This window comes from Aotus nancymaae, unplaced genomic scaffold (assembly GCF_030222135.1).
Source record: "Aotus nancymaae isolate 86718 unplaced genomic scaffold, 86718_ANA_hifiasm-v0.15.2.pri h1tg000021l, whole genome shotgun sequence".
In the NCBI taxonomy this organism is placed as follows: Eukaryota; Metazoa; Chordata; class Mammalia; order Primates; family Aotidae; genus Aotus; species Aotus nancymaae.
The window spans coordinates 3,171,102-3,310,000 of record NW_026988433.1 but is presented as its reverse complement, the minus strand read 5'-3'; the positions used below and the strand labels follow the sequence as shown (position 1 = coordinate 3,310,000).

The following is a 138,899-nucleotide window of genomic DNA, read 5'->3' as shown; positions in this document are numbered from 1 at the left end:
GGTCTTGAGTTCCTGACTTCATGATCCACCTGCCTTGGCCTCCCAAAGTACTGAGATCACAGGCGTGTCCTCTTCTTAAACTGCTGGTTTCTCTAGAACAGATTAAATGGAAGTGGGTAATCAGTAGCTTTGACCAGAAACTTCAGAGTGTTGGTGGGAGTGCAGCAAGAGTGACAAAGAGCGTGGGCCTCCTCCCGCTCTGCAGGACATAGCTGGATGCCACTATTTTGAGTGGGAAGGCCACTGACTCCAGACGGTGGGTTGAGTTCCAAGCAGGCTTGGGTTTCTGCTGATACTTGCTGTATTTGTTAGGCTGCAAACGACAGAAACCAAGTCTGGCTAACTTAAGCAGAAGAGATGTATTCTGAGGCCCTTGGATAACTCACAGAATCTCTGGATTTAGAAGTCACGCAGATGGGAATGACGCCAGAGGTGGTGTTGGGGATGTGGTGTGAGACTGATGTGCATGTCCCAGCTGCTGTGCAGAGGGAGTCCTGATGCGGTCTGCCTGTGCATGCTGGTGTGCACCGTCTGGTCCACAGTAGGGCGGAGATGAGCCCACACTTCAAACCTTCTGGACTGGAGCCGCACAGTCTGCTTCTGAGTGTGTAGCTGCACTCTCAGGCGGGCCTTCTCCTCACGGTGGCCCCACCCCGCTCTTGGTTCACCTCTTTTTCTGGAGTAATTCCAGATGAAAGAGACCATTGTTTCCCGTATTCAATGTAACGGGCCCCACCCCTCCCATCTGCCTAAGATACGTCAATCTGGAATCTGTGCACGTGAACTTATTTGGAAAAAAGGGGTCCCTATTAACATCATTAAGTTAAGCATCTTGAGATGAGACCCTCCTGGATGAAGATGTGCCCTGAATGGAATGACAAGTGTCAGAATGGAAGGCAAAAAAAGAGGCCACATAGAAGAGAAGTCATGAAAAGACGGAAGCAGAGATTGGGGCGATGCATCTACAAGCCCAAGAGCGCTAAGGACTGGCAGCAGCCGCCCACCGGGAGCTGGCAAAGAGGCACGGGCACATTTTCCCTAAAACACTCCAGGAGGAACCAGCCCTCACGCACCTGATTTCAGACTGAGATGATGAGTCGCTGTTGTCTGAGGGCACCCAGTTTGTGGTAATTTATTCCAGTGACCTAGGAAATTTCTTCAGTGGCTCCTGCAAAATTTCCAAAATGGCATTTCACCGGCATGTCTAGGGTAACGTGCCCGACTTGGACCAATTCTACATGGCCCTTGGATGTAGCTGAGCCACTGAAGTAATGCCTCAGCACTTCTGCTTTGTGAGAAAAATCACCAGTTATATAAACTATTAGCAACTGCTGCGTTTCCAATTAATACACGTCTCATCTCCATAATGCAGAGAGGAAATTGAGAGAGGGATTATGTGCCTTTCGCGGGCTGGTGAGCAGCGAATCCCGTGCCCAATAATCCAGAGTGCAGAACAGTCTGATTGGCCACGTCTGGGATATGTGCCATCTTCTGGAGCCAGATGTGGGGAGTGTTTTAGCCTTAAACAAATGACACGAACTTGGCCTGAAAGTAAGTAAAAGCCAAGTTTCCCCAAAGTAAAAGCAAGGTGTTATTGACAGAAGTAGAGAAAAGCAATCCTCAGCAGTTGTTATGGATTGAATTGTGCCCCCAAAATGTCACTGGTTGAATCCCTAACCTCCAATGTGACAATGTTTAGAGTCTTTAAAGAGGTAATCAAACAAGATCATAAGGATGAGGACCTAATTCAATAGGACTAATGTTTTTATAAGAGGAAGGGACATCAAATCTCTCTCTCTCTCTCCCCTCCCTCTCTCTCTCTCCCCCCCCCTCCCCCTCTCTCTCTCTCCCTCTCTCTCTCTCCCTCTCCCTCTCTCTCTCCCTCTCTCTCCCTCCTTCTCCCTCCCTCCCTCCCTCTCTCTCCCTCTCTCTCTCTCCCTCTCTCTCCCTCTCTCTCTCCCCCCTCTCTCTCTCCCTCCCTCCCTCCCTCTCTCTCTCTCTCCCCCTCTCTCTCCCCCTCTCTCTCTCTCTCTCTCTCTCCCTCCCTCTCTCTCTCTCTCTCCCCCTCCGTCCCTCTGCACACAGGGGTAAGGCCATGTGAGGACACAGCAAGAAGACAGCCATCTGCAAGCCAGCCAGAGAGCCCTCACTAGAAACCAAACCTATGGGTACCTAATTCTGGGATTTCAAGCTTCCAGGATCATGAGAAAATACATCTCTGTTGTTTAAGCCACCCAGTCTTGTGATATTTTTGTTATGGCAGCCTCAGCTGACTAATACCATAGGCAAGAATAATTAATGCAGTACATAAATCTCAAACAGCTAAGAACCCCCTCACCCCATAGAAGGTTAATGAGAACAGAAGATCATGCAGACACTGCAGTTGCACACCTGTGTCCCTGCTCTTCTCTTCTTTGTGGGCACAGAGCTAGGCTACATTTCCAACTCCTCCCCTACAGCCAGATAGAACCACCTGATGGATTACGGGTCAATGAAATGCAGAGAACTGATATACGTTACCTAAAGGCATGGCCCTTAAAAACTTCCCATGCTTGGTCCCCTTTCTCTTTATGGACTGGCTTGTGAAAGGGATCTGGAGAAGGATCAAGCCACAAGCGGAAGGGGCCTGGGTCTTTGAGCGTCTACACAGAGAAAAGACTCTGCCAAATCACGTTGTGTCGTAATGTGAAGGAGAATTAGACTTACTGTGTGAGATGCTGAGACACTCACGTTTACCTGTTTTTCCAGCCAGGATGACTTGTCTTCATTAATCAGAAATAATCCAATCAATATACCAAATAGTCACAGATTTGGGGTTTTTAGTTTTCTAATCATATGATTACCAATGACATCTATGCTTGTTTCTGAGTTTTTCTGTGTTTTTCAGATTTTTAATAAAGGAAATGTTTTCAAGTAAGAAAAAAAGTGTATTATGCTAAAGCTGGTTACGGAGGATTTGCTCTGATGGAATACACTTCACCATGCATGACTCTCCACTATGAGCTCCATTCCCATGCTGTGTCAAACATCTGTGAGGGTCACTCATCTTTGTGTAGTTTTGGTTGTGAGGAACAGAATCCGGCTCAAACTAGCTCAAAAAAAGGAAGTTCATCAAAAGCATGACCACCTTGCAGAACCCAAAGTTTAAACTAAATAAAGAGATCAGGGCTGGGTGTGGTGGCTCACGCCTGTAATCCCAGCACCTTGGGAGACTGAGGGGGATGGATCATGTGGTCAGGAGTTCAAGACCAGCCTGCCCAAGATGGTGATACCCCATCTCTACTAAAACTACAACAAATAGTCAGGCATGGTGGCGGGTGCCTATAATCCCAGCTACCCAGGAGGCTGAGGCAGGAGACTCACTTGAACCCAGGAGGTGGAGGTTGCAGTGAGCCGAGATTGCATCACTACACTCCATCCTGGGTGACAGAGCAAGACTCCATCTCAAAAAAATAAAAAATAAAAATAAAAAAAGAGATCAAGGCAGCTCCAAGTCCTCCCCAGCAAGAGCCTGAGGCCTCTCGCACTTGTGTGCCCATCCGTCCGCGAGACTTCTCACCAACCCCCGTCACTTCCTCTCTTGAGGACCCTGAGCTGCCGCGTGTCTCCACTCCTCACGCTTGATGTTCCTCCGCCACCACCTCCAAGTCTACGTGACTCTACGGGAGCAGAATCTCCGGGAGAGTCGACCTCTGTGTCAGCTTACCGTCTCGAGAGAGAGGCCCGCCAGAGTTCTGTCTCACTGGAAGGCTGCTTCCTTCTGGGTTTGATGTCCAGTTGTGTCCTGTGCAGGCACAGTCTCACCTTTGGCTGCCAAAGCACACCCTTCAAAAGAGCTATGGGTGGCAGGAAAATTCCAGAGAAGACAGGGCTATGACAGCAATGACTGATCCGTCTGGCACACGGCTTGCCTAGAAGAAAACACACCAACATTGCAAGAGTGGATGTGTCGTTACTACTGCGGGTCCTGCCACGTACTAACTAACGCTCTCGAGCAATGACTTTATTCCTGGCACCATCTCCCACTGCAATAGGAAAAAATAAACTTTAATAAAAATTGTACAGGGATAAAAAGAGATCCCAGTAGTAGTAATAATATTTAGAGACAAGTTACTCAAGACATTAAGAAGTTCGTCAAGATCTCATCAAGAAAGCATTAGACTAACGTGATGCTGAAACACTGATTAGGCCAAAAATGCTATGGTTCTGTTACAGTATATAAGACTCATAAAATGATATTGTGAATGTGTGCTGAAATGAATAGGGGTGTTTCTGTAATATCCAATACGAATCGTTGCTAGGCCAACGCAAAAACCATCATCAATAATTTGAGCATCCGGGTATTTCGCAGGTGCTTTTAATCTTCCCAGTGCCATTTAGCTAACCCCAAATCCAGCCCTGACTTCCTCTTTTACTGCTGCTTCAACGAAGGATGAGAAAGTAAGTATCTCTTTCTCCACGGCAAAGGGAAGCCTTGTGACATAGTACTGGCTAATAAGATACAGCAAGTCTGGTAATGCCCGTGCTTTCTTATTTAAAAGTAACGAGTGGGGAGAAAAAAGAGAGAAGAACAGTATGGCTACCACCATCCCCAATTATTCCTGCCTTAAACACTGACATGGTGGCAGGACCTGTGGCAGCCATGCTGTGAGCATGAGGAAAGGATGAAGGGATGTATGGGTACACGGCCCTTGGATACAGCTGAGTGACTGGAGCAACGCCTCAGGACTTCTGCTTTGTGAGAAAAATAACTCCTTCCTTGTGTAAACTAATAGGAAATAGTGTGTTTCTAGTTAATACACATCTCATCTTCGTGTTGCAGAGGAGGAAACTGAGACACAGGGAGGTTACGTGGCTTTCCCAAGCTGGCGAGCAGCTAAGCCAGTGCCTAGTCCAGGAGCATCAGGATCCAGAGTTTGTACAATTAATCCCCTGCTCTAAGGGAAGAGATGAGTGGAAAGGCAAGAATATGAGCATTCATCCAGTCCTATTTAGAGCAGAGTCATGTCACATTGCATGAAAAAAATTAGGTCACTAGAAACCATTCTTTTTCTTTTCTTTTTTTTTTTTTTTTTGAGACAGAGTCTCACTAAATTGCCCAGGCTAGAGTGCAGTGGCACGATCTCAGCTCACTGTAACCTCCCCCTCCTGGGTTCAAGCGATTCCTGTGCCTCAGCCTCCCAAGTAACTGGAATTACAGGCACTCGCCACCATGCCTGGCTAAATTTTGTATATTTAGTAGAGACAGGGTTTCACCCTGTTGCCCAGGCTGATCTCAAACTCCTGACCTCAGGTGATCTGCCCATTTCAGCCTCCGAAGTGCTGGGATCACAGGCATGAGGCACCATGCCTGACCACTCGAAACCATTCTGTATAGTGAAACAGCAGAATCTGCCCTGACCATTCCGTCTCTGTGTCTGTGTGCAGGAGATGTAGCTGCCGAACGAATCACAGAAAGAGACAGGTATAAGCCTGTTTTCCTGAGGCTTCCATCTTAGAGGAAGGCAGGCAGGCGGCCATTGGCAGGATAATGCACATTCCAGATGATGTCAGAGTGTCAGAGTGAAATTCCCATGGGAAGCAGCAGGCAGAAGGGTGTGGGCCTCTGGAGAGGGCTCTCCCCATTGTGAAGTCACAAAGCCTGACTGTGTGAGATCACATCCCACAGCTCTGTCACCCCTAGATGAGCTGATTCTCATCAAAGCTGAGACATACGGCCTGGTGCAGTGGCTCACGCCTGTAATCCCAGCACGCTGAGAGGCCAAGGTGGATGGGTCACTTGAAGCCAGGAGTTCGAGACCAGCCTGGCAAACATGGTGAAACCTCGTCTCTAAAAAATAAAAATAAAGAAAGTAGAGGCAGAAGTTTGTAAAGTTCCTCCAGGAAGCAGTCCCACAAGGCCTCGGTACTGCTTACTACCACTGAAGGAAGTGTAAGTGACGACAGCCAGGTGGGAAGGGGTCCCCAGAGAAACTCCAACGAGCCTGCACCCCAAGAGGAATGCACTGGGGTGGAGCCACAGAAGTTTGCCCCTCTTGTGTGAGGGAGGAGCCCAGCCCCTCCTCTTCCTGGGTGGAACCTGGGATTCAAGTTTGAGGCAGGAAGAATATACTAGCAGGATGCTTGCTCTGGCTTTTAGGAGAGTCCCTGTTTCCCTTTTATTTTCCTTTTGCCCAATAAATTCCATTTTTATTCTCCCTCAAATCATCTGTGAGCCTAATTTTTTGTGGTCATGAGACAAGGACCCTGTCTTTAGCTGAATTAAGGAGAGAGTTCTACAACATCCCTACTCAGACAGTGATTCTTCTACAACATTCTGTAGCAGACAGTGATTCTTCTACAACATTCTGTAGAGATTTTTCCAGAATGTTCTGTAGAGATTCTTCTAGAATGCTCTGTAGGAATTCTAGAACATTCTGTAGGGATTCTTCTAGAGCACTCGGTTACTAGGATAACAGACTATAGATGCAGAGCCACTCTTTAACACACATCTTGGGTTTAATGCATGATTCAATATATATTTCATAAATATGGAATAAAATTGGTGCTCGGTAGAGACACAGTAACCTTGGACATGGTAAAGGAGTTAGTTGACTTCTCTTACATCTTTGCTTGCCAAGAAAAGTCTGGAATCATCAAAGACTGACCAGTGACCCCTTCAGCTCATCATAGGCAGATTCCAGAGACAGGAATGGAAGCCGTCTGGTGTGGAGAGATTTTTTCGAGGAGAAGCCCTCCTCACGTCCATGGCCAGACTGCTGAGATGGGTTTGCAGGAGCCACTGCTTTGGATTGGGATCCCACCTGTCTGCACAACAGGGAATTTATTCACTCAGGGAATCTGAAGAAGGCTGTGCAATTGCCCAGCAGGAAGGGGTGAACGTCAGCAGAACTGGAAGGCGGGCTAGAAGGCCAGCTGGGTCCTTCCTCACCATCTCCTGTCTCTGTGCATATCAGTCTTATCCTCTCTCACTGTGGACTTGAATTCTCTTTTTTCTTTTTTTTTTTTTGAGACAGAGTTTTGCTCTGTCACCCATGCTGGAGTGCAGTGGCACCATCTCAGCTCACTGAAACCTCCAGCTCCCAGGCTCAAGCAATCCTCCCGCCTCAGCCTCCCCAGGATCTGTAACTACAGGTGCACAACATCACACCTGGCTATTTTCTTTATTTTTTATAGAGGTGAGGTCTCACTAGCTTGCCCAGACTGGTCTTGAACCCCTGGACTCCAGCAATCCACCCACTTCGGCCTCGCAAAGTGCTGAGATTACACGTGTGAGCCATTGCACCTGGCCCATACCTGAATTCTTTGTTGAGTGGAAAATATGGCTGACCACAGTGCCCAGGTTTTATAGACAGTAGTTCCACTGCCTTTGGGAATCCAGCTCTCGTTCCCAATTCCAGGTATTCATATCCTAGGGAATTATTTGATGTGCTTTTGGGTTTACTGGCCTCCCAGGACCATTCATGTGTAGGAGGCATGAAGGCCAGGGCACGTGAAAACATGCCTGCCACCCTGGACACCGTTCAGCGGGTCCCAGAAGGAGCCTACATTTCCAGAGTAAGAGGAGAGGCTGACAAGCACACAGAAGGGGCTGCTTCCTCCCCGAGGCACGAGACAAGCAAGGTGAGAGCGTTCTCCGCTGTTCCCCCATCCTGTGTCTGTCTCCCTCACGCCTCTCCAGCTTTTGTTTGCCTTCAGGCCATTCTCACAGGCAATGCTGAGTGGAATCAACTTCCGGACGTAAAGCACAGAAGCCACACTATGTGTGGGTCCCTCGCATTGATTGAATAATTTCCAGAAAGCCACTGCTCATGTGTTGTGTTACAGGGAGAAAAAAAATTTCGTCATCTCACATATAAAGTCAAAATGGGAGTATTATTAATCTATCTGAATGCTGACAAGGCCGTTTTCTCCCCTACCCTGACGCTCTTGTATTTGTTTCTGTGATTTATAACAGCAGTATTCTTTAATTAAATTTTAATTGCACCAGGACTACACACATCTATTCTCTTTGAAATTCAAGGGTAATACTGAAGTTCTCATCAACTATTCCTTCAAACCCCCCACACCCTCCTCTCTTTTCCCCGGGCTCAGCCGTTGGTTTCTGCTTGTTTTTTACCTGTTGGACTGCTCTGTAAAATTGCATACATGTATGGGACCCTACAACTTGAGAGGTTAGAGTATGTTGTGTGGGTCTGTGTGCATCTTCTTTGAAAAGTTAACAAACTCTAGGTCCCTTGTGGAACTTTTAAATTCAACAATATATCATGGAGATTTTTTACATTATCATATGTAGGGTTAGCTCATTTTAAACTACATTTCCCTACTAATGGATATTTTAAGTTGTTCCCAGTTTTTCTTTATTAACCTGTGCTGAAATACTCATACGTGGAGGAGAACATTCCTTTTGTTAAAATTTCTGAGAAGTGAAATTGGTGTATGCTTTTAAAATTCCAAGTCCTGCTCCCACCAGGAGTGGGAGGGTAAAAAGATACCTGTTTCCAATATACTTCCCAGCACTTGATACTAACAATCCTTTTAACTTTCATTACAGTTTTTTCAAATGATGGTTTAGAGACCTGAAAGGCCATCTCTTAACACTGGGTTTGTACATTCCAGGCAGGTAACCGGCACTCGTAAGATGGGAAAATAGTTTGAGTAAAGCACAGCGTTTCATTAACAAAAGCTGACTTTTAAAATCAAATGATCTGCTATTTGCAGGATTTTAGCCTTTTGCTCATCCCAACAGTTAATTGCAAAATTGACCATCTATGGAAGTTGTTCCCAAATGATATACACTCAGCTCCAAACAAGATGTCATGAAGGAGCTTCACTTTCTGTGCTTGATGGAACAGCAGCTGCTTCTTCGTCCACACACAAAAAAGACAAACAAAACCAGTATTCCTTTTGAAATGGCCTTAAAGTCAGAGCAACATTTGCGAGACATGATTCTGCAACAAACGGAACGTTGGATGTGTGTGCTGGGCGGGAGATTGGACTGGAAGGCGTTTAAGATCCTTTCCAACCTGGACAGCCTGTGTGCCTATGAGTCACCTGGCGATTCTCAATTGTAAGGATGACTGATGCCTTTAACAAAATACGACTTTATTTTCTCCCATCTGCCCAGTGCTGCTCAGGATGTGGGGATGAATCAGGGAAAGAGACACACAGACCTGGTTTCATGAGGCTTCCATCATAAAGGCAGGCAGGCAGGCAGGCAGGATAATGCACCTGCCAGATAATTTCAGAGTGGGAAGTGCTCGCAAGAGATAGGCAAGCTGCCTTGAAGGAGATGGACAGGAGGAGGAGGTCAGGAGGTTAGGAGCTCATTTTAAACTACATTTCCCTACTACAGGGTAAGGTCGGGGTGCGCACTCTAAGCCAGGCTAGGGATGAATGTTAAATTCCGGGATGCCGTCCTGAGAGAGACTGCTCTGTCACCTGAGGAAGGAGGGGACCCTCAACCCTCGCGTAAAGGTGGGAAACCAGAGTGAATTATCCCTTCCAGACTGGAGATTCTACAGTTTTCTAAAATGTTGGCAAATCTGAAATCTGAGCTTTTCTCCCTGCAGACTCAGGAGTCCATGATGTGAGTGGCATCCACAGGTCCCCGTGGCGATTTGAGGGAATGCCCCGTGGCATCACCAGCCTCACCCTGAGTGCGGCCATCACGGGCAACTCATATGCAGAGAAAATAGCTTTCTTTCTTCTCATTTCTTTCTTTCTTTTTTCTTTTTTTTTTTTGAGACAGAGTTTCACTCTTGTTGCCCAGGCTGGAGTGCAATGGCATGATCTTGGCTCACTGCAACCTCTGCCTCCCAGGTTCAAGTGATTCTTCTGCCTTAGCCTCCTAAGTAGCTGGGATTACAGGTGCCCCACCACTACACCTGGCTATTTTTGTATTTTTGGTAGAGACAGGATTTCACCATGTTGGCCAGGCTGCTCTTGAGCTCCTGACCACAGCTGATCTGCCCACCTCGGCCTCCCAAAGTGCTGTGATTACAAGGGTGAGCCACTGCGCCCAGCTGGAAAAAGCTTTCTTTGTGTTTTTCTAGGTTGGTATGGTTCACTTTGATTGCAGGTTTGAGTGACAGTGGAGTAGCAGGACCTGGAGGGTAGATTGTCAGCCACTCCTAGCTATGCGACCTAGGAAAAGTTTCTCTACTGTCCTGTGCCTCAGTTTCCCCATCTGTAAAGTCCTCATGGATTTGGGAATGGTGGGTTACTTCACATAGATAAGGCATTTGATGTTCGCTGCACAGTGAGCACTAGACACACGCTGGCTCCCTTGCCGGGGCAGCCCTCCCTCTGGGTCCCGCATGGGGCCAGGCTTCCTTGGGGCAGTGGTACAGCGAGATTTAGGGCCCAGGTGGGTTGGCCTTTGGTTCTGTGTCCATGAAGCTTGCCTCAGCAGTAAGCATTGAGTTGGTGAGTGTCTCCCTGCAGGTCCACCCTGGTACATGCAAATCTGCCGGTGGTACGGTCTCCTTAGGTACATCTTTCCCTGGGGTCTTGTCACCTTCGTGACAATGCCAAGATACCCACGCAGCACATGGCCTGTAGAGAAGACCCTCTATGATCCCTCTTGCTTTTTAATTTTTTTTTTACAGACAGGGTCTCTGTCACCCAGGCTGAAAGGTAGTGGCGCAATCATGGCTCTCTGGGCTCAGGAGATCCTCCCACCCCAGGCTCCTGGGCAGCCAGGACAACAGGATGTGCCTCCATGCCCAGCTGTTTTGTTTTTTTTTAAGAGACGAGGGTTGAGGATCTTGCTATGTTGCCCAGGCTGGTCTCGAACTCCTGGCATCAAGTGATCCTCCTATCTTGGCCTCCCAAAGTGCTGGGATTACAGGCATAAGCCACCCTGCCTGGCCTCCCCTCCTGCTTCCAAGTTAGACAGTATTGATCTCCAAACCCTCTCGGGGACATTAACGTCTGGAAGTTTCCCAGGCTACTTTTGCTCTCTTCTCCATCATATCTATGTCTGAAGCTGACTTTCTGCTTGAAAGGGAGTGAGAGGGCAGAGGGAAAAGATAGGTGTAGAGAAATATGTCAAGGACTTCCCATGTATGTGGGATATCACGCCCAGGCAGCTGTCAGGGCTGTCAGCATGCTGCTCAGGCCTTGCAGGGCATGGATGTCACATTCCAAAGGGACGATGGAGGAGAGTTTAGTAAAGGTACCATTGTCAAGGGTGGAGGCAAGATGAGACTAGCAGCTGTACAGCCTGATGTCACCCCAAGACCTGCAGGATCAGGGAGGGGAGCCTTCCCTGCAGGAGCTGAGAGGATCCACAGTGAGATGCAGCCAACCCATGGAGGCCCTGCTGGGAAAAGCCAGTGGGAGGAATACAGCAGCCTCTCTCCTCCTGCCCTCCGTCTTCTGCAGAGCGTCTCATTGGCCAAATCAAACCAAAGACAATGGAGCCTATGAATGCATTTATAAAACTTAGCCCCCAAGGCATAAGGCAGTGAAGAGTCTAAGGGCTAGATGGGGAATGTCTAGTGCAACAAGCCCGTGCTCTAACCCGAACTGACCAATGCTGGGGTCTTCTCTGCAGGAGAGAGTTTTTGCCACATTTCATGCAATTTACACACTTACGGGACTAGACTCAGGAACGCCTCCCGGGCTCTCACCACCTAAAAATAGACCGACGAACCGTGTTTCTGTAGAAAAACCAAAATCCATTCAGTGATGGCTACTGCTGCCCTCAATGATGGAAAAGAAGGGGGGAAGGAGGCAGCACCCCGGGAGTGCATGAAGGAGTGTGAGGAATGGGCTCTCTACTCCCAGGTAGAATCCTATTTAATCATAAGCTCGAGAGCAGGTTTTGCTACCTTCCATAACAGCCATAAATTATCCCAGTATACTTAAGAGTCGGGTTCATTGATTTATAATACAGTTCATTTATAAAGACCAAACTTATTTCACAGATGACAGCAGCTACTTGAAACGCTCTTTAAAGGGAAGGTGGTCTACAGATTATCCAGTTTGGTCTGAAACAAATTATTCATGAGGAATGCAGTGTCAGCAGGAAGTGGGCCAAGTATTAGTCGCTGACAGGATGAGGCCATATCAGTATCAGATAATTATTCCAGCGCTTCAGGATGGAAAGGCACGGATAAGATGGGGAGTGGAGGGTGCCGACGGAGGCCACAGACGCCCAGCAGCAGGGAGACGTCCTGCGTGGTCTATCATCTGAAAAATATCTTTCAGGGACATCTGATTTTTCTCTTTTAAAAGAGGCAAAGTGGGTATATGGAAACGACCTGAATGTCAGAGTGTCACCCAAGGTTCGTGTTCTCACGGCCGTGGAGAACAAGGACACCGATATATGGAGAGTGAGGTTAAGAGTGGAAGTTTATGGCCAGGCGCGGTGGCTCACACCTGTAATCCCAGCACTTTGGGAGGCCAAGGCGGGCAGATCATAAGGTCAGGAGATCAAGACCATCCTGGCTAACACGGTGAAACCCCATCTCTACTAAAAATACAAAAAATTAGCCGGGCATGGTGGCGTGCGCCTATAGTCCCAGCTACTTGAGAGGTCGAGGCAGGGGAATCACTTAAACCCGGGAGGCAAAGGTTGCAGTGAGCCCAGATCGTGCCACTGCACTCCAGCCTAGGCAACAGAGCGAGACTCAGACTCAAAAAAAAAAAAAAAGAGTGGAAGTTTAATTGGTAAAAGAAAGAACAGCTCTCTGCTGCAGAGATGGGTCCCAGAGAAGTGGGCTGCTGGACCTGTGGTGAAATGCAGGGGGTTTTAGGGATGAGCTGGTGAGGAGCCAGTGTCTGTTTTACATAGGGCATGAAAGCCTGGTGGGGCCAAATGTAGCATTTGCATAGAGCGAGAAAAACTGGTTAGAACAGGTGAGCCGTTTGCATGGGTCACGAATCTGTGGCAGCCCTCACCCTCAGCTTTTACTACGCAGGCAGGTCCTCTGCCTGAGCTGCGCCACGTTGCCCATTCCTTCACTGTACACGTGGCAACCAAAGCAGGGAAGATCCGGCCCCCACGTAGCCCTTTTCTACTGGCACAGCTCCCGCCGTTCCCTCATGCAAGCTTCCAGCTGGCCTATCTATGTTTGCAGCTTGCTTCTTCAGGCTGCGGTTTGTTAGACAAGAAATGATTTCTTGGGCTGCTTTTTGTGAGAAGGGAAGCTCTACTGAGGACCCTTCTGCTCTCACTATCTGCCTAAATAATTTCTTTCTACCTCCTTTATCAATATTATCTATTGCTGGGGAATGCATGGCCACAAGCTTACGGCCCTAGACAACATACAGTTACTTCCTCATGGTTTCTGCGGGCCAGGAGGCTGGGCATGGCTTTGCTGAGTCTGCTGAGAAGTGTGATCTGATCAAGGCATCTATCATCCAGGGAGGAGAGCTCATCTGAATGCGAGGCCGGGGAAGGAGCCGTTTCCAATTCACCCAGGTTATTGCAGAAGTTCCCGCAGGCTGCCCTCCTTTCTGGTCTCACGGATCCCTGACGTGGCCTCTTGCTTCATCAAGCCAAGAAGAGAGACCTGGCAAGACGGGTCTCCCAACATCACACGATGCGAACATGCACAGCCCATCACCTTCACCACCTGCTATTAGTTAGAGCAAGTCTCAGGTCCTGCCTGCCCTCTGGGGAGGAGACCACACAAGGGTGTGAACATCGGCAGGAACGGGATGGAGACCACAGTGAGAAAGGGGGAAAACTATCATGGGGGAAGGAAAGGAGGCTGGAAAGAGAAGAGAATATAGCACGAGCCACAAAGATGGATATGTGAAAACTGCAAGAAAGTGGCCTGAAGACATTTGTTATTTTAGGGTATCTGAGCTCTTCCTAGAAAGCAAAGGAATGAAATTTCACTCTGATAAAGGCCAGGAAGAAAGGCCCAGCCCTTATTTTTTTGAGCATTGTAAGAGAGATCAACACCAAGAGGCCAACCAGAGAATTCCCACTGACTACACCAAAGGGCTTTTCTCTGTTCTCCCCCAAGAAAGCCCAGGGAAAGAGAAAGGGTTCCCATTTGCATCTCAGGCCTCAGGGAGGCACAGGAGCTCCATTCAGACAGATCCATCATCTCTAATCTCCTCTAATAGCTGAGCACTCCCACCCTAGTGTGCCCCTGGGAAGCATTAGAATGAGGCCAAGGTGGAAAGCATCCCCTCTGTTTTCCAGGTTTTTAATGGAGTTGTTGAAAAGGAGGTTTTGTTCAGCAACTTACTGTGCCCCAGGAGGTCTGCAGCGGCCAGGCTGGCTGCTGACAGAGGAAGGAGGAGACAGATTCAATATTGTAATGTCCACTGAAGCCTCCAGAAGAAAAAAGAGGGAGCAGGGAGAAAGGAAGGCAGGAAGGCTGGGAGAGGGTGGTAGAAACACTGTCAGGATGCTGAGTTCCCTCTGTTGGAAACCAGCCAGGCTCTTCATCCCAATCTGAATTCCTGATGCAGTAACTCAGCTCCTGGAGTTTCAGGACGATCCACCCAGCTCTGCACTACTGTATTTAAGGAAACAAAAAGGGAACTCCTCCCCAACCCCATCACGCCACTCGATATTTCTTCACAGCCCGTTCCCTTCCTGATCACCAGAGGTCACTCAGAAAGGCTTCTCTTTGGCTTCCGACAGCTTCTTTTTCTCCCTGAACTTCACAGGAAAGATTATGACAGTGCTACCTCAGAGCAGGAGCCGTGGTCCTCTGATTCTCTGTGGAGTAATGATGTCACCTAGTGACAGCATTTCTCCTTTGTAAACCCACCAAGGTCAGCGTCTCTTTGGGCACCGGCATGGTTGTGAGGCTCACGCTCTGGCTCACCTCCCTTCTAGCACAGCAGGGCGGGAGTTAGGCTGACAGCCGTGGCAAACAGCAGCAGGTCTCCAGAAGGAATTGTGCGCATTGCAGTTATTTCCCATCGTTGACTTCTACTTATAAAACCTCGCAATGACTGTCCAGTTGGGTAACAATAACATTTTTCTTATACATTACATTCATGGGAGTTAAACAGTGATTCTATGAAGCTGGCAAGTCTACCTGCTGTAAACTTTACGACGCGATCCACTATAAGATAAGTCATTATCTAATGCACCATCATGCTGGAGGATCTGTTATGAACTCAGCCCACCGCCCTTCCAAGGTTGAGAACCACACGACCCAGGATCCCTTTCCAGGCACAGTTCAGGTTAAAGTGTGCTAAAAAGGGAAATCTGTACAAGACGTAGAAGGCACAAAAAAGTAAAAGCTTGTTTTCTCTAGTCGGTTGGGCAGAGGAGAGATTCACAGTGGCTTCTGGACACACTATAAAACATTCACTTCACTGCAGCGAACCGAGGTGGTTGGTGGAGCTTGGGGGACCGTCTTGGAGCTTGTAATGGTCCTGGAAGGTCTTGGAGAATCACTGGTTTTGCTTCTGATGCAGGTGTTCAATGTTAGCTCCTTTCACCTTTCACTGCAGCCTCTCTACACACTCTTGGAAGGATTTTTTAGGGAGGTGAAATAATTCATGGCTCCTCTTTAACCAGTATTGGGGGTGGTTGGGTTGGGTAGTTATGGTGGGATATTAATGGGTCAAAGGTCCATCCTCATGCAAACTAATTTCTGTTGCCACCAGCAGCATGTTCAGGGGTCGGAAAGCACCTAGACACACATCATGTCACAGGAGGTCCAGTGCATGAGTGACCTGACACACTCACTCCACCAGGAAAAAAGCATCTTAGCAGCTTCTTCATTGAAGGAGAGTCACTTGCACATGGCTGGACACAGAGAGCGTCATCCTGTTGGCCATTCCGCCTCAGCAATGGCACGATGGACACACACTGGTGTTGAGTGCAGACTGAAGGGAGCTCTAGTCAGGGGGGATGTGATGCTAAGAGCATGGATACTGCAGGCAGGATCGGCCCCAGGAGCAGGGTATAAAAGGCAGGGCTTACTATCAAAGATGACTTCCTATTGCTTTGCTGGAATGAAACATTAAAATTATCGAGTAGCAGTCACCAAACTTTCCTAACTATGAAAAAATGTGCTTTACAATTATCGCCCAGAAAGGTTTGCCTTTTAGGCACATTGTAGGATTGCATTTTGTGACTTCTTCATGGGGAAGTAGGTCCAAGCATGATCAACTCTTACTCAGCACAGGCACCAGTGAAACCCTCCAGTCCTGTTTTTCTGCAGGCGACTGGCAACTCTTTCAAGGTGGTAGCTGCTCCCTTAACCTGGGTCCTGAGTGACCCTGATGAGAAAAGCAAGCCCTGCTGATCAGTTACAGACACACAGCACGCACAAGCCATGAAAAGGTGTTTTTAAGCTACTGAGATATGGGGATTATTTGTTACTACAGCATAACCTATCCTATGCTGACTGATACAGGTATGTGTCCATGTTGCTTTTATGTCAAACAATGCACTGATATTTGGCATTCTATTTTACTCTATTTCTTTTACCTGTAAAATATTGGCTGCAATCCAATGGTTTCATGACTCGTGATGGGTACGAAACACATCGTTGCAAATGTACATGTGTTTGTGTGATTGGTTGTTTGATCTCTGCCTCCCTGCCTAGGCCATAGCACCATAAGGCCAGTCGTATTTGGTGAATGAATGAATGAGTGAATGAATAAAATTATTCTGTCTAATTATTTAGATGCTCTGACCCCACTGATGATGCCTTTCAACTTGGCCTAGGAGCCCAGCACAGACTAAGAAAATAAGCACCACCTCCCATGGGGAGAATGAGCAGGTTTATCACTGAGAAGAGGGCCATAGTGGGGCAGCAAGGCTCGGAAGACTATTGACAACAAGGCCAAGATTAAGCAGCTTTAATTTTCCCTATGGGTTTTACCAAGTATCAAGAGAACAGAGCTTCTCATGTTACTTTGTTGTCTTGAAATGCTCACATTGAGAGCTTCTCTTGGAAATGAGCCTGCACCTCCCTTCCTTGTGGGGAAATGGGCTTGGATCCATGTCCACGCGATAAGAAATTGAACATTAAGGTAATGTCAAAGCAAGTGAGGCTTAGAATGAAATCTATTCAATTATTGTAAGCTCGACTTTAATCTGAAAGAAGCTTCTTAATTGCCTTGGCTGCACTGCAGGTAATGGAAAGGTTAAATTGCCTTTAAACTTTTATTTTATTCATTGTAAGATAACTAATTTCAAATATTGAACTTCCTTCAGAGACACAATAAATTACTTTCTAAAATATAAATTATGCCAATAATGGATGAGCTGGATATAAATGGAATTCCAACACCTTTGGAACGTATTCGTGTGTGCATTTTTCTACAAATGGAAGAAAAGAGCATTACAATGGTGAAATAAAACAGTAGCACTGGCATATTATTATATGTTCTCTAAAGATATACAGTCAGTGTGTTGTATGAATTAAATGAACCACAGAGGACGAATATCCTCAGGAAGATGAACCCTGGACTTTAAAATAAAAAGAGAAACATGAGCCCCATCTTACTTATAAAATACCTGAGTGCTACCACCTAGAACATTCAAGGCAGCTCTGCTCTGAGCTCCTCAAGAAGATATTGCAGAGCTAGACAAGGTCCTAGTAAGAACAAGTGAACAGTAAGAACACATGAATGGTAAAGTTAGTAGCTTCCAGAAAACAGGCATAAAGAGGTTTCCATTTCATCTTGTTTTCTGAAAAAATACAGTGAGGATGCAAAAAGAAGACATTCTTTAAGAAAGGCATCTGCACTTTGTCCCCTCCACTGCACAGATCTGAACGGAGCTCAACAGTGGAAAGCACTATTTCTTTACTTGGTTTGCAGGTCACAGCTGGCCATTTTGGACAGGCAAAAGTGAAGCCCAGATTCAATTCTAGAACTAAGAAGTGGAGATAGAGGTGACAAACTCGTCTGTCTAAAAATGTATTTTATCATCCAAGAAATATTTATGAAGTAACTGCCATATACCTGGCACTTCACACGCTAGGGAAAGGGCAGTGCACAAAATGGACAAATGTCGACATCCCATGGAGATTACCTTCTAATGTTATAAAAAGATGCCATACGTTGGCCTAGGCAAGGATTTTCTGCATGAGAACTCAAAATCACAGTCAACAAAAGCAAAAATAAACAAATGGTATTATATCAAAGTAAAGAGCTTCTGCAAAGCAAAGGAAACAACGGGGTGAAAAGGCAGCCTGCAGGTGGGAGTGAACATTTGCGACCTATGCGTCTGATATGCAGTTAGCATCCAGAACATACTCAAACAACTCAACCACCACAAAAACAAATACTGTAATTAAAAATGACCAAAAGACCTGACTAGACATTTCTCAAAAGAAAATTTACAAATGGCCAACAAGTATCTTTAAAAAGGCTCAACATCGCTAACCATCAGGGAAATGTAAATCAAAACCACAATGAAATATCAGCTCATCCCAGTTAGAATAGGTATTATCCAAAGGAAGAAAAACAAATGCTATTAAGGCTGTGAAGAAAGTGGAACTCTTATGTGCTGTTAATGGGAAGGTAAATTAGTATAGCCATTATGGCCAACAGTATGGAGGTTCCCAAAAACTTAAAAACAGAACTAACGTATGACCCAGCAATCCTACTACCAGATATATATCCTAAGGTAATGAAATCGGTATGCTGAAGAGATATCCACACTCCCATGTTTATTGCAGCACTAGCCATGACAGCCAAGATATAATATCAGCCTAAATGTCCATCAGTGGATGAATGGGTTTTAAAAATGTGGTATAGCTGCATAGTATTCCATGGTATATAGGTACCACATTTTCTTTATCCAGTCTATCATTGATGGGCATTTTGTTTGACTCAATGTCTTTGCTATTGTGTCCTCTGCAGGGACATGGATGGATCTGGAGGCCATTATCCTTAGCAAGCTAATGCAGGAACAGAAAAGCAAACACCACATGTTCTCACTTGTAAGTAGGAGCTAGATGCTTGAAGACAGACACATAGAGGGGAACGGCACATGCTGAGGCCTGCTGGAGGGTGGAGGGTGGGAGGAGGGGGAGAATCAGGAAAAATAACGAGTGAGTACTAGACTTAATACCTGGGTGATGAAATCATCTGTACCACAAACCCCCGTGACACAACTTTGTCTATGTAACAAACCTGCACATGCACCCCTAAACTTAAAATATAAGTTTAAAAATGTGTTCTGTATACACTACGGAATACTATTCAGCCATAAAGGCAAATGAAATCCGTCATTTCCAGCAACATGGGTGATGAGCTTGAAGGACATTACGTTAAGTGAAATAAGCCAGGCGCAGAAAGACAAATACCACGTGATCTTACTCACACACGGAATCTAAAAGAGCTGATTTCATGGAAGTAGACAGCAGAGTAGTATTTACCAGAGGCTGAGGGTACAATTCTTATGTGTCAATTAAAAAAAAAAAAAAAGACTAAACAAAAAGATTCCATAGTATGTTGGAAGGTGATAAGTGTTATGTAGAACAATATATTGGAAAAAGGCAACAAGGAGTGTTGGGATGAGGGTGGATCCTGGCCTTGGATAGGCTGGTCAGGGAAGGGCCTACTGAGAAGGAGACATTCAGACAAAAACCTTATATTGATGCAGAAGACACCATGCAGAAATCTGAGGGAATGGACTTGCAGATAGATGCAGAGCTTTTGAAACCCAGTGCTGTGTGAGGAAGCTGTCCTGTCTACTGTAAGATATCTAGCAGCATCCCTGTCTTCTACCCACTGGGTGCCATAGCACCTCTCCCCCATTGTGACAAAAATATCTCCAGACATTGCAGAATGTCCCCCGGGAGGCAAAATCGGCTTGGGTTGAGAACCACTGAGCTAGGAAAAATAGCAAATGAGAAGGCGCTAAGTTGGAGACCTGCCGATGTTTTCCAGGAACAAGGGGGCCGGTTTGCCTGGAATAGAACGAGCAAGAGAAATGCATGAGAGATGAGATCACGGAGACCACAGAGGCCACATGCATGAGGCCCGTGGGCCATGCTGACACTGGCGTCTACTCCACATGAGATAAGAAGCCATGTTGGTGGCGGGGAGGCTCTCAGTCTATGTCACAGTACAAGCCCTCTAGGTCTCCTCTCTACTTTTCCCTGCCCTGCTCTGCACCATCACCAATTGCACCCAAGGGCTCCTGTGGCCTCTGGCTTCCTGTCAGACTTGGCCAGCAGTAGCCAGAGAGATGCCCTCTCTACAGCCCCAGTCTCTGGATCTGGCAACCACCTCCTTCTTTGCCTCTTCAGGTCTAAGGTAGTAATGGCTCCCCAGTGTTAAGACCCTCAAAGCGCTGCACCATGCATGCCTTGCTTTCTCTTGCTCCTGTCCACCTTAGTGGATACCATGTCATATGCCTTCCGTGTTCTTCTAGGACTCGGATGAATGCAAAATTCATGAGTAAACCTAGAAAAGAACAAAAAGGACGGCTCATTCCCCAGGCTTCCCGGGGTTCAGTCCAGCTATGGGGACAAAGTTTATGTCTCCATTTTGCCTGGATGCATCGAATTTCAGAGTTGTCTCAAAAAAGCAGACAGACCCACACAACAAAAGAACATGCTTGGGTTTTAAAATAAACTTTGTTAAACAAAAAGGCTTGAGACAAACTTTGTAGCTGGAGGCTTTCTGCCATATTTACAGGCACCACAAACACCATGGAAGCTGTTTCCAAGGTTTGCAGCCTCCCAAACTCCTGCAGAGGCTGGTGACAGGACTGGCAGCTTATCTGCGATCTGGGGGAGGGCAGAGTGTTTCCATTTTGTGCCTGCAGAGTTCTAATTCCAAACGCCACCACAAGCAGCTTAAAAAAACAAAAGCAGAAATTAGAGTGGCCTCAGCTAAGCAGGGAACTTGGGAAGAGAGATTGGAAAGGAAGGTTTAAGAAAATAATCTAACAGTCTAAAGTCTATTAAAGTAAACGTAGACCATGCATTTATTTTTTGTTTTTGTTTTTGTTTTTGTTTTCCTAAATCGTATAAAGAAAGTCCAGGAGCAGGAGGGAAATCTAGGTAATATAATAATGACATAAATGTTGAGGCCAGAGAAATGTGGACAAGGCAGGGCATGAGAAAGTTTCATTCAATCCACCTGGTAGTGTCTGAATGTTAGGATTCTAGACTTGCACATCTGAGAGCTGGAGTAGATGAATTTTCCCTGTTCCTCCTGCTAAGTAGAGCTAACATCCATGCTTTACATTATCTGTTAAGCCAACAGGAACCAAGGAACAGTATCTTTGGTTTATTTTTGCCTTATGTAATTCAAATTGGGTGCTAGAGAAGTTGATGCTTCAGAAACACCAATGGATGCAGATGAAAAAGGCCCTAAGCCTACTTTTTTTAAAACCCCAAACACTAGGAAACAAACTGACTAGCCAGACAGAAAAGTTTTAGATAATTAATATGCTTCTTCAATCATATACCACAGAAAAAACGATGACCCATGCCTACCACCACCAAGCCAGGATTGAGCCTGGACCTTCTCCACTAGTCCGGATGAAGGAGACCAACCTTCCCATGGTGTCAGTGGGAGACGGCTGAAGAGCAGCAGTGAAGCCCACTGTCCCCTTCCAGTGAGAGTGGTGCTGTCAATGGAGGCCTGGCAGAGAGTCTGAACTCCCAACCTCACCCAGCAGCAATGAGGAGCCCCTCTCCCCAAGTGTCAAAGGAGACAGGGTGAGGAAGCTGGATAGAATAAGGCAGCACTGCTCTCCTCCATCCATCAAAACAGAATGACGTCAGACAAAGCTGCTGAAACAAGGTTAATATCGAGAGTCCTGTAGCATAATGCCCGAAGTAAGCAGGTTTCCATTTTTAAAGTCCTTCATTATACAAAGAATCATGGAACTATCAATTTGAGAAAGTAATGAGAAAAAGTAATCCATTGATGCTCACATGTAGATGACACATAGAATTACATGGCTATGACTTTAAAACAGTCATCCTAAAATTACTTTAATAAGTAATACACAGAAGAACCAAATAGAAATTTCAGAACTCAAAAATAAAATAACTGAAATAAACAGCTCAATAAATAGGCTCAACAGCAAAATAGAGGTGACAGAGGGAAGAATCAATTAACTGTTATGTAAGACAGAACAACAGAAATTGCTCAACCTGTTCAGAGAGAAAAATAGACTTTTTTTTTTTTTAATGTGAGCCCAGAGACACATTAGAACTATATCAAGAGATTTAACACTTGTGTCTTTGGAGACTCAGAGGGAAGAAGAAAAATGGTGAGGTTGAAAAGGTACTTTAAGAAAAAATGCCTTAAAGTCTCCAAAATTTGGCAAAAAAGAAAGAAAGAGAGAGAAAAAGGAAGGAAGGAAGGAAGGAAGGACAAGTTCATGACTCATTTGACCCCAAACAGGACAATCTAAAGAATTCCACCTTAAAAGGCATTATAGTCAAACTTCTGAAAATGAAAGAGAAAAAAATCTAGAAAGCAGTGAGAGAGAAACAATACCTTTTATAAAAGGAGAAAACAATTTGAATAAAAGCAGCTTTCTCACCAGAAACCACAGAGGCCAGAAGAAACTAGCAAAACCTTTTTCAAGGGCCAAAAGAAAATAACTGTCAACTCAGGATTCTCTATCCATTTAAATATCTTTCAGAAATGAAGGAAATTCAAAACCAAGTGAATCTGTTGCCAGCAAAGCCATCCTAAAAGAATGACTAATGGAAGTTATCTTAACAGAAAGTGATAACAGAAGGGATCTTAGAATATCAGAAAGGAAGAAAGAACACTGGAAAGAGGAAAAAATGGGTATGAATAATAGGCTTTCCTTCTCCTGAGTTTTCTAAATTGTATTTGATAAATGGAGCAAAGATTGTAACACTGACATGGTTCCCATCTCATGTAGAGGAAGTATTTAAGATGATTATATGTGAATATGGGAGGGTGAAGGACATGAAGAACATGAAGGGAAGTAAGGCTGACTTGAACGGGTAAAACCAGTAGACTGTGGCAAGTGATGTATGTAAAATGAAATACCTGGAGCAGCTGCTAAAGTCTACACAGTGCAATTCATTAAAAACCCCACAGAGAAATCAAAACAGAATTTTAAAAAATATTTAAGTAATTCACGGGGAGTCAGTAAAAAGGAGACAGAGGAACAAAAATAAAAACAGAAATTACAAACAAAAAAACGAAATAAAATGGAAGATTTAAGCCCTAATATCAGTAAAGGACAAGTTAGCAGATGAGTATTCAAAGGCATACAAAGTGATATAATGAACTTTGGAGACTCAGAAGTGGTGGGGACTGGGATTGGGGAATGGGATAAAAAAATTACATGTTTGGTACAGCGTACACTACTCATGTGATAGGTGCACAGAATCTCAGAATTTGCCACTATATAATTCATACTATGTAACAGAAAATCACTTGTACCCTAAAAGCTATTGAAATGAAAAAAAAGAAAATTAAAGACAAATTAGCAGAAAGGATTTATTAAAATGACCCAATGATATGCTGTCTATAAGAAATTTATTTCAAATATAACTACATAGGTAGGCTGAAAATAAAGAATAAAAATGATACATTAAAGAAGCATTAGTCAAAAGAAAGCAGATATGCCTATATGAATATCATATAGACTCAGGGGAAAATAAATTTTCAAGGGACAGAGACATATAATGATAAAATTGTCAATCCACCAAGCAGATAGAGTAATCCTAAATGTTCGTGCATCAAACGACACAGCTGCAATACATGTGAAACAAAAACCAATAGCATTAAAAGGAGAAATAGACAAAACAATGATAGTTGGAGACTTAACAACTGATTGAAAAACTAGCAGAAAACCAGAAAGTATACAGAACTCAACATCATCATCAACCAACTGGATCTAATTGACAGTTGTAGGATACACCATCCAACAAGAGCAGAATGCATGTTCTTTTCAAGTGTTCACCAAACAAATAACAAGATAGGCCATTTCCTGGGACATACAACAAACCTCAGCAAATCTCAGAGTTGAAATTATACTAGCTGCATTTCCTGAGCACAGTGGAATCAAACTAGAAATCAGCAACAGAAAGGTAATGGGAAATTCTCCACACACTCAACACACTGAGAAAATCTCGAAGGCTATCAAAAAATACATTGGACTGAATGAAGCGAAAATAAACATATCAGAATGTGTGGCATGCAGTTAGAGCAGTGCTGTGAGTAAAACTTATAGCACTAAATATTTTATATCACGGAAAAGGAACAGTCTAAAACCTGTAATCTAAGTTTCCACTTCAATAACCTAGAAAAAGTAGAACAAAGTAAACCTACATCAGGCAGAAAAAATGATAAAAAGTAGAAATCAAAGAAATGGAAAACAAAACTAAATAAAAAACAATAGTGTAAATCAACGAAACTAAGCTGGTTCTTTGAAACAACCAATAAATGTGACAAACTTCTAGAAAAACTGTCAGAGAAAACAGAGAGAGAAGACAAAAATCAGCCATGTCAGGAATAAAGTAGGGACTAAAACCACAGATTCTGTACACATCAAAAGGGTTATGAGAAAACACCACAAACAACTACACACATAAATTCGACAACTTGGATGAAATGAAATTTTATATATGACAAATCTTGTTGCCTAATAAAAAGAAGAGCTTTGTGCCTATGTGATGAGATTTTATCTTAATGTACAAATTTTTGTCGTTCATAAGTACCTTTTGTTTTCTCATCCTTCTAAGTAGCTGTGACTGCCACAGACCAGCCCAGTGGTCAGCAATCTCTGATGACCCTGAGAACCTGCCGTGCAACATACCTTCCTGCCCACTCCACCATCATCCTAGAAAAACTATATTTTGGTACAAATTTAAGGGGTACAATTACAATTTTGTTACATGGCTATATTATGTAGTGGTGAAGTTTGGGCTTTTAGTGCATCTATCATCTGAATTACATATATCGTACTCATTAATTTCTCATCCCTCACTTTCCTTCCAACCCCACACCCTTCCAAGTTTCCAGTGACTATTATTTTGTTCTCTATGTCTATGTGCACACATTATTTAGCTCCCACATGTAAGTGAGAACATGGGGTATTTGTGTTTCTGAGTTGTTTTACCTAGGATAATGACCTTCAGTTCCATTCACCTTGCTGCAAAAGACATAATTTTATTCCTTTTTATGGCTGGATAGTATTCCATTGTGTATATACACCACATTTTCCTTATCCAGTTATCTGCTAATGGACGCTTAGGTTGATTCCATGTTTCTGCTATTGTGGATGGTGCTGTGATAAACGCACAAGTGCAGATATCTTTTTTATAGAATGATTTTGTCTTTGGGTAGACGCTCAATGGTGGGATTGTTGGCTCGAATGGTAAAGTTCTATTTTTAGTTCTTTGAGAAATCTCCGTAGTGTTTTCCATAGAGGTTGCATTAGTTTACATTCCCACCAACAGCATATGAGCATTACCTTTTCTCTGCATCTTTGCCAACATCTGTTATTTTCCGTATTTTTAATGATCGCCATTCTGACTGGCATAAGATGATACCTTATGGGGTTTTAATTTGCATTTCTCGAATGATTAGTGATGTTGTGCATTTTTTCATAAGCTTCTTGGCTATTAGTATGTCTTTTTTCGAGAAATGTCTATTCATGGCATTTGCCTACTTTTTAATGGGCTAATTGAGAAAACCCAATGTTACATAGACATTTTGTTAGTTGGCCCAATACAAAGCACAGGATTTGGATTTTTGGACATTTTGAAGGAATGATAGGTGCATGAAGAAAGAGCTTTATACACAGCCAAGGTGGGACATGACTCTCTGGAGATTGCCCAGCAGAATTTACAGCAGTGACACATCACCTCTCTGTTGTGTTGATATAATACACTCCAACAGGGCACCCAAACCCCCCGGGCATCAGAAATCAACTCTATAAACCAGAGATCTGTAAGAGGGCTACTAATTTTCACTCTTTTCAGCATTTTAGATATATATATATATATCATGTATCATTATTTAACATAATTATCAGCATTTTGCTAAATAGGTCTTCTTTCCTGCTTAGTGTTGAGTAAAATTGAATCAAGATGGTGCAGTGGGAAGACTATGGACTTTGTGTGGGATTCTCAAAGGATTTTGTCCTGACTCTATCATTCATAAGCTACCTGGCTTTGGGCATGACCCAGCTCATCTGTGAAATAAACTGACAGTAAAAGGTTCTTCCAGATCTTATGCTTGATAGATCTCTGATGATTCATATTCTTACATAAAAGTCTACATTGCCTGGAATTATTCATTTCTGATCTCATCCATTCCCTGCTCAGAATCTATGCATTGTTGCCCACTGCTTTAAAAATTACAACCTAAATCCTTAGCCCCAGCTTCACATCATGCAATGACCCTCAACACTGTCTTTCTTCTTTCCTGGTGATGGGTCGCCAGTCTCATTTTTCCTTTGTGCATGAATGAATATCCTCCTCTGTCTTGCTTACTCTTAGTCATTCTTCAGTTCTCTAGTCTAACATTCCTTATTCAGAAAATCTACCCTGACCACACAGGATGGACCAGCTCCCTGTGTTATATGTAGGCTCTGGTACATGTTACTTTTCCACGTATCATTAATGGCAGTTTGTGTTGTGGTGGGTTTCAGCAGGTGTATTTGGATATTGGCTCTCTTGTGCTAGACTGATAAGACTGCAAGCTCTTGAGAAATGAACGTGTCCATCTTTTTCACCATGGTACCCTGACCAGCATGGCACGTGGAGGATGAAAGGGAACAGGGATACAGAAAGTGGGGGCAGAGATGGGGGAAATAATCTTCTAGACAAAGGAAGCAGCAAATGCAAGGGTCCTGAGATACAACAGATGTGTTAGTGTGCAGACCGGAGAGTGAAAGAGGCAAAATCCAGAGGTGGAGAGAAGCCAGATCTGTGTGGGGACATACAGGGGATTGTAAGGAGTCAGATCATTCGGTTAAGTAAAACGGGCTGCCCCTCAATGATGGCAGAAAGAGACATGATTTGTGTTTCAAGGTTAAAATACCACTCTGTCTCTGTGTGAAAACTGGATTATGTGGAACATTCATAGAATCGGGGAGCTGGTGAATTTGCTCAGGTGAGAGATGGGCACTTAGGGGAGAGTGGTTATCAGTGAAGATGGAAAGAATTAGGCAGGTCAGGTTAGATTTTTGAGACCAAGCCTATAAGACTTGTAATAGTTTGGTTGTTGGTGTCAGGGAAGGGAAGGATCACAGAAAACTTCTGAGTAACACCTTAACAATGAAGAGGCTTATGTTGCTACTTACCACACAGGAGAACCATGGGTGAGGGCCAGGTGATGGCATAAATCATGCCTCATCGCCCACCCAAACTCAGGTGCCGAGGCCATAATCCCCAACACAACTGCATTTGGAGACAGGTTCTGTAAGGAAGTAGTTGAGGTTAAGTGAGGTCATAGGGTTGGGACCCTAATCTGGTAGGACAAGTGCCTTGATAAGAGAAAGAGATCCCCAGGATGGACATGCACAGTGGAAAGACTGTGTGAGGATGCTAGCCACAGACATGCCTCGGGAGAAACCAAACCTGCTGACACCTTGACCTTGGCTGACCAGCCTCCAGAACTGTGAGAAAATAAAGTTATGGTGTTTAAACCACCCAGTCTGTGGTATGTTGTTATGGCAGCTCTAGAAGACCCATACATTGAGTCTCGGAGGAAAAAAATCTGTTTTTAATATATTTCGTATAAAATATTTTCAAACAATCAAATGTTGATGAGAGCCTTACTATATATGAAATGCTCAGAGAAAGTCCTGGACTGTAAACAATAGGTGCTCAATGAATGATTGTCAAATGAATGCAGGAATGAGCCATTACTAAAAACCACCAGAGGGACAGGACATTTTCTTGCTGGTAAGTATGTGCTCCTGAAGGCCCTCGACCTTATAACCAGCCAAGAGAGGAGCAAGTGAAACAGACCATCCCAGCGTGTCTTCTCTTGAGTCTATCTATAATGGACAAGACTCAGTGAGAACCAAACTGAAAAACAGAAACCAGAGGATGCTCTAGGGTTCCACGCTGTCAGCTCCCCAGCACAGGCAGGCGTGTAGCCGGCTTGAGGGGCAGGCATGGCGACGCTCGACTCGCTTTTATTCATTCATGGTGCTGTGACTGGTCAGTCAGTGCAGGGGTCTGTCTCTTCCTAAACTTCAGACAGTTCTTTACTTGTGACTCAAACTGAAGACTGAAAAATACAATAATCCTCTAGGAAAACCTGTTGTGTCCATTCTTCAGTGGTTAATCGGAGAAACTGATTGGGCTAACTGAAGCAGGGAGAGAAGATAGCACAGTGGTCCCCAACCTTTTTGGCACCAAGGGACCAGTTTCATAGAAGACAGGTTTTGCACGGACCAGGCAACAGGGATAGTTTCAGGATAATTCAAGCACATTATACTGATTGTGCACTTTATTTCTATTGCTCTTACATCGTAATATAGAATGAAAAAATTCTACAACTCGCCATCATGTAGAATCAGTGGGAGCCATGAGCTTGTTTTCCTGCAACTAGACGGTCCCATCCGGGGTGATGGAGACAGTGACAGATCATTAGAGGCATTAGATTCTCACAAGGAGCCAGCAACCTCGATCCCTCACATGCGCAGTTCACAATAAGGTTCATGCTCCTGTAAGAATTTAATGCTGCCACTGACCTGACAGGAGGCACAGCTCAGGCAGTAATGCCAGTTCCTAACAGACCAAAACCAGCTCATGTCCTGGGGGTTGGGAACCCCTGACATAGAAGGTGATAAAGTAGCGGAATAGTTAAAAAGCTTAAGAACACAGTTTCAAAGAGCAAGAGCTAAGGAAATGACTGGCCATCTTCTCAGGACGTGACGACTGGAATGAGACCGTTTTCCATTCTTGCATCACTCTGCTAAAGACTCAAAGTTCAGAAAGAGCTGATAAGACTAGAATGAATTATAGACTCACTTTTGGTGAGGGAGTGCTAGGATCTCTGACCAACTGTCCCCCACACGTGACTATATACAATAAGTAAAAGCTCGTTCTTCAAAAAATAAACTGGAGTGTTACTCCCACAAGAAATCGAATGGATGCAGGTGGGCAAAAATAGGTTGCTCAGGCCACCCAGGAGACGGGCAAGTGGGACGCATCCGTCGTTACGTGAGCAGGTCAGCTGGCCACACCACGGCAGCTCAGTTATGAGTGAGAGACAAACACACTCGATAGCTTTACTGGCTAGAAGGACAGTGATTGAACGTGAGTCAGTGACTCGCCTAGTGCTGATGGAAGCTGTAGGGAAAGGCAGGGAGGAAAAAGGAACAGCAGAGGGACGGGGTTGTCTTATACGCTGGGGAGGAGAGTACCCCAGTGGCAGCTCTTCAGGAACCTGGTTTATTGCTGGTGCTGTTGCTGTTTTTCTACCCGACTATCAAATGAAATAGCTACTTTATTCCATATGTAAACTATCCCTGAGTTAAAAATGGAGACAGGAATGGAATTGGGAATGAGGCTGTGGATTAAGATACAAATGAATGGGGAGAAACGTACAGACATGGAGAATGTGCAGTAATGCACATCAGTCGGCTCCTCCCTTCCCAGCCTCCACCTCCCCTTCCAGGAACAGGACTCCACTGTTGGTCCACATAGCTCCAGACGGGCAGCCTACATGAGGAGGCAGCCTGGTTCACTGCTGAACCCCCAAACCTAGAAAAGCACCCAGAGCTGAACAAGAATTTCTTAAATTTCCTTGATGAATACCAAGATTAACAAATTGCAAACCACATGAATCATGAATTCTTAAATTATTCCTCTTTGGCTGTTTCTCTAAATCATGAACTCCTCTTGTAGAAGGCTTTCACCTCTGAGCCTGCAGAACAAAGATTCTTCCCACAGATCTACTGACAGCTCTATTAGGGCTTGATTCAGAAAATAATTACACACTGGTTTCCACTCCACCAAAATCCAAAGGAGTCCGTTTGGCAGGCGCCACAGCCCTGTTGGGCTGGACACTCACTGTTTCTTCTCCCCTCTTGAGTTAATCCCTCAATTGGCAAAATGCAGTGCTTTATTGTTGGAGTTATTTATTTCACAAGTCCTGGAGAAGACGGGCAACGCTGAGCTGATTTTGTCCCCGGCCAATTATCAACGAGGCTGCATTGCTGGCCTCTGTGCCCAGCCAGCCTTGTTCTGCTTCTTGGCCTCTGCTTCTAGTGTGCTCCATCATGGGCGCAAAGGTTGGGTCCAGCCATCAGCTGAGGGTGAAGGAGCCTATTCGTCTTCTCAGGTGAGCTGAAATTGAGGTCAGGCCTGGACACGAGGAGGCTAATTAGAAGCCCAGCTGCTGAGAAAACTAACTGCTGAAGTATTCGGTGGTTCTGAGTGTGGGCAGCTCCCCGGGGTATGTAAGGGTCGCTGGACTCTTGCTGATCACAAACAGCTCAGTTCCACCCCAGCCAATAGCCCCGACCCACTGAGCAATATTTTTTGCAAAGGAAGATTTCTCTTCTCACTGTGGTCATTTTGCTCAGTGGAGTGGTTCTGCTTTTGTAGTGCAAAACAGTTCCCCACTGCCAAATCCGGTCCTGTAAACTCCTTCTAGCTCAGCCAATTTAAGAAATTAAGTGACGGAAATCAAAATAGGAGGAAGGGAGAGAAACGTGTTGTGAAGAGAAAAAAAAACACACAAGCATCACGTTTTTTCCCTTTCTTTGAATATCCTGAAAATTGCAAAAAATGTGTTTTTATGGGTGTGTGTGAAGTCGGTGAGACATTCCTCTCTCAGTAATTTGAATCTAAGCAGCACGTTGCTTTCAAGCCCATAATAGCTGAAATCTGAGGAGCCACTGCATATGTATGTTTTAAAAAGCTACATTTGGAAAAATAAGTGTCTTTGCACCACGTGCCACCCTGAATAAGAAAGAAGCTTTGAGGGCAGATGCAAAAGCCACAAGAATGTCCTGCAGAAGAGGGCAGTGACAGGAAATGTACCTGAAGCTCAACTGCTCCAGAAACCAAGAAAATGGAGCTGACCCATGAACTCTGCTTGGCCAGAGCCAACGGATGCAGACATTTCCCCCTCCTGCCGGCACCCTCTGCTCTGTGGGAGATGGTAGGCAGCCACGGTCTTCAAAGGAAGATCAACAATTGGCCCTCAACTCAATATCAGCTAGAAGCCAGGATGGCGAATTTGTTTGGCTCATTCTCTGAGACCCTCTAATATTCAACAAAGGAAGCCTGGGACATTTTCAAATGAAGTCTCAGAAGAGAGAATAAAGTATCTAAATCATCAAATATTTCCAAGGAATTCCGCTTAAGAGTTTGGGGGTGGCCGGGCAAGGTCTAAAATGACTTTAAATCTTGAATGGGGAGAATGGGGCAAAAGAAAAGACCACAAGGAAAATATCTAGTCTCACTTAAAATTTTTTTTTTGCCTTTGTGTGTTTTTTTTTTTCTAATCTGCATTCCCATGTTTATTGCAGCACTATTCACAATAGCCAAAATCTGGGTTCAACCTATTTCTTTCCTTTTAAATGACTTAACACACAATTTCATAAGATAATAATTATAAAACTGTATTGATAGCTTTATAACATGAAAGATGTTGTATTGACGACAATGATGACACAAGGATGCACCTGTGTCTCCAGTTTTGGGGCCAAGAAGTTCATCCTGTGACCTAAATTCCCTGATGGATATGAGCAAAGTTGTTGGTTCTCCAGTTTGTTCACCTGTTTTCCTTGTTAGAAGGACAAGAGTGATGACTTTCAAGCTCTTTACCTGTCAGACCGAAAAACAGAAGCCTTTGTGTTTTTAAAGAAACCATGTTCTGCAGAAAGAGACAATGTCTGAGGCGGAAACTCAATTGGCATTTATTTCCTTTGCAGGAGGAAGGCTGGTGATTTAAACCCAGCTTGCAATAGTGTGGGGATCTTTTCAGTAAACATGCTAATGAAAAGGGAAATGAAGCTCACTTTCACTTGGTAGCAACCCAAATATCAGCTTAGTGACCAACTGGCTTCTAGGTACTGGAATCGGCCCGCATTTCCCTTCTTTCCCTATAAATTAAAGACTGAATTCATAAATGAATAATTAAATCCATAAAAGTACACCTCAGCTGAACAATACTGCCGCCTTTGCAGAGGGTCTTTTTAGTTAGGTTAATCTCATTTTGGTTTCATTAACACCACTCTCTCCCCAGTGGTCGCTATGTTTTGTCAGAGGCAGGACACAGAAAACAAACATTTTTCTCTGTGAATTTTGCTGCATTTCTGTTTATTTTGAAAGACTTCATGAAATAATTACTTCACTTCTACCACCAAGGCCCAAACTTTTATATTATCTCCAGAACACCAATCACATAGTGATTTAAAAACCATAATAATGCTTATCACTTTAGTTTCCTAGACTACTTCAATATCACTCATTTGGAGAAAAGCAAAACCAAACAGGTTGAATACCCCTAATCCCAAAACCCAAAACACTTCTGACCCCAAGCATTTTAGATAAAAGTTACTCAACCTGTACTCTGCAAATTTTCTCTCCACGTATGTGATCACAGTGAAATTGTGTTTTTTCCCCCCTTAAAAGCCTACAGCATATGCAAGTTAACCACAAATCCAGGGGACTCCATGTAGTCAATGAGCTGAAATGCTGTCAGACAAATGGCACACAAACATTAACTACATACTCAATTATGGAGAACACAGAACAGCAGACTCCTCTCGAGGTTATTAGCGACTGTGACACTACCATCTTTAATTATGCCTCTGCTGTCTATTCCAGAACACTAACTCTTTAGAAGAGTAATGCACAGAAATTCTTTATTAATCACCAGTGGGAGATGCACTCGCCCAGATAGCTGTGTTTTGCTAATGTGTTTATTTCCAAAGCCTTGAAACCTATTAAGAAATCTGCCCATAGGAAAACTCACCGACTGCTAACACCAAATCGACTTTAATGATGGTAGAAAGTTTTGTGGTTACCAATTACCCAGGGCATAACCTTCTAAGAAATGGTTGGGGGAGGGAAGAGAAGGCTGAATCCATGAATGCATTTAGACTGTCTGTTGGATATTTGCATGAATAAATTTTTCTGCAGTTGAGTTGCAATTGAGAGGATTTACAGTTGCACAGGTGGACAGAGTCACACCAGGATGCCATAGATTCTATTCACACCTAAGACTCTCATCATCAGTTAAGTGAAAGCAGGTGAAAGTGCAAAAAAAATCAATGATAGCTTACCAATTCAGAACTTATAAGAGCTTTTTATAGAGATCGTGAGCATCAAAGAAGGGAGAAATAAAAAGGGAGATAGGTGGACATCATGGGAAGATGACTTTAATTCTGTCAGAGGAACAAGAAAAATGGTCTTCTCTGAAAAGGTAACAAACTAATGGAAAATACAGGACATGACCATTTGGTAATCAAAGCTCCAAGGCACCCTTGGCTCTCATGCCAAAGTCTCAGTTTACTTAAGGCCGCCATGCTGTGGGGAAGCCCCATGTAGGTGTTTCTGACAGTAGTTTAGTTCTTCGAGTGTTTGCAGCTTAGGCAACAGACTGAGAGTGAAGGGGCCTTCAGGTGACTTGATAATTTCATTTCCTAGCCGGAAGTCTTCCCAGCTGAGGCCAGGACATTATGGCACCCCCAAGGTGCCCTGTCCAAATTTCTGACCCATACATCCCATGACCATAATAAAAAATAATTGAAGTGCTGAGTTTTGCAGTAAACTGCTGTGCAGAAATTGCATCTGGAAAACAAGGGTTTCAAGTCTTGATCTGAGGGAAGGAACTGAGATTGTTTTGAAGAACTTTGCAGTGTGTCTTCAGTTCCCAGGCCAGTCATTTATAAATTTAAATGACAAATTAAAAATTGAGAAGATAGGGAATTAGTTCAAAACAACTTTTAGCCCTCTAAAAGATTCTTTGGGGATATTCGGGGAAATTTAAATATAGACTAGATAATAGAAGATATGAAATTTCTGTTATTCTGGTAAAGAGTGATAATAATATATATTACAATTATACATGGAAAATATCCATTACTGTTTTTAGGAGATGTTTCTGAATGATCAAGAGATAAGGCACCCTGTGTCTTGATGCCTGTCACTTTCAAGTGTCTCAATATCAGCAAAAAATTAGAGAGGAAGAGAAGAAGTAAACATGGCAAAAATGTAGCAGTTATTGAATCTAGGTGGAGGATATTTGGATGTTCAGGTAGCACTCTTTCTCTATTTCACAGGTATGAAAATGTGGAAGAAAAAAAGTGGGAGGGAGAAGAATTTTTCATTGATCTCTCAGAATTGTGAGAAGTAGAAAATGAAAAAGACTGCAGAATAGAAGACTGAAAACCCATAGAATTCCTATCAGTCCTGGTCCAATACACTGATCAGTTTATCTAGAACCAAGATGACAGGCAATTAGCTATATTGATAACACCTGGAATTCAGCAAAATAAGCAATTAGTTCAATAATAGCGATCAAAACAGAGCCAGGTCTTTATCTCTACTCTAATGATTACGTGACAGCAAACCTGAATGCCTACAGGGGCTAGGAAAATCCATGAATGCAGAAACTCAGGTCTAAGATGATAATGAATGAAAACCGTAAGGGCTTCCTGGACCCAGCTCCAGCCCACTGTCACCATCCAGGGACAGGAGCCAAGTGTTCTCTGATCTTCCAATGTTTTTCAAAGCCAAAAAATTGGGATTATGATGTAAGACCTTATAGTTTCTAAAGGCTGACAATGAATTTAAAAATGTGAAAATACAGTACAAGCCAAATAAAATACAACTCCACGTCTCATTCAGCCCAGAAGCTTTAGTTTGAGACTTACGCTACATTGCATCGTGGCTGATTGATTGATTACACGTTTTTCCCCTCATGGTATTTTTTTGATACAGCTAAAATGCAAACTTTCAAGGCTGAAGTGGTGCTTGCATTGGTGTGACACCCTGCTGTCCTCTAGTGATGACACCTGCCTTTCTGTAGTTATACTCTGCAGAATATAAAGTGTCTCCGCTATAGGTCCAGGACGCTCCTTCCCTCCATAACGTCTAGGACGCTGCCCTCCTTCCCTAAGAGTTTACTTACATCCTGGCACCAGCCAGGGGACGCTTCCCCTACAGTGTAACTTCAGTCATTAGGAGACAGATTGATGCCATTGCTGTGGAGTGGTCATTGAGCAACGGATTGGAAGAAGGATAGCAAGGCTGATGGTTACGTGGATGCCGAGCAGAGAACGGGCTTCCTGGAGAGGCTGTGTCTAGCCCTGCCTGTGTTTCTCAAAGCCGTCTCTCCCTTGTCACATCTCTTTGCTCTTTTCTCCTTGATGCCATTTTATTTTGGGGAAATACTTTCTAGTCTTGATAGAAGGAACTCAGGATGTCATTTACTGTGTTTATTTTATACCTCAATTCCTCTTAGAGCCCAGCTTCTAAGGTTCAAACTTTTTTTTATGCCACTACATTTCTTCTTTGAATTAATGCCAGTTGCATAGACACCCCCCCACTAACCAGATGAAAAATAATGCCAAGTATAAAATGACAGAAAATAGCACGAAGAAAAAAAGATCAATATACTAAATATGACAATATTTCATACAACATAAACAGAATAGATGAAAATAGGAAATTAGAAAAGACAAATCGAAAGTAGGAAAATAAATTCAGGGAAAAGATTAGTCTGTTAAAAAACCCACTTCAGTTACGTTGGAGAGGGCCATCGATTTAACTCAGAGCTTCTCAGAATCTATATTCACCATGAGAGCCGACCTATACAAATGTCAGACTTCACGCCAAATGCAGATACCCATTCCGAATAAAAGTCAGGTTCCAAACAGGTTGTCTGAGGAAAACGTCAGGGAGATGGGACTATGTCATAGTCACAGCTGGCTCCCTTTGTGGCTGTTGTTCTTGTGCTGCTGTTAATCTCTAATTGGAGAGCAATGGTCAAACCAGTGATCCCTGTGGCGTCAAACCAATGATCATTGTTCTCCAATTAGCATAGCAAGACAGTCTCTTTTCTCTAGACTCTGCTAGAACGGTCATAGCAGAGTCCAGAGATGAGAGATGGCTTGATCTCTAGCACCATTTGGCAGCAGGGGAGAATGGAGGAAGAGCAGCTCAACAGTCAGGGCTATGAAGCCGTTATGTATGCTATACTTTGAATGTATGCATCCCTCAAAATTTCATATGTTGCAACTTAAACCCCAAGATGATGGTATCAAGAGGCTGGGCCTTTGGGGGTGATTAGGTCATGAGGGTGGAGCCTTTATAAATGAGATTCATGCCCTTACAACAGGGCTGGAGGAAACTGGCGAGGCCCCGTTGCCCTTCTGCTCTTCTTCCGTCATGTAAGGATGCAGCAACCAGGCACCATCTTGGAAGGAGAGAGCAGCCCTCACCAGACACCAATGCTGCTGCCTTGATCTTGGACTTCCCAGCCTCCAGAACCATCAGAAATGAATTTCCTTTGCTTATGAATTACTCAATCTGTGGTATTTAGTTGTAGCAACATGAACAGACTAAGATAGGGGGTGTGTCCATATCGGGATGCCTCAGTTCAATGATCTAACCAGTTCAAACCCGGGCTTGTCAATCTACATTGTGACTGACATTCTATGGCTTTGCTAATGAGAGAATGTGCTGATCAGTAGATACGGTTTGTGGGATATTAGCAGATCTGATCTAACTATAGGAGTGGCACAGCTTGTTTAGAGGTGGAAGTAGAAAAATTTCTGTGAAATCAGCACTTTTCTCAAGGTTTTAGAATCAAGGAAATTTACACATAAATTCACAAGCCACACAGATGGTTCCCATGTGCATTTTTAAGATCTAGAGCTGTCCTGATAGTTATAATACCTCTTTGGAAGCTGCAGATTTAGGGTAGAAAGGAATCTTTTCCTGTGGCTCTTGGATGTGAAGCTTATGGTTCCATTTCCCATTGAGCATTTATAAATGAACCTTATGGGAATTATCATATTAAAAAACAGATGCTAGGTTCCATTAAGATAAATATATAGATATTGTTGCTTCTGTCCCATGTGCTGTATCTTTTTGTTTGTTTTGTTTTCTGAAGCTGTTACTTAAAGATTCACCAGGACCTCAGAAACTTGTCAATAATAAGCCTTTTCATTTGCTTTTACAAGCAGCATGCAACACTACCAAGATCATAAATAAGCTGCCTCCTATCCCTGGAAATCTCCCAGATCCTCTTCCACTTTTCCTTCTTTCCCTGCTGACCTTTTCTTTCTGGACCATGGCTCTAACCTCAGGCTCTCAGCCCTGACTCAGATGTTTGGTTGGGAACAACAGTTTAGACGCCCCCACATGGCCTGCCCCCAACCATGAACACCTGCTCCTGTACTTCTCCAAAGCATGTCACCTACGGACACTAACACCAGGTGGCCCATGGGCTATCACTGAGGTGCCCTTGAGTGCCTGAAGTGATGCAACTAAAAACATATTATTTAAATGACACAAAACAAGAAGAGGTAAGAAATCAATTTCATTCTCCAATATCCTAAACACATGCGTGTGTGTGCACACACACAAACACGCACAATTTTCCTCCAGTGCAAAGTTTTTTATCAGCAGGTAGAGGTGGTAAAGCCTCTTCATTCAAATACACATAAAGTCAAGACGCTGAGGCTCCACCCCACCTCAGGTTTGGGGGAGGCCAAAAAAATGCCATGTTGGGTGAGGAGAGGGTATGGGCAGACATGTAGGGTAAGAGAGGGCATGGGCAGCCATGTTGGGTGAGGAGAGGGCATGGGCAGCCATGTTGGGTGAGGAGAGGGCATGGTCAGCCATGTTAGGTGAGGAGAGGGCATGGTCGGCCATGTTGGGTGAGGAGAGGGCATGGGCGGCCATGCTGGGTGAGGAGAGGGCATGGTCAGCCATGTTGGGTGAGGAGAGGGTATGGGCGGCCATGTTGGGTGAGGAGAGGGCATGGGCGGCCATGTTGGGTGAGGAGAGGGCATGGGCGATCATGTTGGGTGAGGAGAGGGTATGGGCGGCCATGCTGGGTGAGGAGAGGGCATGGGCGGCCATGTTGGGTGAGGAGAGGGCATGGGCGATCATGTTGGGTGAGGAGAGGGTATGGGCGGCCATGCTGGGTGAGGAGAGGGCATGGTCAGCCATGTTAGGTGAGGAGAGGGCATGGGTGGCCATGCTGGGTGAGGAGAGGGCATGGGCGGCCATGCTGGGTGAGGAGAGGGCATGGGCGGCCATGCTGGGTGAGGAGAGGGCATGGGCGGCCATGCTGGGTGAGGAGAGGGCATGGGCGGCCATGCTGGGTGAGGAGAGGGCATGGGCGATCATGTTGGGTGAGGAGAGGGTATGGGCGGCCATGTTGGGTGAGGAGAGGGCATGGGTGGCCATGTTGGGTGAGGAGAGGGCATGGGTGGCCATGTTGGGTGAGGAGAGGGCATGGGTGGCCATTTTGGGTGAGGAGAGGGCATGGGCGGCCATGCTGGGTGAGGAGAGGGCATGGGCGGCCATGCTGGGTGAGTAGAGGGCATGGGCAGCCATGTTGGGTGAGGAGAGGGCATAAGCGGCCATGCTGGGTGAGGAGAGGGCATGGGCGGCCATGCTGGGTGAGGAGAGGGCATGGGCAGCCATGTTGGGTGAGGAGAGGGCATGGGTGGCTGTGCTGGGTGAGGAGAGGGTATGGGCGGCGTGAGGAGAGGGTATGGGTGGCCATGCTGGGTGAGGAGAGGGCATGGACGGCCATGTTGGGTGAGGAGAGGGCATGGGTGGCCATATTGGGTGAGGAGAGGGCATGGGTGGCCATGCTGGGTGAGAAGAGGGCATGGGTGGCTGTGCTGGGTGAGGAGAGGGTATGGGCGGCCGTGTTGGGTGAGGAGAGGGCATGGGTGGTCATGCTGGGTGAAGGGAGAGTATGGACAGTCATGCTGAGTAAGGGGAGGCTATGGACAACTTGTTAGGTGAGGAGAGGGTATGGCTGCCATGTTGAGTGAAGGGAGGGGATAGGCAGCCATGTTGGATGAGGAGATAATTTTGGTTAACGTTTACAACATCCTAAGCACATTGGGCTCATAATTCCACTGCATTGCCTGCCCACTTCCCCTTCTCCCACTGAAGAAATAGCTGCTGATATAATCGTCTCTGTGTAACCACAATATTTTTGCTTTAATCATCATTTTGATTAAAACATATTAGGAGAAGCCTTATAGTACCCTAGGAAAGGTCATCCAGGTAATGCTAGAAAGCTTCACAGAAATCATAAAGCTCCTGAGAGAATGGAAAGTTCCAAGTGCTTCCTTCCTGAAGGGCTTAATAAACCAGTAAATGGCTGGCCCTGGCCTCATCTTTTCAGCCTATTTCTTGCGCAGATGATGGAGAAGTTTCGGTACTTGCAGTGACAGGTGGCAACTCACAAGCTAATGGGAGCTGGCTGATTTGAGGGCAGAGACTGTGCAGTGTATCATGTTCTGTGACACTCAGTGGCAATACTCTGCCCCAAATAGAGAACACCAGCCAATGAAGTTTCTTCTGAGGCATGAGTCAGCAAACTTTTTCTGTAAAGAGCCAGAAAGTCAATGATTAGATTTCACGGCCATATGGACTCTCTCACATGGATTCAATCTGGCTGTTGTGGCACCAGAGCAGTCAGACATTAGGTGAACAAATGAGCATGGCTGAGTGCCAATAAAACTTTATTTACACAAACAGGCAACAGATCAAATTTGGTCTGGTCATAGTTTACTGACTCCTGTTCTGGGTCACCATTAACTTCAAGATATTTAGGGAGACAGAAATAAATACTATATTTCCAGGTATCGTTCGCCTGAGGTGTATTGTAAAAAGAGTAGACGGCATAGCTGGTAGATGTTTCTGATGGAGGATATTTTGATTTTTATCCTTGTTTATCCTGAGACCCTCATGTTTTCAGAGTGAAAATTAGTCATCTATCACCTTAGGTAGGGTGGAGTATTACAACAAAAATAAATAAGAGACACATGGCTAGCTTTTGTTTTCTTCTTTAAGAGCCTATTTTTTTATGAGCATTTTAAATGACAGAAGTGATTCTGGCTCTGTCCTCAGATTCAGCATCTGTGGTGGAAGCTGCTGAGAGAAAGAGTGAGAGCTCCTTACGCTCCTCTAGCCAAGGTAGTTTAGTCAGAGCACTAAGATGCCAGAGAAAAAGCTTCCAGGAGACTTGTGTTTCTCGGAGGAAGATGAGTTCAAGCCCTTTCCTCTGAAGACTGGGCTGGTGAGGATAGGATGAAGATGCCCATGACTGGGAGCCTAATGAGCATGATGACAGCATAAAATATGTCTATTTTTATCAGTTAGAGCTGAATCAGAGAAACACATCGCAAGACTGGAACCCCATGGCATCCAGCAGAAACACTGAAACAATACAGACTCAAGCTCTTGGTCGGTGCTAAGACAAAGCACCCAGGATGGGACAATTAAGCAAATAGGTTTCACACCCACTTTGCTGGGATTTATTATCTTATAACACAAAACTAAAATGTGGTCTAGAAAATTATAGAAATAATACACACTTATTTCTAGCATGTACATATATGCATATGTGTATATATATGTATATGTATGCATCCATATTTACATTCTTGGTTTCTGAGTTTCAAACTAAGAGCTAGTTGCTGAAGAAAAGGCTTGTAGACAACATTGAAGAGTTCATCTCACCTTCTCTCTTCCCAGACTATATGCAGGTCCTATAAACTGAAGGGAAAAAGAAAATAATGAGGTAAAGGATAAGTCAACCTCTCACCTGTGAGTCATAGCCAGTGATTGGGAAGAGAAGCCATTAACTGTATCACACATCTGGTTATTTTTGTGGTCAGGTAGCACAACTGCAGCTCTATGGGGCTTTGTATCAGTCAGCTAAAGCTAGGTTATGCTGCACTAACAAACAGCACCAAAACATGATTAACAGATACGAGTTTCTCTTTCACAGGACACATCCCTCAAGAGTCAGCAACAATCCTTTCTCAGTGTTCTTCCCTCTGGGGCTCAGATCGAAAAAGCAGCCTTTTGAAAGGAGCAGGGTAGAGCCACAACGTGGTTCTCAATACCTCCTTGCATGTGGTACACTGACATCTGCTCAGGTTTCATTGGCCAAAGAAATGCACATGCCCATGTTAGTCATCAGTGGGGCAGGGATGGATCTTCCCACAGGGAAGCAGAAAATAGTTAGAAAAAAATAATTATAGAATTCTCTTTTTTATACCAATTTGTGGCCACAAAACTCCCGTTTTGAATTGATTCATGCTCTGAATGTCTCCAAGGACTAAATCTAAATCATTGATTTTCATCCGACAAAGCCAAATGATGTTCTTAGAATCCCAGACCAGAAGACTTGGGTCTACATCCTGCTTAGAGAGTACGAGGCTCAGGCTCTCAAAACCTTGGTTGTCCACCCCTTTGTGCACCAGGGACAAGCTGCCCTCCAAACACAAATGCCTCTGTCCTCCCAATCAGGATTGCATCCAGCCTGGCCACATAAGTTAATCTCACTGTGACAAACTGCAAATCCTCAGAGGAGGGCCTCCTAGAAAGTAGCAGTGCAGCTTTTCTCATATGATTTGCTTATTTTATAAAATTAGTCAGCCATGCGGCTATGTGTGTCATGCCATAAGATGACAATTCATAAGAGAGAAATTGTCATTTTTCATAATTCAGAGCCTAGAATGATTGCACTGTTCCTCCAAAAGATGAATGTTCCCAGCCATTATAAAAGCATAATGGCACTTGACAGGTGCACTGGAAACACCATGGAACCCAAGCGCCATTTGTCACTGCTGGCATTTAGATTGTCAGTCTTTGTGTTCTGTCGGACTTTAACATTTTGCTTCTGATTAGAAACAATAAAATGAAAAGTGCTGTGTTAAAAAGAAATACAGGTAACCATAGAGATGTGTAAGTTTCCTACTTTTTCAAAAACCTACAATGAAAACTGACATGTGCATGTCAGAAAAGCTCTTCCTATATGTGGGATGGTCCCAGTTAGAAGTCTGAATCCTGAGGCCATTGAAAGCACAGTTCTTGGTGAGTACCCAGCCCCTCAACTCGGGGTCAGATCAGACACGCTTTAGACAGTGACCACCAATGAGCCCAGAAAACCCCCTTCGTAGGGAAGAATTTGCTTCTAGGATCCAGGGTTGGAAAGAGCCCTATTATATGCATGCAGATATTCAGAAAATGGGTTTGAAGGATGGTTGCAAAGAGGACAAGTAAGTAGTATGGTATCACAAAAAGGGACCTGGACTAAGATTGTGAAGGACTGGGCTCTAGAACTATTTTTGCTATTTACTATTTCTCTGACCCTAAGAATTTCACCAATCCTCCACTTCTTCATCTTGGAAGCAGAAGACATAAAAGTGTTTGAAAATTTGTAATTTACAAAATTTGTAACCATTTTCTGAGTATCTGCATGGACATAGTAGGGCTCTTTCCAACCCTGGATCCTAAAAGCAAATTCTTGCCTGCAAAGGGGGTTTTCTGGGCTCATTGGTGGTTATAGTCTAAAACGTATCTGATCTAACCCCAAGCGAGGCTGGGTACTCACCAAGAACTGTGATTTCAATGGCTTCAGGATTCAAACTTTGACCTATGGGTGGATCTATAGGATCAGAATTATCCTCATTGTCCTGAGGATATGAGGAATGTATATGGAGGGGGAAGAGTAGGTGTCTGAAGCATTCGGTGATGGTCAGTGCAGCCACCAGCAAAAGGCTGGGAGGTGAGGTTCATCATTATCTCCCTCATCATCATCACTATCATCATCATCACCATCATTACCATCACCATTATCATCATCATCACCATTATCATCTTCATCACCATGACCACCATCATCATCACCATCACCATCATCATCATTGTCACCATCATTATCACCATCTTTATCAACATGACCATCACCATCATCATCTCCATCATCACCACCATCACCATCATCACCACCATCACCGTCTTCACCATGACCATCACCACCATCACCATCATCATCATCACCATCATTATCACCATCTTTATCAACATGACCATCACCATCATCATCTCCATCATCATCACCACCATCACCATCATCACCACCATCACCGTCTTCACCATGACCATCACCACCATCACCATCATCATCATCACCATCATTATCACCATCTTTATCAACATGACCATCACCATTATCATCTCCATCATCATCACCACCATCACCATCATCATCACCATCACTGTCTTCACCATGACCATCACCACGACCATCATCATCATCACCATCATGATCACCATCTTTATCAACATGACCATCACCATCATCTCCATCATCATCACCACCATCACCATTATCACTGTTTTCATCACCATGACCATAATCATCACCATCATTATCATCAGCATAATCATAACCATCACTATCTTTACCATCATCACCATCATCACTGAAGCAGAAAAGGGGGAAAACACTGAAGCTTAATTTTCCCCATAAATATCATTCCCCTCATAAATATTTTTAAGTTCTCACCATCCACAAACAAGTACCCAAAGACCAATCCCAGCTCACACACATTTTATTTGCTCCATAGAATGTGGCCACCTTGTTGTTCTTGTTTTAAAATCACTGCAACATTTTTTAAATGGGAGATTTCATGTAAATGTCCTAATTTCTCTTTGGCATATCGAACCACCCTGGGCTTGTCCACTTGGCAACCACTGGCTGCAACTGAGAAATCCTTGCTTACTTCGGAGAACATAATCTGGAATTCGCTAGTTATCACCACACGCTACTGACTGAGGACTATCAGCTGAAACAATCCGCATTGCCTGATCTGTTCTTGTCAGTGTATGGATGTTCTACTACTACATTATTAAATTATTTGATTTAAATTCTAATTTGCCAATTTCTCCTTTGATGGTGTCACCAGTATAAATAAAAATAACATTTAAGATATTTATGTTTTCAACCCCATCAGCCCAAATACTTAGTATAATTTTAATTGAACGGCATTCAGGATTCAAGGTTTCTGTTGTCTTCCCTGCCATACAAAGGCACAAATCTTTATTCCTAGAAGTTAAATCAGAGATGATACTTAAAGGATATATTATTCAATAAGAATGTTGTCTCCACATGGCAAATAAATAAAACTACGAGAAAGGGTTATTCTATATTCTCAAGGTAGAAATGGCCTTTCTGGGTTGGACAGATGAATTTGATGATATAAACAGTATCAAAAGGCAAAGGAAAAAATTGGAGAAATTTTACAGTTCAAAAATACAGAAACAAGTCTAAGTATTCCATATATAAAGATTCCCTACAAATCAATATGACAAAACGGTCAAAAACCCAATGACACTGTCTCACAGAGATGCTTCAAGGAGAGAAGCATCTATTCAGGAATACATGCATGCAATTCAGGCAGGTATTTGTATTACATACACACAGTGAGACTTCTCACTGCCTTCCTTTGGATTCACAGGTCTTTAAGTAGGCTAATGTGTGCTGGAGAAAATCAAATTATTGTTCCTGTGAGGATGTTTGTGCCTTTAAATTTTTAGTTGCCTCACGTGACCACTGATGTCACAGATGGAAACATTTCAGCCTGGGACCACTGAGAAATCCAGGTGCCAGAGCTGGAGTCTGGAATTAAAAGCTTTAACCAAACTGTTGATTATCCATAATGCACACCAGCTGATTTAACTTATCTCTTGGCTGAAAGTATTGGTGGGTTAGATGCTATAAATGCAGACTGGGTCTGCACTCATTGGGCAGAGATTAAGCAGATAGCTAAAGCTGGGGAAGATGGCAGGCTGCTCTCAAAGACAAAGCCAGTAGTGGATGAAAGTGACAGGAAGCTGACGTGGGCCTCAGGACACACATGCCCGCCTGTCTTCCACAGTAGTTCATGCTTCTAATGCACAAATGCAAGTCCGTCTCCCTGGAAGGCATCAGGCTTTCCCTCACCTTGCTACCTTTTACATACGACAGCTTCTTTACCCAGAATCCAGCTCCCTCCCTTCTCTCACAGCCTGAATCCAACTCATCCAGCGTTCAGGGGGAAGAGACTGCTGGCTACTCCTTTCTTCTGTTAGCAGACGAAGCTTAAAGTGTAGCTGGGAACATGGCTGTTCTGCTCAAGAATATTTATTTCCACCCCCTTTGCAATTATGAAAAATGGCCATATGCTAAGTCCAGTGGTATTCAAGAGCAAGTCCTATGGGCAAACTTCTGGGTCTTCCCATGAGAGAGAAGGGCTGTGGTGTGCCACCAGGATCTCCTCTTCTGGGCTGAAGTGTTTGCCTTCCTGGCCGCTTGAAGATAGTGAACAGCAGAGTCCCTCCCTGGAAATTACTTTTCACTTAGGCAAGCAGCCTCACTCCACAGCCACAGACCCAGCCGACATCCAACAGCTGGCCAGCGTACAAAGACCCAGCCTACTTGTCCAACCTGGGACGTCTCTGAATCAGCTTAGGTCTTCCTGCACCTGTATCTTAGTTCATTTTCATTTCCATGAATCCTCGCTTCCTTCACTGCCTTACAGGCGCTGTTCCCATGAATACCCCCAGTGAGCGTCCTACGCTGAAATCCCTGACTTGGTGTCTGTTTCCAGGAAACCCCATCCAAGAGGGGAGCTGCAAGCTGTAACAGGTAAGGTGAGCCGCCGTTACCGTGCAGAGGTAGCAGAGGAGGGAAGGATCCGCCTCCCCATCACCGTAATGCCGCCCACCAACCGTGGGCCAGGTGCTCTGAGTACCACAGCGAGAGAAATAAGTGACATAGGTTTAGTTTCTCTACTCGGGGATCTCTGCTTGCAACAGCCTAGGCAGAACTCACTGATAAAACCAACCTCAAAGATAAGCTCCCACCAGCCCCAGCCCACATGCACATACGAACTAAGGTAGTCTTCGTAGGAATTGACATAACACTTGGGCGCACTCTTTGCCATACTGGGTCGGGAATGATGGTATCTTGTTTGCTTTCCTAAGCAAAGGGTCAGCTCCTTTTGACCAGACCTGTGTTTTGTTCAGCTTCTGTAACCCTAGCTTCTACTAGTCCACAATGAATACTCCATAAATGTTTATGAACGAATGCATGACTTTCTCTCATTCAGGGTCCTCTATTTCCTAAGAAACCGCATCCAAACTGCTGTACCTAAACAGAGGTGTAAATTGATCAGCAAACTGACTCCTTGCCACATTGAAGAATAATCAATAAAATCAATAGCCCGACATTTGCTAAGGGTGCTTCATGTGAACCTGTCTCATTTTCTTCTAATAGAAATTCTGTGAGACAGGCATGTGTATTATCCCCACCGATGGATAGGAAACAGGCTCAGAGGGAAGGTAACTAAGATGAACTAGCAAGTTGAGAGGCAGGACTGGAACTCATATCTGCCTGATTGCAGAGCCCTCAAGTCCGCTACTGTCTAAGATCTGACAAGCTCATTCACCACCTTCTGTGATCACGCCATCTGCAACGCCTCCCAAGCCACAACAAAGAAACCCACACAAGGAAGTTCCTGTGGTGACGTTTCAAACGTGAGGACCAGTGTTTAAACAGAGAACCTCTCTCTAAGCTCACCAGCCCAGACCTGCCCTTACACAGAGAGAGGAGGACTTCACAAATCGTAGTCCTTCAATACACTCACCATCCAATCCCCGCATATACCAATCTCAGTGTAATTAACACTAGCCACCACAGCAGATGAGCCCAAAATCTCAGTGACTTAACACAATAAATGTTTATTTTGTGCTTGCATCAGAGTCAAATGCAAGCCACCAGTTCACAAGGGCAGATGTTCTCCAGGTTGTGACTCGAGGATCCAAGCTGTTCCCTGCGGAACACAGAGCTCCCACGTTTTCAGTAGCAATGAGAGAAATAATTGGAAAAACTTGTACAATGTTTTAAAGCATGGCAATCAATCGCCCCTGCGATGAACAGCATCGATTCGCGTTACTGCCGAGAGGACACGTTAGCGTTGCTCTCAGAATCATGCACACTGCTATATTCTCTAAGCGAAATTCTACAGTTGTAAAATAGTTCAGTCAATAGAAAGCCAGCCACAGAGGCACACCTAGTAGTTGGGTTTTGCCTATTAAGTGTTAAATATCAAGTTTGATAACAGATATAACATTGAATCCATAGTGAGGTTTTGTTTTGTTTTGAGACGGAGTCTTGCTCTGTCCTCCAGGCTGGAGTGCAGTGGTGTGATCTCAGCTCACTGCAACCTCTACCTCCTGGGTTCAAGTGATTCTCCTGCCTCAGCTTCCCGAGTAGCTGGGATTACAGGTACTTGCCACCAAGCCCAGCTAATTTTTGAATTTTTAGTAGAGACAGGGTTTCACCAGATTGTCCAGGCTGGTCTCTAACTCCTGAACTCAGGTGATCCACCTGCCTCAGCAGCATCTCAAAGTACTGGAATTATAAGCATGAGGCACTGCACCAGGCCTAGTTGTTTACTTTTTAATTGCCTTTCTATTCTAATAATTAAGTCAACAAGGAAGTGTCCTTTGGGGACTTGGGAAAATTAAGGGCCAGGCCTGGAACGGATTACATCACTTCTGCCCACATCTCATTGAACAGGATTAGTCATGTGACCTCACCCAGGCCAGGGTGAGGACTAGAGATGTGAGTTGCTGTCTCCACAATGAAACTCAGAGAAATATAGGTCAAAGCACTTGTAGAAGGTCTCTGCTGCTTCACTTGTAAAGTGGAGGGAGAGAATGGCTTCATCAAAGATTCTTACTTGGGAATATGCATCAAAATGACCTAGAGAGTTTTTTCAAAACCCAGATTCCAGGATGCTGCTGTAAAAGTTCTGACTTAAAATAATCAGGAATGGAGTTTTGCGTTTCTGATTTCAACACCCCTCCCTAGCCCTTCTCAGGCATGACTGAGGTTGAGAACAATTAAACTAGGTGAGTTCTAAACCTTCTTCCATTTTTTATGTTCTTTAATTCCAAGGTGCCCTTTTTGATCTATAGGTAGAAAAACACAGAGAGGACACACACCTAGAGATATTAAAGAGCCATTTCTTTGTCACCAGGTTCCCAAAGATTGAGGTGGGTCTTAGGACTCTGTATTTCTGTCTAGCAGAACCTCACTGAGATTTTGTCATGTGCTTTCTCTACTGATCATTCTCTGGACCTCTTCTTGTTTTTACATTTTCGCAATTCACCAAAACTCTATGCAGTGTCTTGGTGCAAGCATGCTACCCGGAAAACCCCCTCCCACCCCTTACCCACAGCGTTTCGGAGGACCTCAGATCAGTCTGCATCTCTCTATCCTTTCAAACGGCTCCACAATTATCAATATGCATCTATCCTCTACATATAAAGTACTGAAATGTCAATAACACTTTGTTCTAGAAAACACAAGGAGTGCTTTCACATTATGTCAAGGTTCATAAAACTTTACTTGAATTGATAGGTGACTGGCATAAAATGGATAACAGCAGTGGTGCTGAATCAGAAGAAAATTGTCATTTTTTTAAATATTGACCTGAAATGTTCTTTCTTTTCTTAGAGAAGTTAGCCTGTTCTCTTTGACATTTTCTTTCATTAAATTAAACCACAGGAAATAGGTTGTCCCAGGATAGGGAAAGTCAAGAACTCCAAGCTTCTTCAGCACCCTGGATGCAGCACGCCCATTTACTCACCTGTTTCTGTGCACGGCATATGACAGCAAGGCAGGGGCTTCTCTCTTTCATGTGTTTATTTCCTGTCAATCCCTATCCCCTCCCACCCCCCACACCTATCTTTCTCCCTACTCCCCAGAGGCCTTGATTCTACTGTGTTGGGTGTGTACTTTAGCTTTTTTAAATTTTATGATAGTGTTTTGCCTTAGAACCCATTCTCAATTTTTTTTTTTTTTTTTGAGACAGAGTCTCACTCTGCTGGCCAGGCTGGAGTGCAATGGCGTGATCTCGGCTCATTGCAACCTCTGCCTCCTGGGCTCAAGCAATTCTCCTGCCTCAGCCTCCCGAATAGCTGGGATTACAGGCGTGCGCTACCATTCCTGACTAATTTCTGTATTTTTAGTAAAGACAGGGTTTCGCCATGTTGGTCAGGCTGGTCTTGAACTCCTGACCTCAGTTAATCTGCCTGCCTCAGCCTCCCAAAGTGCTGTGATTATAGGCGTGAGCCACCGCTCCCAGCCCATCTTCATGTTTATTTACCCCTATTGATATCTTAATCTCATGGCATTTATCAGTTCCCTCTGACGAGGCGTGTGCTTTAGCCCGCCAGCAAGTCTCCGGCCTCCCTGGCCATATTGTTATTGTCTATTGATGCTGCTGTCTTCCTTCCACCGCTTCCTGCAAGTGACAGGAATTGATCGTCCCTCAGTTCTGGAGGCTGGAAGTCCAAGGCCACAGGGTCAGCCGGCTTGGTTCTTTCTGAGGCTCTGGGGAGCATGTGCTCCAGGCTCTCCAGGCTCCTGCCAGCCATAGGCATTTCTTGGCTTGTACATCATGTTCTCCCCATGTCTCACATCATCTTACCTTTCTGCATGTCTGTTTGTGTTCAAATGTCCCTTTTTCTGAAGACACCAGGCATATTTGATTAAGGCACATCCTAACCTCCTCATTTTAACTTGATTACCTCTGCAAAGTCCCTGTTTCCTATTAAGGTCGTATTCACAGATACTGGGTCTTAAAAAGTCTGCATCTTTTTGGGGGGACACAATTTAACCCATTACAGATGGGTAAGAGGCTTAATCATATAGAAATATAGATGGGAAGAAGTCAGTAGAGGAGAGGTTAAAGACAGGTGAGAGATGGTCCATAGTGACCGGTTTCTGAAAAGTCTGGATTGGATGGGACCCTGAACATGGGCATGGGCTCTGTCTGCCAGGGAGGAAGGACATACACCCCTGGGGAAATGGGGGCTTGGCGTGCAGAGCATTCAGATTTGCTGAGCTTGCGGTGGGCAGCAGATGCCACACTGCTGAAGCCACACCCACGCTGTGGCTCCGTTTCCCTGCGATGGAGAAAGGAAGGCTATCCTCTGAGATTCTCACGGGAGAATTGCATCAACATGACCCTGGGAGCTTTTTCAAAATTCAGGCTCCAGGATGCCACCCTGAACATACTTAATTAGAATCACCAGGGATGGGGTCAAGAAGGTGTGTCAGAGGTTTGTCTGGAGTGAACAGAAATGTAGAAAAAAAAATTTTTTAGGAGGGTTTATCCCCATTCCATCCTCACCCTAGTAATGATAAGGAGAAATTGTCTGGGTTCTGCTTAGCTCTTGCATGTGGGAGGCATGAAGCCCACCTCCCGTGAGCTCCCTTTCCAAACTGTGACGGTGCTGGTTCTCCAGAATGGGTGAGGGACCAGAATAGACTGCTGGCATTTGCCATCCATAAAAACTGGGGTTTCATCAATGACAGGCTGGATAAAGACAATCTGGTACATATCCACCATGGAATACCACGTAGCCATAAAATGGAATGAGATCATGTCCTTCGCAGGGACATGGATGGACCTGGAAGCCATTATCCTCAGCAAACTAACTCAAGAACAGAAAACCAAACACTGCATGTTCTCGCTTATAAGTGGGAGCTGAATGATGAGAACACATGGACACATTGGGGGGAACATCACACACTGGGGGCCATCAGAGGTGGGTGGCAGGGAGAGAGCATCAGGAAGAACAGCTAATGGATGCTGGGCTTCATTCCAAGGTGATGGCCTGATCTGTGCGGCAAACCACCACGGCACGCAGTTACCTATGTAGCAAACCTGCACTTCCTGCGCGGGTACCCAGGAACTCAAAATAAAAGTTGAAGAAAAAAATACCTGGGAAGTATCTCTCAACTGAGTCAGCAACTGCTCTAGAGGTAGAGTCATCTTCTCATAGCTGATGCCCTCAGATGCACCCTCCTCTTAGGGGCCTCCCCCTGGAGGAGCACAGATCATTTGCTCTCCTGGTGTCCATGTGTTTATGAACTTCAGAAATCACGTGGGAGGCACGTCACGGACCCAGGAATTACCTATCTCAAAGTCAACTTTGGCTTAACTTGCCACTGAGATTGTCCGCCTCTACCAGAAGACTCAGAAATGCTCAAGACCAGTGCAAAGAGACCAGAAGTCAGAGTCCCACTCTTGTGCTCATCGCCCCTGAAAAAGACAGTTCTTTAGCATGATCTAGAAATGTAGACATGCTAAGGGGAGCGATGCTTATCGGCAAGAAGAGGCTGATCTACGTAGGATGACTTTGGCTGCAAGCGACAGCCCCAGATGACAACGGCTTAGGGGATAAAAAGAAAATGTATTGTCTTATATCGTAAGAAGCCGCCTACGAGCGCAGGCTCCATGCTTGGTTAATTCACAGTCTGGTAGCATCGTCGAGGACTCCTGTTCTTTCCATTGTCCCACCCACCATCCTGACACCCCCTTTAGTGGTGTCCCCCATGGTCACAGCAGAGTGGCTGCAGCTCCAGGTTATGCCCAGAAATAACACCAGCAGCAGAAGACAACGCAGCTCTGTCTTCTTGTCCCTTTTGCGAGAGAGGCTGCCTTTCCCACACGCATCCCCTCATGTCTTATGTTTGAGATGTGAATCTGGTCAAATATCCATCCTGACAGGACCAAGATTGGCTTAGCCAAGTGACTGGCACACAGGACACCGCAGCCACCTTCCAACATGGAAATTTTCTTTGAAAGAAGATTTTTTTGTCTTTTAGCAGAGTTGGCCCGAAGCACTTGAATATTAAATATTACTAAATGTTAAAATTCACATTATTTACTACATTTCTTAGAGAGTTCAGGAATTACACTGATTTTTTAAAAAATCGTGTGCATACAAATAAGGTTGAAAGAGAGACATCAGCGAATCCACCTACATCTATCTTTATAAACTAAAAGGATACATTATGCAGAGAAGGTTTGGTCTCTTGTCTGGACTCCAAGAATGTAAACAGTTACGGGGAGTTCATGCTTTGAGGTGGCAGATGTCACCATCATATTCTTCCAGACGTAAGAGACTATGGTGATGGACACAGATGTAAACTCAGCTTCTCAGCTTCACTTTACCCCTCCAGACCCATTCTTTACCCCCTCTGTTTATTGCAGGTCCCAGGAAGCTACGTTTGGCGGAAGTTTAGCCAGTGGATGTACCTGGCATGAGGCCGATAGATCAGAGGAAAGAGAGTTGGGTATTTCCCTCCCGCCCTTCTGGCCACATTCTGTCAGCTCACTATCTCCTGCAGTTCACAGTCACTGGGCTCCAGGAATAGGCTCCCTCCCCAGCCCCTTCAGCCTGGGGGATTGGTCACTCCCCCCTGTCCCTCTGTGGGTGCCTCCTCGTCCTTCTGGGATTCATTAACTCTACTTGCTTCTCTGAACACTGTCCCTTCATGCAACTCACTCCATTGAACCCCCCAAGAGCGGGCTCTGTTTCTGTGCAGGCCCCGGGTGACACACACAGTATTCTCCCTTGGGAGGCATGAGGCTGGGAGACTCCTCATAGCTCTGTGCATTGCCTCATTTTCCTGCTGGGCTTAGGTAGTTTCTGTTCAATCAAAGCATAGTAATGAACCTGGGCAGAGATTCCTGGAAAAGAAGCGACCAAGCTGCAGGTGCTGCTTGGAAAACCAGTGCCCAGCAATGCGAGGCTTGGAGGATTGCAGCCAGTGAAAATGCACCTTTCAGTTGGAACCAGAATCCTCATGATGCAACGACGTTCAAAGGAAAGGCCTTGCTTTACTCAGTTGGGAGAATCTGATTCATCCTGAGTTCCCAGCACCATGCTGGTTTACAGGAACAATCAGAATAAGTTCCACAGTTTCCCCTACAGTCCCACAAAGAATATTTTCCCCAAGTCCCTGCTTTGCCGGCTGCTCTGAGTTTTATTATCATGCTTGAACACTGATAGGGATCTACGAGCAGTGCCCAAATCCCCCCTCCTTGGAAAACTGTTTTACACAAATGGGTGGAATTATAACACATCAATGATTGGAGAAAGCTCCACCCTTACCACCAGCTCCCCCCACAACACCCACATGCATATTTTGTGCCTCTATGCCTGGGTCATTCTGCATAGTATAAAGGAGACATTTCTGGAAAGATATCTCAAAGTGAAGGAGAAAAATTAGGACTTACATGGACAGGAAATGGCAGCTATGCATGCTACAGCAGTGTGGATAGGGGAAAATGGGAGACTGAGGACATGGGGAAACCTGACCTGTGAACCCCACTCCCCTTCCTGTTGAAAAAATCAAGCGACACAGGCTGCAGGATGATCGCATGAATGCCGTGTGATAACGTGCGTGCAGAGCCAAGCATGCAGCAGGTGCTCAATAATGTGAGTTGAATTATAAACCTCTCTCTGTAACTTAATCATTATCAGAATTATTTTAGTTATAATGGCTAAAAATAGCTCAAACTTATTTAGGAGTCAATTATTTGAAACTCAAGGGATAGATGGGTTTCAGGAGCCGCTTGATCCAGGCACACTCACAGTATCTCAGGACTCAGTGCTCCTGTCCCCACATGAAATTCACCCCCAGATACCACATGGTGGCCAGATGGCAGCCAACAGGTCCAAACCAGATGCCATTCAGGTCAGGTCTGGGGAAAAGGGTGGAGGAGTGAGAAGTAGAAGGCTGTGTTTCTTTTACAATAGGGAAAAAAAAAAAAAAAACAATCAACTTAGCTTCATTCAATACCATAGGTTCTAATTGATTACATGCTTATCCCTGAACCAATATCCTTAGGGGCATGGGATACTCTGAGTCATCAGACCTGAGTCATGTGACCACTCCTGAACCAATAACCTTAAGGGAACATGAAGCTCTGATTGATCAGGCTGGAGTCATGTGACTACTCCTGAACCAATATCCGTAGAGGAATGTGATCCTCTGATTGATCAGGCCTGAGTCACACGACCACTCCGGAACCAATACCCTCAGGAGAATGAGATCCTCTGATTGATCAGGACTGAGTCACATGACCACTCTGGAACCAATACCCTCAGGAGAATGAGATCCTCTGATTGATCAGGCCTGAGTCACATGACCACTCTGGAACCAATACCCTCAGGGGAATGACATCCTCTGATTGAGCAGGCCCCAGTCATGTGAGCACTCCTGAACCAATAACCTCAAGGGAACATGAAGCTCTGATTGATCAGGCTGGAGTCATGTGACTACTCCTGAGCCAATATCCATAGAGGAATGTGATCCTCTGATTGATCAGGACCGAATCACATAACCACTTCTGGAACAGAAGCTGGGTACAGCTTCACCTGATGCACATGAGCTGAGTGAGAGAAGAAGGGGTGACCTTTGCCAAGGCAAATCAATCCCTCCTACCTAGAGAAGAGCGAACAGATGTCAGAAAACCAGACTACTATTCCACTATAATCTACCATTCACCAAACAGTCCGCTGTTACCCGACAGCATCTTCTGTCAAGTGGACTGTTTATCTCCTTAGCAATCCCCTTTGCCTAAGAACAGCAACCGCTTCCATCTGGAAACTGGCCTTCCCCTCCCTATCCTTGAATCTGACTTATGTGTAAACTATACTGTTTGTTTTTTGGCTTTTGTTTTTTGAGACAGAGTTTCACTCTTATTGCCCAGGATGTAGTGCAATGGTGTGATCTCGGCTCACCACAACCTCCACCTCCCAGGTTCAAGTGATTCTCCTGCCTCAGCCTCCCGAGTAGCTGGGATTATAGGCATCTGCCACCATGCCTAATTTTGTATTTTTAGTAAAGACACGATTTCTGCATGTTGGTCGGGCTGGTCTCAAACTCCTGACCTCAGGTGATCTGCCCACCTTAGCCTCCCAAAGTGCTGGGATTACAGGCATGAGCCACCGCGCCCGGCCACTATACTGCTTTTACTTGAAGGAAAAAGGTTTGACAGAGAAACATTTTCTAAGCCTCAGTTTCCTCATTTGTAACAGGAGATAAGAATAACCCTTGCCTCATGGAGCCATTGCGAGGATTAAATGAGATCACTTGTGTAGACCACTCGGCATGCATCTGAAATATTGGAAGTGCTTCATCAAATTTAGATGTTTTTATTATGAGCAGACGGATGGCATTTGGCAAGAGTGGAACACAAAGATAATTCCAGGTGAGTTTTGAAACTTATTTCAAGAAACAAGGCAAGCCTTAGACTTACCTCCCATGTTCCAGCTTCCAAATATTTTGGTGCACCCTGATACTGTAATCCGTCTTAGACTCCTAAATAGCGGACATAAAATCATTCTCTTTCCCTTTAGTCAACTGGTCTTGTGGCACCGTTAAGAACTTGTCTTTGTAGTGTTCCACGCTCTATTCAAAACCCTCCTAAGGAAGAATTGATGACTTGAAATGTTTTCAGGGACTGTTATGGATCTGGAAATGCACAAGTGACTCAGGGATGTGTCATTCGTCTGCCATTATAGTCTCAATGTCCATGTAAAGAATGTCTCAATCTCCACTGCAGGGCGCCTGGCAATGTGTTGCCAGGTGGGCTTGCTGTCCACGGCCTTAAGGCGCTACAGTCTTGTATGATGCACCTGCCTGCTCTGTTAAGAACATGTTTGTTTCCAGTATGTGCACAGTGACAGCTCTCCCTATACCAAGGGACACTCACTTTACAAGATGTGATGTTTTCCATTTCAAATGACAAAACCCAACCCAGCCTCACCTAACCCAAAAGCTAACTTATTAACTCAGATAACTGTGAAGCCCAGGGGATGTCTAGATTACAGTGGCTGGATCCAGATTTCACATAATTATCACCAGGATGTGATGTCTTTCAGTCATGCGGTTCTATGGATCGCTTTGGCTGTTCCAGGCTCAAACTCCACTAGGAGGTGGAATACCTCACCTGCCTTTGCTCTCCCGTCCTCATCCTCAAAGACTGGCCATCCCAAGGGTCCTCAGCAGGACTTTGGTAGCCAGATCTGCTGCTCTAGACAGCGGTGGCTCCGGTCCCAGTTCCGTTGAGTTTAGTGTCTTCTGAGTGTCCATGACCTTCAGAGACAGCCAGAGCTGTCAGAAGCAGCAGGGAGCCTACAGCTAGATGCAGGGAGGAGGACTGATAGCTGAAGGCCACCAAAGAGACCTTTGTAACCTCAGTTAAAACAAAAACAAGGGGGTAGAGCGGGGACTCCTTAAAGCTCCTGGCACGAAGCAGTTAGAATGTCAGAAAATCGTGTGGGACGTAGAGCACTTGCTGGTTATTTTAGATTTCTGTGTATTTTGCACAGAAAGAAAAGATGGAAGCTTTTAATATCAGAAAGTTAGCTGTACCCGTGGTGCTAAGGAATGCTCTTCTGCAATCTCACCCTCTAAAGCTCACCTCTAACAGCTCATCAAACACCATGATCAGGGCTGGCGCTGGGCCTTCCTGTCTCCTGTCTGCCGTGGGAGCGCACACAGTGGCAGCTCTCTGCTGCCTTGAGGCTGGGAGAGGGGACCTTCCCCACACACTCTCCCAGAACTATTCCTGGAAGTGCTTTCTCCCCACTCATCCCCCAAAGCCAGCCCCTCCCTCCAGTCTTCCTGTCCCTCCCTTCTTCAGGACGGCCACGATGATAGACACGGCGGAGCTGTGGCGCACGGTTTTATGCAGAGGGCGGTGGCCATTTTCAGTGGATGCCCCAGCAGCCTCTTCAGCAGCACAACGCAGTCTCCGCTCCTAAGGCTGCACATTTCCGCTATGTGGCTTTGTGGGGCTACCCACCTCCAGCACCAGCACTGAGCCACAGCTGGCCTAAGAGAAGCAGTGGGTTCATCTGACTGGCCGCAGTTCACACAGGAGCAAACACCACACAATATAAACCTAACGCAAGTTTTGCTAGATACGGGGAGAAGGGCCTTTGTGAAGTGATCTGCTTCCTCCCTCTACTTGAACCTCTTCCTGGAAGCCTGGCGGCCCAGGGGCTGCTGGCAGCCACCTTGGATTATGGAGTGGGGGCAGCAGCTCCCCGAGAAGGGCCTCGCCCCCAAGGGAAGCCCAGCCCGGGGATGGAGAGTGAAACCTGGACCCCTGAATTCCTAGATGCAGGCATGAATCCCATTCGTGAGGCTCACATTCAGGAGCTCACACCTCCCCAAGTTCCTACCTGCTGACACCATCACCTGGGAAGGCAGGATTTCAACACATGAGCTTAGAGAGACGCAGACGCTCAGGTCCGAGCAGTGCTCTGAGCGACGGGACTTGATTCTGCCGGGGCCTCTCAGGAGCATGCGGGATGCCTGCCAGCACTGCCTGCGCAAAGGGCTGCGTACCAGAGCACCTCCCTGCAGCTCCTGTCCCCGCTGCCTGCGAGTGGCCGCCAGGGTGCCTCACCCTCACTCCCAGGAGGCACCCCACAATGCACGTGGGTGCAGCAGGCTGAGTACCCTGTGCAGGGCAAAGGCCTCGGCAGGTGCGCAGTGGGAGGCTTGCAGCTCCGAGCCAGGCTGCGCTCACACACAACCACCCCCCAAATCTGCAGCTGCAGAGCAGGCCCAGGACAGAATACAGCACCAGGAGGCAGGCCTGAAGCAGGAGGCAGGAGGCATGAATGTGTCCGTGGCTGGCAGCATTTCCTACTCAATAACCATCACCCCCACACTTCTTCCTTCCTGTCGGAGCCTGAGTAGACCCAATGGTTGACTCAAAGTCTACTTGGTGAGTAGAACAAGTGCTTGATTCAGAGTATTTTCTGACCCCACTTCCCCCAACACCTTCCCTATTGGGAGGATTCCTTCCTGGCCATATACATAGCCTTGGCCTTCTCTCTTAGGATTCCCTCCTGGCCATATGCACAGCCTTGGCCTTCTCTATTAGGATTCCTGCCTGGCCGTATGCACAGCCTTGGTCCTGTGCATTGATGAAGCCCGTTTTCCCCCTCACTCATTCAACAGCTATTTAAGCTGAGATACAGACCAGGAAGGGCTGGGCCCTGCCTCTCAGACCACATAGCCTGGAGGAGGAGACCCAGCGAGCGATTGTAGTAGAAGACCCTGGGAAACGCAGGGGAACTCCCAGGGCCAGCCCCTCCAGCTGCCAGGAAGGGATGGGGGCAGGCAAGTTGGCAGGAGGGAGTGAGGTTTGGACTGAGAGCTGCAGTGGGGAGGGGAGAGCACGGCCTTGGGGACCACCTACCTGGTGCCTCCAAAGCAAACTCTGTTTCTGAAGATGGAGAAGCCAGGTGTCTTGAGGACCATGTTCTGGGAAGCCAGGCAGCGCATTTTCTCTGCCTTTGAAGAGCTGAGGAAGCACGTTTTATTTCCACTCCAGTGGTCTGAGAATAACCAAGCAGTGAAACGGTCATTTTTTCTTAAAAACGTCCTAAAGGAACTAAGCTCCCGCCAGCGCCAGCACCCAGAGCTGCCCCTCGTCTCCTGCCTCAGGACGGGAGTCCAGAGCACCCTTGTCCCTTTGCCCAGTTCCCATCACGAGAGGGGCTGGGGTGAGTGGGCAGTGGCCATAGCGCAGATGCGGCTACCCTCGGTCATGCCTGGAGGGGTCCCGCTGTCCAGAGACCAGCACCTCTGGGTCCCAGTTCTGCCTGGAAGGTTGAGTCCTCCACATTCAAACCTGGGCAGTCCTCTGGGGCCATTCCCCTCCCTCACCCCAACTCAGTCAGCTGGAGGGGGAGACACTAAGACGTGGCAACGTGAGCCTTCTCTGGAACATTCCAGGTTCACGGCCACGTAGCCAGACCAGGGGGTCGCTCTCAGAGACAGCTGGAAACTGAAAACCAAGTAGCGACACGGGAGTGTTGTTTCTACAGATGCCGTGGACCTGAAAACGCTCTCAGGCGTGTAGGCATCTGAGGGACCCACAGTCTGCGCTGGGAGCACCTTTCTGGTACCCACCACCCACCTCCAGGCTCGGTTCTAAAGAACGCTACTCAAAAGGCGCTTTGGATCCCTCTCTGCAGTCCTTGAGTCTGCTGAGCCCCCTCTCTGGACTGCTGTCCTCAGCTTCGCAGCCTCTGGTGGACCAGGCGCTGTTACCGTCAGGGTGGCCAGACCTCCCTGCCTGCCACCGCACACCTGTGGTCTCCCTGTGACCAACAGGAACACTCCCTTGGCCTCTCAGGAGTGGTGTCCTGCTCAGGATAAGTCCTGTGTCATCATCCTCATTATTGTCCCCATTTTATACAGGCGAACACACACCCTAGTTTTCCTTTAGGAAGCCACATCCTGCAAGCCCAGGGAGTGATTTGGGTGCCGATGTCTGGGCTCTAGGCATGTGTGCACGAGACAGACTGGTCCAGTCAGCCTTTCCACCTGCTCGGGCGCAGACATGGCACAGAAAAGCCTGGCACTTCCCTGAACCCAACAGACAAAAAGGGGGCCAGGAGGATCACAGAGACGTCTGCCCTGAGAGGCAGCGTCGCCTCAAGTCATCAACCCCTGACCTTTTCAGCTGTGTGTCATTTAATCCAGCTGTGTATTTTTTCCAAATCAATTTCATTGAATTTCTGCCTTTGAAAAGGAAAGAGTGACGAATACTGCCATGGCGGATCCAGAGATGGACTCAGGGGTTGCATACCTCTCCCTGGAGGTGCTCACCACGGGCTCCCCCCGCATCACCACCACACAGCACCTGTGTCGGGGGTGCCTCGAAGGAACCTGGGTGCCCACCCTGCAAAGCCTCACCTTTCCCTCCTGTGTCCACTCAGCCCCTGTCCTGCACCCACACGCCCCTGAAGCCAGGGCGGGCTGCTGCCCGTTGGATTTGTTTCCGAGGTGCGAGGGAGCTGCGGTGGGAGCAGCTCAGCCTCGGTGCCCCTCTCTCCTGCACACCAGGTTTTCTGTAACTTGGCAGCAGCATCTGACTTCCAAAGGCAGCCCAATCAGAGCCCTTTCTTGAGGTAATAATGCTTCATTTTCTCCTTTTTCGTGGAGTGGGGATCATCTCCCACTCCCTCCCTCACAGCTACACGCATCATCAAAATTTAACTTCCTGCATCTGTGCGAGATAAATAGGGCTCTGCAGAAATGGGCTGCAAACCAGCATTCATCTCCCTCCTCCAGAAAAGCTAGGCCGCCAGCCAATGGTTTTCTTCCTAAAGGAAAGGAGAGGAGAGGCCAACCTGATGCCGTCTCACGGCTGATCCGCGCTGCTTCCAGGCCAAGGCCAAGTGAGGGGACGAGGGAGAAAGAGGGCACACGGAGGCAGGCCAGCAAGAGCTGAGGTGGGAGGAAATGAGCCTCTTTCTCTTTCCTGGGCATTGTTAGAAAGCGGCAGCACAGTTTGTTTATTTATTTGTTTAGAGATGAGACCGCGTCTCACTGTCTCCCAGGCTGGAGTGCAGTGGCGCGATCTCGGCTCACCACAACCTCTGCCTCCCAGGTTCAAGCAATTCTCCTGCCTCAGCCTCCCACTTAGCTAGGATTACAGGCATGTGCCACCACGCCCAGCTAATTTTGTATTTTTAGTAGAGATGGGGGTTTACCATGTTGGCCAGGCTGGTTTCAAACTCCTGGCCTCAGGTGATCCGCCCACCTCGGCCTCCCACAGTGCTGGGACTCCAGGCATGAGCCAGTGGCACCTGGCTGTGGCAGAACATTTCTATCCGTGTCATACACTTACTCAAGGAGCCCCCAACGCTGCACAGAGGCCCCTCGGCAGCATTTCCTTAGGAATACGACACACCTGATTCTTTGGCTTATTAGGTAGGATAATTTATTTTACAGGATTTAAATTATATCAACAAAGTGTTGATCCAAGATATGGGAGATACCCCCAAATGATTCAGAATTGGTACCTTGCCATTATTGAAGAAACATTGGTAAAAGTTTCCAACTATCCAGACACATAAAAAGAAAAAGATGAAAGCCCCTGTTTCACTGCCTAAGCTTCAGCCCCACGTCACACCCTCCCCGCACACACACTCAGGTTAAGCACTGGACTTCTAAGGACGGGTCTGTTTGGAAAGCTGACTCCCGTTACAGTACTGGCAGTAACGAAGGCAGAATGCCCCTCGTATGAGTCCGTTCTCATGCTGCTATAAAGAACTACCTGAGACCAGGTCATTTCCAAAAGAAAGAGGTTTCAGTGACACAGTTCTGCAGGCTGGGGAGGGCTCAGGAAACTTACAACCATGGCGGAAGGGGAGGCAAACACGTCCTACATGTTTGGAGCAGGAGGAAGAGAGAGGGAGGAGGTACCACACACACTTTTAAACAATCAGCTCTCATTCACTATTGAGAACAGCAGGGGAGAAATCTGCCCTTTAATTCAATCACCTGCCACCAGGCCCCGCCACCAACACAGGAAATTACAATTCAACAGGAGATCTGGGTGGAGATGCAGAGCCAGACAGTATCACCCTTGCCGGAATTTCGTGGTAGAGGCGTCAGGAGAACCCATTAAAGAAAAGAAATTGGGTGGAGGCACAGGCAGAAAGGCTGACGTCTAACAAATCTGTCCTGCCCCGTCCACCGTGAGCCCAGTGGGCAGTGCCTCTTCCGGGCCCCCACTGGTGTTTCCCTATTACTGTGAAATGCGCTGAGGTGTCTAGGAATCTCTGCCTCTTCTCTGCTTTCTCTGCTCTTGCCAGCTCTGCCATCCAGGGGCCCCTGTGTGTGCTGCTGATGTGAGTTAGAAAGCACGTGACTGTGACGAAGCACCTTTGAAATGTAGGAGCCTGTTTGTGACAGCAGGTGGTCCCTCCTTGCCCCTCTCCCCAGGGCTGCTTTGTGTCCCCCAGTCCACACAAAGGGCCCCTGCATGGGTGAGTTTTCCAGCCGTCTCTAACAGGACATGCACAATTGGTTTCTAAAAATCCTAAACTTCTACAAACACCTATCTCATCCTCATGCATTTAAAGTGGTATGTCCTATTTCAGAGTACTCTTCCAAGAGATGAGAGCAGTTTTGTAGGAAGTGAACCATGTGGCAGAGGGCTCAAAGCTCGGGGTCCTCCAGCCTCAGGACGCCACCTGGGAACATGGCATGACTCCTGTATCAGGCAGGGTTTTCCAGAGAAATGGAACCCATAGGAGGCAAATGTGTGTGTGTTAGTGTGTGTGTGTGTGTGTGTGTGTGTGTGTGTGTGTGTTTGGGGGAAGAAAGATATGATGATGATGATGATGATAGATACATACATAGATACATAGAGAGATAGAGGTATAGATAGGTAGATGATGGATGGATAGACCGACGGATGGAAGGATAGACAGATAGATAGAGAGAGATTATAGACAGATAGATGGATAGACAGATAGATAAATGGATAGATAGATAGGATAGGATAGATACATAGATCAACAGATAGAGGTGTAGGCAGATAGATGATTGATAGATAGATAATGAACAGATGATAGAGGGAGAGAGGGCGATAAATGGCTAAGAGAGATTTTAAGGAACTGGCTCCTGACTGTGGAGGCAGCCACCAGCAGGAAACCCAGGCAGGATTTCTATGCTACAATCTTGAGGCAGAATTTCTTCTTCTTTAAAATGCAGGGGCGTGTTTGTTACAGCAGCTGGTCCTTCCACACCCGCTTACGGGGCCGACTCTGCATCCCACAACAAAGGGCCCGTGCACAGGTGAATTTTCCAGCAGTCTCCAACAAACAGTGTATGCACAATTTATTTTTAAAAATCCCAAACTGCCACAACAATCCCTTTCATTCCCACATGTTTAAAGTGGTCTGTCCTCCGATTCTTCTAAGAGGCTGGGGAGGCTCACCCACATTACAAGGGTAACCTCCTTTACTTAAAGTCAACTGATGGCAAACATTAATCACATCAACACAATATCTTCACATCTAAATAGTATTGGACCAACAGCTGGGCATCATAGATTCGCAAAGTTAACGTGCAAAATTTACGACCCTGATGCACTCCACAGCATTGTCGGTTCCTGACATTGGCTGCGGTGCAAACCATGCAAAAATTAATAAGCATCAACACTCGACATTTTCTCCACTCTGCTTCAAGGGGGAGCAACGCCGGACTAGGACATGATTTAGAGCCTAGGACGTCTTCCGTGGAAACACCGGGCTTTCTCTGCACGAGGTCAGGGCCTGGAGGGTCACTGGGGCTGAAGATCATCTTGCAAGTTTGAGAGTCCGACAGAGAGTCCTTGTAGACCTTGGCTCTTCCGATCCTGAAATAAACTGCTTGGGACTGGGGCTGGGAGTGGCAGGATTAGGGGAGAGGAAATTAAAGAGAGAAGGGAGAGGATGGTATTTTGAAGTACAGGACAGGTCAAGGTCAAGCCAAAGCAGAGAAGCTCCGGAAAGAGGGCAAGGAGAGTGGCAGGGTGTGAGCGGGTGCTGCGGTGGAGGCTGCAGCAGGTGCAGTGAGGGCAGGAGCCCAGATGCGATGCAATGCTGCCTCCGTGTGTCCTTCCACAATATTGCTGCGGAAAGCCTTCTGCGTTCAAGACGTCTTCCATCCCTCCATCCTTTCAGAACTCCTCTGTGAATAGCTCTCCAGTAGTAAAGAGATGCATCACATTTAAAACGTCGAGATATCCTAGATTCATTTAGAAAGATGGGAAGAGGCTCATGCCTGTAATCGCAGCACTTCGGGAGGCTGAGGTGGGAAGACTGCTTGAGGCCAGGAGTTCAAGAAAAATGGGAAGATCCCACGAAACTGGGTCCTCCCATCCCACACGTGGAGATAGAGAGGCTGCCTGTTTAGAGGGGGCACTGCTTCCCGTTAGCCCCCGGCCTCCTGCTCCCCAGGCATACTGGAGGGTAACCCCTGGGGCCTACTGGGCTAAGGGGAACACACAATTCAGGTTAGTTTCACCTGTTGGAAATTAGGAATTCAGTCACAACCCAAACCAAGGAGAGAGACGATGACAGGTGGCAATGCTGAGCCCTTCTCGTGCCACGAATTCAGCCACCCTTAGACTGAGCTGGTGTTGACACAGCTCCAGGCCCTTAGAATCAAAGTCACTTCATCAGCACCGCAGTCCTGCAAGGTGCATCCGTCATAGGGAGCCCTTTCTTCAGATGTCAACAGTAGAGCTCAGACACGACCCCTCACATGGCCTAGACCACGCACGCCAACGACCTAAGCTGACTCCAGCCTGTCTGCTGGAGACCTGTCCGACAGGAACGCAATGCAAGCCACATACGGGACATTAAATTTTCTGGCAGCCACATTTTAAAAAGTAAAGAGAGACGGGTGCAAAGAACCTGAATTGTGTGTTGCCCTTACCCCGGTAGACCCCAGAGCTGGGGCAACGCACAGTTCAGGGGATTTGCCTGCTTGCCTGGGGAGCGGGGAGGCCGGGGGCAAACGGGAAGCCGTGCTGCCCCTAAGCAGGCAGCTGCTTCTCCGTTGCAGCAATGGCCCGGTTTTCTGGAGTCTTCCCACTTCTCTTGAACTCCTGGCCTCAAGCAATCTTCCCACCTCAGCCTCCCAAAGTCCTGGGATTACAGGCATGAGCCTCTTCCCACCTTTTTAAATGAACCCAGGACATCACGAAGTCTTAAGTGATATGAACAAATTCCAGCTTCTCTCAAATCCTAGACAGACGGAACAAGCTGTGTGTGTGTTCCTGCCAATTTGCAGTCTCTGTAGTGCGGTCATATCCCTGGAAAAGAAGACCAGCCACCCCTCGGGAGCCTTCAGGGGACGCCCAAGTTTTAAACTGAGACGTAACTTTGAGGGGGGTTGGCTTGTGTGGTGCTTCCACAGCACTGGCAACACATCAGGCACCATTCTAAAAGTTTTACTCATCTGTGCAAACGCACAGTGAGGCCGATGCTGTTATCATCCCCACCTTACAAAGACACCGAGGTTAGAGAGGTCCAATCACTTGCTCAAGGCCACCCAGATACCTGGGATTTGAACCCAGGACCCAGCATTGATGCACTTAGTGGCTACACGTTAGCGCCTGTCTAGGGAAAGACGCCTACACAGGCTCAGGGTGCCCTGGCACCATAGCCATGGCCAAGAAGAGGTGTGAAGAGAGAGAGGGAGCGGGAGTGGAGGACGGACAGCCTTTGATGGAGACAGAGCTGCATTTGTCCCCCAGGGCACGGAGCTGATTCTCTCTTCCTCTCTGATCCCTGCCTTGAAAGGGTGTGCGGTGGGCTGTGTCACTGGGTCCCAGCTCCCCCATCCCTCCCTCCCCTCCCTGCCTTGTCCATTAGTAGAATGAACCTCCTATCCCATGGCCTCTGGACTGCCCAGGTGACGCACTTTGGTGGATGGGATGTGCTGTGCTGAGAGATCTGGGCTGGTTTCCGCCTGATAAGCCCCTTGTGGTCTGGAACAAGCCAGCTCAAGCGCAAGCAACCCTCAGAACCGGGAGCAAGACATAAATCGTTTCTGGTGAATTGTTTCGTTTTGTTTTTCAGACAGTCTCGCTGTCACCCAGGCTGGAGTGCATGGCACGATCTCAGATCATTGCAACCTCCGCATCCCGGGTTCAAGTGATTCTCCCGGCTCAGCCTCCGAGTAGCTGGGATTACAGGGGCATGCCACCACACCCGGCTGATTTTTGTATTTTTAGTAGAGACGGGGCTTCACCATGTTGGTCAGGCTGGTCTCAAACTCCTGACCTCAAATGATCCCCGTGCCTGGGCCTCCCAAAGTGCTGGGATTACAGGCATGAGCACCAAGCCCAGCCATAAACTCTTTTGGTTTTAAGCTCCTGACAGTTTTGGGTTACAGCTATGAAGCGGAGTCGCAGGAAAAAGCTGCTGAGTCCAGAGGGGCTACACGTCAGCTTGTGTCACGGGACGCGTGGGAAAGAAACAACCTCAAACCTGCTGTGCCTTAGAACCCGTTTGGTTTTTCTAACCAAAGCAGGCAATACCTGATATGATCTCCACTCCAAGACTCGCCCAGAGCTCATCAGGGCTAACAAATGAGCGACGTTGTGAAGACACCAAGGATGGCCAAGGGCCGGTCGCAGAGTTTCTATAAAACCTTCACCACCACCGTCACCACCGCCATCACCATTAGGAGGATCTCCACTCACTACGCCCTGTCTCAGTGGTGCCAGCTTTGAACTGCCAGCTTTGGTGTTGACCAGTGGGCTCTGACGGGCTCATGCCTTTGACATAGCAGCTGTTCGGTGTTTGAATATCAATAGGACATCGGTTCTCATATTCTGATCCGTTGTAAAATGCCTCTCCCACCTTTCCCTTTTGCAAAGCCCCGCCTCTCTCCGTCAGTAATTGAAGGATTCACAATGAGAGGAAGAATCTTACATGCCCGAGGGGGCAGACAAGTGATGTAAACAGACGAAGGGTCTGGAGGGTTCTTTCAGCATACACACCCCCGTCTGCCTATGTAACACACGGGAGTACTCCTCCCTTCCACAGAGAAAGAATTGTGTGCCCCCCATTTTTCTGAAGACATCTAGCTCTCTGGGACTGCATCCCTTTTTCTTATTGTGGATAGAAACCTGGACATAAAGAAAGCTTCTTCTCTTCTAAGAGGAGCTCCGGCCGAAGCACCAGGGCGAACAGCTGCGGACACTCGGCCTCGGTGCCAGGAAGAGCGTGGGGCACGGTGCGGTGGGGACGGACCCTGCGCATGGAGCAGCTGAAACTCAGCTCCTTGGAAGGACATGAGCCTGGGGCTGCCAGCTCTTCCCATTTTTCAAAAGAAGCTGGAAATGGGTTTTAGTTTGAAATACCCTGATTCTCAAATCTTGGCATGAAATTTTTTTAAACACTGTGAGCCAAGCAAAACACATCTGCAGTTTGTATTCAGCACCACAGGCCACCGATTCGGGATGTCTTCCGGGGAGTCTCACAAAGGCAATTTCCATCCCAGCGCTGCCACTTCCTGGCTAAAGGACCTTGGGCCACAGACAAAGGCTCCTGGCTTCTGTATCACCCCGTGGAGAGGGATGGTGCCTGCCTCGCGCAGACTTTGCGAGAATTAAGTGAGAAGGGCCACAAAGAGTATCTAAAACTCTGCTCTTCTACCGGGGCACTTTCAGGTCTATTCAAATGACAGAGAACACCAGGCGTGATTCTCCAGCTGATTCTATGAAAAACAAGAAAAAGAAAAGCTTAGCACGCCTTAATGTGTGCAGAGCCAGACACAATGACATGCTTGATGTTTTCACAGTGAAGGAGTGATGAGTCATCTGACTCATCTGACAAGTGAATCTGTTGAGATGGAAAAAACGAAACATATGAGTGATCAGTGGTGACAGTAAAGCAACACTCGAGGTGTGCCTTGCCATGGAGCTAACGGCGACAGTGGTGATCCTGATGGTAATGACAACCAGAATCATAAAATATACTGAAGGCTAAAGATGTGCCAGACACATTCTAAATATTTTACCAGTGTAATAATAATAACTGTACAATGCTTACTGTGTGCTGGGCAGATTGGGTGTATATTAATTCATGTAATTCTCATAGCTACCTTAGAAGGCAGGTACCATGATTATTCCCATTTTACAGATAAGAAAACTGAGGAAAAGAGAAGCAATGTGACTTTTCTAAACTCCCTTGGCTGGTAAGTGGCAGAGCTGGGATGTGAACCTGGGCATCTTCCTCGGAAGCCCGTGATGGTCCTTACACCTCCCCAGGAAAGGGATGCTGCTAGCTGGTGCCCTTCCCCGGCAAGGAGAGCGGCCAATCAGAGGCCCCGCAGAAAGCGCAGGCGATCGGAACGCGTGCCCGCGGAAGGCCCAGGGGATCCGAACGTGTGCCCGTCTTCATGTCCACTCTGCTTTCCCTCTCTCGTGACCTCTTCGCTGTCTTCTGATCACGAGCGCTGTCCCTCCACTGCAGATGGGGGCGAGCCGCAGACCTGACTCTGAGAGGGCAGCTGGAGGCCACCAGGAAGGATTTGGAGGCCACGCAATAGACAAGACAGGAAAGGACGAAGGGAGGTTCAGGGTGCCGACGAGCAGGAAGAGGCTGCCTTGCCCGAACACGTGGCAGCGTCATTTAATATCTGTATAGGGCACTGCCGCCTGCACACAGGCACCTTCCTAGCCATCAGCAGCCTCCCCGTTCCCCCATATCCCCGTGCTATTTATTCAAGATCCACAGTGAGAGGGTGTCCTCACTGGGTCTTTCGGGGAGAGGGTCTTTCGGGGAGAGAGAGGAGCCAGTTTCTTTAAGGACCAGAGTGGGAAGCTGGCAGCAGGGATGACCTGGCCATAGAGCCGTATACCATGGTGGAGCCATTGGTCCCCCAAAAGAAACTAGGGGACTGTTTCCAAGAGGAAATAGATGCTGACCAACCAAGAATGACAATTGTCCCCTTGGCCATCATATTGAGGGAATAAAGCCTTTTGGGTCAATGGGGAACTTTGTGGAAACCTTAGCATGGGAAAAGGTCAACACAGGTATTCCACCATATCAGGAGGCCGTGTTCAAAGTATCAGTAGCTGTTCAGCCACATTCCCATGCTGCTTGCAAGATAATAGAAACTAGGAAGCAACCACCAGAAAGAGAAAATGAGGTGACTTGTGGTCACAAGCCCTCTCCCGCACAGGACTAGGGGCAAACACTCAGCAACTCAGAAGTACTTGGGGAGATAAGCCCAGGCAGCCTGGCCAGCAAGGCAGCCCTCTTGGTCCCCTTCCGCCCTTCCATGCTGTGGGAGCTTTGACTTTCGCTTGCTCAGTAAACTGCACTGCTGCTCACCCTCTCAGTCCGTAACGCTTGTTTGGAGCTGGAACACTCACCATGGGGATAAGCTCTCTGCTCGATTCTTTGAGCAAGGGAAGCCAAGAACCTGAGCCCGGAGCCCAAGCTGAGCACAGAAAAAGGCCCTCTTCAGGGCCATGCATGAATCCTGCAACGGCACATGTGGTTACAGTATCAAAAAGGTTAGACAGGTTTATTCATGGCATTTCTGGTTCTGTATTAAGAGCCCTCGTTGGACTCCACACGCGAATCGATCACCAAGTCCTTGTCGGGAATAGAGGAGGGGAAAGTCCACACCGAGGACCTGCAGGGCAGCCCAGACCCCGGGACACTGACACGGAGGACGGACGGGAGGTCAGGCTCGGAGCTTCAGGAGCTTCCACTTAACACTCTTCCAGAAAAATACATTCAAGGAGTTTTTAGCAAGAACTTATTCACATATGTGCAATTAGGAGGGAAGATTGCTGAAACAGTCATCAGCTCTTTGGCTAAATTATAATTATCAATCTTGTACATGATAAACACAACTTTTCTTTGTCACTTAAAAATACGTAATACTTTTCTTAAAGTACAATAATCAATCTCATTAAGTTACAGAGGACATTAGCTCCTTGGAAATGAAAATCTTTGAAATTAATTTGCAAAGAACAAAATTTTATAAAATGTAATTTCACCAAAGTTATAAAATATAATTTCAAATTAATGTGATCAGCCACCTTTGGCTTAGAGAGCGGGTATCTGGAGAGATGGTTAAAGGAAACTTTCTTTTTAAAATGATGCAGTGCTGGGTATGGTGGCTCACACCTGTAATCCCAGCTACGCAGAGGCTGTGGCAGGAGGAGTGCTCCAGCCCAGGAGTTTGTGATCAGCCTGGACAACATAGTGAGATCCCATCTCTACAAAAACTTCTTGTTTTTGAGATGGAGTCTCGCTGTGTCACACTGGCTGAAGTGCCGTGGCATAATCTTGGCTCACTACAATCTCTGCCTCCTGGGTTCAGGCGATTCTTCTGCCTCCGTCTCCTGCCTTAGCCTGGGATTATAGGTGCCCGCCACCACACCCACTAACTTTTGTATTTTTAGTAGAGAAGGGGTTTCTCCATGTTGGCCAGCTTGGCCTCAAACTCCTGCCCTCAGGTGATCCGTCCACCTCTGCCTCCCAAAGTGCTGGGATTATAGGCATGAGCCACCACACCCGGCCTGTAAAAACTTTAAAAATAAAACTTAGCTGAGCATGGTGGCACATTCCTGTAGTCCCAGCTACTCAGTAGGCTGAGGTGGGAGGATCGCTTGAGCCCAGGAGGTTGAGGCTGCAGTGAGCTGTGATGCCATTATCACTACTACATTCTAGCCTGGGTGACAGAGTGAGACCCTGTCTCAAGGGAAAAAAAAACAAGCCCATGGTCTAAGAGCAGTTGATATATACAAAAAGCAGACAGTGAAAAGAAAGTGACTCTCCAGACGTTCCACCCCTCTTTCTCCTCTCAAAGCTACCAGATCCTTACATAGATTTGTGGGAATATTCCAAACATATGGTCGCATGTATTCAGAGCTCCCTCTTGTTCACAAGTGCATTGCATATTATTTTGTACCCGCTCTATTGTTTTATTATATATTGATTTATTTATTTTGCACCTGCTACATTGATTGATTTGTTATTTATTGATTGGTTTTTGAGGCAGGGTCTCACTCTGTCACCCAGACTAGAGTGCAGTGGGGTGATCCTAGCTCACTGAAACCTCTACCTCCTAAGCTCAAGTGATCTTCTCACCTCAGCCTCTCTCTTGAGTAGCTGGGACTACAGGTACACACCACCACACTCAGTTTGTTATGTTTTTGTAGGGATGAGGTCTCACTATATTGCTTAGGCTGGTCTTGAACTCCTGGTCTCAAACGATCCTCCCACCTTGGCCTCCCAAAGTGCTGGAATTACAGGCCTACTGATTTAGCAGCCAATACATCAGTGGTTCTAGACTACTGGCAACCAACTCCCACTCTCTCTGGGACAGTGAGCCATGTCTGAAGACAGTTTTGGTCATCACAGCTTGGGGGAGGGGTTGCTACGGCATCTAACTGGTAAAGGACAGGGATTCTGCTAATGTCCATTAATGCAGGAGACAGCCCCCCCTAGCCTACATGTCCATAGCGCTGAGGTTGGGAAACCCTAGCTTGGACCAATGACATCGTGGGGGCTGTGTTGGGGCATTGGATAGGACACTGCCCTTATTGGATCTTCTTTCCAGGATGGTCACTCTGGCAGGGAGGGAGTTGGATGGATTGGAGAGGTTAGGGAGGACATACATGCAAACACACACAAACACACGCACACACGCACACACGCACGCACACACGTGCATGCACACACACGCACAAACACATGTGCGCACACACGCATGTGCACACACACTTACACTTAAATTGTGTTTCTAATTACTTGTTCTTGGTTGGGATGAAAAATATACCGAAAGATAGGATTGGGAAGTAGCTCTCCGATATGCTAAAAAAAAAAAAAACAGATCCTATCGAACTGAAACTGATCAGATTGGAGTTTCCTCTTTCAGCAAGTGAGAGCTTGGCATTGCAGATGAAGGTGGAAGAGACAGAAGGGAAATGGTGCCCTCCCTGCTTTTCTTTTCCCACTGGTAGGCTGAGCTTCCAGAATCACCTGCACCCACCTGTCATGGGCACCACCTAGAAGGTGCCGCTATGGGGCTGGGCCAAGCCTGGGGGATGTGTGGGATTCATTCTGCTTTCGTTAAGGACCTCTAAGCATCCTGGCCCAACCAGACAGGAAGATGCAGAAAGAGAAAAATCCGAGGACAATGAAGCAGTGAGTGAACAGATTGCATTAATCTAGGGAAGACACCGCCTACACGGGAGCCAGCAGACAACCCTCCCCAACTCAGGCAGAACTGGGTAATGTAGAGACCTGAGTCACAGGAAGAGGGTCAAGATGCCCTGTGGAGGGCACGGGCCTGGGTCTTCATTGGCAGCTAGTTGCGTGGAGCCTCCACTCATCCCTCCCAGGTGTGGAAAAGGCTCCCAGAGTATCTGCAGCTCCAAATGTCACGACTTTAACCTCTGGTGAAAAGACAACTCCAACTCCATTTTGGGCGTTATTGCTGTCTCCTTGTCATGGAAGTATTTTTTAACCTTAGGAAAGTTCAGAATTCTATGTGGAACAGATGAAACTATTGAAACCATATTATCTAGTGTGTTACCTTTAAGAATAGCTCCATGGCCAAGCGCGGTGACTCATGTCTGTAATCCCAACACTTTGGAGGCCGAGATGGGAGGAGAGCTTAAGCCCAGGAGTTCGAGACCAGCCTGAGCAACATAGTGAGAGCCCGTCTATAAAAAGTAAAATACAAAATACAAAAACTTAGCCTGGCATGGTGGTACATGCCTGTGGTTTCAGCTCCTCAGGAGGCTGCGGTGGGAGAGTCACCTGAGCCCAGGAATTTGAGGCTGCAGTGAGCCATCATTGCACCACTGCAGTCCAGTCTGAGCAACAGAGAGGAACGCTGTCTCTTAAAAAGAAAAAGTGAAAAGAAAGAACAGCTCTATATTTGATATAGAGTTTCTGACAATAGTCTTGTGACTCCAGTTGAGAACGTGTGAGTGAGCGTTTGATTTGGGATTAGTGATTTTAAGCTGAAAAGTTTAAGAAAATGTGAAGTTTAAAGCTGGTTACATGATTTGAGATGTTTAACAGAATTTAAGATTTATTAGACTTTTAAGAGTTGTTTAAATATGTTAAGTAATCAGAAAAATGGAAGTATTTTTGAAAGATTATATTATTCCTTTAACATATGCCATTGAAAACGTTTGATGAAATTTAATTAACTAAGTTGCAAATGTTTACTTCAAGCAGAATGTGGAAGCTGGCTAGATTCACGTGTACACTAGTGAGGTTTGTAAAATGAACATGCAAGATTAAAGGAAAAGTTGCTTTTTTTGTGTTTTTTGGTTTTGTTTTTAATTTACAATTTGATTTAACAGATCATCTGTGTGAATTTGAGTATTTCAAGGGACAAACACTCCAGAAAATGAATACATGTTAAATACACATAATTATGGATACCCTCTGCTTATGGTAAAATATATACTTTAAATTTTGCTCTCATCCATTAAAATATAGGCTGGAGAGTGATGCAACGCAGATTTCGTAGATAAGACTACGGCTGCCACTAGCACTTCAAAATAATGTGGTTCATGACTTACGAGGTTTTATCTGAATCTCCTTTTCCTCCACACTTACTTTGGAAGAATATGACTCCATAATTCATAGTAAATAATGCAAAACTTTGAGGACTTAATAAGTGGTCCTAAGATACAGAGAAATGGCTTGGAAGCAATTTTTCCTTCCATTATTTGTAATACTTTTTTAGAATTATGGGGTGGATAATATGTTTACACTTTAAATCTTTTGCTTGAACATAGTGTAATCCATTATCACCGTGTGCTCAAAAACTTAGAACAATAAACACACACGCACACAGAGATCATTAGTGCACTGTGCCTTTAATTATCACAAAGTGCACAGAGGTACACATATGCAATCACCGCCAATGTCAGGAAACAGACATTTAGGGACATCCAGAAAATGCCACAGCAGCCCCCTCCGATCACTGGCTTCATCCTCCCTAAAGACAACCATCATTTCAAAAGGATAAACAATTTTCCTCATGGAGTCCAATATTGGAGACTTTATTTAGGAGACTCATTCATGTGACTGGGTGTGACCTTCATTCGTTCATTTGTATTACGTATAGCTTATCATTGTGTGAATACACTAACGTGTATCCATTTCACTGGTGAGACACACTTGAATTGTTTTCAGTGTGCAGATCTCCTGAGTAATGCTGCAATGACTATCCTGGCACATGTCTTTGTGGTCATTTGTGTGGAGTTCGGTTGAGTATAGTCCAAAAACTGAAATGGCTTAACCATGGGGTCTATATTGGGAGGGCTGCCGGGAGGCACTAGCTTGGCCAGATGCGGCCATGGGGAGGCCGGGGACGGGACCTGTGGATAAAGGCTGCCCCAGAGGCAGTAGCTGGGCCTGAGCAGAGGCCATGGTGATGCCACGAGCTGGGCCTGGAAGGTCCACTGAGTGGCGGAGGCTGGGCCCACAAGGACCTGGTGCAGGCAGGAGCTGGGCCTGTGGAGGCCAGGCCTGGAGAGGAAGCTTAGGGCCTGGAAAGGCCACCAGGAGGCAGGAGCTGGCCCGGGAGAGACTGTGATATGCGAGCTGGGCTGAGGACCTGGACCTACACTCAAGGCCAGTGCAAGGCGAGAGCTGGGTCCGGGGGGTTTGCCACAGGCACGAGCTGGGCCCAAACGGGCCAGTGTGAGGGAGGTGCTGGGCCTGTGGACGCAGCTGGGATGCAGCCAGGCAGCCAGGCAGGATCTTGACAAGGGGAAGCTGCCAGCACACAGCAGCTGGTGCTGGGGAGGCTGTGGGGGGTCCAGAGTTGGGCCCGGAGGCCCAGTCCCGCTGGCCGTGGGAGGCCCAAGCATTGGGTCCTGAAGTCCACCTCTGCAGGTACAGTTTTTACCCTCCCGGTGGCCCCCCCAACATGGGTGCAATACGTCATCGCGTGGGCCCCTCCAGGGCCAGGTTCTACCACCCAGCAGCTCCCTGGGGCCCAGCGCCTGCCTCCCGTCGACGTCTCCAAGAGGTCCAGCCTCTGCCTCCCAAGGCCCGGAACGTCCTCCTGGCCGCGTCTATGGGCCCATGTTTTGCCTCCCAGCAGCCTCTTTTGGCTCGGCTCCTGGGGGCCGAGCGCGGTGGCTCACGCCTGTAATCCCAGCACTTTGGGAGGCTGAGGCAGGTGGATCACTAGGTCAAGAGATCGAGACCATCCCGGTCAACATGGTGAAACCCCGTCTCTACCAAAAATACAAAAAAATTAGCTGGGCATGGTGGCACATGTCTGTAATCCCAGCTACTCAGGAGGCTGAGGCAGAAGAATTGCCTGAACCCAGGAGGCGGAGGTTGTGGTGAGCCGAGATCATGCCATTGCACTCCAGCCTGGGTAACAAGAGCGAAACTACGTCTCAAAAAAAAAAAACAAAAAACAAAAAATTAGCTGGGCATGATGGCACGTGCCTATAATCCCAGCTACTCAGGAGGCTGAGGCAGGAGAATTGCCTGAACCCAGGAGACGGAGGTTGCGGTGAGCCGAGATCGCGCCATTGCACTCCAGCCTGGGTACCAAGAGCAAAACTCCGTCTCAAAAAGAAAAAAAAAAAAAAAATTAGCTGGGCATGATGGCATGTGCCTGTATTCCCAGCTACTCAGGAGGCTGAGGCAGGAGAATTGCCTGAACCCAGGAGATGGAGGTTGCGGTGAGCTGAGATCGCGCCATTGCACTCCAGCCTGGGTAACAAGAGCGAAACTCTGTCTCAAAAAAAAAAAAAAAAAAATACAAAAAATTGCTGGGCATGATGGCACGTGCCTGTAATCCCAGCTACTCAGGAGGCTGAGGCAGGAGAATTGCCTGAACCCAGGAGGCAGAGGTTGTGGTGAATCGCGATCACGCCATTGCACTCCAGCCTGGGTAACAAGAGCAAAACTCCGTCTCAAAAAAAAAAAAAAAAAAAAAAAAAAAGGCTGCTGGGAGGCAAAACGTGGGCCCATAGATGTGGCCAGGAGGAGGATGTGGGCCTGGGGAGGCCGCCAGAAGGGAGGCATAGGCTAGACCTCCTGGAGAGGCTGACAGGAGGCCGGAGCTAGGGCCCAGGGGGCCTTTGGGAGGCAGGAGCTGGCCCGGGAGGGCCCAACCTGATGACGTTTTGCTCCCATGTGGAGGAGATGCCAGGAGGGCAGGAGCTGGGCCTGGAGAGGCCAACTTCAGGACCCAATGCATGGGCCTGCTGAGGCCAGCAGGAGGAGGCCAGAGCCGGACCAGCAGAAGCCGACTCGGGGACGTTTGGGGCCTGGAGGTGCTCTGGGAGGGCAGTAGCCAAGCCTGGACAGGCCAGCCTGAGACATGAGCCAGGTGGGTCTGGAGAGCCTGAGTCGAGGGCCTGAGCTTTCGGTCCTACAAAGGCTGCCAGGAGCTGGGTAGGAGCCGAGTCCACAGAGGTTGCTGCAAGGCCAGGCTGGAAGGTGGGCCGCTAGATGCCACTGGGAGGAGGAGCTGGGCCCCAAGAGGCTGACCTGAAGACGTTCTGGACATGGAGAGGATGCCAGAAGGCCAATGCTGGGCCCAGGAGGGCCGCCGGGAGGCACCAGCTTGGACTGAGGAGGCCACGGGGAGGCCGGGGGCGAGGCCTGTAGATACAGGCTGCCACAGAGGCAGGACCTTGGCTGAGCAGAGGTCACAGTGAGGCCACAAGCTGGGTCTGGAGGGTCCACTGAGTGGCGGACGCTGGGCCCGGAGGGGCCTAGTGCAGGCAGGAGCTGGGCCTGGGGAGGCCACCGGGAGGCAGGGCTGGCCCGGGAGGGAGAGTCCATGAGAGGTGAGGTGGGCTGAGAAAAGCTGGTGCGAGGGAGGACCTGGGCACAGACTCGAGGCCAGCACCAGGTGAGAGCTGGGTCCAGAGACGTCTGCCAGAGGAACGAGGTGGGCCTCAACCGGCCAGTGTGAGGGAGGCGCTGGGCTTGTGGACGCAGCCGGGAGGCAGGCAGGATCTTGGGCTGGGGAAGCCGCCGGCAGGCAGTGGCTGATGCTGGGGAGGCTGTGGGGAGGCCAGAGCTGGGCCTGGAGAAGCCACTGTCAGGAGGTAGGTGGGCCTGTCGAGGCCACCGGGAGGCAGAAGGGACGCCCGGAAGGCCCCACCTGAGGAAGCTTCGGGACGACAGACGAAAGGCTGCCGGTAATTGGCCAGGAGACGAGCCAAAAGAGGCTGCTGGGAGGCAAAATGTGGGCCCATAGACATGGCCAGGAGGACGATCCTGGCCTGGGGAGTCCGCCAGTAGGGAGGCATAGGCTGGGCCTCCTGGAAGGCTGGTGAGACACAGGAGCTGGGCCTCATGGGGCCGCTGGGAGACAGAAGCTGGTCCTGGAGGAGCCCACGTGACAACGTATTGCGCCTATGTGATGACATATTGCGCCTATGTTGAGGGGGCCGCCAGGAGGGCAGGAGCTGGGCTTGCAGAGGCGGACTTCAGGACCCAATGCTTGGGCCTCTGGAGGCCAGCGGGAGGAGGCAGCAGGAGCTGGGCTGGCAGAAGCTGACTTGGGAATGTCTGGGGCCTGGAGACGCCCTGGGAGGGCAGGAGCCAAGCCTGGAGAGGCCAGCGTGAGGCATGAGCCAGTGGGCCTGGAGAGCCTGAGTTGAGGGCCTGAGCTTTTGGGCCTACAAAGGCCGCCGGGAGCAGGGCAGGAGCCGAGTCCACACAGGTTGCTGCGAGGCGAAGCGGGAAGATGGGTCCCTAGACGCCGCCAGGAGGAGGAGCTGGGCCCTGAGAGGCTGACCTGAAGATATTCTGGACACGCAGAGGATTCCAGAAGGCCAACGCTGGGCCCAGGGGGCCACCAGAAGGCACCAGTTTGGCCCAAGGCGGCCACGGGGAGGCTGGGGGCAATGTGGAAACACGCTGCTGCAGAGGCAGGAGCTGGGCTGAGCGGAGGCCACGGTGAGGCCACGAGCTGGGTCTGGAGGGTCCACTGAGAGGCGGAGGCTGGGCCCGGAGGGGCCTAGCGCAGGCAGGAGCCAGGCCTGGGGAGGCTGGGGCCAGAGAGGAAGCTTCAGGCCTGGAAAGGCCACCGGGAGGCACGAGCTGGCCCGGGGGAGGACCTGGGCCCAGATGCGAGGCCAGCGCCAGGCGAGAGCTGGGTCCAGAGACGTCTGCCAGAGGAACGAGCTGGGCCTCAACCGGCCAGTGTGAGGGAGGCGCTGGGCTTGTGGACGCAGCCAGGAGGCAGGCAGGATCTTGGCCTAGGGTAGCCACCGGCAGGCAGCGGTTGGTGCTCGGGAGGCCAGAGCTGGGCCTGGAGAGGCCACTGTCAGGAGGGAGATGCGCCTGAGTGAAAAAACATCTTGAGTAAAAAAACAATCTTAAGTAGAACTTTTTGTTAGACAAGCCCCCCTTCCCTTGACCTGCTCCTTCTGCTTCTGTAATAATCTGCTTACTGCCCCCGACCCTAAACTGGTATAAAAGTGTTGATTGACCTTTGTTCTTGGCCGAGAGGTTTGAGCTCTCTCAAACCTCTAGCTGACTCTCAGATGCCAGCATAAAGGTGGACTCTCAACAAACTCAGTGCATGGCGCGTCTGTTTAAACTCGCTAGGGCATAACACTATGAGACCATTTAATGACTGTCACTTCTTTGGTAGGCTCTAAGCCCTTCTTCCACTTGGTCACACAAGTCTATCTGTGCAATCCCACCACACCCACATGGCACTCCTCACTCCACACACGATGGGTGAGGTATGTGAATATGTGACCATATTTGACACCTCCCTGCCTTTACTCATATTTGAAACAGGTTCCCTTTCTCTTTTCGCTTTTGGTAAGTGAAGAAGATCATGTTGTGGGGCTTCTGTTGTGATGGTGATTAATTTTTGTGTTTAAAGATGATCATGTTCAGCACTCCAGGTTGGGTGACGGAGTGAGACTGTCTCAAAAACAAAAGCTTAAATGGTTTTCTCTGATGGAATTTAGAATACTTGGCTTTTGCTTTCTCATTGATCTTTAATGAGACAGTAACTGGATATGTCATCCTTGCTTCTTCCCCAAAAATGCTCAATAACTTCTCATTTTATTTTTCTTAGTATTAAGCCCCCAACAACAGGGTTCTTGTCAGACCCAATTTTGCACATCTAACGCTTATACTAAATAAACGTTTGTTCAATAAGCGAATCTAAATATTAATTGTAAATATAAAGAAGTCATAATGAGACGGGAACAAAAGGCCCATCTTCATCAAATTAATCTCTTCTTAATTTGTTTCTGCAGATTATCTTACCTTTTAATAAAAATTTAATTCAGTTGCCCACTTGACTGATTGTTTTCCAGCCTTGGAATTCCATATCACGAGGGATTTCTGAAAGGAATGTTTTCCAGTAGTCCTTCCACATACAAATCATTTGAATGTGCTTCAAAGTTTTGGTCTTAAAAGAGATCTTCAAAGATCCTAAAAGATAAAACTTTTTTTTAATACCCTTAGGAAGAGAGAGAAAGAAAATTATTACAGAAAATAAAGAATACAACCTAAATAGCACTTTTTTTTTTTTGAGATTGAGTCTTGCTCTGTCACCCAGGCTGGAGTGCAGTGGCATGATCTCAGCTCACTGCAACCTCCACCTCCCAGGTTCTAGCAATTCTTCTACCTCAGCCTCCCAAGTAGCTAAGATTATAGGCACCTGCCATCATGCCTGGCTAATTTTTGTATTTTTTAGTACAGACCGGGTTTCACCATTTTGGGCAGGATGGTCTCAAACTCCTGATCTCAGGTGGTTCGCCCATCTCAGCCTCCCAAAGTGCTGGGATTACAGGCATGAGCCATCGCACCCAGCCTGTAAATACTATTTGGAAGCAGCCTTTTGCTACTCCCTGCTGGTGACCTCTAATAACCCTCCTCCATGCTGCTGCACACTGGCCCATTCAGGCTACACTTTCATCTGCACTGCAACCACAAGATCGATATTCTTTACCCCTTCAACCTTGTAAGCATGTTATTTTAAAAGAAATAACTTTCCACAAAGAATTCATGGAATGTGAAATAACAATAGTAAGCAGAGGCTGGTTTAGATTAAAAGAGGCATAATAACCAAGTTAGCACAAGAAGATTGTTTGGATCCAGATATAAAGCAAACAATGAGCTGACGCCAAAAAATCATTTTTAGTTTTGTGAGATGTGATGAGATAGTGGCTGTTTGGGGATGTGCACTGAACAGGTAAAACGATGTGAAGACTGTGATTTGCTTTATGATATTCTTGCAAAGGGAGGAAAAGAAATAGAACAAAATGTAGGACAATCTTAATGATCACAGAAACCCAGGAATGGGTTTTTGTGTTCATTGTACTATTTTCTCTACTTCTGAATAGGTATAAAAACTGTAATTTAAAAATGTAAAAAAAGAAAAAAAAAATGGTAACACACCATGGCTCATGCCTGTAATCCCAACTCTTTGAAAAGCCAAGGCGGGGGCATCACTTGGGTCAGGAGTTCGAGACCAGCCTGGCCAACATGGTGAAACCCTGTCTCTAGGAAAAAAAAAAAAAAAAAAAAACCTGGGTGTGGTGGCCGGCACCTGTAGTCCCAGCTACTCATAAGGCTGAGGCAAGAGAATCAGTTGAACCCGGGAGGCAGAGGCTGCAGGGATCTACTGCACTCCAGCCTAAACAACAGAGTGAGAATCTGCCTTAAGAAAAAAAAAGTAAAAAAGAATTTACTAATCCCTGCTCTAAAGCCACATCCAAACAGAACTCTAACGAGAAACATTCAAGCAATTTACGTGATGCTATTTATATACAGATCTCCCATGCACCTCTGAATGTAACATTTAAATATTTTGCAACATGATGGCTGGGAGTGGCTCAAACCTCGGCATGGTGGCACATGGCTGTAGCCCTAGATACGACTTAGGAGACTGAGACAGGAGGACAACTTGAGCCCAGGAGTTCTAGCCCAGCCCAGAAAAATAACACGACCCTGTTTCTTTAAAAAGAAAAGTCAGGGAGGCTGGGCGCGGTGGCTTATGCCTGTAATCCCAGCACTTTGGGAGGCCGAGGTGGGTGGATCACGAGGTCAAGAGATCGAGACCATCCTGGTCAACATGGTGAAACCCCGTCTCTACTAAAAAGACAAAAAATTAGCTGGGCATGGTGGCGCGTGCGTGTAATCCCAGCTACCAGGGAGGCTGAGGCAGGAGAATTGCCTGAACCCAGGAGGTGGAGGTTGCGGTGAGCCGAGATCGTGCCATTGCACTCCAGCCTGGGTAACAAGAGCGAAACTCCATCTCAAAAAAAAAATAAAATGAAATAAAATAAAACAAATAAATAAATAAATAATTTAAAAAAAAAAAGAAAAAGAAAAGTCAGGGAGCTGTCAGGGAGCTCACTGATAATTTATTTTGGTGCTATCAACAACTGCTATCAAAACACTACTACAAAATCCAAAATTCTATCTATTGCCAGACCTTTCTCCTTACTTCTGAACTCATTTACCAAACTGCCTCCCCCACCTCCGCAACTCAACGTGAATGTCAACTTGAAATTAATTACTTAATTTCTTTGCTATTAGATTGGCTTTCCTTTAACATCTAAAGACTTGTCTTAAATTCTTACTTCATGTTATTAGCATCAAATCTGAAGGGATCTAGTGTAGGAGCTCTTTGACATAAGAAACATGTGTTTTTGAGAAATCACACAAAGTGAAATAATTATCATAGCTGTAAAAAGAAATATGCCCATAAAGAAATAACAGTAAAAGATTAGAGGCTTTCAGTCATACTAGAGAGTGACGTTACATCAAATTATTCTGTTAATTCAATAAGAAAATATATAAACCTAATTCTGACAAACTTTCTATAAAACAAAAAAGAACCCTTTGTTAGGGTTGAGAGTGAAAACTGCAAGTTTTAGAAAGAGGTGAGACCAGCTGCAGAATGTGCTCCTCACGCATCACCAAGGCTGTCCCAATCGCACCCTCTGCCTCAGTATCCCCCTTATTCCACTTAATTCTTTCCCAGACCACAACCCCTTCTTACATAGTAAATATCTCCTACTTACTACACATTTCCCCACCGGATTAAATGCTCCAGAATGCATGGGGCAGGGCACCGTCTCCCACAGCGCCCAGTTTCCAACACCTGACTCACAGGTACCAAATGACTTCAGGATTATGAGGTTGGATGTAGTGATTATTTTCTCAATACTTGCAGTGGTTCACAGCAATGAAAATCCTAAGATTTCCTTTCCCCTTTCGGGGACCATAAAGCAAGCAGCAATACCGTCAAGAGGCATTTGAACCAGAGCAACTCCAACTAAAATAGGAGCTGGGTAAAATGAGGCTGAGACCTGCTGAGTTGCATTCTCAGATAGTTAAGGCATTCTAAGTCACAGGGTGACGAAGGAGGCCAGCACAAGATACAGTTCATAAAGACCTTGCTGATCAAATGGGTTGCAGTAAAGCGGCCAGCCAAAACCAAGATAGTGACGAGAGTGGCCTCTGGTCGTCCTCACTGCTACTACACTCCCACCAACACCACGACAGTTTGCTCAAAAGGGGAAGCATACAAATAATCCATTCCTGGCCGGGCACAGTGGCTCACACCTGTAAACCCAGCACTCTGGGAGGCCAAGGTGGGTGGATCGCCTTACGTCAGGAGCTTCAGAGCAGCCTGACCAACATGGTGGAACCCCCTTCTCTACTACAAATGAAAAATAAAATTAGCTGGGTGTCGTGGTGCACACCTGTGATCCCAGCTACTTGGGAGGCTGAGGCAGGAGAATCACTTGAGAACCTGCTTGAGAAGTAAACAAGACAGGCATGATCTGCGCTGTCAGGGCCACTGTGCTGAAGCAGGAGGAAGAAGTCAGCCAGCAGCGCTCTGTGAAAAATGAAAGGAGGATGAATCAGTGAGCCTGGAGGCTGAGGTGAGACGGTGCTCAGTGAAGACCTCTCCAGCATGGTGACATTTCAACTGTGATGCTAATAGAAAGGAGAAGCGCAGAAAGCCCTCAACTAACAGCATTCCACAAACACCAGCCCTCAGCGCAACAGTGCCAGGAGGCTGTGACCTGAGAGGAAGAGAGGCACACAAATGACCAGAGTGGCTGGCACAGAGCAAGCAATCCACAGAGGGCATGTGGGAAAAGCAGAGGAATGGCAGAGAGCAGCTCACCCATGCCCCTGCAGATCCAATCAGGGGCTGTGAGGTTTCTCCAAGTACAGTGGAAGCCACTACAGATGACAGTCCAGAGAATGACAGGCTCCACCTCCTGCTTTCAATGAGCCTGACCTGGCCGTTCTGTGGCATGGCTCTAACTGGGCACTGGAGGGCAGTGAAGGAGGATGGGGTAGAATCCGGGCTTTGTGTTTGGGCAGAGTCAGCAGGCCTTGCTAGGCTGGATACGGGAAGGGAGACAATCATACCTCAGGGTAACTCCTGGGCATCTGGCTTGGGCAGCTGGTAGACCCTGAGAGGAGCTCCTGGAGAGGGAAATGGGGACTTTGCCTGGGACATATGAAGCCTGAGGAGGGGTCAAGCAGATAGGTAAATATAGAGGTCTGGTATGAGGAGCATCTTCAGGGCCAGGAATGAGAGTCTCAAAGACACAGACAATATAATATTTTCAAGAGGTGGGCAAGGTGAGATTATCTGTAAGACACAGTAAGAAGAGAGAAAGAGGCTGGGCAAAGGGGCTCATGTCTGTAATCTGAGCACTTTGGGGAGGCCAAGGCAGGTGGATCACGAGGTCAGGAGTTCGAGACCAGCCTGGCCAACATGGTGAAACTTCATCTCTACTAAAAAAATAGAAAAATTAGCCAGGCATAGTGGTGGACATCTGTAATCCCAGCTACTCAGGAGGCTGAGGCAGGAGAATTACTTGAACCAGGGAGGCAGAGGTTGCAGTGAGCCAAGACTGTGCCGCTGCACTCCAGCCTGGGTGACAAGAGGAAGATTCTATCTCAAAAAAAAAAAAGAAAGAAAGAAAGAAAGAGGGCTCAGGATGAAGCTGCCGGCTGGCACTCTCCAGTGTAGAGAGGACGAGGGCAGGGGCCTCAAGAGACTGAAAATGAGACAGAGAGGAGCCAAGAAAGAGTCCACAAGATTTGAACATTTTTATAAAAAATGGGGGAACAGAGAACAATAACCTAGAATTGTGCTGAGAAGCAGAATAAAAATGGGGCAGAGAGCAACTCTGGGTGGCAAAAGCTGTTGAATAACAAATTAAAACAGTGTTTTGAAATGTTGATGAAGTATTTAAGGAACACGATAGATGAGACAGGTTGGCTGAGGTTGTACCTTCAAATGCCCAGTGGTGGCTACTGCCAAAGCTCTGTTACTACGGAGTGGCACCCAGGCACAGGTAAAGCCCAAAGAAAAGAGGCTTCCCAATGGTGTCAATCCTTCTGCAGAAAACCTTTGACTGTACAGAAAAATCTACTCAGTAAAAAGCATATGTGGTTCCATTACCCGACTCTCTCCTCTTATGTAGGATTAAAATTTCCATAATCTATGCCTATTAAAAACTGTAGGATGGCCAAGCATGGTGGCTCACATCTGTAATCCCAGCAATTTGGGACGCTGAGGCAGCTGAACCACCTGAGGTCAGGAGTTTGAGACCAGCCTGACCAACAAGGCAAAGCCCTGTCTCTACTGAAAATATAAAATTAGCCAAGTGTGGTGGTCATGCCTATAATCCCAGCTAGTCGGGAGGCTGAGGCAGGAGAATCACTTGAAACTGGGAGGCAGAGGTTGCAGTGAACTGAGATCCTGCCATTGCACTCCAGCCTGGGTGACAGAATGAGACTCCATCTAAATAAAAAAACAAAAAAAGTCAGAGAGTCCAGGTGTAGTGGCTCATGCCTGTAATCCCAACATGTTGGGAGGAGGGGGAATCAACTCAGGTCAGGAGTTTTAGGCTAGCCTGGCCAAACTGATGAAACCCCAACTCTACTAAAAATGCAAATATTAGACAGGCATGCTGGCAGGTGCCTACAATCCCAGCTATTTGAAAGGTTGAGGCAAGACAATCGCTTGAACCTGGGAGGTGAAGGTTGCAGTGAGCCAAGACAGTGCCACTCTGCACTCCAGCCTGAGCAACAACACTGAAACTCCATCACCAAAAAAAAAAAAAAAAAAAAAGAGAGAAAACTGGAGCTGAGTCCTACTCATTGTATTTACTTTCCTAAGATAAAACATTATAAAAAACATTCCCACCAGGTGTGGTGGCTCACATCTGTAATGCCAGCACTTTGGGAGGCCAAAACGTGGGAATCACAGAATGAGGAGTTCAAGACAAGCCTGGCCAGCATGGTGAAATCCACATCTACCAAAAAAATACAAACATTAGCTATACATGGTGGTGTGCGCCTGTAATCTCAGCTACTCGGGAGAGTGAGGCAAGAAAATGACTTGAATCCGGGAGATGGAGGTTGCAGAGAGCCACTGTACTCCAGCCTGGGTGACAGAGCAAGACTCCATACAAAGAAAACAAAACAAAACAAAACAAAAGACATTACTCAGTAACATACTTTAAAGGAGGAAAAAAAGGCTTACCCAATTGTTTTGCAGAAAAGCTGATCCACTGTCTTTCTTAGTTTGGTGATTCTGGCACATCATTCTTCCTTTACTGTCGAAACACAAAAATACAAGTTTTCTCAATGTAATGGGTTTACTAACCTGGGTTGTTAAATATTATTATTATTATTATTATTATTATTATTATTATTATTATTACTGTTTTAAGACGGGGTTTCACCACATTGGTCAGGCTGGTCTTGAACTCCCGACCTCAGGTGATCCACCCACCTTGGCCTTCAAAGTGCTTGATTACAGGCGTGAGCCACCATGCCCGGCCTAAATATTATTATTATAAAATAGGCAGTATCTTTTCTTTCCTGTGACTAAAACTATTTCTAAGATTCCAGAATGTACTTATTACTGAAACAATGCTAACACTGAACAAAAAAAGGAAGAACCAGACATTCATTAAAGCTTGAAAAAAGCAGAACGCGGTGTGCTCAAGAACAGCTACCGGGCCAGGCACAGTGGCTCATGCCTGTAATCCTAGCACTTTTGGAGGCTGAAGCAGGCAGATCACCTGAGGTCAGGAGTTCAAGACCAGCCTGGCCAACATGGTGAAACCCCATCCCTGCTACAAACACAAAAATTAGGCAGCCACGGTGGCAGGTGCCTGTAATCCCAGCTACCTGAAACATGAAGTGGGAAGATTTGCTTGAACCCAGAAGGTGGGAGGATACAGCAAGCTGAGATTATGTCACTGCACTCCAGCATGGGCAACCCAGCAAAACTCCATCTCAATAAATAAATAAACAGCTAGCAGGAGACATTTGCTATGGGGAGACTAGGGACATGATCTTGCTGGCAATCCTCCCATTTTAGTAAATCTAAACAGCTTAATTCCATTCTGTTTTGTCCCCATACCACGCCAGAGCCAAAACTAGTGAGAAAATCAATTCTATTTCTTTGAAAACACATCTAACAATGAAGACATGATACGCATGGCTGCATACTCTAAAAGGAAACCTTCTTATGTTCTGGGTATCATGAGCATTTGATGAATGCTTTTTCAGTTGACTGGCGTAGACTTGAACAATAAACTGTTCGATGCGCTACGCCAAATAAATCTTGCATCTGAGAAGTAGGACAAAGATTGTTATTTTACTGCTGTCTACCCATTAATCCAGCATCCACATGTATTTATAATGGGTTAATACAAAGAAAATAAGTTGACTGTTTTAGAGGGCATTAGAATTTTGACAGCATGAATTCTCTTATCCTGGAAAACAATTAATAGTTAGAGACATATTATTTCACGTGGAAGGTACCATTAAAGAAATCAATGTTAATCATTAAATAATTATTGCACATAATCTTCTCATCTGGCCTAAGACTGAAGACGTACCTCCTGAAGCTGGTTTATCAAGCTGTAAATCTCCAGTTCTTGAATTCATAAGTTCATGTCTGAAAGGTGAGAATATTTAATATTCACTAGGCAATATTTAGCACAGTAATATCCATTAGTACATATTTAATATTTAATCACCAAGGGTGGTTTTGAAAAGAAAAGACAGGCTGGGCACAGTAACTCCTGCCTGTAATTCCAACACTTTGGAAAGCTGAGGCAGACGGATCACAAGGTCAAAAGTTTGAGACCAACCAGGCCAACATGGTAAAACCCCATCTCCACTAAAAATACAAACCTTAGCTGGGTGTGGTGGCAGGCACCTGGAATCGCAGCTACTCAGGAGGCTGAGCTGGAGAATTGCTTGCACCCAAGAGGCAGAGGTTGAAGTGAGCCGAGATCACATCACTGCACTACATAGCCTAGGTGACAGAGCAAGACTCCCTCTCAGAAAAAAATTAAGAAAAGACAATCTGAATGCTTGAGCACAACTAAATCTTCAGTTGAGGTTTCTAAAGAGTAACAAAAAAAAAAATAATTGCAAATTGTCTCCTAAGTTGCTTCATGGAGCATGTGTCCTCACAAGTAAAGTGGCAACTTGGCAACACACAGCTCTTTGAAGCATACTACAAAATCTTAAATGGAATCCTTTAATATTGCATTGCATTCAAGGCTATCTTCCTCTACATATCTACAAAAACAATCATATATTCCCACATATGCTATGAAAATCTCAGGCCGAAAAGCAAGACATGGATACTCTTTTCTTCAGCAAAAGTAGCACAACATTGTAAAAGAAAATGTAAGTTGCATGCCAGTCAGGTGTGGGCGGTGTTCATGTTTCAAAAGCTAACACTGGCATGACTGACTCAAAGTTGGACCCAGATAAATTAAAAAGGGAAAGATGAAAAATACATAAAATAGGCTGGGCACAGTGGCTCATGCCTGTAATCCCAGCACTTTGGAAGACCAAGGAAGGTGTATCACAAGGTCAGGATTTCGAGGCCAGCCTGGCCCATATGGAGACTGAGGCAGGAGAATTGCTTGATCCCAGGAGGCAGAGGTTGAAGTGAGCCGAGATCATGCGACTACGCTCCAGCCGAGGCGACAAGAGTGAAAACTCTGTCTCACAAAGGAAAAAACATTCCTTTGGGAAGTCCTTCTACATAGAGATCTTCAACATGAGACTGGAGAAAAGGGGTATAGGATCATCAACAGACCATTGGCTTTTACTGTTTGAGCTATCGGGACAAAAAGAAAAAGAGAGATCATTTAAACACAATCTGTATTGCTCTTTAACTTTTTATTTTTCAGATGGAGTCTCGCTCTGTCACCAGGCTGAAGTGAAGCAGCACAATCTCAGTTCACTGCAACCTCCGTGTCCCGGGTTCAAGTGATTCTCCTGCCTAAGTCTCCTGAGTAGCTGGGACTACATGTGCCCGCCACCATGCTCAGCTAATTTTTATACTTTTAGTAGAGACAGAATTTCACCATGTTTGCCAGGATGGTCTCGATCTCCTGACCTCGTGATCCACCCACCTTGGCCTCCCAAAGTGCTGGGATTACAGGCATGAGCCACTGAGCCAGGCATTGCTCTTTAACTTTTATAATTTCATCTTTACTTCTGTTATTGTAATTCAGTCCAAAGAAAAACAGTGTGAGGAAAATAAAAATAACACCCAAAGTGCTAATATTCTGTTCATCAAAGTTTGCAGTGAAATATCCCACTACAGCCAGGCAGGGTGACTTACCCCTGTAATCCTAGCACTTGGGAGGCCAAGGCAGGTGAATCGCCTGAGGTCAGGAATTGGAGACCAGGCTGGCCAACATGGCAAAACCGCATCTCTAAGAAAAATACAAAAATTAGCCAGTTGTGGTGGTGAGTGCTTATAATCTTAGCTACTTGGGAAGCTGAGATAGGAGAATCACCTAAACACAGGAGGCAGAGGTTGCAGTGAGCTAAGATCACCCCATTGCACTCTAGCATGGGTAACAAGAGCAAAACTCCAGCTCAAAAAGAAAAGAAAAGATACATAGATCCCATTACATTAAGGCAATGTAGATACAGCCAGACTTTCTACAGAAATCTGAACCACATTATAAAGAGAGAAAAACATACCAGCTAATATTATTTAATACATACAGTACTAAATGGAAGAGGTAATATTTTCAAAACAGAAACATCAGTGTAACCTTATTGGACTTGTAAAAATAATTTTTTTTAATAACGGAAACAGAAGATTCCCTGAACTGCAACTTTTAAGCTAGCATTTATTTACTCAAGATTCAACTAATATAACAGCTATAAAATGCCAAGAGCTGGGCTGGGCATGGTGGCTCATGGCTGTAATCCCAACATTTTGGGAAGCTAAGGCAGGCAAATCACCTGAGGTAGACCGTTCCAGACTAGCCTGACCAACATGAAAAAAACCCATCTCTAATAAAATATAAAATTAACTGTGGCATATGCCTGTAATCCCAGCTACTCTGGAGGCTGAGGCAGAATAGCAGCTTGAACCCGGGAAGCAGAGGTTGCAGTGAGTTGAGATTGAGCTATTGCCCTACAGCCTGGGCAACAAGAGCAAAACTCCATCTCAAAAAAGAGCTACCCAAGTGGGGGTGGCTCACACCTGTAACCCCAGCACAGTGGTAGGCCAAGGTGGCTGGATCACCTGAGGTCAGGAGTCCGAGACCAGCCTGGCCAACACGGTGAAACCCCATCTCTACTAAAAATTAAAAAATTAGCCAGGCATGGTGGCACTCACCTGTAGTCCTAGCTACTAGGGAGGCTGAGGCAAGAGGATCGATTCAACCTAAGAAGTGGAAGTTTCGGTCAGCTGAGATCACACCACTGCACTCCAGCCTGAGTGAAAGAGCAAGACTCTGTTTCAAAGAAAAAAAAAAGAAAGTCAAGAGCATGGGGAGTATTAAAATCAAACATAACCAACAGTCTCCCATCAAAACAGCTCCATTTTTTTGCTATCATCGTGTGTTAAGGTCTATCTGCTAAACACTGATATTAGTACTAATGTTTCAAGTGCACTATACAGCACATTAGTGCTTAGATTTAATATCCTTTGCTGTACACTAAACTTGAATATCATACTTTCATATTACAAAAAAAAACTTTCCCTAAGGCAATTACCATTAATATTGCTTTAAAATTATAAAATGTGAAGATTGTTTTTATAATTTCACGTTTTATAATTTCACAACAGATGAACATTGTTGTCTTTAAACAAAATAATCTAATAAACCACCATCACAACAAAAGCCCCCACAACATAATCAGTTTCAACTTATAAAAGCACTGACATTTATAAAAATTGTCAGTCAATTTATAAAACAGTGAATTCATAAAACTTTAACAGCAAATGATTTGTACTCAGAATAATACTAAATTAACAATATCATAAAAACATAGGCCGGGTGTAGTGGCTCACACCTGAAATTCCAGCACTTTGGGAGGCCAAGCCAGGTGGATCACTTGAGGTCAGGAGTTCAAGACCACTCTGGACAACATGGTGAAACCCTGTCTCTACTAAAAAATAGACAAGTTAGCTGAGCATGGTGGTGCACGCCTATAATCCCCGCTACTTGGGAGGCTGAGGCAGAAGAATTACTTGAAACCATGAGGCAGAGGTTGCAGTGAGCCAAGATCTCATGCCACTGCACTCCAGTGTGTGCAACAGAGCAAGATTCTGTCTCAAAAAATAAATAAATAAGTAAATAAGAACTTAAGGAAGACGCATTTATTGTGTATTTATATACCCGGTATTATGTGAAGCACTGTAGCATGTTATCAAATCTTCGAGACAGATCTGCAGTTCTCACAACCACGAAAGACAATACCAAGGCTCAGACAGGATAAGAGACTTGGCCAAGCTGACCTCATCAACTGCCCGCCTTGGCCTCCCAAAGTGCTGGGATTACAGGCATGAGCCACCATGCCCGACCTAATACCAAATTTAACAAAGCAGATAAAGAGAAACAATTAGTTAAAAAGAAAAACAATATTAATTAAATCCCCAAGATCCAGGGCTTTGCAATAAATATGTAAATAAATCCCCAATATCCATGCTGAAAGTTTCAAAGAAATGCTAACCGATAATTTAAGAGATACAACTTTTCCTTAGCTTTGCAGTAATCTAGAAACAAAGAATGTTTCTAGATTGTAGACAGACACTACAAGATGAACAGCGAGGCCGGGCGCGGTGGCTCAAGCCTGTAATCCCAGCACTTTGGGAGGCCGAGGCGGGTGGATCACGAGGTCGAGAGATCGAGACCATCCCGGTCAACATTGTGAAACCCCGTCTCTATTAATACAAAAAAATTAGCTGGGCACGGTGGCGCGTGCCTGTAATCCCAGCTACTCAGGAGGCTGAGGCAGGAGAATTGCCTGAACCCAGGAGGCGGAGGTTGCGGTGAGCCGAGATCGCGCCATTGCACTCCAGCCTGGGTAACAAGAGCGAGACTCCGTCTCAAAAAAAAAAAAAAAAAAAAAAAAAAGATGAACAGCGACTCCATTGTGTAAACACTCATGAACAAAGTATTACAGGACTTTTCCAGTTTAGACATACCGTATTTTCTTTCAGATAATTCTTCGATGTGTTTACGTAGATCAGTGATACGATCATTCCATTTCTCTGAAAATTGAGCAAAGGTTGATTGTCAATAATATGTCCCTATTTCAGAGCAACATTAACATATGATGACTTATTTCCTGTATTTTACATCTCGACAGTCCATACCATTTTACTGCTTTTGAAAAAATTTTTCCCTTTTTTGGCGGTTCTCATAATTAGTTTAATTGGACACTGTAAGAGAAGTTTTAAAGTCTAGTACCTCTTTTTATCCATTTGCCCCTGGACTCCCCCGCCGGGACCGGCTCGCTGTCCCTGGTCTCCTCCTGCCCCCCCATGCACCGTTTGCCCCTGGACTCCCCCGCCGGGACCGGCTCCCTGTCGCTGGTCTCCTCCTGGCCCGCTCCCCGCACCATTTGCCCCTGGACAGCCCCGCCGGGACCGGCTCGCCGTCCCTGGTCTCCTCCTGCCCCTCCCGCAGCCTTTGACCCTGGGCTGCGCCGCACGGACCGCCTCGCCAGGCCTGTTCTCCTCCTGACCCCCGCCGCACCGATTGCCCCTGGACTCTCCCGCGGGAACCCGCTCGCCCTCCCTTGTTTCCTGCTGCCCCCCCGGCACCGTTTGCCCCTGGACTCCCCCGCCGGGACCGGCTCCCTGTCCCTGGTCTCCTCCTGCCCCCACCCCGCACCTTTTGCCCCGAGACTCCCACGCCGGGAACGGCTCGCCTTCCTGGTCTCCTCCTGCCCCCCAAGCACATTTTGCCCCTGGACTCCCCCGCCGGGACCGGTTCGCCGTCCCTGGACTCCTCCTGCACCCCCCCGCACCGTTTGCCCCTGGACTCCCGGGCCGGGACGGCCTCGCGGTCCCTGTTCTCCTCCTGCCTCCCCTCGCACCGTTTGCCCTGGATTCCCCCGTGGGGACAGGCTCGACGTCTCTGGTCTCCTGCTGCCACCCCAGCACCTTTTGGTCCTGGACTCCCCCGTGGGGATCCACTAGGGTTCCCTGGTCTCCTCCTGCCACCCCCGCACCGTTTGCCCCTGGACTCCCCCGCCGAGACCGCCTCGCTGTCCCTGGTCTCCTCCTGCCCCCCCCCCCCCCACGCACCGTTTGCCCCTGGACTCCCCTGCCGGGACCGGCTCCCTGTCCCTGGTCTCCTCCTGGCCCCACCCCCCCACCGCACCATTTGACCCTGGATTCCCCCGCTGGAACCGGTTCACCGTCCCTGGTCTCCTACTGCCACCCCGGCACCTTTTGCCCCTGGACTCCCGGGCAGGAGCTGGCTCGGAGTCCCTGGTCTTCTCCTGCACCCCCCGGACCGTTTGCCCCTGGACTCCCCCGCCGGGACCGGTTCACCGTCCCTGGTCTCCTCCTGCCTCCCCCGCACCATTTGCCCCTGGACTACCTCGCAGGGACCGGCTCGCTGTCCCTGTTCTCCTCCTGCCCCCCCACGCACCGTTTGCCCCTGGACTCCCCCGCCGGGACCGGCTCCCTGTCGCTGGTCTCCTCCTGACCCGCCCCCCGCACCATTTGCCCCTGGACACCCCCGCCGGGACCGGCTCCCTGTCGCTGGTCTCCTCCTGACCCGCCCCCCGCACCATTTGCCCCTGGACACCCCCGCCGGGACCGGCTCGCCGTGCCTGGTCTCCTCCTGCCCCTCCCGCAGCCTTTGACCCTGAGCTGCGCCGCCCGGACCGCCTCGCCAGGCCTGTTCTCCTCCTGACCGCCGACGCACTGTTTGCCCCTGGACTCCCCCGCCGTGAACGGCTCGCCGACCCTGGTCTCCTCCTGCCCTCCCACGCACCGATTGCCCCTGGACTCTCCCGCGGGAACCCGCTCGCCCTCCCTTGTTTCCTGCTGCCCCCACCGCACCGTTTGCCCCTGGACTTCCCCGCCGGGACCGGCTCCCTGTCCCTGGTCTCCTCCTGCCCCCATCCCGCACCTATTGCCCCGGGACTCCCCCGCCGGGACCGGCTCGCCGTCCCTGGTCTCCTCCTGCCCACCCCGCACCATTTGCCCCTGGACTCCCCCGCTGGGACCGGCCCTCAAGTGATCTGTCTCAGCTTCCCAAAGTGCTGGGATTACAGGTGTGAGCCACCAAGCCGAGCCACAGACTTTGTTATTAAATAGCCTAACCCAAGTGGGGCGCCGTGGCTCACACCTTTAATCCCAACAACTCTGAAGGCCAAGGTGAGAAGACGGCTTGTACTCAGGAGTTCGAGACCGGCCTGGGCAACACGGGGGCAAGACTCCCCCCATCTCTACAAAAAAATACAAAATACTAGGTCAGGCATGCACTGTGCCTGGCTAATTTTTGTATCTTTTGTAGAGACGGGGTTTTGTCATGTTGCTCAGGCCGGTCTCACACTCCTGATTCCAAGCCATCCTCCCGCCTCGGCCTCCCAAAGTGCTGGGATTACAGGGCCCAGGCAGCCTCCATTTTTCTTGAAGCAGCCCCCCAATATCGCACGCTTGGATAGTTTTCTTTTTTAGTTTTTAAGACAGGGTTTACCTCAGTCTCGCAGGCTGGAGTGCTGTGGTAGGATCACAGCTCGCTGCAGCCTTGAACCTTGGGGTTCAAGTAGCTGGGAGGCTGAGGTGGGACTACAGAAATGGGGTCACACCACTTTGCCAGGCTGCCCTTGAACTCCTGGCCTGAAGGAAACGTCCTACCTCCCCAGGGTCCGGACACACTTTTTCTATTTTTGACCCACATAAACGCGGTGCTGGGTCGCAGTTTGTTACCTACGCTTCTCCGGCCAGCAGCACACAGGACACAGCGGGAGGTGGAGGTTACCGGGCTCTGCTCTGCGGAGAAGACAACGCAGCTCCCAGACAACACACCTCCGCGTGAAGTCGCCAACGGTCCGCCTCTGTGACGTTGCCGGAGGCCGGCCCCTCACGCGGAGCCAACCGGAAGTAGAGGCGGGGCTGCTGGTTCTTCCAGGAGCGCGCATGCGCGGGCTGGTAACGGAGACGGCTGCAGAGCGGGCACTTCCGCGTTCTCCGAGCTCCCGGCAAGGGAAGGAGGTGAGTGCGTGAGCTCCCGGTGAGGGAAGGGGTGTGTCCGAGCTCCCCGTGAGGGAGGGGGTGTGTCCGAGCTCCTCGCGAGGGAGGGGGTTGTGTCAGCGGTCCCCGCGAGGGAAGGGGGTGTGTCCGAGATCCACCCTTTTAACAAAATTTTAATTGAGCAATCCAGGATTGATAACTACGGGCATGAAAGTGTATAGCAGACCTAGAACATACTCATTTTGCATGATTGAAACTTTGTAACTGCCAGGGAGTAACTCCCTCTTGCCTCCGCCACAGCCTCTGGCAGCTACCATTCTTCTTTCTACTTCTAGGAGTTTGACAATGTAACTTTTGAGATAAGATCTCACTCTGTTGCCCAGGCTGGAGTACAATGTGCAATCCCGGCTCACTGCAGCCATGACGTCCAGGGCTGAAGTGATCTTCCTGCCTCAGCCTCTTGAGAAGTTGGGACCAGAGGCATGTGCCACTATTCTAGGCTACTTTTTAAATTTTCTGTGAGACAGAGTCTCACTATGTTGCCTTTCAACCTGGTCTCGAATTCCTGGGCTCAAGGGATCTCACCTGGACATTCAAAAGTTCTGGGATAACAGGCATGAGTCACTGTGTTCAAATGACAACATTTGTTTTTTTGAGATAGTATCTGGCTCTGTCACCCAGGCTGTAGTGCAGTGGAACGATCACTACAATCACCACGTCTTGGGCTCAAGCAATACTCTCGCCTCAGCCTCCTGAGTAGCTGAGACTACAGGTGTGAGACAACATGCCTGGCTATCTGGCTATTTATTTCCTGAGTAGCTGGGACTACAGGTGTGAGACACCATGCCTGGCTATCTGCTATTTGTTTCCTGACAAGCTGGGAATACAGGTGTGACACACCATGCCTGGCTATGTGCTATTTATTTCCTGAGTAACTGGGACTACAGGTGTGAGACACCATGCCTGGCTATCTGGCTATTTATTTCCTAAGTAGCTGGGACTACAGGTGTGAGACCCCATGCCTGGCTATCTGGCTATTTATTTCCTGAGTAGCTGGGACTACAGGTGTGAGACACCGTGCGTGGCTATCTGTCTATATGTTTCCTGAGTAGCTGGGACTACAGGTGTGAGACAGCATGCCTAGTTCTCTGCTATTTAGTTCCTGAGTAGCTGAGACTACAGATGTGAGACACCATGCCTGGCTATCTGGCTATTTATTTCCTGAGTAGCTGGGACTACAGATGTGAGACACCATGCCTGGCTATCTGGCTATTTATTTCCTGAGTAGCTGGGACTACAGGTATGAGACATCATTCCTGCATATCTGGCTATTTACTTCCTAAGTAGCTGGGACTACAGGTGTGAGACACCATGCCTGGCTATCTGGCTATTTATTTCCTGAGTAGCTGCGACTACAGCTGTGAGAAACCATGCCTGGCTATCTGGCTATTTATTTGCTGTATAGCTGGAACTACAGATGTGAGACACCATGCCTGGCTATCTGGCTATTTATTTGCTGTATAGCTGGAACTACAGATGTGAGACACCATGCCGGGCTATCTGGCTATTTATTTCCTGAGTAGCTGGGACTACAGATGTGAAACACCATGCCTGGCTATCTGGCTGCTTATTTCCTGAGTAGCTGGGACTACAGGTGTGAGACACCATGCCTGGATATCTGCTATTTATTTCCTGATTACCGGGGAGTAGAGGTGTCAGACACCATGCCTGGCTATCTGGCTGTTTATTTCCTGACTAGCTGGGTCTACAGGTGTGAGACACCATGCCTGGCTATCTGGCTACATATTTCCTGAGCAGCTGGGACTACAAGTTTGAGACAGCATGCCTGGCTCTCTGCTATTTATTACCTGAGTAGCTGGGACTACAGGTGTGAGATACCATGCCTGGCTATCTGGCTATTTATTTCCGGAGTAGCTGGGACGCCAGGTGTGAGACAACATGCCTAGCTATCTGGCTATTTATTTCCGGAGTAGCTGGGACTACAGGCTTCAGACACCATGCCTGGCTATTTGGCTATTTATGTCCTGAGTAGCTGTGACTATAGGTGTGAGACACCATGCCTGGCTATCTGACTATTTATTTCCTGAGTAGCTGGGACTACAGGTGTGAGACATCATGCCTGGCTATCTGGCTGTTCATTTCCTGAGTAGCTGGGACTACAGGTGTGAGACACCATGCCTGGCTATCTGGCTACATATTTCCTGAATAGCTGGGACTACAGGTGTGAGACACCATGCCTGGCTATCTGGCTGTTCATTTCCTGAGTAGCTGGGACTACAGGTGTGAGACACTATGCCTGGCTATCTGGCTATTTATTTCCTGAGTAGGTAGGACTACAGGTGTGAGACACCATGCCTGGATATCTGGCTGTTTATTTCCTGAGTAGCTGGGAATACAGGTGTGAGACACCATGCCTGGCTATCTGGCTATTTATTTCCTGATTAGCTGGGACTACAGGTGTGAGACACCATGACTGGCTCTCTGCTATATTTTTCCTGATTAGGTGGGACTACAGATGTGAGACATCATGCCTGGCCATCTGCTATTTATTTCCTGAGTAGCTGGGACTACAGGAGTGAGACACCATGCCTGGCTATCTGCTATATTTTTCCTGAGTAGCGGGGACTACAGGTGTGAGACACCATGCCTGGCTATTTGGCTATTTATGTCCTGAGTAGCTGGGACTACAGGTGTGAGACATCATGTCTGGCTATCTGGCTATTTATTTCCTTAGTAGCTGGAACTACAGGTGTGAGACATCATGCCTGGCTATCTGGCTATTTATTTCCTGAGTAGCTGGGACTACAGGCGTGAGACACCATGCGTGGCTATTTGGCTATTTATTTGCTGAGTAACTGGGGCTACAGGTGTGAAAAACCATGCCTGGCTATCTGGCTATTTATTTCCTGTGTATCTGGGACTACAGGTGGGAGACACCATGCCTGGCTATCTCACTATTTCCTGAGTGGGTGGGACCATAGGTGTGAGACACTATGCGTGGGTTCCTGCTGCTTGTTTCCTGAGTATCTGGGACTACAGGTGTGAGACACGATGCCTGGCTATCTGCTATTTATTTCCTGAATACTTGGGACTACAGGTGTGAGACACCATCCCTGGCTATCTGGCTATTTATTTCCTGAATAGCTGGGACAACAGTTGTGACACACCATGCTTGGCTCTCTGGTATTTATTTCCTGAGTAGCTGGGACTACAGGTGTGAGACACCATCCCTGGCTATCTGGCTATTTATTTCCTGAATAGCTGGGACAACAGTTGTGACACACCATGCTTGGCTCTCTGGTATTTATTTCCTGAGTAGCTGGGACTACAGGTGTGAGACACCATGCCTGGCTGTCTGCTATTTGTTTCCCGATTAGCTGGGACTACATGTGTGAGACACCACGCCTGGCTATCTGTCTATTTATTTCCAGAATAGCTGGGAATACAGGTGTGAGACACCATGACTGCCTATCTGGCTATTTGTTTCCTGAGTAGCTGGGTCTATAGGTGTGAGACACCATGCCTGGCTATCTGACTATGTATTTCCTGAGTAGCTGGGATTACAGGTGTGAGACACCATGCCTGGCTATCTGGCTATTTATTTCCTGAGTGTCTGGGACTACAGGTGGGAGACACCATGCCTGGCTATCTCACTATGTATTTCCTGAGTGTGTGGGACCACAGGTGTGAGACACTATGCCTGGGTATCTGCTATTTGTTTCCTGAGTAGCTGGGACTACAGGTGTGAGACACCATGCCTGGCTATCTCACTATGTATTTCCTGAGTGTGTGGGACCACAGGTGTGAGACACTATGCCTGGGTATCTGCTATTTGTTTCCTGAGTAGCTGGGACTACAGGTGTCAGACACAATGCGTGACTATCTGCTATTTATTTCCTGAGTAGCTGGGACTCCAGGTGTGAGACACCATGCCTGGCTATCTGCTGTTTGTTTCCTGAGTAGCTGGGACTACAGGTGTGAGACACCATGCCTGAGTTTCTGCTATTTGTTACCCGATTAGCTGGGACTACATGTGTGAGACACCATGCCTGGCTATCTGGCTATTTATGTCCTGAGTAGCTGGGACTACAGGTGTGAGACACCATGCCTCGCTATCTGATAATTTATTTCCTGAGTACCTGGTAGTACAGGTGTGAGACACCATGCGTGGTATCTACCTATTGATTTCCTCAATAGCTGGGACTACAGGTGTGAGACAACAGGCCTGGCTATCTGTCTATTTATTTCCAGAATAACTGGGACTACAGGTGTGAGACACCGTGCCTGGTTATCTGGCTATTTATTTCCTGAGTAGCTGGGACTACAGGTTTGAGACACGATGCCTGGCAATCTGGCTATTTATTTCCTGAATAGCCGGGACTACAGGTGTGAGATACCATGCCTGGCTATCTCTCTATTTATTTCCTGAGCAGCTGGGACTACAGATCTGAGACACCATGCATGGTTTTCTGGCGTTTTATTTCCTGATTAGCTGGGACTACAGGTGTCGGACACCATGCCTGGCTATTGGCTATTTATTTCCTAAGTAGCTGGGACCACAGGTGTGAGACACCATACCTGGCTATCTGGCTATTTATTTCCTGAGTAGCTAGGACTACAAGTGTGAGTCACCATTCCTGGCTATCTGGCCATTTATTTCATGAGTATCTGGGACTACAGGTGTGAGACACCATACCCAGCTATCTGGCTATTTATTCCCTGAGTAGCTGAGACTACAGGTGTGAGACAGCATGCCTGGCTATCTGCTATTTATTTCCTGAGTACCTGGGACTATAGGTGTGAGACACCATGCCTGACTATCTGGCTATTTCCTGAGTAGCTGGGACTACAGGTGTGAGACAGTATACCTTGCTCTCTGCTATTTATTTTCTGAGTAGCTGGCACTGCATGTGTGAGACACCATGCCTGGATATCGGGCTATTTATTTCCTGAGTAGCTGGGATTACAGATGTGAGACCCCATGCCTGTCTATCTGCCATTTATTTCATCAGTAGCTGTGACTACAGGTGTGAGACACCATACCTGGCTATCTGGCTGGTTATTTCCTGAGTAGCTGCGACTACAGGTGTGAGACAGCATGCCTGGCTATCTGCTATTTATTTCCTGAATAGCTGGTACTACAGGTGTGAGACAGTATGCCTGGCTCTCTGCTATTTATTTCCTGAATAACTGGGACTCCAGGTGTGAGACACCATGCTGAGTTATCTGGCTATTTATTTCCTAAGTCGCTTGAACAACAGGTGTGAGACAGCATGCCTGGCTATCTGGCTATTTATTTCCTGATTAGCTCGGACTCCAAGTGTGAGACATGATGCCTGGCTGTCTGGCTATTTATCTCCTGAGTAGCTGGGACTACAGGTGTGAGACACCATGCCTGGCTATCTACTATTTATTTCCTGAGTAGCTGAGAATACAGGTGTGAGACGCCATGCCTGACTATCTGCTATTTATTTCCTGAGTAGCTGGGACTACAGGTATGAGACACCATGCCTGGCTATCTAGCTACATATTTCCTGAGTAGCTGGGACTACAAGTGTGAGACACCATGCCTGGATATCTGCTATTTATTTCCTGATTGCCGCAGAGTAGAGATGTGAGACACCATGCCTGGCTATCTGGCTGTTTATTTCCTGAGTAGCTGGGTCTACAGGTGTGAGACACCATGCCTGGCTATCTGGCTACATATTTCTTGAGTAGCTGGGAATACAAGTGTGAGACAGCATACCTGGCTCTCTGTTATTTATTACCTGAGTAGCTGGGACTACAGGTGTGAGATACCATGCCTGGCTATCTGGCTATTTATTTCCTGAGTACCTGGGACGCCAGGTGTGAGACAACATGCCTGGCTATCTGGCTATATATTTTCGGAGTACTTGGGACTACAGGTTTGAGACACCATGCCTGGCTATCTGGCTGCTTATTTCCTGAGTAGCTTGGACTACAGGTGTGAGACACCATACCTGGCTATCTGGCTATTTATTTCATGAGTATCTGGGACTACAGGTGTGAGACACCATACCCAGCTATCTGGCTATTTATTTCCTGAGTAGCTGAGACTACAGGTGTGAGACAGCATGCCTGGCTATCTGCTATTTATTTCCTGAGTAGCTGGGACTACAGGTGTGAGACAATATACCTTGCTCTCTGCTATTTATTTTCTGAGTAGCTGGCACTGCATGTGTGAGACACCATGCCTGGATATCGGGCTATTTATTTCCTGAGTAGCTGGGATTACAGATGTGAGACACCATGCCTGTCTATCTGCCATTTATTTCATCAGTAGCTGAGACTACAGGTGTGAGACACCATACCTGGCTATCTGGCTGTTTATTTCCTGAGTAGCTGGGACTACAGGTGTGAGACAGCATGCCTGGCTATCTGGCTATTTATTTCCTGAATAGCTGGTACTACAGGTGTGAGACAGCATGCCTGGCTCTCTGCTATTTATTTCCTGAATAACTGGGACTCCAGGTGTGAGACACCATGCTGGGTTATCTGGCTATTTATTTCCTAAGTAGCTTGAGCAACAGGTGTGAGACAGCATGCCTGGCTATCTGGCTATTTATTTCCTGATTAGCTCTGACTCCATGTGTGAGACATCATGCCTGGCTATCTGGGTATTTATTTCCTGAGTAGCTGGGACTACAGGTGTGAGACACCATGCCTGGCTATCTGGCTATTTATTTCCTGAGTACCTGGGACGACAGGTGTGAGACAACATGCCTGGCTGTCTGGCTATTTATTTCCGGAGTAGCTGGGACTACAGGTTTGAGACACCATGCCTGGCTATCTGGCTGCTTATTTCCTGAGTAGCTGGGACTACAGGTGTGAGACACCATGCCTGGATATCTGCTATTTATTTCCTGATTACCGGGGAGTAGAGGTGTTAGACACCATGCCTGGCTATCTGGCTGTTTATTTCCTGACTAGCTGGGTCTACAGGTGTGAGACACCATGCCTGGCTATCTGCTATTTATTTCCTGAGTTGCTGGGACTACAGGTGTGAGACACCATGCCTGGCTATCTGGCTACATATTTCCTGAGTAGCTGGGACTACAGGTGTGAGACACCATGCCTGGCTATGTGGCTGTTCATTTCCTGAGTAGCTGGGACTACAGGTGAGAGACACCATGCCTGGCTCTCTGCTATATATTTCCTGATTAGGTTGGACTACAGATGTGAGACATCATGCCTGGGTATCTTCTATTTATTTCCTGAGTAGCTGGGACTACAGGTGTGAGACACCATGCCTGGATATCTGCTATTTATTTCCTGATTACCGGGGAGTAGAGGTGTTAGACACCATGCCTGGCTATCTGGCTGTTTATTTCCTGACTAGCTGGGTCTACAGGTGTGAGACACCATGCCTGGCTATCTGCTATTTATTTCCTGAGTTGCTGGGACTACAGGTGTGAGACACCATGCCTGGCTATCTGGCTACATATTTCCTGAGTAGCTGGGACTACAGGTGTGAGACACCATGCCTGGCTATGTGGCTGTTCATTTCCTGAGTAGCTGGGACTACAGGTGAGAGACACCATGCCTGGCTATCTGGCTATTTATTTCCTGAGTAGGTAGGACTACAGGTGTGAGACACCATGTCTGGCTATCTGGCTGTTTATTTCCTGAGTAGCTGGGAATACATGTGTGACACACCATGCCTGGCTATCTGGCTATTTATTTCCTGAGTAGCTGGGACTACAGGTGTGAGACAGCATGCCTGTCTATCTGGCTGTTCATTTCCTGAGTAGCTGGGACTACAGCTGTGAGACACCATGCCTGGCTCTCTGCTATATATTTCCTGATTAGGTTGGACTACAGATGTGAGACATCATGCCTGGGTATCTTCTATTTATTTCCTGAGTAGCTGGGACTACAGGTCTGAGACACCATGCCTGGCTATCTGCTATATTTTTCCTGAGTAGCTGGGACTACAGATGTGAGACACCATTCCTGGCTATCTGGTTATTTATTTCCTGAGAATCTGGGACGACAGGTGTGAGACACCATGCGTGGCTATTTGGCTATTAATTTCCTGAGTAGCTGGGACTACAGGTGTGAGGCACCATGCCTGGCTATTTGGCTATTTATGTCCTGAGTACCTGGGACTACAGGTGTGAGACACCATGCCTGGCTATCAGCTATTTATTGCCTGAGTAGCTGGGACTACAGGTGTGAAACACCATGCCTGGCTATCTGCTATTTATTTGCTGAGTAGCAGGGACTACAGGCGTGAGACGGCATGCCTGGCTATCTGCTATATTTTTCCGGAGTACCTGGGACTACAGGTGTGAGACACCATGCCTGGCTATCTGGCCATTTATTTCCTGAGTACCTGGGACTACTTGTGTGAGACAACATACCTGGCTATCTGGCTATTTATGTCCTGAGTAGCTGGGACTATAGGTGTGAGACACCATTCCTGGCTATCTGGCTATTTATTTCCTGAGAATCTGGGACGACAGGTGTGAGACACCATGCCTGGCTATCTGGCTATTTATTTCCGGAGTAGCTGGGACTACAGGTTTGAGACACCATGCCTGGCTATCTGGCTGCTTATTTCCTCAGTAGCTGGGACTACAGGTGTGAGACACCATGCCTGGCTATCTGCTATTTATTTCCTGAGTACCGGGGAATAGAGGTGTGAGACACCATGCCTGGCTATCTGGCTGTTCATTTCCTGAGTAGCTGCGACTACAGGTGTGAGACACCATGCCTGGCTATCTGGCTATATATTTCCTGAGTAGCTGAGACTACAGGTGTGAGACACCATGCCTGGCTATCTGGCTATTTATTTCCTGAGTAGGTAGGACTACAGGTGTGAGACACCATGTCTGGCTATCTGGCTGTTTATTTCCTGAGTAGCTGGGACTACAGGTGTGAGACACCATGCCTGGCTATCTGGCTACATATTTCCTGAGTGTCTGTGACTACAGGTGTGAGACACCATGCCTGGCTATCTGGCTGTTCATTTCCTGAGTAGCTGGGACTACAGGTGTAAGACACCATACCTGGCTATCTGGCTATTTATTTCCTGAGTAGCTAGGACTACAGGTGTGAGACACCATTCCTGGCTATCTGGCTGTTTATTTCATGAGTATCTGGCACTACAAGTGTGAGACACCATACCCAGCTATCTGGCTATTTATTTCCTGAGTAGCTGAGACTACAGGTGTGAGACAGCATGCCTGGCTATCGGCTATTTATATCCTAAGTAGCTGGGACTACAGTTGTGAGACAGTATACCTTGCTCTCTGATATTTATTTTCTGAGTAGCTGGCACTGCATGTGTGAGACACCATGCCTGGATATCGGGCTATTTATTTCCTGAGTAGCTGGGATTACAGATGTGAGACACCATGCCTGTCTATCTGCCATTTATTTCATCAGTAGCTGAGACTACAGGTGTGAGACACCATACCTGGCTATCTGGCTGTTTATTTCCTGAATAGCTGGTACTACAGGTGTGAGACAGCATGCCTGGCTCTCTGCTATTTATTTCCTGAGTAACTGAGACTCCAGGTGTGAGACACCATGCCGGGTTATCTGGCTATTTATTTCCTGAATAACTGAGACTCCAGGTGTGAGACACCATGCCGGGTTATCTGGCTATTTATTTCCTAAGTAGCTTGAACAACAGGTGTGAGACAGCATGCCTGGCTATCTGGCTATTTATTTCCTGATTACCTCAGACTCCATGTGTGAGACATCATGCCTGGCTATCTGGGTATTTATTTCCTGAGTACCTGGGACGACAGGTGTGAGACACCATGCCTGGCTATCTGGCTATTTATTTCCGGAGTAGCTGGGACTACAGGTTTGAGACACCATGCCTGGCTATCTGGCTGCCTATTTCCTGAGTAGCTGGGACTACAGTTGTGAGACACCATGCCTGGCTATCTGCTATTTATTTCCTGAGTAGCTGGGACTACAGGTGTGAGACACCATGCCTGGCTATCTGGCTACATATTTCCTGAGTAGCTGGGACTACAGGTGTGAGACACCATGCCTGGCTATGTGGCTGTTCATTTCCTGAGTAGCTGGGACTACAGGTGAGAGACACCATGCGTGGCTATCTGGTTATTTATTTCCTGAGTAGGTAGGACTACAGGTGTGACACACCATGTCTGGCTATCTGGCTGTTTATTTCCTGCGTAGCTGGGAATACATGTGTGAGACACCATGCCTGGCTATCTGGCTATTTATTTCCTGATTAGCTGGGACTACAGCTGTGAGACACCATGCCTGGCTCTCTGCTATATATTTCCTGATTAGGTTGGACTACAGATGTGAGACTTCATGCCTGGCTATCTGCTATTTATTTCCTGAGTAGCTGGGACTACAGGTGTGAGACACCATGCCTGGCTCTCTCTCTATTTATTTCCTGAGCAGCTGGGACTACAGATCTGAGACACCATGCCTGGTTTTCTGGCGTTTTATTTCCTGATTAGCTGGGACTACAGGTGTGGGACACCATGCCTGGCTATCGGCTATTTATTTCCTGAGTAGCTGGGTCTACAGGTGTGAGACACCATACCTGGCTATCTGGCTATTTATTTCCTGAGTAGCTAGGACTACAGGTGTGAGACACCTTTCCTGGCTATCTGGCCATTTATTTCATGAGTATCTGGGACTACAGGTGTGAGACACCATACCCAGCTATCTGGCTATTTATTTCCTGAGTAGCTGAGACTACAGGTGTGAGACAGCATGCCTGAATATCTGCTATTTATTTCCTGAGTACCTGGGACTATAGGTGTGAGGCACCATGCCTGACTATCTTTCTATTTCCTCAATAGCTGGGACTACAGGTGTGAGACAGTATACCTTGTTCTCTGCTATTTATTTTCTGAGTAGCTGGCACTGCATGTGTGAGACACCATGCCTGGATATCGCGCTATTTATTTCCTGAGTAGCTGGGACTACAGGTTTGAGACACCATGCCTGGCTATCTGGCTATTTATTTCCTGAGTACCTGGGACGACAGGTGTGAGACAACATGCCTGGCTATCTGGCTATTTATTTCTGGAGTAGCTGGGACTACAGGTGTGAGACACCATGCCTGGCTAATAGCTATTTATTTCCTGAGTACCGGGGAATAGAGGTGTGAGACAGCATGCCTGGCTATCTGCTATATTTTTCCTGAGTAGCGGGGACTACAGATGTGAGACACCATGCCTGGCTATCTGCTATTTATTTCTTGAGTACCTGAGACTACAGGTGTGAGACACCATGCCTGGCTATCTGGCTTTTTATTTCCTGAATAGCTGGGACTACATGTGTGAGACACCATGCCTGGCTATCTGGGTATTTATTTCCTGAGTAGCTGGGACTACAGGCGTGAGACACCATGTGTGGCTATTTGGCTATTTATTTGCAGAGTAACTGGGGCTACAGGTGTGAGACACCATGCCTGGCTATCTGGCTATTTATTTCCTGAGAATCTGGGACTACAGGTGTGAGGCACCATGCCTGGCTATTTGTCTATTTATGTCCTGAGTACCTGGGACTACAGGTGTGAGACACCATGCCTGGCTATCAGCTATTTATTTCCTGAGTAGCTGGGACTACAGGTGTGAAACACCATGCCTGGCTATCTGCTATTTATTTGCTGAGTAGCAGGGACTACAGGCGTGAGACGGCATGCCTGGCTATCTGCTATATTTTTCCTGAGTACCTGGGACTACAGGTGTGAGACACCATGACTGGCAATCTGCTATTTATTTCCTGAGTAGCTGCGACTACAGTTGTGAGACACTATGCCTGGCTATCTGGCCATTTATTTCCTTAGTAGCTGGGACTTCATGTGTGAGACAACATGCCTGGCTATCTGGCTATTTATTTCCTGAGTTGCTGGGACTACAGGCGTGAGACACCATGCGTGGCTATCTGGCTATTTATTTCCTGAGTAGCTGGGATTACAGGTGTGAGACACCATGCCTGGCTATCTGCTATTTATTTCCTGAGTACCTGGGACTACAGGTGTGAGACACCATGCGTGGCTATCTGGCTATTTATTTCGCTGGTCTCCTCATGGCCCGCTCCCCGCACCATTTGCCCCTGGACAGCCCCGCCGGGATCGGCTCGCCGTGCCTGGTCTCCTCCTGTTCCCCCCTCCCCGCACCGATTGCCCCTGAAATCCCCCCCGCCGGGAAGGGCTTGCCGTCCCTGGTCTCCTCCTGCCCCTCCCGCAGCCTTTGACCCTGGGCTGCGCCGCACGGACCGCCTCTCCAGGCCTGTTCTCCTCCTGACCCCCGCCGCACCGATTGCCCCTGGACTCTCCCGCGGGAACCCGCTCGCCCTCCCTTGTTTCCTGCTGCCCCCCCGGCACCGTTTGCCCCTGGACTCCCCCGCCGGGACCGGCTCCCTGTCCCTGGTCTCCTCCTGCCCCCACCCCGCACCTTTTGCCCCGAGACTCCCACGCCGGGAACGGCTCGCCTTCCTGGTCTCCTCCTGCCCCCCAAGCACGGTTTGCCCCTGGACTCCCCCGCCGGGACCGGTTCGCCGTCCCTGGACTCCTCCTGCACCCCCCCGCGCCGTTTGCCCCTGGACTCCCGGCCTCGCGGTCCCTGTTCTCCTCCTGCCTCCCCTCGCACCGTTTGCCCTGGATTCCCCCGTGGGGACAGGCTCGACGTCTCTGGTCTCCTGCTGCCACCCCAGCACCTTTTGGTCCTGGACTCCCCCGTGGGGATCCACTAGGGTTCCCTGGTCTCCTCCTGCCACCCCCGCACCGTTTGCCCCTGGACTCCCCCGCCGAGACCGCCTCGCTGTCCCTGGTCTCCTCCTGCCCCCCCCCCCACCCCACGCACCGTTTGCCCCTGGACTCCCCTGCCGGGACCGGCTCCCTGTCCCTGGTCTCCTCCTTGCCCCACCCCCCCCCCACCGCACCATTTGACCCTGGATTCCCCCGCTGGAACCGGTTCACCGTCCCTGGTCTCCTACTGCCACTCCGGCACCTTTTGCCCCTGGACTCCCCCGTGGGGATTCGCTAGGGTTCCCTGGTCTCCTCCTGCCACTCCCGCACCGTTTTCCCCTGGACTCCTCCGCCGGGACCGGTTCACCGTCCCTGGTCTCCTCCTGCCAAGCACGCACCATTTGCCCCTGGACTCCCGGGCAGGAGCTGGCTCGCAGTCCCTGGTCTTCTCCTGCACCCCCCGGACCGTTTGCCCCTGGACTCCCCCGCCCGGACCGGCTCCCTGTCGCTGGTCTCCTCCTGACCCGCCCCCCCGCACCATTTGCCCCTGGACACCCCCGCCGGGACCGGCTCGCCGTGCCTGGTCTCCTCCTGCTCCCCACCGCACCGATTGCCCCTGAAATCCCCCCCGCCGGGAACGGCTTGCCGTCCCTGGTCTCCTCCTGCCCCTCCCGCAGCCTTTGACCCTGAGCTGCGCCGCCCGGACCGCCTCGCCAGGCCTGTTCTCCTCCTGACCGCCGACGCACCGTTTGCCCCTGGACTCCCCCGCCGTGAACGGCTCGCGGACCCTGGTCTCCTCCTGCCCTCCCACGCACCGATTGCCCCTGGACTCTCCCGCGGGAACCCGCTCGCCCTCCCTTGTTTCCTGCTGCCCCCACCGCACCGTTTGCCCCTGGACTTCCCCGCCGGGACCGGCTCCCTGTCCCTGGTCTCCTCCTGCCCCCATCCCGCACCTATTGCCCCGGGACTCCCCCGCCGGGACCGGCTCGCCGTCCCTGGTCTCCTCCTGCCCACCCCCGCACCGTTTCCCCCTGGACTCCATCCCAGGAGGACCCTCCCGGACCCTGTCCCGCACGCCATGCTGGTCCACTGTCTCACGCCCGTCCCAAGAGGACCGCCCCCAGCTTTGCCCACATTTTGGACCACTGCCTCACCCCATCCCAGGAGAACCCTCCCCGGCCCTGTCCCCCATCCCACGCTGGAACACTCTCTCACCCATGATGGACCACTGTCTCACCCCATCCCAGGAGGACTCTCCCAAGCTCTGCCCCCATGATGGACCACTGTCTCACCCCATCCCAGGAAGACCCTCCCCGACCCTGTCCTGCACCCCACGCTGGTCCACTGTCTCACCTCTGTCCCAGGAGGACCCTCCCCAGCTCTGCCCGCATGATGAACCAGTGTCTCACCCCATCCCAGGAGGACCCTCCCTGGCCCCGGCCTCCCCACCCTGGTCAACTGTCTCACCCCGTCCCAATAGGACCCTCGCCAGCCTTGCCCCCCCACACTGGACCACTGTCTCACCCCATCCCAGGAGGACCCTCCCGGACCCTGTCCCGCACCCCATGCTGGTCCACTGTCTCACCCCATCCCAGGAGGACCCTCCCAAGCTCTGCCCCCATGAAGGACCACTGTCTCACCCCATCCCAGGAAGACCCTCCCCGACCCTGTCCCGCACCCGACACTGGTCCACTGTCTCACCTCTGTCCAAGGAGGATGCTCCCCTGCTCTGACTGCATGATGAAACAGTGTCTCACCCCATACCAGGAGGACCCTCCCTGGCCCCGGCCTCCCCACCCTGGTCAACTGTCTCACCCCGTCCCAATAGGACCCTCCCCAGCCCTGCCCCCCTCACACTGGTCCAGTCGCACCCCATCCCAGGAGGACCCTCCCCGACCCTGTCCCGCACTCCATACTGGTCCACTGTCTCACCCCATCCCAGGAGGACCCTCCCCGACCCTGTCCCTCACCCCATGCTGGTCCACTGTCTCACCCCATCCCTGGAGGACCCTCCCCGACCCTGTCCCGCACCCCATGCTGGTCCACTGTCTCACCCCATCCCAGGAGGACCCTCCCCGACCCTGTCCCGCACCCCATGCTGGTCCACTGTCTCACCCCATCCCTGGAGGACCCTCCCCGACCCTGTCCCGCACCCCATGCTGGTCCACTGTCTCACCCCATCCCTGGAGGACCCTCCCTGACCCTGTCCCGCACCCCATGCTGGTCCACTGTCTCACCCCATCCCAGGAGGACCCTCCCTGACCCTGTCCCGCACCCCATGCTGGTCCACTGTCTCACCCCATCCCAGGAGGACCCTCCCTGGCCCCGGCCCCCCACCCTGGTCAACTGTTTCACCGAATCCCAGCAGGACCCTCCCTGGCCCTGGCCCCCCACCCTGGACCACTGTCTCACCCCATCCCAGGGGGACTCTCCCCGACCCTGTCCCCCACCCCACGCTGGTACACAGTCTGACCCCGTCCCAGCAGGACCTTCCCTGGCCCTGCCCCCCTACGCTGGACCACTGTCTCACCCCATCCCAGGAGGACCCTCGCCGACCCTGTACCGCACACTGTGCTCATCCACTGTCTCACCCCTGTCCCAGGAGGACCCACCCAAGCTCTGCCCCCATGAAGGACCACTGTCTCACCCCATCCCAGAAGGACCCTCCCCGGTCCTGTCCCCCGCCCCACGCTGGTCCACTGTCTCACCTCTGTCCCAGGAGGACCCTCCCCAGCTCTGCTCGCATGATGAACCACTGTCTCACCCCATCCCAGGAGGACCCTCCCTGGCCCCGGCCTCCCCACCCTGGTCAACTGTCTCACCCCGTCCCAACAGGACCCTCCCCGGCCCTGTCCCCCACCCCATGCTGGACCACTGTCTCACCCCATCCCAGGAGGACCCTCCCCAGCCCTGTCCTCCACCCCACGCTGGACCACTGTCTCACCCCATCCCAGGAGGACCCTTCCCGTCCCTGTCCCCACCACACTGGCCCACTGTCTCACCCCGTCGCAGCAGGACCCTTCCCGGCCCTACCCACTACGCTGGACCACTGTCTCACCCCATCCCAGGAGGACCCTCCCCGACCCTGTCCCCCACCCCACGCTGGAGCACTGTCTCACCCCATCCCAGGAGGAACCTCCCTGGCCCTTTCCCCACCCCACGCTGGACCACTGTCTCATCGCATCCCAGGAGGAACCTCCCTGGCCCCGGCCCTCCCACCCTGGTCCACTGTCTCACCCTGTCCCAGCAGGACCCTCCCCTGCCCTGCCCCTCTACGCTGGACCACTGTCTCACCTCATCCCAGTAGGACCCTCCCCGACCCTGTCCCGCACCCCATGCTGGTCCACTGTCTCAGCTCTGTCCCAGGAGGACCCTCCCCAGCTCTGCCCCCATGATGGACCACTGTCTCACCCCATCCCAGGAGGACCCTCCCCGACCCTGTCCCGCACCCCACGCTGGTCCACTGTCTCAGCTCTGTCCCAGGAGGACCCTCCCCAGCTCTGCCCCCATGATGGACCACTGTCTCACCCCATCCCAGGACGACCCTCCCTGGCCCCGGCCCCCCAACCCTGGTCCACTGTCTCATCCCGTCCCAGTAGGACCGTCCCCGGCCCTGCCCCGCCACGCTGGATCACTGTCTCACCCCATCCCAGGAGGACCCTCCCCGACCCTGTCCCGCACCCCATGCTGGTCCACTCTCTCACCCCTGTCCCAGGAGGACCCTCCGCAGCTGTGCCCCCATGATGGACCACTGTCTCACCCCATCCAAGGAGGACCCTCCCCGGCCCTGTCCCCCACCCCACGCTGGACCACTGTCTCACCGCATCCCAGGACGACCCTCCCCGGCCCTGTCCCCCCCACCCTGGTCCACTGTCTCACCCCGTCCCAGCAGGACTCTCCCCGGCCCTGCCCCCCCCACGCTGGACCACTGTCTCACCCCATCCCAGGAGGACCCTCCCCGGCCCTGCCCCTCCACCGTGTGGACCCTGTGCTCACCCAGGTCTCATTTCACAGCCCCTTGAGCTGGGCCAAAGCAGCAGCCTGTGTTGAGGAGGATTTGGTGGCTGATGTCCCCCACTCTAAGTTGCCAGATGAAATGCAGGAGGACCAATTAAATTAGAACGTCAGAGAAAGACAGTGGTTTTCAGCATGAGTTCGTCCCAAAGAGTGCCGGAAACCAAAAAGGTATCCGTCGCTGGCGGGGGCTGAGGAGAACGGACGGAGAGTTACTGCCTGACAGCTCCAGGTTTCTCTTTGGGGCAACGAAAAGGTTCAGAAACAGTGGCGGCCGCGAGGGAGCAACAGTGCGATTGGGAGTGAGGCCGCTCCAGGCACATTCAGTATGGATGCAATGGCATGTTTGACGCTGCATGTATTTTATGACTCTTGTAGTTTGTTTGAGACGGCGTCTCGCTCCGTCGCCCAGGCTGGGGTGCGGTGGCGTGATCTCGGCTCACAGCCACCTCCGCCTCCCGGGTTCAAGCAATTCTTGTGCCTCAGCCTCCTGAGTAGCTGGGATTACAGGCATCTGCCACCACGCCTGGTTAATTTTTGTATTTTTAGTAGAGACGGGGTTTCACCGTGTTCAGGCTGGTCTCGATCTCCTGACCTTGTGATCCTCCCACCTCAGCCTCCCAAAGTGCTGGGATGATAGGCATGAGCCACGTCACCTGGCCAGTTTTACAACTCTTAAAAACGATCACTAAAACCTCCGAATCTTACACTTTAAATGGGTGAGTCATATACGCGCATTGTACATATCTCAATAAAACTGCTGTTAAAGCCAATCAGGGCCCTTCCCTGGGACTTTGGAACCAGGTTGAGGAAGAAAGTTCACTTCTCTCCAGCAGGCGGCGCTCTGGGGCACAGCTCCCCATTTCACACCGCCGGGGAGCGGGAGTGGCTGTGCCGGGAAAGACGCGGACGGGGAGACAGAGCCAGGCCGCAGTGAAAGCTGTGATGAGTCCCAACCACAGGCCGGGTTTTTTTTTTTTTTTTTTTAATGAGAAAAAAAAAAAAGGAGAGAAAAATGAAAACAGACTGCTTGCTCCTACAGTCAGTCCATGAACAGCCTAGAGCCAGGGTAGCCTTGACCTTGGTAGCTCGTAAAGCATAACAGGACGTCAGGATGTGCACTTACCATGGGGCAAGAATCTAAGACGCAATACTGCTCACCATTCAGAGTCTTCCTAAACTGATCTCTCTCAGGACATCTTAAATGGTGACTGATGGGGCCTCCAGGGGCCTGAGTTTTGGTGGGCTATGGGCAGCTGTGCACTAGAAGCCTCCCACGACCTCCCTGACAGTCACAGAGTTAAATGAACACCCCTCATTTTGGATCCAGCTGCTCGCTGCAAGTGGGTTTTAGCTTCTCGGGCTTACCTTAAATCTGCTTCCGTCATCTTGAATGAAGTAGTAATCCACCGCACTGACTAAGCGTTTATCTTCATCTAAAATCTCGGTCTACGAGAGAATTGACCAACATAGGCACAATCGTCCTCTACACAGTGTCAGGACCCTTTTCCTCCGACCTTTTGGGAAACTGAGCACTTCAGAAACAAATCCCCTCATCTAGGTCTTTATTCCACCCCTACATTAACACTACCACCTTATTCAAAAGAACCACATCGTAAGAGCCTCCAAATGGGGATTTCTTGGAATTTCTCCCTCATAATCCTTGAAAGCTTTATTATGATGGCTAAAAGCAAGGGCCATCACCTCCGGCTTCTCACACTGACTTCTTTGTGGCCCTCAATGATGTTAAAGAGGAAAGGAGGAGAGCTGGGAGCCATCACATCTCCCTACTGATTCACCAGACAAGTCCCCCCATGGGTCCCACTTTGGACAAGGACCATGCTATGACAAGAAGGAATACAGCCACACCCCTGGGAGGGAGAAGGACCAAGGGAAAGCGCCAGTGCTTACGGGATGCATGTTAATGAGCCAGCCTGTCTTCTCACCAGGCTCCTTCAGCCGTTCAAAACCAAACCGCAAATCCATCTTATCCGTCCACTGACTCCGTTCCAGGCGCTTGAGTGCAGAGACTGAGGAAGTGGGGCCATCATCCCTGAGTGAAAGAAAGGAACCCAGTGGTTACAGTTTGAAATGCCACCTACTTCTCTCTCTTTTCTTTTTTTTGAGACAGAGTCTCACTCTGTCCCCCAGGCTGGAGTGCAGCGGCACGGTCTTGGCTTGCCGCAACCTCCGCCTACCAGGTTCAAGAGCTTCTCCTGCCTTGGCCTCCCAAGTAGCTGGGATTACAGGTGCCCGCACCACACCTGACTAATTTTTGTATTTTTTAGTGGAGATGGGGTTTCACCATGTTGGCCAGGCTGGTCTTGAACTCCTGACCTCAGGTGATCTGCCCACATTGGAATTCCAAAGTGCTAGGATTACAGGGGGTAAGCTACCATGCCTGGCCAATCCCACCTACTTCTGCAACACTGAACCCACCTAGTGTGTTTCAGATATGTATTCCTGAAAAACCCCAAGTCTGGCAAAAAGGCACATTAAAATGAAAGGACTCATGGGAAAAATACAATTAGGGCAGGCCCTTCAAAACCTGTTCAACTTTATAACCAGAATACTAACATAAACAGTAATCACGATTATGTATATTTATATATTATTAATATACGTTGGATTCAGTGGACTAGAAAACTGTTCACTGGGACCATATTTCCTCCCAAAACTGTTTTTTCTGAGCCGTGTATCTGACTTTTAAACCAGCAACAGTAAAACATCGGAAAAATGGGGATAACAGACAGACAGAGAGCAGTTCACGGGTTACTATATCCATCGTCCCAGTACTCCACATACACTCTCATTCAGTTTTCATGACAACCCCTACGAGGGAGGCCACTGGTGTCCCCATTTCACAGAAAAAATGCAGGCACATCTACCACCCACCGCCTCCTGGGGCTGTTTTAAAGACGAGAGGAGTTAACCCACGTAGAGCACGCAAGTTAAAAGCCGGCACTCAATATCCCCTGCCTGGAGGCTGTCACCGAGCTCGGGGCAGGGCAGTGGAGTGCAGTAGGTGGGGGCACGTCCTGCACCCCGAACCAGAGCAGCCAGTGCGCGTCCCTGAGCTCCACGTTCCGGCACACACTGTAGATACTAAGGACACCTACCTCTCCGGGGCTTGCCTGAGGACCAAACGGGGCTAAGGATAGGCAGTGATTAGCACGACAGCCGTCAGGGATCCTCACCACTCGGTTTCTCCTCCGTGAAGAATTTTGTTCAGCTAAGTGTCCGTAAAAGCCTTCGCATTCTTACACGTTTTCTGCTTATGGCAGAAGGCCAGGCCTCCGTCATGTTTACCGTTTGCTCTGGCCACCGAGCAGCCGCGTCTTACCGTTTTTCTATTTTTTTTTTTAAGACGGTCTGGCTCCCTCGCTCAGGCTGGAGGGCTGTGGCGCGATCCCAGCTCACAGCAGCCTCGACCTGCGGGGCTCAGGTGAACCTCCGGCCTCGGCCTCCGAGAATTAATAGCCATGACTTCACGCGCACGCCACCAGCCTCGCTAATTTTTCTTCTTTTTAGAAGAGAAGGGCTGGGCGCGGTGGCTCACGCCTGTAATCCAGCACTTTGGGAGGCCGAGGCGGGCGGATCACCTGAGGTCAGGCGTTCGAGACCGGCCTGGACAACATGGCGAAACCCCGTTTCTACTAAAACTACAAAATTCAGCCGGCATGATGGCGCGCGCCTGTCACCCCAGCTACTCGGGAGGCTGAGGCAAGAGAATCGCTTGAACCCGGGAGCGGAGGCTGCAGGGAGCCGAGATCGCGCCTCTGCGCTCCAGCCTGGGCGACAGGGCTGCACTGTGTCCCCCCACCAATAATAATAATAAACACTAGGCTGGGTGAGGGGGCAGGACTCCGTCTCCAAAAAAATAAAGTAATCAAACAGAGGAGAAAGGGTGTCGCCGGGACAGGATCCTAGGCTCCAGCGATCCGCCCGCCGCGGCCTCCCCCAGCGCTGCGCCTCCAGGCGGGGTCCCGGCCCCCACCCGCCGCGCGTCCGCCCCGCAGGGCCTGGCCCCGCTCCCGCAGCTCGCACCGCCCCCGCCGCGCGGCAGGCCCCAAACGCAGCTGCGCGCCAGGCGAGGCCCGAAACGCCTCAGGAAGAGCCGAGCAGGGGAAGACCGCGCGGCCCGCCTCGTTCCCCCCGCGGAGAAGCTACTTCCGCGGAGCCTCCGCCCCGCCCCAGGTCCCTCCGCCGGCGGTCCGGGCGCGCCGCTCCACCCCGGTCAGGCGCGGCGAGAGGGGGCGGCTGCGGGACCCCGGCCTCCCCCTCGCCTCGGCGGCGCCACCCGCGCCCGGCTCCACCGCACCCTCGGCAGGGCCGGCCCGAGGGCCTCAGGAGAGCGCCCCTCACCTGCCGGCCTCGCCGTCCGCGCCCGGGTCCGCGCGTCGCCGCCCTCCGCTCCTGGAGCCGCCGGCGATCGACCTCTGCTTCGCAGGAGGAATTTGGCGCGCTCCCATCAGTCTCGCGAGAGCCGAAAGTGCCGCCGTCAATCAAGAGGCGCGCGCCGTCAATCAAGAGGCGCGCGCCGTCAATCAAGAGGCGCGCGCCGTCAATCAAGAGGCGCGCGCCGTCAATCAAGAGGCGCGCGCCGTCAATCAAGAGGCGCGCGCCGTCAATCAAGAGGCGCGCGCCGTCAATCAAGAGGCGCGCGCCGTCAATCAAGAGGCGCGCGCCGTCAATCAAGAGGCGCGCGCCGTCAATCAAGAGGCGCGCGCCGTCAATCAAGAGGCGCGCCCCGCCCCTCGCCCGCCCCCTGCAGCGCTCCAATGGGAGCCGGCGCCCGGCGGGGGAGGTGGCCGGCAGGGACCGGGGAAAAGTGTGCGGAGGCGTGCGGGACGCACCGTGGTGTCGGGACCGGGCGGTGCTGCGGGCCGTGGTGGGGCCGGAAATGTCAGGCCGCCCCGCGCCCCGCCCCCCGCCCGCCCGAGGTACGGCGCGGCGCTGGGGAGGCGATGGCGCCGGCGGCGTCCAGGCTGCGGGCCGAAGCCGGGCTTGGGGCGCTCCCGCGGCGGGCGCTCGTCCGGTACCTGCTCCTCCTGCGGCTCTACCCGGTGCTCACCAAGGCGGCCACCAGGTGAGCGGGGCGCGGCCTGCGCGGGAATCCGACGCCGCCCCGGGCGCAGGTGGCTGCAGCGGCGCGGGGCCTGGACGGGGGCGCGCCGGGGTCTGAACCCGCCGCAGCGGGCGCCCTCCGACCTGGCTCTGAACTTCCCGCGGCGTCGCCCGCGACCGCATTCAGCGACTGTGAGGCGCCTCGCCGATCCAGCCCTCCCAGCGCGGGGAGGGCCCGCCGGGACCCCGGGGCTCGGCGCTCAGTTCACCGGAGGACCTGAGAGGGGCCCCGCGCGCCCGGGGATGACGCGGCCAGGGGCGCGGGTGTGCGGGGTGCGAGGTGCAGACGCGGCCGGGGGCGCGGGTGTGCGAGGCGCGAGGTGGAGACGCGGGTGTGCGGGGCGCGGGTGGAGACGCGGCCGGGGGCGCGGGTGTGCGGGGCGCGAGGTGGAGACGCGGCCGGGGGCGCGGGTGTGCGGGGCGCGAGGTGGAGACGCGGGTGTGCGGGGCGTGGGTGGAGACGCGGGTGTGCGGGGCGCGGGTGGAGACGCGGGTGTGCGGGGCGCGGGTGTGCAGGGCGCAGGTGGAGACGCGGCGGGGGGCGCGGGTCTGCGGGGCGCGAGATGGAGACGCGGGTGTGCGGGGCGCGGGTGTGCCGGGCCGGGTGGAGACGTGGCCAGGGGAGGTGTTTTTTGAGAAGGTGACATTGAACAGGCTGTGTAAAGAAGCCGAGCATAGGCTCTCCTGGCACAGGGAACAGCTGGGCAAAGGTCCTGTTAGATTTTGGAGGGAGGGGCGTAGACTGGACTCAGTCCCGAGGGAGGGGAGAGCGTGTGGAGAACGTGAACCCTGAGTAAGGGGCAGGAGGTGTGAAGGGAATCGCCAGGGATCCACGTGTCTAGGTCAGTGCTAGGAATTTTGGATTTTAACGTCCAGAAAGCTTCTCCGAAGGCAAATACAAACCAAGCCCTGGAGGGAGCTACTGGGCCTGTTCCACCTTTTTGTGGACATTTTTATTGTGGTAATTGTAGATTCACAAGCAGTTACAAGACTAATCTGGAGAGATCCCTTGTACGGCGTCCCAGGTTCCCCCATTGGTCACATTCTGTGAAACTAGTGCAGGATCACAGCCAGGGCGTTGGCGGGGACATGGTCCACAGATCGTATGCAGATTTCTCCATTCTTCTTGTAGTTGTATCTGCTCTGTGCAGTTTTACCACATCTGTAGGTTCGTGTGTTGACTACCACAGTCAAAATACAGAACAGTGTCACGATAGGGCTGTCCTGTTGCCCTTTCATAACCACACAGTTTCCCTACTCCCAAACTTCAAAATTATGGTACAACGTCACAGCCAGGACGTTGACACTGATACAGTCCACCAACCGCTTGTCCTTGCCTGTGTGTGTGAGTCCACCGTCTCCACCTTTTGATACAGGAACTAAACATTACAGCCGCTTTAACAAGGATGCCTGCCCGCCCATCTGCTGCATGGCCTCAGAGCGGCCCTGCTCATTCTCCTGTGGGAAAGGGACACCCTCCTGCTGGTCACTCCTGTTTTCTGATGACCTCCCTCTCCACAGTGGCATTTTGTCAGCCCTTGGGAACTTTCTGGCCCAGATGATTGAGAAGAAGCGGAAAAAAGAAAACTCTCGAAGTCTCGATGTCAGCGGGCCTCTGAGATATGCTGTTTATGGGTGAGTGCTGTACAAGGGTCGGTTTATCCTGTAGCCGCTCCGTTTTTGGGCACCAAAACCGAGTGGTTGGACCACTCTGATTTGGAAATACAACTTTTTTTTAAACATTGCAGTAATTATCATGGGGAAAAGTTCAAACAGTTCATACAGTTTGTGTACACACACACGTGGTTTTCTTCTTGTTTTGGAGACAGAGTCTCACTCTATCACTCAGGCGCACAGCAACCTCTGCCTCTCGGGTTCAAGTGATTCTCCTGCCTCAGCCTCCTGAATAGCTGGGATTACAGGCACGTGCCACCAGACCCAGCTAATTTTTGTACTTTTAGTAGAAATGGGGTTATACCATGTTGGCCAGGCTGGTCTCGAGCTCCTGACCTCAAGTGATCCACCCGCCTCAGCCTCCCATATGTGGTTTTATCATGTTTCTTTTTAATTCCATGGATAGGGGTGGTTGTCTTAATTGAGCTGAGGGGCAGACCTGAGTGCAAGTAACTCATCCAAACCTAAAATCAGACTTCAGGATTCAAAAAACCCTGGGAGCATCCTAGACCGGGCTCATGGAAGAGGAAAACTGACTCAATGTGACCAGTTAGTTTCTGTTGTTATTTTCATAGTGTAAATATCCAGAAAAGAAATGCTTAGGTATCCTGAAAAGTGTCATTTCTGAACCACTGTCTGAATTGCAAAAGCACAAAAAAAGAAGAAAAAAATAAAAAAAAATTAATTAAAAATAAAATAAAATAAAAAAAACAAAAAAGAGATTTAAAAAAACTAGAAAAAAAAAATGAATTGCAAAAGCACAGTGACTCAAGAGTTTACCTTCATCCACCCTGAGATCTTGGCCAGCAATAGTGTCATAGATGGATTATTTGAAGTATTTTGCAACTAGAGTGATTTTTTTTTTTCTTGAGACAGAATCTCTCTCTGTTGCCCAGGTTGGAGTGCAGTGGCGCGATCTCGGCTCACTGCAACCTCTGCCTTCTCAGCCTCAGCCTCCCTAGTAGCTGGGAGTACAGGCGCACACCACCATGTCCGGCTAATTGTTGTATTTTTAGTAGATTCGGGTTTTCACCATGTTGGCCAGGCTGGTCTCGATCTCTTGACCTCGTGATCCACCTGCCTCGGCCTCCCAAAGTGCTGGGATTACAGGCGTGAGCCACTGCGCCCGGCCTGCTGATTGTTTCTTTTGCTGTGCAGAAGCTTCTTTGTTTAATGAGTCCCGTTTGTCTATGTTCGGTTTCGCTGCGTTTGCTTTTGAGGAGTTGGTCACAAATTCTTTTTCTCGGCCGACGTCTAGAGGAGTTGCTCCTAGGATCTTTATGGTTTCAGGTCTTGGGTTCAGGTCTTTAATGCACCAGCTCACATTTAGAATCAACTTACTGGGGTCCTTTTTTTTTTTTATAACTCCTAACAAGTTTTGATCAGAAAGACATCAACTTTGGCAGTTATTTGGGAAGAACTGACAGCGTAGCTCTGATAGCAGTTCTGGTGCCCAGGGCCAGCCTTGGGAATCACCTCCTCTGGTCATCCGCAAGGAATGATGGGCTGGGACATCACTGCCAGCGTGAGCAGGCTGCTGCCTGGCATCTCACGGATTCTTTTCCATCTCACTGGTTGGCTCCTGAAAGCTGCAACGCTGAGTACACGCACGTGCTGTCTGCATATAAACAGAACGAAGTCAAATAGCAGTTCAAATATCATCGTGTTAGGGTTTCGGTGCCTGGAATTCAGTTCTGATGGGCAGTGAGATTGTTCACCACCTACCTTTCCTCCTTTGCAGTGGAAAGACGCCTCAGCCTTCGCCACCAAGATGGGGGGGGGAGGCTTCTGGCCAGCCCTGAAGATGAACTGGAGGGTGTGGACGCCAGTGCAGTTCATCAACATCAACTACGTCCCTCTGCAGGTGAGGGCCACGGGGCTCAGCTCCTGCCAAACATTACTTTCTCTCAGCCCTCCCTCCCTCCTTCCTTCCTTCCTCCCTCCTTCCCTCCCTCCCTTCCCCTTCCCTTCCCTCTTTCCTTTTTCTTTCTCTCTCTTTCTCTCCCTTCCTCTCTCCCTCCCTTTCTTTTTCTTTCTCTCTTTCTTTCTTTTCTTCTGTAGTTTTCCTCCAGACTTGCTTTCACCTGTGTCTATACTCCTCAAATGCCCTTGGGCTTTGCCCATGACCCTGAAACATTGATAGTTCTGGATTCAGGAAGCAACACACAAGGGTGTCCCAAGTGGTCGTCTTTGCCTCTTCCGTTCATTCAGCAAATTCTCATTAAAAGCCCCCATGGCAGGGCTGCCCTTGGCTTTTCTAGCCTTTAAACATTCCCAGTCCCAGGAGTGTACAGTCAGGCAACGTGAATCTATGCTCCTGGGTTGCAGTCCTCAAACTTGGCCCAAATAAACTCTAGTTATCCTTGGGGGGGAAATGAAAGGGCCGTGTGCAGTGGTTCACACCTGTAATCCCATCACTATGGAAGGCCAAGGCGGGCAGATCACGAGGTCAAGAGATCGAGACCCTGGCTAACACAGTGAAACCCCATCTCTACTAAAAATACAGAAAGTTAGCTGGGTGTGGTGGTGGGTGCCTGTAATTCCAGCTACTTAGGGGGCTGAGGCAGGAGAATCACTTGAACCCAGGAGGTGGAGGTTGCAGTGAGCCGAGATTGAGCCACTGCACTCCAGCCTGGGCAACAGAGCAAGACTCTGTCTCAGAAAAAAAAAATACAAAAATTAGCTGGGTGGGTGTACACTTGTAGTCCCAGCTACTCAGGTGGCTGAGGCACAAGAATCACTTGAACGCAGGAGATGGAGGTTGCAGTGAACCGAGATCGCACCACTGCACTCCAGCCTGGACAACAGAGTAAGAACCTGTCTCAAAAAAATAAATAAGATGTTAGAAAGAAACAAAACATTCCTGGTCCTTGGGCTCATGAATTATAGCTGAGGCCGAAGGCAGGCGCTGTGTAGTCATGGGTCCTTGGAAGGGCTGCCTCACAGCAGCCGTGGCAGCCACATCCGGGTGAGGGATGAGCCTGTCCAGGTACGGAGTGAAGGCCTTCTGGGGAAACAGCCTTTCTGCTCTCCTGTGCATGAAGGATCTGCTGTGGGGGCTGAGTCAAAGGTGTCGGAACAGGGCTTGGCTCTGGGCTGGTGGAGCGAAGGCCAGAGCCCCAGGCTCTGCCACTGGGATCAGCTGTCTTTATGCAAAACCGGGGTCCCCAGGACCACTCCCATGCTGAGAGGATGGGGCTCAGCACCCCCTGCAGCGTGGCAGGACACCCCCAGGTGCTGCAGGAGGAGGCCTCGCAGAGCCTGCAGGAGCCACATGCTTCCCTCCCCTACAAGGCGTGCAACCCATCAGGGTGGGTGAGCATAGCATCTGCCTGCTGCACCAAAGCTTCAGACCCCCAGGAGAGCAGCTGTGTGGAGCCTATGTGGTTGGTGTGAACAGTCCAGGCACAGGGCAGGTGGCCCTTCTGGGAAAGGTGGGTGCCGGGCCAGCCCAAGCTGCCACTAGGGAGGACCTGGACAGGCCTGCAGGGGCGGCACCTCAGCTACTAAGAGCCTTCCTGTGTAAGCACCGGCTCCGAGCCCTGCCCAGGAGGGAGGAGAGGACCAGGGTGACCCACGAGGGAGGCGGCCCAGTGTGTGCACACTGCACACCACACACACACACACTCTGCACATAGGAAACACACTGCACACACACACACACCAAACACTGCACATACCACACACATACCAGACACACTGCACACACCACACTGTACATTGCACACACACACACCAAACACACCGTACATTGCACACGCACACAGCAAACTGCACACACCACACACACCAATTACACCGCACACACCAAACACACTGCGCACACCACACACACACCACTGTACACACCACACACACACCAAACACTGCACACACCACACACACACCAAACACTGTACACACCACACACACACACCAAACTGCACACACCACACACTAAACACACACCACACACCAAACACCGCACACACGAAACACACCACACTGTACATACCTCACACACACACCCCAAACACACCACACACACCAAACACTACAATTCACACACACACCAAACACTGCACACACACACACCAAACACACTACACATACCACAGACATACCACACACTGCACACACCACATAAAATGCACACACCACACACTGCACACAGCACACATACCCCAAATACACTGTACACACTGCACACCACACACACCAAACACACTGTACACACCGCACAACAAACACACTGCACACACCACACACCAAACACATTGCACACACCACACACCAAACACATTGCACACACCACACACACCAAACACTACAATTCACACACACACCAAACACTGCACACACACACACCAAACACACTACACATACCACAGACATACCACACACTGCACACACCACATAAAATGCACACACCACACACTGCACACAGCACACATACCCCAAATACACTGTACACACTGCACACCACACACACCAAACATACTGTACACACCGCACAACAAACACTGCACACACCACACACCAAACACATTGCACACACCACACACACCACACTGCACACACCACACAACAAACACATTGCACACACCACACACACCACACTGCACACACCACACAACAAACACATTGCACACACCACACACACCACACACCAAACACATTGCACACACCACACAAACCCCAAATACACTGTACCCACTGCACACCACACACACCAAACACACTGCACACACCACACACCAAACACGTTGCACACACCACACACCAAACACACTGCACACACCACACACCAAACACATTGCACACACCACACTGCACATACCACACACCAAACACATTGCACACACCACACACACCAAACACTGCACACACCACACACCAAACACATTGCACACACCACACACACCACACTGCACACACCACACACCAAACACACTGCACACACCACACACCAAACACACTGCACACACACACCAAACACCACACACCAAACACATTGCACACACCACACACACACACCAAACACTGCACACACCACACACCAAACACACTGCATACACCACACAAACCAAACACACCACACACCAAACACACTGCACACACCACACACACACCAAACACACTGCACACACCACACACACACACCAAACACACTGTACACACCACACACACACCAAATACACTGCACGCACCACACATACCCCAAACACACTGTACGCACCACACACACACCAAATACACTGCACGCACCACACACCAAACACACTGTACACACTGCAATACAAACACACTGCACACACCACACAGACCCCAAATACACTGTACACACTGCACACACCACACACCACATTGCACACACCACACACATCAAACAGTGCACACACCACACACCAATCACACTGCACACGCCACACACCAAACACACTGCACACACCACACACACACCAAACACACTGTACACACCGCACACACACCAAATACACTGTGCACACCACGCATACCCAAACACACTGCACACACCACACACACCCCAAATACACTGTACAAGCTGCACACTGCACACACCACGCACACACCAAACACTGTACACACCACACACCAAATACACTGCACATACCACACACACGCCAAACACACTGCATACACCACACACACCAAACACACTGCACACACCACACACACACCAAACACACTGCACACACCACACACACCAAACACAGTACACACCACACACACACCAAATACACTGCACACACCACGCATACCCCAAATGCACTGCACACACCATACAACAAACACACTGCACACACCACACACACCCCAAATACACTGTACACACCACACCAAACACACTGCACACACCACACACCAAACACATTGCACACACCACACACCAAACACACTGCACACACCACTACAACCAAGCTTGTATTTTAGTAGAGATGGGGTTTCACCATGTTTGCTAGGCAGGTCTTGAACTCCTGACCTCATGTGATCTGCCCACCTTGGCCCTCAAAGTGCTGTGACTACAGGAGTGAGCCATTGCACCCGCCCTAATCTCAGTTTTATATCCCAGCCTTTCAGCTGATGTTTTTTTCTGTGTTCTTTTGCTGGAGTGCAGTGGTGCCATCTCTGCTCACTGCAACCTCTGCCTCCCAGGTTCAAGTGATTCTCCTGCCTCAGCCTCCCAAGTAGCTGGGACTTCAGGTGCTTACCACCACCCCCAGCTAATTTTTTTTTTTTAGACGGAGTCTCTGTAGCCCAAGCTGAAGTGCAGTGGTGTGATCTTGGCTCACTGCAACCTCACCTCCTGGGTCTCAGTTCAAGCAATTCTGCCTCAGCCTCCTGAGTAGCTGGAATTACAGGCATGTACCACCATGCCCAGCTGATTTTTGTATTTTTATTAGAGACAGGGTTTCACCACGTTGGCCAGTCTGGTCTCCAAATCCTGACCTGAGGTAATCCACCTGACTCAGCCTCCCAAAGTGCTGAGATTACAGGTGTGAGCCACTGTGCCCAGCCAACTCCTCCTTGATAGTATTCCATTCTTGTTTCATAAGTACAATTACCCTTTAAGATCTTAGTTACAGATCGGGTGTGGTGGCTCACACCTGTAATCCCAGCACTTTGGGAGGCTGAGACAGGTGGATCACAAGGTCAAGAGATTGAGACCATCCTGGCCAACATGGTGAAAACCCCTCTCTACTAAAATAAAAAAATTAGCCAGGCATGGTGGCACGTGCCTATAATCCCAGCTACTTGGGAGGCTGAGGCAGGAGAATCACTTGAACCCGGGAGGCAGAGGTTGCAGTGAGCAGAGATGGCACCACTGTACTCCAGCCAGGCGACAGAGCGAGACTCTGTCTTTAAAAAAAAAAAATCGGCCGGGCATGGTGGCTCACGCCTATACTCCCAGCACTTTGGGAGGCCGAGGCAGATGGATCACGAGGTCAAGAGATCGAGACCAACCTGGTCAACATGGTGAAACCCCGTCTCTACTAAAAAATACAAAAAACTAGCTGGGCATGGTGGCGCACACCTGTAGTCCCAGCTACTCGGGAGGCTGAGGCAAGAGAATTGCTTGAACCCAGGAGGCAGAGGGTGCGGTGAGCCGAGATCGCGCCATTGCACTCCAGCCTGGGTAACAAGAGCGAAACTCCGTCTCAAAAAAAAAAAAAAATCTTAGTTACATAAGTTTGGAAGTCTTCTTGTATCTCATATGCTGTTTCTATTTTCTGAGTTAGGTTTTTATTTATTTATTTATTCATTTTGATCTCTTCCTTTTTAGAGAAAGGATCTTGCTGTGTTACCCAGGCTGAAGTGCGGTAGCTATTCACAGCTCTCACTAACCAGCATGGGAGTTGTGACCTGCTCCGTTTCCACGCTAACCCTAACCCTAGTGCTCTGCTTCTCCCAGGTCACTGTAGTGGTGCTGAACTTCTTGTGGGTACCCAATGAGCAAAGCACAGTACAGCTCGCAAGTCCTGGGCTCGAGCCGTTCTCACCTCAGCCTCCCCAGTAGCTGGGACTGTGGGGTGTGCCACTATGCCTGGCTCTGTCTTCTTGATTAGGTTTTCCTTAAATGTCTCTTGATGCTTGATGGTTCATTTATTTTTCAGACAGAGTCTCACTCTGTCACCAGGCTAGAGTGCGGTGGCGTGACTCTGCTCACCCTGTGGCTGGGACTATAGGTGCGTGCCACCACACCCAGCTAATTTTTGTATTTTTAGTAGAGATGGGGTTTCACCATGTTGGCCAGGATAGTCTCGATCTCCTGACCTCATGATCCACCCGCCTTGGCCTCCCAAAGTGCTGCGATTACAGGCATCAGCTACCGTGCCTGGCCCAGTTCATTTGTTTTTAAAAATCAATGCCACTAAGACATTCTTTGGAAGCTTATTGTGGGCCGCACTTGTGCACAAGTGTGGTGGCACACACCTGTAGTTCCAGTTACTCCAGAGACTGAGGCAGGGTAATCACTTGAGCCCAGGAATTGGAGGCTTCAGTGAGCTGTGATTGCACCACTGCACTCCAGCCTGGACAGGAGAGTAACAACACCCTGTCTCTAAAAAAAATACATTTTGTAAAACATTTTAAATTTTACTTTTTGAGACAGTGTCTCGCTCTGTTGCCCAGGTTGGAGCGCAGTGGCACGATCTCGGCTCACTGCAGCCTCTACCTCCTGGTTTCAAGCGATTCACCTGCCTCAGCTTCCTGAGTAGCTGGGATTACAAGCATATGCTACCATGCCTGGCTAATTTTATACCAACTCAGTCTTCAAACTCTAAGTGATTTTCATTTTTTGAGACAGGGTTTTACACTGTTGCCCAAGCTAGAGTGCAGTGGTGCGATCATGGCTCACTGCAGCTTTCACCTTCTGGGCTAAGGTGATCCTCTAGCCTCAGCCTCCAGAGCAGCTGGGACTAGAGGTGCCTGCCACCATGCCCAGCTAATTTTTTTCTTTTTGAGACAGAGTCTCACTCTGTTGCCCAGACTGGAGTGCAGTGGTACAGTCTCAGCTCACTGCAATCTCCACCTCCTAGGTTCAAGCGATTCTCCTGCCTCAGCCTCCTGAGTCTCTAGTATCACAGGCTCCAGTCACCACACCTGGCTAATTTTGTATTTTTAGTGGAACCCAGGTTTCACCATGATGGCCAGGCTGGTCTCGAACTTCTGACCTTAGGTGATCCACCCGCCCCAGCCTCCCAAAGTGTAGGGATTACATTCGTGAGCCACCATGTCTGGCCCTAAGTGATTTTTTCTTTTTTGTGTGTGTCTGAGATGGAGTCTTGCTCTGCTGCCCAGGCTGGAGTGCAGTGGCTCGATCTCGGCTCACTGCAACTTCCTCCTCCCGGGTTTAAGCAATTCTGTGCTTCAGCCTGCCGAGTAGCTGGGATTACAGGCATGTGCCACCTCGCCTGGCTAATTTTTTGTATCTTTAGTAGAGACGAGGTTTCACCATGTTAACCAGGATGGTCTCGAACTCTTAACCTCATGATCCACCCGCCTCGGCCTCCCAAAGTGCTGGGATTACAGGTGTGAGCCAATGCGCCCAGCGTGATTTTTAAAAAGCTTAAATGAGGGGGCCGGGCGCGGTGGCTCACGCCTGTAATTCCAGCACTTTGGGAGGCCGAGGCGGGTGGATCACGAGGTCAAGAGATCGAGACCATCCTAGTCAAAGGGGTGAAACCCCGACTCTACTAAAAATACAAAAAATTAGCTGGGCATGGTGGCGCGTGTCTGTAATCCCAGCTACTCAGGAGGCTGAGGCAGGAGAATTGCCTGAACCCAGGAGGCGGAGGTTGCGGTGAGCCGAGATCGCGCCATTGCACTCCAGCCTGGGTAACAAGAGCGAAACTCCGTCTCAAAAAAAAAAAAAAAAAAGCTTAAATCGGATCATGTCATTTCCCAACTTTAAAATGTGCAGAGATGGTCCGGCAATCCCACTTCTGGGTACAGACGCAAAAGAATGAGTCAAAGAGAGATCTGGACGCCGTTGTAGCACTGTTCACAATAGCCAGGAGGGGCAACACAGCAAGCGCCCGGCAGCGGCTCAGCAGCGGGGTCGGTCCACGCAGGGAGCGCTGATCCCCCGGAAGGAAACCCAGGCTCGAACGCAGTCCCTCTGAGGACACGGCTAAGCGAAACGCGCCGGCCATGGAGGGACAGTCCCGCAGGAGAGGGCGGTGCTGGGCCGGGGTTGAGGAGTCGGGACCAGGGAAAGGAACAACCCGGCAGGACCTGAGAGCTTTTCACGCCACTTGACCCGCACACGCAGGAACGGCGCCGACAAACAACTTTATTTCGTGTTCCGCCACCAAACAAATACCGTTTAAACCTGCGGTGGTTTCCCAGTTCCCTTAACCCAGGGCCCCACGTTCTCTGGGTGGAAGCCCAGACCTCCAGGGGGATGGGGGTCGGCAGGCCAGGCCACTTGGACTCCAGGCGGGCTCCTGTGTGTACGGGTTCCTGGGGCTCCTGGGGCCGAGGGCTTCAGCTTGATGTCTTCTGGCCAATCAGACAAGCACCCCAGGCTCTCGGAATCCCCACGCCATGAGCTTCCAAAAATTAGAGTTTGCATGAAAACCTGGAGGGAGACGAGGGCAAGCGGAGGGTTCTCCTTGGATCCGTTCTGTGCCGGGAAAGCCCTGGGCCCCACAGCCGACCTTCCCTCCCACCTTGCTGGCCGGAATCGGGTCCACTACCCCCTTTTAAAGCCATCGCCATCAAGGGACACAGAATTGCCGTAAGTGGCTCAGCAGAACTGAGTGGAACACCGGTCCCCAAGCCAGTGACGCTGGAGGCCACCCACGTGGACAGAGCAGGGAGAGGCAGGGAGGGGGAGGGCCGGGCTTTGTGGCCACTGCAGTCAGCCTACCAAGTCGCTGAACGAGGCCACTCTGTCACTGTGGAACTGGTCACCGCCGCCACCTGGGGCTGCCGGCTGGTTGGGAGGTGCAGGGGAGGCTCTGGAGAGCTGGAGGAGGGGAGCCGGGGTCTCCGCAGGCAGCTTCTTTCCTGGCAGGCCTATCACTCGTCCCACGCTCATCTCCCCCAGGGGAGGAATTGTAAGCAGCAGACGAAAAGCGGAGGGAGCCAGGGCCACACGGGAGGGACCCAGCTACCGGAGGGGAGGGGACTGCGGCCGAGAGGAGGGACCCAGCTACCGGAGGGGCGGGGACTGCGGCCGAGAGGAGGGACCCAGCTACCGGAGGGGCGGGGACTGCGGCCTAGAGGAGGGACCCAGCTACCGGAGGGGAGGGGACTGCGGCCTAGAGGAGGGACCCAGCTACCGGAGGGGAGGGGACTCCGGCGAGAAGCAGCGGGCACCACCCCACCCTGATGAAGGCCCCCGCCCACACTGATGAAGGCCTCTCCTGTCCCGAGGAGCTTGTGGCCGTTTCCACACCCGTGGAGAGTAGATGGATTTTTAAATCATCTGAAGCTACAGGAAAGATTCGTCCTGAAGCTTTTTTCAAATGAGGTAATGTGTTTTTCTGTCTTGGCCTTTTAATAAATCATGCATTAGGCAAATGGTAACATTTAAACCAATTATGAGCAATTGATCTTAATTTTTTTTAAGAACATAGAACTGAGTTATGACCTTCTTTTTGTGAATATAATACCTTTACCAAAATAAAACAATGAGAGTTATGTCTTATGCATTAGCTCACACTGTTGGAGAAAAACAATTTTTCATTTTTCTTTTTTTGGATGAGAGCACATTATCAAAATTTTTATGTACAAAATAGTATTTCCTTCTTAGTAAATGTAGGGGTTTTGACAATGGCCGTGTTTCACAATAACACAACACCTCTCATCAAAACACTAGGAGTAATTACACCATCTTCATTATACAGATGACAGAAGTTAAGCATCAAAGGTTTATTCGTCACTCACAGTAGGTCAAAATAACCTGAAAAACAACCCAGCATGGGACTTTTTGTTTAAAATGAGTGAATCTCCAAAAGGATAGTAAAAATGGAGTGTGTTTTAAAAGTTTACATTTTTAAAAAATAATGCTTTTAACCCTTATGAAATACAGTGTGATATTGTTATGCATTGGAATTCACACCATAAATCTAAGGGGTGTGTATGCATTTAACTTGAAGGGTGCTCACTTGAGCCACTTTGTGAACATGAGGTCAGGGTCTCCCTTCCATACAGGAATCGACTTATTTGTGTATCCTAGACCTCTGCCCCTTCTCCCTTGGGAGAATCCTGGACTGAGAACATGGGGCTATGTATGCGCTTATTTTCAGCAGCTCACAGTGGCCTTGGACAAGTCTTTTCTCTTCTCTAGGCTTCAGATCCAATCTGAATGGCACAGGTGCCAAACGGGTCATTTGTAACCTGTGACTTCAAAAAAGCTGTTACAGCTCTTTGTACCAAGTGTGCTCTGCAGACATGTGGCACATTTTGTTATGCTCAGGAAGTGTTTTAAACAGTTTCAAATCAGTCTTTTAACATTTTTTAATATTTTGCATAAATATCCAGACGTCCTTTGTCTCCCGGAGCATCTGAGGCTCTGGTGCCCCAGGCTGCATTCCTGCGGGGCCCCGGGGTGGCAGCTGGGCTGCGGTGACCCTTTCCCACACCTCAGGCACCCAATGACTCTGGTCTGCTGGTTCCCCCACCCCACTGCCTACAGGAGCTAAAAAGAAATTATTTAGGAAGTTAGTGAGAGTAAGAATCCTCAGTAAAGTTTCCCTTTTAACAAAAAGCAGCTCCCCCAAATCATTTCTTTTCTAACAAAGAGCAGCCTGTAAAATGGAGCTGCGGACACAGATAAGCAAGCTGGACGCCCGCACGGGTGAGTGCCGGCAGTTGTGCCGATAGAAAACGGCTACCTGGGCTGGGCGCGGTGGCTCACGCCTGTGATCCCAACACTTTGAGAGGCTGAGCGGGGCAGATCGCAAGGTCAGGAGATTGAGATCATCCTAGCCAACATGGTGAAAACCCATCTCTCCTAAAAATACAAAAATTAGCTGAGCGTGGTGACAAGTGCCTATAATCCCAGCTACTCAGGAGGCTGAGGCAGGAACATAGTTTGGACCCAGGAGGTGGAGGTTGTGGTGAGCCGAGGTCATGCCACTGCACTCCAGCCTGGTGACAAAGCAAGACAGTGAATAAAAAAAAAAGAAAGAAAGAAAAGGAGAAGGAAGGAAGGAAGGAAGAAGGCTACTTGAGGGCCAGGCATGTTCAACATGGACCTTCATCTTCTCTTTTCTTTGTCAACCACGTGTACAGCAAAGGAGCGGGCAACATGGCACCAGCCAGGTAGAGACATCATCTGCGTAGTGAAAGACGAGGGTGGGGCAGCCAGCTTCTTTGTGCATTATGTAAATGGTACCCCTGGTCCAACTAATTTTGGACGCTATGTAAATCAGACACTGCCTCTTCAAGATCATCTGTGAAACCCCGTGCATTTCACCAGGAAACTGGAACACCCGCTGGAGAGCTCCCCTCTGCCTGCAGGAGAAAGAGCTTTTCTCTTTTCTCTTTCTTTTGCCTATTAAACCTCTGCTCTTAAACTCACTCCTTGCGTGTGTCCTCACCCTCGATTTCCTTGGCGTGTGGCTCCAAACCTTGGGCATTACCCCAGATACACGACCCTGCTTCACCGCGTCCTTTCCTCTCTAGCCTGAGACGCTGTCACTGCGATAACTCACTTTGCTTGCCCTACTGATCACCTTATAGTCAGGTGGGGTCTGTCTTGTGCCTGTGTCTTTCTCAAGTCAGCATCAGTGGTCAACTATGAGAACTGTTAATTCCAAGAAAAGCCCTTGTACTCATTTCAGTTTGCAATCCTTTTCTCATGAATATTAAAATATTCCTTCAATCTGGGCTTCTTTTCTACCACCAGAAATCCCACCACACCAATCCCATTAATCTGGGCTCAGAGACAGTATTTTCCTTTCTTTTTAAAATAATTTTTGTATTTCTCTCTCTCTCTCTTTTTTTTTTTTATTGTAGTTTAGGTTCTGGGGTACATGTGCAGATCATGCAGGATTGTTGCATAGGTACACACATGGCAAGGTGGTTTGCTGCCTTCATCCCCCATCACCTATATCTGGTATTTCTCCCCTCATTACCCCTCCCCACCCTCCCCACTGACCCGCTGTCCACAGTGTGTGAGGCTCCCCTCCCTGTGTCCACATGTTCTAATTGTTCAACACCTGCCTATGAGTGATACCATGCGGTGCTTGATTTTCTGTTCTTGTGTCAGTTTGCTGAGAATGATGGTTTCCAGATTCATCCATGTCCCTATGAAGGGCACGAACTCATCGTTTTTAATGGCTGCATAGTATTCCATGGTGTGTATGTGCCACATTTTCTTTATCCAGTCTCTTGTTGATGGACATTTGGGTTGGATCCAGGTCTTTGCTATTGTAAACAGTGCCGCAATGAACATATGTGTGCATGTGTCTTTATGATAGAACAATTTATAATTCTTTGGATATATACTCAGTAATGGGATGGCTGGGTCAAATGATATTTCTATTTCTAGGTCCTTGAGGAATCGCCACACTGTCTTCCACGATGGTTGAACTAATTTACACTCCCACCAACAGTGTAAAAGTGTTCCTATTTCTCTACATCCCCTCCAGCATCTGTTGTCTCCAGATTTTTTAAGATCACCATTCTAACTGTCGTGAGACGGTATCTCAATGTGGTTTTGATTTGCATTTCTCTAATGACCAGTGATGATGAACATTTTTTCATATGCTTGTTGGCCTCATAGATGTCTTCTTTTGTAAAGTGTCTATTCATATCCTTTGCCCACTTTGGATGGGCTTGTTTTTTTCTTGTTAATCTGTTTTAATTCTTTGTAGATTCTGGATATTAGCCCTTTGTCAGATGGGTAGAATGCAAAAATTTTTCCCATCTAAATTTGTTGCCCAGATTCAATCACAATTAAACATTCATACATAGGGGACTGCGAAAAGGTGGAAAAGAGATTAAACACAACGGATTTTCTCAAAAGACTTAACTTCTGTTTTGGAAAACCTAAAACTCACTATAAATAGAGTTCCTCATAGAGCACAATGTAATAATGGGAAAAGCAATCAGTTATGAATTCTTCAGTGTTTGCTGAAATCTGTTCTGTTTATTGTCTTTTCTTCTCTCTCTTTCTCTCTCTCTCTCTCTCTCTCTCTCTCTCTCTCTCTCTCTCTCTCTCTCTCTCTTTCTCTCTTTCATTCTTTTGCCGAGGCTGGAGTGCAATGGTATAATCTCGGTTCACCACAACCTCCGCCTCCCAGGTTCCAGCCAGCGATTCTCCTGCCTCAGCCTCCGAGTAGCTGGGATTACAGGTGTGTGCTAATTATTGTATTTTTAGTAGAGATGGAGTTTCACTATGTTGGCCAGGCTGGTCTTGAACTCCTGATCTCAGGTGACCCACCCACCTCGGCCTCCCAAAGTACTGGGATTATAGGTGTGAGCCACCGCACCCAGCCAATTCTGTGTATTGTATCTTTTTAAAATTAAAATAATTGTAGTAACAAAACACATAACATAAATACACTTCCAAATATTTAAACAGGATGTATAACTCTTTTTGCTCTTTAAACATAATAATCTGTCATATTCCCCACATTCCTGTTATATGTAAGTATAAAATTTACCATCGTAACCATTTTGAAGTCTACAGCTCCATGGTGGCAACATTCACATTGCTGTGCAACAAATTTTTAGAACTTTGTCGCCTTGCAAAACTGAAATTCTGTACCCATGACGCTAACAGCGACGTCTCATTTTCACGAGTCTGCCCACCTCCGGGCAAGTACCTTCTCCTCTCTGTCTGTGAATGTGATTGCACTAGCTACCTTCTATGTGGGATCCTGCAGTATCTGTCTTTTTGTGACTGACTTCTTTCACTTAGCATAATGTCCCCAAGGCCCAGCTACTGTGTTGTCTCATTTAACTCTTAAGGCAGTCCTGGGAGATGGGTCTTATTTACAGATGAGCAAACGGAGGTTCCAACAGACGTCCAGTGTCACCTGACAATGCGCAACAGGTCAAGGTTTCAAATTCCAGTTAAAATCCCTGTGGTGGGGCTGGACACGGTGGCTCACACCTGTAATCCCAGCACTTTGGGAGGCCGAGGCGGGCAGATCACCTGAAGTCAGGAGTTTGAGACCAGCCTGACCAACGTGGTGAAACTCTGTCTCTACTAAAAATACAAAAATTAGCCAGGAGTGGTGGCCGGCACCTGTAATCCCAGCTACTCAGGAGGCTGAGGCAGGTGAATCACTTGAACCTGGGAGGCAGAGGTTGCAGTGAGCTGAGATCACACCACGGCACTCCAGCCTAAGTAAATAAAGAATAAATCCCTGCTGCTACCTTGTAGGCCAGGGTTTCTCAAAGCAGAATCTGCTGGGGCGTGGGAGGACACTCCAGCATTTCCCGGAAGCTCTGCTGCTTTCTACAATGTATGTAAGTTTTATTTCTATCTTGCTGGCTATCTTTTCCTTTCTGCCTTTTATCTGGGGGAGAGAGTTGGGCTGGCTCAGGTGCAAATACTTAATCACACTTCTCGTCTATTGGTGCAATCTCTCCTGTGATCCGTAGGAATCTGCGCTATTAATGTGTTTCCTTTTCCTCCCCCATCCGAGATTCTTCCTCCTGCCGTCTTCTAAGGCACAGGTGTTGGCTGTAGCTTGAACAGGACAAATATCCTTATAAAGTCGCCGTGTTGGCGTGTGCATGCATGGGTGTGTGTGTGTGTGTTTCAAGCCACAGATTTAACTCTCTATTTGCCACTGTTCTTATTTTGAAATTTGTTTTGCATTGTTCTTAGTTATACCAAAGTTATTACTTTTCACATTTTTAAGAATCAACAGGTCCACAGATCTGTAAAACATATCACAAAAAGGAGCAAATTCTGTTCATCCACTCCTCCTATTATTCTTTTCAGAGATGTTTTCAACACATTTAGCTGAGTTTTAGTATTTATCGTCAAATGGCATGTTTATCTTATTTCTGTTTCTATTTACTAAAATCATCTGTCATATCCCTAATATTGCTGATGTGCCTTAAGCTTTCTTTCACGTCCCTCTTCCCTGTGTGAGCCCCTTCTGTCCCTCATTCCAACAATCTTTCTAACATACATTTCTTTAACTTGTATTTTAGGTTCAGGGGTCCATGTGCAGGCTTGTTATGTAGGTAAGTTGCATGTGACGGGGCTTTGTGTACAGATTATTTCATCCCCCAGGTGATAAGCCTAGTACCCGAGAGGGAGAGATTTCCATCCTCACCGTCCTCCCTTCACCCTCAGTTAGGCCCTAGTGTCTACTGTTCCCTTCTTCGTGTCCATGTGTATTCAATGTCTTGCTCCCACTTATGAGTGAGAACACGTGGCACTAAGTTTTCTGTTCCTGGGTTAGTTTGTTTAGGATAATGGCTTCCAGCTCCATCTATGTCACTGCAAAGGACATGCCCTCATTTGCTTTTTATGTCCCTGTCATATTCCATGGTGTATATGTACCACGTTTTCCTCATCCAGTCTACCGTTGATGGACATCGACTTTAATTCCATGTTTTTGCTCTTGTGAATAGTGCTGCGGTGAACATATGCGTGTATGTGTTTTTATGGTAGAATGATTTACAGCCTTTGGGCATATACCCAATAATGGGATTGTTGGGTCAATTGGTAGTTTTGCCATGCGTCCTTCTAACACACATTTTTCTCTATCAGTATTCTGCTAATTTTTACGAACATACAAGCCCTAAGCTGAAACACCTTTTGCTTCCTTGACTTTCTCTGCTTTCCCTTGAGCTAATAAGTGTTATGCTTTTATTTGCTTAGATATCGGTGCTTGCGCTCACATGGTCGGAACAATCTGTTACTCTGTCTGTGTTTGCTTCCTGAAGGAGCCTCCTGCTCTGCTGAGCTGCCCCAGCCTGGCTGGGTGCCTAAGGCCTGAGCGCCACTTCCCCAGGTTCACCCTTCACCATCTTCCCGGCATCCCCCTTCCTCTCCAGGGCTGGATCCCCTGTTTCCCGTATGCAGAGTCCTTCTTTTTCTCTGTTTGGTGAAGTGCGTTCTGCGCTTTATGCTGGGGATTCGGTATGTGACATTTCTTTCTTAGATTTTCATGTCTGAAAATGTCTTTATTCTTACCCCATATTTGATTAAACATCCCATATGTTCAAATACTAAACCGGCCATCAATCTTCATTTGAATTTTAATGCGCTGATCTACTATTTTGGAACTTCCAGTATATTATTGAGAAAATGGAAATTACTCTGATTCTAATTTTTTTAATGTGGTAGAAATGCACACCCCTGATTCAAAAATTATCAAAGATGTTGGTTTACTGCTAGAGGAAAAGAGAAAGAAATGCGATTGTCTCAAATCACTAGTCTTCTCAGTACTTTAAAGTTTACCTTGGATTTCCCAGCATTTATTTTTAAAATGCATCTATGTGGTCACATGTGTATTATGTTTGTTACTTCTAGTGGCTACGTGACATTCCACGGTAAGCACCTATGGTCATGTCCACACCCGCTCCTGATTGATGGAAAATTCAGTTGCTTCCGTCTTCCCGCTAACACGCACAGTTACTTACCCACAGCCCAGCATGAGAATGACCCTGGGTTATTTACCACACACAGGACTGCAGAGAAAGGACATATATATCTATATATTCACAATTTTATGTGATTCCACTAATTTGCTCTTTAGAATGGCTAAGCCAGATTTATTTTGCCCCCAGCAGTGGCAGGGATCCCATTATGTTACATCCTTACCAACTCTTGGAGTTAATCTATCCTGCTCAGTATCCCCACCTGATGGGCATAAAATGGTATCATGTAATGCTCTCTTTTACATTCTTAGTTTAGTAGTTAGTTTGAATGCATCTTCAACTCTTAGGCTTCTCCTTTTGTAAGTATATTCCTAGGCATTTAGAATAATCCAAGTGGTTGCTTTTTACAAATTTTATATTTTTAATTTTCATGGGTACATAGTACGTGTAAACAACGGACTGCTTTGAAAGAAAGTCACATCTATTTCAGCATCTGTGCTAGTGTTGATATTCATCATTGCTTCAGCATCAGGTGGACTCTCAAACCAGGACAGCATTGCACAAATTGTAGGGTGTGGGCTCCTCTCTAATGTGGATGTGTTGGGAAGAGGTTGTGAGTGTTCAGTTTGAGAGTTCTGTTCTATCCTACACCGCATGAATAAAGCCAAGTGTAATGATCCGTGTTCACAGCAGTTCTAAGGAGGACTCCCTTTGTGATGGAACAGTGAGGAACAACTGACTGGAGAAGGAGGTCTTTGAGTGGCTGCTAATGGATCGGGAGGAATTCTTGTTACCAATCCTCCATCGCCGCAAAGCACGTTGGTGAATGAAGCTAAGAATGGAACTCCATTAGACACGATGAAGCTGATATGAGCACAAGGAAATGATTTACAGTCTGGGGAGGTAAATTAGAATATGAAAGCCTGTAAGCAAAGTAACTTAGACAATAAACAGGTACATAAGTTAGTGAATTTAAGCATAAACACCCTCTCCCAGCTTCCCAAATACCAACTTTTCCTACCACAGTTTGACATTTTTATTGTGATTTTTCAGAGTTTCTGGAAAATGAAAATAACCATCTCTATGTATAATGTGAAGTTATTTGCATAGATCATGTTTACTAGTTTTAAGCACTCTTAGTAGCAATTAATTTTAAACTTCTGTGCATGAAATTCTTAAGATAGCTGATATGTGTGCCCTTCTTATGGCTAATGAAAAAGTCAAAGCTTGTTAGAAAAACATTTCATATTTTTGCTGAGTCATCTTTTCTATAAATGTCATCTTTTTCTTTTTGCAATAACTAAACTATAATAGAAAAGAATAGAGTGGGCATGCCTGTCCCTACTTTGGCTCCAGGATAATGGAAAATTTGTATCCACGCAGGCTAAATGATCTGAGTCCTGTGGCTCAGCTGCAGAGACCCCATCACTCACATTGGTGGTGACACATTGCATCAGTGTCCCGATGAGCAGCCCTGCTGGTCTAAAAAGAGACCCTTTTAGTCCTTAACAATACATTAGATGTCAGTTATTTTATTTTATTTTTGAGACGGAGTCTCACTCTGTCACCCAGGCTGGACTGCAATGGCGTGATCTCAGCTCACTGCAACCTCTGCCCCCTGGGTCCAAGAGAATCTCCTACCTCAGCCTTGCCAGTAACTGGGATTATAGGTGCCTGCCACCGCACACAGCTAATTTTTGTATTTTTAGTGGAGACGGGGTTTCGCCGTTTTGGCCAGGCTGATCTTGAACTTCTGACCTCGTGATCCACCCGCCTCGGCCTCTCAAAGCACTAGAATTACAGGCATGAGCCACTGCACCTGGCCTGGATGCCAAATTTTAACAAAAACATGTTTGCCTTTCGCAGAATCAATAATAAAATGTGTTTTCTACCCATCAGGTAGTGCTTTAACAGATCATTTTTGTGAATTTGAGTATTTCAAGGGACAAACATTCCAGAAAATGAATACATGTTAAATACTCATAATTATGGATACCCTCTGCTTATGGTAAAATATATACTTTAAATTTTGCTCTCATCCATTAAAATATAGGCTGGAGAGTGATGCAACGCAGATTTCGTAGATAAGACTACGGCTGCCACTACCACTTCAAAATAATGTGGTTCATGACTTACGAGGTTTTATCTGAATCTCCTTTTCCTCCACACTTACTTTGGAAGAATATTACTCCATAATTCATAGTAAATAATGCAAAACTTTGAGGACTTAATAAGTGGTCCTAAGATACAGAGAAATGGCTTGGAAGCAATTTTTCCTTCCATTATTTGTAATACTTTTTTAGAATTATGGGGTGGATAATATGTTTACACTTTAAATCTTTTGCTTGAACATAGTGTAATCCATTATCACCGTGTGCTCAAAAACTTAGAACAATAAACACACACGCACACAGAGATCATTAGTGCACTGTGCCTTTAATTATCACAAAGTGCACAGAGGTACACATATGCAATCACCGCCAATGTCAGGAAACAGACATTTAGGGACATCCAGAAAATGCCACAGCAGCCTCCTCCGATCACTGGCTTCATCCTCCCTAAAGACAACCATCATTTCAAAAGGATAAACAATTTTCCTCATGGAGTCCAATATTGGAGACTTTATTTAGGAGACTCATTCATGTGACTGGGTGTGACCTTCATTCGTTCATTTGTATTACGTATTGCTTATCATTGTGTGAATACACTAACGTGTATCCATTTCACTGGTGAGACACACTTGAATTGTTTTCAGTGTGCAGATCTCCTGAGTAATGCTGCAATGACTATCCTGGCACATGTCTTTGTGGTCATTTGTGTGGAGTTCGGTTGAGTATAGTCCAAAAACTGAAATGGCTTAACCATGGGGTCTATATTGGGAGGGCCGCCGGGAGGCACTAGCTTGGCCAGATGCGGCCATGGGGAGGCCGGGGACGGGACCTGTGGATAAAGGCTGCCCCAGAGGCAGTAGCTGGGCCTGAGCAGAGGCCATGGTGATGCCACGAGCTGGGCCCACAAGGACCTGGTGCAGGCAGGAGCTGGGCCTGTGGAGGCCAGGCCTGGAGAGGAAGCTTAGGGCCTGGAATGGCCGCCAGGAGGCAGGAGCTGGCCCGGGAGAGACTGTGATATGCGAGCTGGGCTGAGGACCTGGGCCTACACTCAAGGCCAGTGCAAGGCGAGAGCTGGGTCCGGGGGGGTTGCCACAGGCACGAGCTGGGCCCAAACGGGCCAGTGTGAGGGAGGTGCTGGGCCTGTGGACGCAGCTGGGATGCAGCCAGGCAGCCAGGCAGGATCTTGACAAGGGGAAGCTGCCAGCACACAGCAGCTGGTGCTGGGGAGGCTGTGGGGGGTCCAGAGTTGGGCCCGGAGGCCCAGTCCCGCTGGCCGTGGGAGGCCCAAGCATTGGGTCCTGAAGTCCACCTCTGCAGGTACAGTTTTTACCCTCCCGGTGGCCCCCCCAACATGGGTGCAATACGTCATCGCGTGGGCCCCTCCAGGGCCAGGTTCTACCACCCAGCAGCTCCCTGGGGCCCAGCGCCTGCCTCCCGTCGACGTCTCCAAGATGTCCAGCCTCTGCCTCCCAAGGCCCGGAACGTCCTCCTGGCCGCGTCTATGGGCCCATGTTTTGCCTCCCAGCAGCCTCTTTTGGCTCGGCTCCTGGGGGCCGAGCGCGGTGGCTCACGCCTGTAATCCCAGCACTTTGGGAGGCTGAGGCAGGTGG

The 138,899-nt window shown here is 48.4% G+C and overlaps 2 protein-coding genes across 6 annotated transcripts; one reads left to right on the top strand and one right to left on the bottom strand.

Annotated features, from left to right (window-relative positions):
* Positions 1 to 76,977: 76,977 nt before the first annotated feature.
* On the bottom strand, positions 76,978 to 114,819 carry LOC135276211 (DNA polymerase epsilon catalytic subunit A-like). Its single transcript, XM_064379474.1, has 8 exons — positions 114,713 to 114,819; positions 112,259 to 112,400; positions 111,716 to 111,796; positions 90,589 to 90,654; positions 86,009 to 86,067; positions 84,640 to 84,712; positions 78,375 to 78,542; positions 76,978 to 77,429 (listed from the first exon to the last, which is right to left on the bottom strand). Exons 1-5 carry the CDS (start codon positions 114,817 to 114,819, stop codon positions 86,062 to 86,064), a joined length of 402 nt encoding a protein of 133 aa, XP_064235544.1. The 3' UTR covers positions 76,978 to 77,429; positions 78,375 to 78,542; positions 84,640 to 84,712; positions 86,009 to 86,061.
* Positions 114,820 to 115,314: 495 nt separating this feature from the next.
* LOC135276239 (peroxisomal membrane protein 2-like) lies at positions 115,315 to 137,975 on the top strand. Of its 5 annotated transcripts, XM_064379570.1 has the most exons (6): positions 115,315 to 115,436; positions 116,996 to 117,109; positions 118,890 to 119,012; positions 133,781 to 133,813; positions 134,633 to 134,717; positions 135,869 to 137,975. In XM_064379570.1, the coding sequence occupies exons 1-3, from the start codon at positions 115,315 to 115,317 to the stop codon at positions 118,948 to 118,950; spliced, it is 297 nt and encodes a 98-aa protein (XP_064235640.1). In that variant the 3' UTR covers positions 118,951 to 119,012; positions 133,781 to 133,813; positions 134,633 to 134,717; positions 135,869 to 137,975. The 5 variants fall into 5 exon arrangements, with proteins under 5 accessions (XP_064235640.1, XP_064235639.1, XP_064235641.1 ...); XM_064379569.1 differs by lacking the exon at positions 134,633 to 134,717; XM_064379571.1 differs by lacking the exons at positions 134,633 to 134,717; positions 135,869 to 137,975 and adding an exon at positions 134,522 to 134,626.
* Positions 137,976 to 138,899: the final 924 nt, after the last annotated feature.

Bases quoted from the DNA above. Each gene is read 5' to 3' on its own strand.
- LOC135276211 (XM_064379474.1), bottom strand. From the start codon at position 114,819: ATGGGAGCGCGCCAAATTCCTCCTGCGAAGCAGAGGTCGATCGCCGGC. The intron at 111,797-112,258 runs GTAAGCACTGGC...ATTCTCTCGTAG, and splicing joins GGCTCATTAACATGCATCCC to ACCGAGATTTTAGATGAAGA. The intron at 90,655-111,715 runs GTAAGCCCGAGA...CTCAATTTTCAG, and splicing joins ATGACGGAAGCAGATTTAAG to AGAAATGGAATGATCGTATC.
- LOC135276239 (XM_064379572.1), top strand. From the start codon at position 115,315: ATGGCGCCGGCGGCGTCCAGGCTGCGGGCCGAAGCCGGGCTTGGGGCG. The intron at 115,437-116,995 runs GTGAGCGGGGCG...CCCTCTCCACAG, and splicing joins CTCACCAAGGCGGCCACCAG to TGGCATTTTGTCAGCCCTTG. The intron at 117,110-118,889 runs GTGAGTGCTGTA...CCTCCTTTGCAG, and splicing joins CTGAGATATGCTGTTTATGG to TGGAAAGACGCCTCAGCCTT.